This window comes from Toxorhynchites rutilus, chromosome 2, assembly GCF_029784135.1.
Source record: "Toxorhynchites rutilus septentrionalis strain SRP chromosome 2, ASM2978413v1, whole genome shotgun sequence".
Lineage (NCBI taxonomy): Eukaryota > Metazoa > Arthropoda > Insecta > Diptera > Culicidae > Toxorhynchites > Toxorhynchites rutilus.
This window is the reverse complement of record NC_073745.1, coordinates 96076186-96220364: the sequence shown is the minus strand read 5'-3', so window position 1 is coordinate 96220364 and position 144179 is coordinate 96076186. Positions and strand designations below refer to the sequence as shown.

Below are 144179 nucleotides of genomic sequence, written 5' to 3'. Positions count from 1 at the left end.
TCAAGTCGTCCAATACGTACAATGGAGGACAACCTTTCCCCTACAAAGTGAAAGACCTTGTTGCCGATCTGCCAGAAAGCTTGGATTGGCGTATTTCCGGCGCTGTTACACCTGTGAAAGATCAATCTGTTTGCGGATCGTGCTGGTCCTTCGGTACGACTGGACACATCGAGTCGTCCTACTTTCTGAAAACGAATAAGCTAGTTCGACTCTCGCAGCAAGCGTTGATCGATTGCTCTTGGGGATATGGCAACAACGGATGTGATGGCGGAGAGGACTTCCGTGCGTACCAGTGGATGATGGAGGTTGGTGGAATCCCATCCGAGGAAGAGTACGGAGGCTATTTGGGACAAGATGGTTACTGTCGTGTCGAAAATCAAACGCTCTACGCTCCCATAACTGGATGGGTTAACGTAACCTCCGGAGATGCAGATGCAATGAAGGTTGCCCTGTTCAAACATGGCCCACTTTCGATAGCCATCGATGCCGGTCATAAAACTTTTAGTTACTATGCTAACGGAATCTATTACGATCCGGAATGTAAGAATAAGCTGGAGCAGTTGGACCATGCTGTACTAGCGGTCGGGTATGGCAAACTTAACGGAGAAGACTACTGGTTGATCAAAAATTCCTGGTCTAACTATTGGGGGAACGACGGTTACGCTCTGATGGCAATGAAGGACAATAACTGTGGAATCACAACCGATGCCACATACGTTCTGATGTAATTGTTCGATATGTTTCGAAAATTTTGTTTGTTTTGTCATTTACTGTAGCAGTAATATAATCAATGTGTGTAACAAAAACTCAACACTAGATTTTTATTGCGTTATGAGAAAATATGGTAAATGATTTTGGTTTGTCCAGTCGAAAATATGATCTTGGTCTGTCCATTATTTGAATGCTCTAGTTCGGCGCACCTGTTTAAAATCAGGTATTCGAATGTTTCCAAACATAGAAATAAAATTGTCTTTTTCACAATCTACAGTAGTTTTACAGGATATTTTTACGAATTCACATATTTTAAAGGTTTATGAAGTCCACCTTCTGTTGATGTCAATGCGCCCCTCATTTGAGCTAATTTTTAATAAATCACCAGATGATTATTTGGCACGTATTCAGACCTTTTCTGAATTATAGCACTTACAAATGTTATAAACATTGTAAACTTGCACACCATTTATATCAGATTTTTAAATCTAAATCATGTAATTAATTCGCGTTGACGGCGGAATGGTGTCGACATCTCGATACGACATTAGTTTGTATGAGTCCAACTATTCTCTATCAGATTAGTCGGCCCTAATGCAGTTTTAAATTGCTAAAATGTGTATGAAATTTTTTTCTTGGCGTTATTTACCTACAAGAAGTACGTTGTTCTGACCCTAATTTAAACTTTTTTGTATGAATTTTCAGATATTCTCACCAAAAGTTACCACTATAATATGAAATTACCCTTAAAACCAATTTTTGTACGATATTTTTTCACTACTTGCAAGAAAAAGTGATTTTCATTTACATAGAGTACTAATTTGATTTGGGAAAAATAATGTTCATTCATAATTTTTATTTTAAAAGTGTGTTCATTTCTTCTGCAATGCCTACTCCCCCATTTCGTAATACGAAACTCAATGCCGTCAACGCGGATCCATCTCGTTGACCTCAATTTTGATCATGGTTTGTTCGATTCGTTGATGTTGGTTTGTCCACATGATTACTATGACAGCCGCTTGGGGCGCTGCAGTTTGTTTGTTTTATTTAATTGTCCTTCGCGCGAAGCAACAATAAAGTTTCTCTGTGTTGAGTGCTGTTCACCTTTGAAATGCCCAAGAATAGGCAATATTCTGAAGAAAGCCTGAATTATGAATATTGATCTATGACAGTAAACTCAAGCAACAAGAAATACAACATCTACTGAAATATTCGAATTTCTTCATTCATAAATAGTGGTGTCTAAAACCGGATAAACAATGATCAGAGATGGACAAACCATGATCATAATATCTCTTTGAAGAAAATCGTGAAAAACATTAAAAATTGGATAATTTGAGCGCTTTATGTTATTGTTAGAAACTAGAGACTTGGGGCTGTCATCCTTGGTGGATAAGTTTTGCTACTGGCTCGTGAAGTTAAATCATGCACTAAATTTCAGAACATTTATTTTCTTGGTGAGCCGATAATGGCTTGATCTAGCTTGATCATTCCTTACACAATTGTGTAACTCAGAACCTTAACGTCACAACATCAGTTTGATGCAATGATTGCAATGCCAGAGACATCAGCGAGTGGTTCGATTCTATGGTTCAAGGCGAAACAAAGACGTGGGATGACGTAAAACAAGGCAAGAGAGCGATGTTCGTTGCTTCGTGTATAGAATGAGACTGAAAATACGTCTCGGCAGAAATTTTATACATTTATACACTAGCAAATATTCCCCATCGTTGTTTATATTATCGTGATTACATAAGTTGCTCGCTATTGACGGCGCGGGCAGGTAAGCACATAAATGAGCCAAACAAATGTATGGGAAAATGGAAATGTTTCTAGTTTCCATCAATTTAAACCATTTGCACACCAGTGGATTGTAGAGTAATATTCTAATTTCAAACAAATCTACGAAATTTGTCAATTCAGGAAATCGTTTGGTATACAAATTGTCGAAATCCGTTCGCAGCAAAAATAGTTATTAATGTTAACTTTATTTCATAAAAACGTGATCTGTTTTCTGATTTGGCACCTTTAATGAAAGACGTAGTCCTACGTCAACAATTACTGATGCACGTCCGGACACAATATTTATGAGGATACCAGGTCATTCGGGCAGTACTCTTTACAATTTTAGTCCCTGAAGATGACACTAAAAAATGAGTAACTTTCAGATGATTTTCAGCAATGTTCGTTTCGATAAGGAAACCATTGTACGATTCAGTGTGAGCGTCGAATACAATATAATATTCCATTTCTTCCCAATCACAATTCGCGTTGACGGCGGAATGGTGTCGACATCTGAATACGGCATTTGTTTGTATGAGGCCAACTATTCTCTATCAGAGTAGACGGTCCTAAGGCAGCTTTAAATTGCTAGAATTTGTATGAACATTTTTTCTTGGCGTTATTTACATACTAGAAATACGTTGTTCTGACCCTAATATAAACTATTTCCTATGATTGATTCTTTGTTTTTGAGAGTCTTTAAACTTTGCAATTCATTCGCCTCTAATATTTTCTATGAATTTTCAGATATTCTCACAAAAACTTTCCATCATAATATAAAATTATCTTCCGACACAATTTTTGTATGATATTTTTTCACTACCTGCAAGCAAAAGTGATTTTCATTTACTGCAAATCCATATTGTCATGCCTACTCCCCCATTCCGTAATACAGGTAAACTTCGATATAACGTACCCTCGTTATAACGTACCCTCGATATAACGTACACATTTCCAAAGTGCAAAAGAATTTTTTTTGAATATTTTTTTTCTGAAAGAACAATGAACTATCTGTGTTGTGATGTTAAAACATGGTTTGTACCTTTAATGAATCCCGAAATACAACTGGTTTTGTGATTCCAGATTCTAAATGAATCAAGCCCTATTCAACAGTATGAAGGGAAACATCATGAGAAAGTCTGGCTTCGTCGTCTAATTGAATTTATTAATTAACTTTACTAAAATAGCAACACAATAATGTATTTTAGTTTGTGAGTCCTTTATTATGCTTCGATATAACGTACAATTCGGTACAACGTACAATTTTGAAAGTGAAATATACGTTATATCGAAGTTACCCTGTACGAAGCTCAATGCCGTCAACGTGGATTTCATGATGAAAGGACGTCGTTTTTGTACTGTTCCTGTTTGTTTGACAATCAGGGCAGCGACCGATGAAAGCTTCAATTTCGAATCGTTCGTACAAAGAGTCGCGTATGATTTTGTACTTTTGATACGATCACGATTAAATGCTCCTTTAATTTACTCCAAACTTTGAAAAATCTGCTAGAAAAAACAGCTGAACGTATCAATATGAAACGTTCACGGATGTTTAGTGAATACACTAGGCTAAAAATTTTCCTGCAAACATTAGAACTAACTGCGATATTTGCAGAACTACAGTGGATTTTGTAAAACACTATAAAAATCCTGTTTTTGGCACTTTTTTGAGATCGATACAAAAAATGTAAATAATTTTTTTTTCGTCGAAGTAATAAATTATCCTTGGGCAGAATTTATTGGAGTTTTCAAAACTGTCTTTCGATTTGCGGTGCGATGGTTGTTTATTGAACGAAGTGGTAATTTTTCATTCAAACTGAACTATCTCTGTGTGGGAAGGTCCTACAGAAACGTTGATAAGCTTAATTGGATTTGCTGTTGAGTTGGTTGGCAAAAAATTGGGTTAGTCCAGAATATTCTTGAAAAAATAAAGAAAAAACGATTTTTCATTTCTTCCCGATATTTTTGCCCACTATACCTATACCTATACCTACACACAGTTGTAGTTTCAAAATGGTGCACATCCCATCAATATGCGTTGATTGTTCACGAAGATACAGCATGTCGAAAATCACTTGAAATTTCCTACTTCGCATTATGTTCCTCTAATTTTTTTTGTCGAGTGTATATACTATTTATATTTGCATCTTATACGATTCTTGTCATACGGATATACGATTTATTACTAGTATAGAGAAAAACAAATGTCGGAATATATTTATGAGATTATAATTTTGCTCACAAGTCGCCATTTGTATATATGAGAACATATATGTTTGAAGAAATAGAAACTATTCAATTGGCTTGTAGGGGAGTGGAATATAAATGTTTTAAATGAGTGCTGGTGATGGTAAAAAAAATTGCACCGATGAGATTCGAACCCGGATTTTTGGATTATGAAGCAGCAACTATATCAGCACGACTATCTGACATATAATGCTGGATCAGTTTAAACTCGTAGGTGAGGGGAAGACGGACACCTTAAGTAAACGTTGATTTTTTCGTCAATATAAAAAAAATTATAGCTATCTCACCACAAATTGATAGTCAAGGTCTCTTTTTATTATTATTAATTGGGGCAGAAATTTCGCGAAATGAAAGTTTCCGACATCTTTAAATAAATAAGATCGAGTCAGGAAAGACGGACACTTGAGATGGAAAAGATGGGCTCTGACTGAAAATTCAAGTTTATGTACTCAATAAGTTTTGAAGGTCTTCAAATAGGCTATAAAATAAACGAACAAAAAGGCTAGACTACAACCACCTAGAAGAGCTTGTAATTTTTATAAAATTGAAAGTAATTGAGAACCGCTCTACTGATTCGTCCATGATATCTGGTTGCACTTGCAAAAGTAGTTAGTGAGCATCTGTTGGAAAAAGAAGGAGGAGATATTGTTTTCAAAACAAAATTCCTTTCCTTTCGGTGGAGTGTCCGTCTTACCCGACATGATTTTTATTTTTTTGACGTAGGACTACGTCTTTCATTTCTATACCGGGGTGTAAAATCAAAGTTTCGAAAACGAAAGCGTTACGCCGGAGACCGAGATTTTGAGCGTTAATAGCTCCTAAACAACCGAACGAAATGATAAAGTAAACACTTCATTCGAAAGATAAAATGTCTACGCGTTCTATACTTGTTACTTTTTGATCCAAAAACTTGTTTCAATAGTTTTAAAATTGCTTTCAAAACAGGCTATTGAAATCACCAATCGGTATATAAGCAAGCGCCGCTCGGAAATCCACTCAGTTCTAATTGAACAGCGATTGGAGCATGTTGTCACTGTTGTGGTGAAGCTCTTCGTTTATCATGAAAGCGAGGATGAACGGTGTCACCAAGAGCCTATTTGTGCAGCTTAGGCCAGAAGGGAATCCATCAGGAGGAGAGTGATGCCACAAACGGTTCCCCGGGAAGATCTCGAAGCAGCCGCTACACACACACACACACATACACGCGTGGAATTCTTTCCGTTTGGATGCCATTCAGCATCGAGAAAGATCCGGAAAATTATCTGCCAGTTCCTCTGGGAATTAAAAAATACATTCATGTGAAAGAGTTTATTTGAATGTTTCCTATCCATGTAACACTGTGACCAAATACATTTGTTTTTGTGGTTTTTCAATCAATCGCATTTAACAGGATAGCTTCTGAAGATTATTCTTCTCCATCAGTAGGATATTTCCGTATCCAATATTGTATGCGCCCGCAATCGATTATTACTCAGTCGCCGAAAGTTCCGAGCTCAGAGAGTTCATTCCCCTCTAGTTTGCCTTCCAAATTGCCATCGTAAACCACACCTTCTCTCGATTCAATCACACACAAAAAGCATACTTAAGCGATATTCTGGTGGTGAGACACATTCATTTTTCGTGAGGACATCGACAGGACAACATCGTTGCCTAACGTGCTGGAGGAGGTGGACGGCGAAGGATCGACACATACACGCGCAGAATTCTTTCCGTTTGGATGCCATTCAGCATCGAGAAAGTTCCCGAAAGATCTAATCATTGCTGGAAAATAATCTGTCAGTTCCTCTGGGAATTTAAAAATACATTCATGTGAAAGAGTTTATTTGAATGTTTTCTATCCATGCAACACTGTGACCAAATATTTTTCAATCAAGTACTATTAACAGGTGGTTATCGAGTATTAACCACTGGTGGGCTTCCAGTATCGAGGAAAATGTGGAAATATCTAATCGTTGCTGGAAAATAATCTGCCAGTTCCCCTTGGAATTGAAAATTACATTCAAGCGAAAGAGCGTATTTTAATGTTTTCTATCCATATAATACATTTGGGTTTGTGATTTGTCAATCAAGTACAGTTAGCAGGTTAGCTTCTGAAGATTATTCTTCAGAACAAGGTTTTTCGTATCCTATATTGGATGCATAAAACCTTGTGCCTCCAGCGTAACGCTCTCGTTTTCGAAGTCCCCCAAATATTCATTTATTCATTCATTCAGAATGGATATAGATTCAACTTCAAATAAATGATCTCTAAATCAACGATAGTCCTACGTCACCCTTGCGGTTATACCATAGATATAACCCACTTCCTTCCTTCCACTTCCACTTCCTGGATACTATTTGTAAACCAACATGGCAACCTTGCAAAGCCAAACAAACTAACTTAACAAACAATCATTAGCTGTTATTGAACTAGTCAGTTGAATAATGGTCGAACAATAGTATTAAGTGCTTAATAAGACGATATACTGGACTCAGGAGACGATATACTGGACTGGAGATCAAATTGAAGCTTTTGATCAGTCATTTATATTTTTAGCTGGATAATACGCCAGTGAAAAATTTGAAGGGCGCTTTATTTGTTCAACAACTCGTGTAAAAGCTGAACAGACGCAATTTAAGCCTGAAATATATCTCTTATTCAACTATTTACACTCTGCCCTATCGATACGATTAATCAGTTCAATGTATGCTGAACTATACGTTGTATAAAAGCTTATTTAGACCAAATAGAAGCTTTTGTTCAACCATCGATGTTTACCTGGGTAATATGCCAGAGAAACGATTCGAGAACGTTTATTCAACTGCAAAGCAGCTTTTGTACAACACATGACGGACTACCAAAATGAGCATTTGCTGCCAGTGTTTTTAAGCTCATGTTCGACGGCTTGGCAATACATTTTTAAGTGTTCCAGCGGAACAAGTGGTTTGATGGAGCATCAACGATGCAATGGTCGGTAAGTTTGAATCTTGGCCATATCTATTTTCTTTTCAAAAGTTCATCAGAAACTGAACAAGTTTTATCTAGTAGCTGTGAAGACTTTAACAAGCGTCTGTCAAGGTGCTAAAAAACATACATAAAAACGTCAAACTGATGGAGAATTGTTAGATGGAAAGGCGCTTTGAAGTATACTACCAGGTTGGTCAATACGACAAAACCACTCTGCAGTCATCTTGAAACTATATTGTGTTTTGTTTTTTAAACAAAAGTACTAGTACTAGCAGCATCTGAATACCACTGAATTTTTTTAAAGCACGCGGAATTTCGAACGCTTGTATTAAACCACTCTTTCGTGCTTAACGTAAACGCTTCCTTTCTTACTGTTTTCATACACCGCTTCCCTATCCAACTTATTGACCAACCTTGCACCACAGATCCGTCTTGAAATAAACATCAACAATCTTGATGTATCAAATACATAATATGATGTAATATGTTCTCAATTACGATCTAATATGATTGACTGATGAATCATATTCCACAGCGATTGGTTCAAATTATACACTTATGGGACTCTCGAACGGCAGCTGTCTGATATGCATATATGATATCGATTATTTCATTTACGATAGTGCATATCATAAAATCGATGTTTGTTGTTCCCAATTACGACATAATCTGTCGGATTTTTCGAATTTTAAGTCATTCTAGATTTTCACGATGTATGCTCTGCTCGATATTATATACGATTGTGATTCGATCTTACATGATATACAACTTAGAATATGCCAAGTTATACGATTTAATGTTTGCTGCGGATTCAGAACATTTAGAGATTGCCGTCCTTTATTCGTTGCCTTGGTCGTTGCCGATTGTTCCGATTCGTATTTCGGTTTTTATTGTTCGTAGTAATTTGTTTATCATCAGGTCTTACGAGGGTGGCAATAGCTAGGGACTGCCGTCTTAGGTGTATGAAGGACAATAACTGTGGAATCACAATCGATGCCGCATACGTTCTGATTAAGTTGTTCGATATGTTGGATATGTTGCAAAGATTTTGTTTGTATTGTCATCTAGTGTAGCATTAATATAATTTCATTTGTGTAACAAAAACTCAAGACTAGATTTTTATTGCGTTATTGTCATAAATTCGCTTTGGCACTAGAAGATTACTCACAAATATCACAGAGTTCATTACGATTCTTTACGCTGAAGTTCACGGAGTTGCTCTCGATGTACTGAAATATTTGCAGAAAACTATTTGCACTGATAAAAATACTATTCTCCAGTCCAAATTTGCAGTATTTGCTCCACTCTCTGCGTTTAACTTAACTAGATTGGCTACGGTGAGCGCACTCAAATTCAACTCACTGGTAATCCTGTGGCTTTGTGTCCGTATCAACGTAACTATTTTCTCCGCTTCGCGTGTACAGATTTCAACTTGTAGAAAATTTGGATTTTTGCTAAGATTTTCAATTATCACATAAATATCATTTTCAAAAGTCAACTGTCCACTTATTCGGCACTCCACGGTTTGCAGCAGTCGTTCGAGTGACCGTAGAATCGACTTCAATGTCACATGTTCAGTCTCCTTCCCTTTTAACGCATAAAGCGCTCGGTCGACCTGCTTTCTCGAGTAAACAATCCGGAACGCAATGCCACAGATCGGACAGCAAGCACCGGGAGGAATTACCAGGTTGCATTCGTAGGACTTCCGTTTGGGACACTTTATAGAGGAGCATTTCACTTCCAGCGTTGAACTTATCACTCCTACCTCTTGGCATGGACCATTGTAATCCACAGTGCTGAAATCACTCCACGCTTCACACTCACTTCGATACGTTATCCCATTGACCCCACAAACCTGAGTCCGTTTGCGTGAGGTTTCACAGTATTTCAGGTATTTTTCCTGGTATGCGTACAATCCACTCGATTTAACCAGATCGCATATGGTTGGATAGAAATTTAAAGCTGTGTCTCTTATGGATGTTAACACCGAACAATTCGCCGAGGCAAGGTTCACTGAAAACATACAGAACATGAGTAATATTCTGTAGAACACTGAAGAAACAGCACTTACCGCACCGATGCTGTGGACACGGTTTGTGCATACTGGACAAGCAAACATTCCTATCAGGAATGCAGACCGACAGCGGACCACAATCGACACCGGCACACGGATCTCTGGCACGACACGGTCCAAATTCGATGTCACCATCTTGAATACCGGAACATTTTGCAATACATGCTGAGGGATAGGTATTCCCATTCCTAGCGCAAACCGGGACATAGTGAGGCGGACAGTTACACGGCAGGCTGGTAAACGACTTGTTGAACGTTATTCCAGGCACACGACATTGCTTTTTCGTGCAAGTTATCTCCCCTGCGAAGCAGCTACAAATGTTGCATTCTACGTAGAAAAATGATAAATGCGGAAATCGTTTCCCTGCTAGCACACAAGAGTCGTAACTGATGCACGGTAGTGGTTGACACTTTTCGATCCTCCCACCAGGACCACAACGACAAACCTTTAGGCAACCTTTTAATGTCGTAGAAACAGGGATACGTACGAAGGTCCCTTCGGCTACCAGATAGGATGAAGCTTCTCCCAAAGGGCAGCCGTTAACGCACCTGTAACCAAACGAACCGTCTCGATTTACGAGACACACTTGGGTCGAATTACAGGGATTCCCCCTGCAGGGGGAAAGCAATGCAATATCTGAGTTTCTATGAGGGATATCGCTTGGTTCCTGGAAACGTTTCAAGGAAATGCATTCATTTTCATTTTTGTCGTCAGGTGCAAACATCTGACACAAACTATACACGGTATGTTTCGCGTTCATTCGATTCCAGTCAACACAATTCCCCAACAACTCTTGGCAATCGTCCCGACAGATGTGGTTAGTGTGATAGGTTCGAGTACACGGCTTTACTTGTAGCAGGCAGGCAACCGACTTCCAAATTTCACTGGAACATCCACTAATGTTACGAATAGGTACCGTAATTCCCGGCAAGCTAACCGATAGCTGTTCTCTCCACTGTTCGACGTCACTACGCGCGGCGATATCCGACTGCACTCTACAGCTACGGAATAACTCCGTCGGACGATTGTTGAAATTACTGCAGTATGAAAGACCATCGCAACCCAACTCACAGGGCTCTTCAACTGAAAAAGAAAAACTATACTCATCCCATGTTTAACATGCTAACCCACTGGTTCAAACCTTCATCAACACATTGCTTCATACTGTATTCCTCAGTGGACTGCAGGCAGCTCGATTCGAACGCCGCCAGGTCCGTAGTCCACTCGTTGGAGTAGGTTGTTATACAAAACCTGCGACATCTCGAGGAGTTGGCCTTCAAGCAACAGTGAAGTTTAGCGGAGTCCATTCCAACCTGATTGATTCTAGAAATCTCATCCGAATTGACAGGACTGGTCTTCTGTTTCCCGAATGAGAAGAAACATTTCCACAATGGATCATGTGGCAATGGAACCCCACATCCGGCGTTCTGCAGAGCATCGACTGTTTCCTCCTCCGTTGAACTTGCTTCCAGCAGAGTTTCTCGACATGCCTTCTTACAATCGCCATTCGTAGCGTGGTCACAGCAGGGCAGATCTGTAGGAAGCAACGCTCGTTAGTATTATTTCCAATCTACTCAAATTGTAACACCATACACTGTTTCAAATTGTCGTTCACCGTAACTTCCACATATGCTTTGATGCACTGTAAAATATTGGTATTATTATTGCTGCACGCACTTTGTACCAGCTCCCTCTGCTGCCGGCTTGGGGTCCGATGGGTCCTAAATATATCTTGACAAGCTTGCAAACATTCGGAAGTTCTCGCATTCGCACAACAACTGTCGCCATCCTCCTGTCGCTTGACGCAACTAAACAGCCGCTGCTCGTCACTATGACGGCATCCATCGGTAAGATCGCTGCTGTTGGACGAAATGGCACAAGTATTTTGGCACCTTATCGACATTCCCAGCGCACAACATGTCCTCCCAGGCCAGTTGATTCCACGCTGGATCGAGCTGAGGGTGGTGTTCATGCAGTCCCAAAACGGTGACTGCGAGGGTTGGCAGTAACGACGGATGTCATGTAGCTTCCAGTCTTTGGCGTTGGATTCGGTTGCGAGCTTGACAAGTGAGAACTGAAAAGTAAGAAAGGAATGTTCGGTAAATCTAATGGAAACATAATGTTTAAGTCATATAACAATAGAATTTTTATGTGGTTTAGATTTCACACAATTCAATGTTGACTTCCAACAATATTCATTACACTTATTTCGTATTTCAATTCAACGATCTTAGAACTGTTCTCCAACGGATAGAAAAAACTCATTAGCTGCGGTATCATGCCGAGTGAATGATTTTTAACAAGGTCATCTGATTGGGATTGGAAGGCAACTAGCGTATTAGAGAAAGAATTGGTAAGTATCATTATAATCTCTGAAAATCTCAGTGTATTCACATTTTTTACATAACTGTTGTCAAAAAAAAGAATTTGAAAGGAAGTCATGGAATGAAAAATATATTGACCGACGTAAGATCAGACTATATTGACCTATTTCAAGAGGTTATGCACTAGGTCTGAGTCTCGCAGGAGGCTTCGGCTAGGTGATAGTCTCTCTTGCCTGCTATTCAACATTGCGCTGGAGGGTGTTATGAGGCGAGCGACGTTTAACTTGCGTGGTACGGTTTGCAATAGATCCAGTCAATTCATATCTTTTGCTGATGACGTAGACATTGTCTGTAGAACATTTGAGACGATAGATGAACATCACATCGGACTTAAGCTTTCGGTTCTGATCACAAGCCCCGATTAGGTAGTAGTGTAGTGATCGACGGCTATGAGTTCGAGGTACTGGACCAATTTATCTACCTTGGCTCAATGATAATCTCTGAAAATGATACTAGCCGATACCATCCACATTATCAATGGGAGTCGTACCTACTATGGTCACCACAAACAGACTTAGCAATTGTACGAAATGTTACCTTTCAAAACGCTCATAAGACCGGTTGTTCTCTACGGGCCCCAAAGGTGGACAACACTCGAAGAGGACCCGCGTACACTCGCAGTTTTCGAGCGTCGTGTATTAAGAACCATCTTCGGTTGTATGCAGAAGGACGGCGTATGGAGGCGAAGAATGAACCGCGAGCTCACGCAACTCATCGGTGAACCTAGTATCCAGAAAGTGATCAAAGCTGGAGAGATACTGGCAGGACATGTTGCAATAATGTCGGACAACTATCCTGCAAAAATTATGTTCATCGAGAATCCGGCTGGTACGAGATGACGAGGAACGCGAGCAGGGTGGTTAGTGGAACAAGACATGGTTAGCATGGAGTGCCCACGGGATTGGAGAGAGATAGTCACGAACCGAGTCGTTTGGAGAAACATTGTGAATTAAGCCATGGTGTAAAGACGTCAAGCTAAAATAAATAAATAAATGTTCAAGAGTCGGGAACCACAAAAAGTCAGTTGATGTCTCGTCACAACAGAATTTTTTCCAACTGTTGATTCCCAATTTTACTTTGAATTTACACATGAAAACGTGTTTTTAATGCGTCAAAACGTTGTCACGTAACGAAATGGGTCTTTTCAAGATTACTTATCATCTGGATATAAAACTAATATAACCCGCGCGACTTGGTTACGTATAGACCTGGATAGAAATACACATAATAAGGTCTTCGCGCGAACTCGTCCATGTGATGAGCAACTGAATTCATTGAAAATTAGTGGGTGTAAATACATTAGCCAATTTAAGCATCTTGCATACTCTATTTTGTGAGTCTACACTGTCGTAAATCGATAATAACTCAAAACGGGAATGCCCAACAAAAATTTGTCGCATGAGTGATTTTTAGGAAATTGTTCGAATAACATTTATTAAAAAAACAATGAATCCTCAGATGGAGATCGAGTTGTAGAAAAATCCCACAAGATATATAATCTTGACTGTGGTGGGTAAATTTAACAGGAATTAATTCTATGATAAACACAACACCCTGTTGTACAATTGATGTCTTGGAAGGATACTCAACTAGATACTGTATTTTTCTCGGAGTGAGAATTAGTGAGTCCTCGGAGTCAACTATAAAATCACAAAAATGTCGTTTCTGATCCGAGTAATCAGCGGATTTTTAAGTAGCCTATATTCCTAATTCGAATTGTTTATCGAAAGAGGAAATTGGAATCGAATTTGTAAATTGTAAATTGTGTTATTATTTTATTATATTAAAGGGTGTGTCACATCAAATTGCATCATGGAAAAAACGCTGTAGAAATTTAATTTTTAGGAATTATATCTTCAGCTCTCGCTTATAATCAGATAAGAGTGTATAGATCACGTTGGCCATGCTTCACTGTCAATTTTTCGTAAATTTGGAAAAATGTCGACGAACGAAAAAGAGCGTCGTGAATTAATCCTGTGCACTCATTTCGAGAATCCGGAGTTGTCACATCGGGACATCGGTAAGATGCTGGGAATCGTCCAATCCACGGTCAGCAGAGTACTAAAACGATACTTCGAGAACCTAACCATCGACAGGAAGGTGAAGAACGGCAAAAATGGATGCTCCGTCAGTGAAAAAGATCACAAGCGCGTAGTTAAGCAGTTTAGACGTAATCCGAGAAGTTCGGTCCGGGATGTCGCCAATAAGCTGATTTTGTCAAGTTCATTCGTCCAGCGGACCAAGCAGCGGGAGGGGCTGCGTACATACAAGGTTCAGAAGGCTCCTAACCGCGACGAAAGGCAAAACATGGTGGGGAAGACGCGAGCCCGGAAGCTGTACACCGAAATGCTGACGAAGGCCGCATTGCCTGGTAATGGACGACGAAACCTATGTCAAAGCGGACTTTCGTCAGCTGCCGGGCCTGTTGTTCTTCTCCGCAGAGGACAAATTCAGCGTTCCGGAGGAGATTCGCAAGCAGAAACTATCCAAGTTTGCCAAAAAGTACATGATTTCCGCAAAAGCGATCTGCTCTTGCGGAAAGCGGAGCGCCCCCTTCGTGATGACCGGCACGCTAAACGGGCAGGTTTACCTTAAGGATTGCCTACAGAAGCGCTTACTACCTCTATTGAAGCAGCACGAGGGCCCGACCATCTTCTGGCCGGATCTCGCTTCGTGCCACTATTCAAAGGACGTGTTGGAGTGGTACGAAGCCAACGGGGTCACCTTCGTGCCAAAGGAAATGAACCCGCCCAACGCGCCGGAGCTTCGCCCAATAGAGAAATATTGGGCGATTATGAAGCAGGCCCTCCGGAAGAACCCAAAAGTTGTCAAATCGGAGGCGGACTTCAAGAGAAAATGAATTTCTGTTAAAAAAAAACTACAACCTGACGTTGTACAGAACCTTATGGAAGGGGTAAAGAGGAAGGTGCGAGCATACGGGCTTGGGCTCGAAGTATGAATAAAAAGAAAATGCCAAAAGTTGTTTAATAGTTTTTATTTTACTGTCTAAAATTTTCAAAAGGATCGGTCTACTGGGCGAATTTCTACAGCGTTTTTTCCGTGATGTGACACACCCTTTACTAGCATCGTCCCGCTCAAAATTATTTTTATATTAATTCTCTCGGTCATTTACGTTTCTTACCAAGGGAACGTTCGTGGGTTCAATCGCAGAACTCTTCATTGATTGATCTTCTAATTGGCCCTTTGCAATTTCCTTTTACTATAAATTTCTTTCCACCAAAACTCGTCATTATTAATTAAAGTTTTTTTCAGACACAATTTTCGCTGGTGCAGAAACGTCAATTTTCATTCATGATTTTATTTTAAAAACGCTTTATTCCACCTGAGAATCTATTGTCATTTTCGCTTTACACAAACGGAACATTTTCCAAATTTTCCGACCTTCCTTCAGAGTTTTCCGATTGTTTCCCGTTTTTACTCTCCGCTATATTGATCTACGGGAAGAGACGAATACAACAAAATGAAGACGGCTCAAATCGGACCATTCCTTTCTCGGGGTTTGCACTTACCAACACATTTGGCCTTCCATTTAGACATGCTATAGTAGCATGTCCGAAAAAGAACCTAAAACTATTGAGAACCAGAGCAGAGGGTCCGAAGCCCCTAAGTAGGATGGTTGTAATAGCTGTCATCCATGGTTATTATGCAAAGAAAGAAATTGATAAACTGATAATCAATTCACTCACCACAGTGAGTGATATGATTATGAGTTTATCCATTTTTCGTATCAGTTTTCTGTCAAACTCAAACCAGCTGCTGATTGGTGAATTCTAAAGGGTTGCCAATAATATTTCAAAATATACTTCAGCATAATGTATTCACGGTGTATACTTCAACCAAAATGCGATGATTTTCCGCAGCTTTTTTTCTTCATATTGAAGTAATGATGTAAAACACCCCACAAAAACACTCTCGTTGGTACGAAATTCGACACATTCGAAGTGGAAAAAACTATGTTGTTTATGCTTCAACTTTTTGGCATATACTGAAAAAGACGTAATTTTCCAACGAATTTCTGGAAATTTGATACACTACAATAATAATCACGTTACGCCATCTGTTGTAAAACCGATGAAACTTACCGGTACACCTGATACATTTATGAGCATCGATACAATAAAACCAGACAACTTCGAATGTTTCGTGTTAATAAACTAGTTTTCATGACAAAGAATAACATTAACATATAATTCGTTTCAAATATGTAACAATTTTGTACTACATCAACCAAACGTAATTCATAAAAAACTAGAAAACTGGAATAAATCAACCCAGGAAACAACTGCAACAGAAACAACCGCTCAGAAAAAGTGTAGTAGGCTAGAAATATTATGGCACGGGAAAAACATCATAAGTATAAATGCCTCACAGAAAAAAAGTGTAATTTTTATTATAAATATTTTTTTCGTTTTCATTTTCCGATATTTATTCTGAGGCCAATGTAATTCCCCATTCAACAAGGACAAGCAATCGAGGCGGGCCAAACCGCCAAGATGATGCGATCTGAGTCGGTCGCATGCAAAACTGTGTTTCACTGATTGCCCGATTAGTTTGAAACATAGGATACGAAGCTTTAGCAAGGTTCGACGGTGCTTAAGCGAGCATCGGACGGCATACGTTTACTTAGTGCATTACATTAGCCCGGTTAATTTTTGTTTTGAAATATATCATTCATTGCAATTCAAAACTATTGCATCACGATCTGAAGAAATTTTTATTAGGGGAACCGCAGGTAATACGGACAGTGGGGGCAATATGGACAGGTGGTTGATTTGTATAGTTAAATTTTGAATTTTAGATTTCTGTTAATGAGAACACCTTCTACATGTTATTCTATAATATTTAAGCCACCCTTTGGCAATGAATACTGATCAAAAGTGGAAAAGGGAAACAAAAACCGAAACCGAAAATCATATATGATTACGTGTGTGGATGTAATTTTAGCTGCTTCATTATTAAGCATTTTGAATGGTTTAATATCAACATTCAATTCGCTGATGGTTATATTTCGGTTTGTGAGTTAACAGAGAAGCGATATTAGGTATGTACGGAAAAGTAAATTAATTTTTGAGTGGAAAATTTAAATTATTTAAATAATTGTACTGGTGGGGTAAAACGGACAGTTGCCAGTAGGAGTAAGATGGACTGTGAAAAGTTAGTTTGATCTGTTCCTAAAAAGAATATCCTGCGTCTATAAATGGAAATCAAATCGCCAAATGTGAACTGTTTAGAAGCGTATTGAAACCAAAAGCAAAATAGTTGAGGGTCTGTCCGTTTATACTGCTGAAAAGCACGATATCACTTCTAGGTGGATTAATTCGATTTTTTTCATCATTCAATGGACATTTGTGATGACTTCAGACCTTGATTGAATAAAATTATTCCTCTCACGATCGATAAACCTCTACGCTTCTTATATTACAAACCTGTCCATATTACCCCCACTATATGTCCATATATCCCCGCATCGAAAAAATGTTGTACTTTTCGGCCTGTTTTAATTTCAGTGAAAAACATAGAAAAACACTTTTTTGTAAATTAGTTTGCCAAATAGGTAGAGAAACAGTATATTTAATTGCAAGAAACTGCATCAAAGTTTTGGGAAACATGCGTTTCCAAAGATATAATTGAAGTTCTTCTTGACATGTCCGTTTTACCCGCACCTCCCCTATAGGTGTTTTGGTATGGACATTTAGCGCACAAAATCATAACTCGTATACTCACGCACGGTATCACAGACTTATATTATACCCATGATGTTTTCCCGGCTCAGAAGGAGATCGATTCTCTCTTTATCAACTTTTTCTTTCGATAATAACTCTCCTGCAAAAAAGTTCCAATTTGAGTTTACTATAGAAACCGATAGATGAAGTTCTGACCTATCGTCCAATTTGTCAGGCACAGCTAGAAATGTGTTAGCAGCTAAGTTATGGCCAGAAGAGAGAGACGATGAAGAAAAAACATTTTCATAAGAAATTCAATTTTTCTTGGCGAATCATATTTTTTTTACCGTGTTTTGTTCTCAAGTAAAAACTTTTTATTTGCAACTGAAGTTTTACGAGTGCTTAAAGAGTGACAGTGACATCTTCCACGAGATCTCCCATCTGTTTTCTTACAGAGTATTCGTTCCTCCGACCACGGCTTTGGTTTTGTGTTTTGTCTCAATATTTCATGTTATTTTGACGTAGGACTACGTCTTTCATTTCTATACCGGGGTGTAAAACCAAAGTTTCGAGAACGAAAGCGTTACGCTGGAGACCGAGATTTTGAGCCTTAATAGCTCTTAAACAACTGAACGAAATGGTATGATAAACACTTCATTTGAAAGATAAAATGTCTACGCGTCATATACTTGTTACTTTTTGATCCAAAAACTTGTTTCAATAGTCTTAAAATTGCTTTCAAAACAGGCTATTGAAATCACCAATCGGTATATAAGCGAGCGCCGCTCGTAAACCCACTCAGTTATGATTGAACAGCGATTGGAGCATGTTGTCGCTGTTGTTGTGAAGCTAATTTCGTTTATCATGAAAACGCTGATGAACGGTTTCACCAAGAGCCTGTTTGTACACCTAAGGCCAAAAGGGAATCCATCAGGAGGAGAGTGATGCCACGGTTCCGCTTGAAACATCGGAGCAGCCGCCACACACACACACACACACACACACACACGCGCGGAATTCTCGTTGCTATCATCGTTGCTGAAAAATAATCTGCCAGTTTCCCTGGGAATTGAAAAATACATTCATGTGAAAGAATTTATTTTAATGTTTTCTATCCATATAACACTGCAACCAAATACATTTGGTTTTGTTATTTTTCAATCAATCGCAATTAACAGGAAAGCTTCTGAATATTTTTTTCCCCATCAGTGGAAATTTTCGTATCCAATATTGGATGCATAACATGAAAAACGGAAAATGTTTCACATCGCGAAAATCAAGTCATTTTCGAGTGATTATTTGCTTTCTACTCATATAATGCTGCGACCCAATACATTTCGTTTTGGATTTTTTCAATCAAGTGCGATAAACGTAAGACCACGTCTTTCGGCAATTTATTAGAGATGCAATGAATCTTTAGGAATTCACGCTCTACGCGCACTGGCAAACAATGTTTACTCAACAATTTCTCAAACGAGAAATGGGTGTTGTGAGAAAGGATTAGCGAACGCGAAAACGACAAACGGGAGAAAGATACGTTTGGAGGTTGAAGGAAATTGGCAGAAAACTTCTTCATTCTATCATTCAAATAATGTGATTCATACCACATCGTTTTGCCAGAAAGAGATTATTAATGTTCAAAGGAGGAATCGAGTCCTCCGAGGAAATTACCCAGCGCAAATTAGAGTCGACTATCGATTGCGGCATTCGTACACAAATAATTTTATAATGCAGTTTCACCAAAGTGATTTCTTCGGATATATTCACTACATCATGTCATGTATTTCATATTCTTCATTAAGAAATCCATATCCATGGCACCTATCGGTAACGAATTATTATCGAAACCACGATTTTCGCTAAATGCTCCTTTCAGTTCGGCCTGTAAAAAACTTTTCTGTACTCTAATCCATCAAATTTGGAGCCCTGAAAAGGGCTGTTGATTATATGCTAAGCTAATATAGCACGCTCTCCTCGGATACGACGGGCCAGCTGGATGTCCTTGGGCATGATGTGACGCGTTTTGCATGGATAACACACAAATTGGTATCTTCGAATAAGCCTCCTGCAGCGTCATAACTGCGGAACTTTGGAAGCGCAAGTCGGTTAGGAAGACCTGAGCAATTCCACGATCCAAATGCTGCAAAGGTAGCTGCGGATCAGCAATTCGGTCGACTTCTGATAGCGATGAATTTCACGCAAAGTTCCCGGTCGATAGCGATGTGGCTTCTCCACCTATCCTGCTACTGGTGCGCTTATACGAGCTGACTTCGTGTGCCTTACCACCGAATGACTAACGAGCTGTCTGCGAAAGACTAACGAGCTCGAGTCCTCACGGTGCGAGAGTAGAGTAAGAAATGAACGAAAGCAAAGGAAGCGTCTTTTTATAAACCATAAAAGTATAGAATCTAAATCCCACCCTTATTATATTCCTGAGTATACAGTAAGCTTATATAATAAAGAGGGTGGGGTTCACATTCGATACTTTTATGTTTTATAAAATGACACTTCCCTTGCTTTCGTTCATTTCTTACTCTACTCTCGCACCGTGAGGACTCGTTTCATCGGGACTAAGCAGACATCTCGTTAGTCCTTCGCTAGTAAGGCACCACGAAAGCAGCTCGGATAAGCGCACCAGTAGCAGGATAGGTGGAGAAGCCACATCGCTATCGACCGGGAACTTCGCATGAAATTCGTCGCTATCAGAAGTCGACCGAATTGCTGATCCGCAAGCAACCTTTGCAGCATTTGGTTCTTGGAATTGCTCAGGACTTCAAAACCGACTTGCGCTTCCAAAGTTCCGCGGTTATGACGCTGCAGGAGGCTTATTCGATGATACCAATTTGTGTGCTATCCATGCAAAACGCGTCACATCATGCCCATAGACAACCAGCTGGCCCATCGTATCCGAGGAGAGCGTGCTATATTAGCTTAGCATATAATCAACAGCCCTTTTCAGGGCTCCAAATTTGATGGATTAGAGTTCAGAAAAGTTTTTTACAGGCCGAACTGAAAGGAGCATTTAGCGAAAATCGCGGTGTCGATGATAATTCGATACCGATAGGTGCCATGGATATGGATTTCATAATGAAGAATATGAAATACATGACATGATGTATTGAATATATCCCCATATCGAAGAAATCACTTTGATGAAACTGTTTACCGTTTGTCGTTTTTAAGTGTTGGGAAAGGGCATTATTTTTGCTGAGTAAATTCCAAGAAAAAATCCATTCCTTCTTTAAGCGTGATTCATTCTGCTTCGGATCAACGGAACAGTGATAATCATTTCATACAAAAGATAAAATGTCCAAGAGTTATATGATTGCTATTTATTGAGTCGGAAAATTGTTTCAATAGCTTAATGATAGCTTCGAAAACAGGTTATAAAATGACGCTTCCTTTGCTTTCGTTCATTTCTTACTCTACTCTCGCACCGTGACGACTCGTTTGTTTGGGACCAAGCAGATAGCAGGTTAGTCTTTCAGTGGTAAGGCACACGAAAGCAGCTCGGATAAGCGCACCAGCCGCAGGATAGGTGAAGAAGCCACATCGCTATCGACCGGGAACTTTGCGTGAAATTCATCGCTATCGGAAGTCGGCCGAATTGCTGATCCGCAAGCTACCTTTGCAGCTTTTGGTTCGTGGAATTGCTCAGGACTTCAAAACCGACTTGCGCTTCCAAAGTTCCGCGGTTATGACGCTGCAGGAGGCTTATTCGAAGATACAAATTTGTGTGCTATCCACGTAAAACGCGTCACATCATGCCCAAGGACATTCAGCTGGCCCGTCGAATCCAAGGAGAGGGTGCTATATTAGCTTAGCATATAATCAACGGCCCTTTTCAGGGCTCCAAATTTGATGGATTAGAGTTCAGAAAAGTTTTTTACAGGCCAAACTGAAATGAGAATTTTCGTTTGGATGCCATACAGCATCGAGAAAATTCCGGAAAGATCTAATCGTTGCTGAAAAATAATCTGCCAGTTCCCTGGGAATTGAAGAATACATCCATGCGAAAGAGTTTATTTTAATGTTTTCTAATTATATGGCGAACACAGCGACCAAATACATTTGATTTCGTAATTTTTCAATCAAGTGTAATTAGCTGGAAAGCTTCTGAAGATTATTCTTTCCCATCAGTAGGATATTTTCGTATCCAATAATGGATGCATAACATGAAAAACGGAAAATGTTTCGTATCGCAAAAATTATATAATTTTCAATCGATTATTGCTCAGTCGCCGAAATTTTCATACTCAGAGAGTTCATTCTCCTCTAGTTTGCCTTCCAAATTGCCATCGTAACCACACCTTCTCTCGATTCAATCACGCACGAAAAGCATACTGAAATGATATTCTGGTGGTGAAACCCATTCATTTTTCGTGAGGCGTCGTGCACAAATTACGTAACGCGATAAGGGGGGAGGGCTTAGATGTTGCGTTACTTTCTGTTTATTAGAGATAGGAAATTGCGTTACAAAAGGGGGGGGAGGTTCAAAATCCGGATTTTTGCGTTACGTAATTTGTGCACGACGCCTGAGGACATCGACAAGACAACATCGTTACTGAACGAGCTGAACGGCGAGGGATCGAGGTATTCATTACTTGGCTTGACCTGACCTGAAATGCAATCAGTTTGTTTTAACTGTGAGGGAGCGCAGAAAAGCCGATCGATCAGAAGGAGAAGAGAAGGTGACCAAGAGAGTATCAGCATCGAAATCCTCGGGAAGACATAGAAGCAGCCGCCACACACACACACATACACGCAACTCTTTTCGTTTGCTGGTTATCGAGAGGAAACCTGGAAAGAAATGATCGTTGCTGAAAAATAATCTGCCAGTTCCCCTTGGAATTGAAAATTACATTCAAGCGAGTTTATTTTAATGTTTTCTATCCATATAATACTGCGACCACATACATTTGGTTTTGTGATTTGTCAATCAAGTGCAGTTAACAGGAAAGCTTCTGAAGATTATTCTTCAGAACAAGGTTTTTTTGTATCCAATATTGGATGCATAAAACCTTGAGTCTTCAAAGTAACACTCTCGTTTTTGAAGTCACCCAAATATTTATTTATTCATTCATTCAGGATGGATTTAGATTCAACTTCAAACAAATGATCTCTAAATCAACGATAGTCCTACGTCACCCTTGCGGTTATACCATAGATATAACCCACTTCCTGTTTTTTCAAAATTTCTAAACGGATGTGCAAATTTACCGACGAATTGCGCCGGAAGTTCAATTGTTTCACAGAATGACTTAAACGTTAATAGGATGCGTATGTGATTCATATATGTCTCTGTGTGTCTCATATATGTGGCTAATACCGGTATGTACCTTTCGTCATATTGTTGAGGCAGAATATTGCAATCAACAATGTACCGTTACAGGTAAATATATTTCGAAAAAACAGATCCAAACAAAGCAAGAAAATTCAATTGGCATCCACTTCCAAATCTATGCTGCACTATGTGGTGCAAAAATCAAATCCAGCCGCTCAGAAGATTTGGACTGCAGAAGTAGCTTTTGCGTTTCATACCGTAATGCATCATAACAGCTTCAAATCCATTAATTGTACACCGGTAAGTTTAAAAAAAAACACTGTACAAAATAACTATTGATTGGCTCGGTATTCAGGTTGGGGTTAAGTAACAGGTATGATTTATTTTGCGATAAGATGTACTCTGGTAGATGAACTTTATTTAAGTGAGGCTGAGCTGGTTACTGTATACGCGTTATATAGTACGCACAGAATCCGATCACTAACCCGAACTCACAGGAAAGCCTATTCCTACTCTTCCGCTAACTTGATCTGAGTGAGTGAGTGGTGAGAGTAGCGTAAGATAGTATGCACGCTATAACGTTTCTCATATAACTGTTATACAAATTATAAGGTGATTCAGTTATTTCTTAACAACACAATTACTCGAAAGTCGTTTCGAGTTCAAATTCTAAAAGAGCTATATCAATTACGTTATTACATTGCATAATAATAATTACATATTATACAAACATTTTAAGAATTAGGATTTCTTATTGATTTTTGTATGCTCCTCAATTGAGCTTTTAAAAGCTCCCCTATTGAGAGTCTGCGCCATCCATAGATCGTCCGAGAAGTATGTTAATTTGCAAATCACGTATACCGTGTATTTTAAAAGTTGTATTTAGCTTGTTATTTATTTATATCTTGAATATTTGGTCATAATCTTAGCTGTGATAGGTGTCCTGATTTTCAACTCCGACCGGATGGTATTCCTAAGCCCAAAGCGTCCCTCTATACTGCAGGAATCCAATCTTCGCATCGGAAAACATCGTGATTAGCCTTGAGAAGTGAGTTAATTTGGAAGTCAAAATAATTAATCAATTTTGAACCGCAGCCAATATAATCCGAAGTGATAATAATGAACGACATCTACTTTCCATCCCTAACTGACGGCTCAATCATCGACTTTTTCACGCTTGAGTGCGTTATGCATATTAATGTTCTTGTTTACGCTTGTTCCCCTCGACTTGTTTTCTTCACAATGGAGACCCAACGTGAAATTGAAAGAAACCACTGCAGTGTTCGATTCTTCAGACCCGGCGAATGACGAATTCTTCCTTCCATTTATTCTGTGTCGCATGATTTATTATTTGGCTGCTTCCAACGACCCATGTTTGTCCCTGACACTTTTTTTCATTCCGTCCGCTTTCGTTAATATATGAATCACTTCTAAGCATCGGATAAATGAAAAATTCTTTCCGTTGCTTCGTGAATAAATTATTGCTTTCCCCTCTGTGACAGGTTGAGGTGACATCCGCGCAGGGATCATTCCATTTTTCCATGTTCATTCAGAACACCCCAAACAAGCAAGGTCCAATGACCTTTCGCTCCAACGCGCAAAGATTGTGATATTAAATCATCATGATCGAATTAATTCTCCTCAAGCCGGAGAGATTTCATCGAACATGGTATACTTGGCGGATGTGTCAAATTAGACACCGATTTAATGGCACATTATTCATCATGCTGTATCGCATGTTTACGCTGCTTTTGCAAGCGCCTGCCTGCGTCCACTGGAGGCAGATTCGCTATAGCCTCATCCACCGAGTGCATTCCATGGTATGCATGACGTATCGTGAGCGAAATCGGGAGATCACATCTCAAACATTAGTCGTTGATGCGTTAATTTTTTGACGCACTCGCACAATTGAAACCAGAGCTCATTTTTGGTCACAAAACACCTCAAATATTTGCCATTTAGCAGTTAGCACCCAACGTTACAAACATTTTCTGGCACCATACAATCGTAAAACGAAATGATGTGATGATCGATACGGTGGAAAACAACAAGAAAAATGCAAACAGATAGCCATACTCACATTTTCGCACGCCGCCTTACATGAGCCATAAACATCTGAACAACATGTGAAGATATCTGCGGAGAAAGAAGAAGGTGAAAAAATAATATAAACGTGAGAAAACCATTCCATATTTCACAGCTGGGATGCACTGCGCGGCTACGAAAGTTTAACATGGTACACAGCGAAACAAGTTGGTGCTAAGCGAAGATTGGGTTCGCCCTGGATACAGAGAGGTGGAGATAATATTCAGAGATTAAGAACACCATTCGAGGAGGAACATAACTTTTTTGTGGATTTATGTTGCATGTTTATTTTCGAAACAAGAATTTGTCGGAGAAAATCGATGCAAATTCTGATTCATTGAATAAATAAACCTTCAGTAAGTATCTCCTCAATTGTATTGACCAATTCCACTGATTTATTTTCCAGGCACATCCCACGAGAGAAAAAAAAATCTAAAGCAAGATTCAATTTAAAAAACAACAACAAGAAGAAGTCAGTATTAAAATAACCCGAGAGTCGCATCCAATTAACAATGCGTGTGCGAATTCGATATAAAGTGCGCTCCATCGCATCCACCGCACACATTTAGCACGCTCTTCAGAATTACTTTTAAACGGTTTATTTGATCTGACAGGCAGCTGATGCGTTAGGCCACACCTCAAACGTCTCCACATTCTTGTTGTTTTTATTCGTGCACCGAGACTTAAGTCTCGATTCCACCGATGCAAACTTTAGGCGGCATGTAGTCTGCGCCATTTACATGATGCGACAATCCAACCCTTCTACATAAATAACATGTCACAAAGTGTCTGCATCTTGGTGTGGCTTCCCGTTCGGTGTTGCCTCAGTGGCATCGCATCTTTAGAAGCAGTGTAGGATGCATCTTGAGAATTGCATAGTGGGATGGCAAACTTTTGGGAGAGAAATGATAACATTTTGTCCACCGTTTAGAATGGATACGTATTCAAAAAAAAAAAACAGGTATAACTTTCGTCGACACAAAATATTCGCATTTGAGAACAAGTCTAATTTTTGGCCGCTCTAGCTGAGAGCATCCTCACATGTGCACAGTTTCACTTACGGACGTGATAGGAAATAAATTCACAGCTCATTCGTTTGATGTTCATTTGCTGCGTCACAGCCACAAAGGTATGCAACTACCAAACTAACTAATCAGATTTTTCGATCGAAAAGAATAAATATCACTTTCAACAAGCGCCATGAACATATTTTATAATGTGAGGAAATCTTTGTTACATTTGTTAACCGACTTTTGGATGCCGGACAATTCCACCTTCTGCATTTCCAGTTGTGTCTTCGGCTTCCAGTTCCAGAGCGAGCCACCGGAATAGTTCTTAGTATCAGCCTCCGCAGCTCCTTGAGTTTCACGGCCAATTTTTTCCCCTGTTGGATGTGAACCACTGCGTCCATTATTCTGAACTATTGTGGTATATCCCATTTTTTTTGTACTCCGCTTCAAGCTTACCTACTGCTTATTGATGAAGAAGTAGACTGAAAGCTATAGCGAGATAGGTGCCAATCAGGAATACTCTGTTTGATAAATTTTATAATCCTGATTGGCGACGCAGACCAAATTTCCTTGGGCTCCAGAATAGCCTTATCAAGGTATTGAGGTCTGCGTCTAGTTAGAGCTCCACAATTACAGAGCAAATGTTCCGAGGTTTCGCTTTCGGTATTACAAAAACGACAAATATCATCTTGCACTAAACCTATGTTTTTGAGATGGTATTTGCTCGGACAGTGTCCTGTTATAAGGCCTGTGATTGTGCCTAAGTCTTTCTTATTAAGACTCAGCAATTGTTGAGTAATTTTAATAATCGGCGTGATAAATTTTTTTGACTGGTTAAGTTGTACCGCCAACCAGTTGGCTAACACTTCCCGGTCTTCCCAGTTCTTCAGCTCACCTTTCAACACACAGTCAGATATTCCACAGAATGGTTCTGGACCAGTGAAAGGTGAGCTTGAGCCGTTCCTAGCAAGTTCATCTGCTCGCTCGTTTCCCTCTATTCCACAATGGCCAGGAATCCAGTACAGTTGTACCGAACTTATCCGACTTAGTTGCCGTAAGAGGAGAATGCATTCCCAGACAATTTTTGAGGAGCATTTAGTGCCGCTGTCTGAGAATATGCAGATGTTAGCATGTCTATATTTTCTTTTAAGGCAGACATTTGAGCATTCTATTATCGCAGCTATTTCTGCTTGAAAAACTGTTGGCCAGTTTCCCATAGCTACAGAGATTTTTGTTCTGGGACCATACACTCCAGCACCTGTTCTGATTCCCATTTTTGACCCATCAGTGTAGAACATGATTGAACCATTACGAACACTGGGACCGCCTTCATCCCATATTGAACGAGAAGGTTCGATTACACTGTATGGAATGTCGTAGTTAGTCCTAGGTTCCATCCAATCACTGTTCATCTCTGAGGATGGTCCTACGGGTAAGAGATTCAGGATGCTCAAGTGACCAATTTTGTCTCCGTCTAGTATTTTTTTCCATTGTTTAAGCTTTAGAGCGCTTTTCTGCATTTTATTTCCACTCCCCCAAGATATAAAGACTGCAGATGCTGTTTTTTCTTTTTGGTGAATGGAATAATTGTTGTTTTTGAGGGATTTATGCTCAGACCTTCTGTGGTACACCAAGTTTGTGTAAGGTTTAAGGCCATCTGCATTCTGCTCGATATCACGTCGTCGAACTTGCCTCGTATCATTATGACTAGATCATCGGCGAAGCCCACAATTCACGGCCAATGGTCGGTTCTTGCAAATTTTGCGGCCGAGGGTCTCCTTTAGATTATGGTTCATCGATGTTGGTGACTCGCCGATCTCCCTTGTCGTAAACCATTGTATCTAGAAGGTTGTAGTGCATCGAGAGGTCCATCAGACCAGTGCGATCCCAGCACAGCTTGAAACGTTCGTTTGCCAGAACAGGCCGGTAGTTCGATACTATGGCATGTCCAGTTCTGACAAGAAGGACATCCTCAGTTTAGTGATTGAGTGGGCTGAGCACTATGCACAGATCGGGACGACCACACAAACGGCTATGACTCGGGATGACCGTATGCGTACAAAAGAAAATGAAAAAAAATGAGGATCGGGACGACCGCACAAACAAGTACGGCTTGGGACGACAGTATGAAAAAATGAAATTATAATGATAAGAGTGCGGATCGGGACGACCGTGCTGTGTAAATATGGAAGTAAAATTATTTGCGGATTGGAACGAAAACATAGAACAAGTGAGGCTCGGGAAGACCGTATGGAGAACAGAACTTGACTCGATATTTTGTTAGTTAAAATCGCGCGAAAAATCGTAATTTGTGTACTCTGGACTGTGCGCGTCTCTGTGCATTGATATTATGTATTTTTAGGCGTTATTGGTATTTATTTAAAGAAAAGATATAATGGAGTAAAGAAACTCCAGAAAAAAATTTTTTTTCAAAAACTTCATTCAATTTTAATTTAATTCAGCCACATCATTGATATCTAGTCTGTCAGACCTATACGCGAGTATAGAAAGGTTAAACGTCATAAATAAGCTCATACATCCCAAAGGTGGTTCAAATGATTTCTGGGAAGCAAAATACACTGAAACAAAATCGACATGCAATTGTTCTTTTTGTCATTTTTTGTATTCAATTACTTTTTTTCGGGGAAGAGAGTATATGTGTGGCATGCCCAGTTATGGCAACACGGGCATCGTCAGTTTAGCGATTAAGTGGGCTGGGCACTCGACACATTTTCCGCCATCTTATCAGCAGGTAGTCACCGCTCGGCTTCGGGCGGTCTCCGATTATCCCGCGAACGCTCATGGGCACACAGGTACGATGTCTTTCAATAGCTCACATCGGTGCGTCAGTTGCAAATGAGCACTCCGAGTTATGTTGTTGTCGAGGAATACACTGTTTAATTTTTTTCCTCTTTGCTCATGAATCGTTTATTTTAGGGGAACCCGGGGCAAGAGTGCCATGCGGGGCAAAAGTGCCCATCTGATTATTTTGCCTATTTCCATCTTTTACAATTATTTAACTACAGAACTTGGTTTTATACAGATACTGCATATATCTCACATATTATAAGCCAGAACCTTAAATATTTTTTATTGGAAAACAGATAAACACTAACTGAGCTTCTTACAACTGCAATCTATATAAGAACGCACGTGCGCAAATTAACAAAATACCCTCAGTTTCTATGTGTTTGCATGACTCCACCCATAAATACAGGGTTTTCCAACTTTAAATTCCGAAAGTAAATTGAAATAAAACACACTTAGAATTCGAATTTCGATGAAACTTTTATTTTAAATTAAAGTTTGGTTTATGCCTAGGGCTTCCTCGCACACCTTGATCCGGAACAGGTAATTTTCGATGACTTTTCGGCACATATGGGGCGGTATCTCGGTCATAACTTCACGAATGTTGTCTTTCAAATGTTCAAGAGTTTGCGGAGAGTTGGCATAGACACGGTCTTTCGCATAACCCCACAAAAAAAAAGTCTAGCGGGTTCAAATCGCATGATCTGGACGGTCAATTGGCATCATTCATCCCTCAAATTTCATTCGCAATATGGCCATGTTCGGTCGTGTTGTGTGGCACGTGGCGCCGTCCTGCTGAAACCACATCCATATCTTCAATTTGTGGCAAAAAAAAATCGGTTAACATGCGGCCATAGCGCTCACCATTCACAGTTACCGTCTCGCCGTCCTCATTTTCGAAGAAATACGGCCCGATGACTTCACCAGAACATAATGCGCACCAATCAGTGACTTTTGGCGGATGCAATGGCCTCTCAACAATCACGTGTGGATTTTCTGAGTTCCATATACGGAAATTTTGGGTGTTCACATAACCACCGAGCTCGAAATGTGTCTCATTGCTGAAGAAAATTTGATGCGAAAATTCAGCATTTTGCTGCTGTTGTTCGTTCACCCAATCGACGTATGCCCGACGCATTCCATGGTCACCACGCTCTAATTTTTGTACCAGTTGGACTTTATATGGATGTAGGTGCAAGTCCAAATGCAAAATTCGTCACAATGATGTGTTTGACAAGCCCAATTGCTGAGCACGCCGTGGAATCGAAACATTCGGGTCATCCTCCACACTGGCAGCATCAGCAGCAATATTTTCGGCCGAACGCACATTACGATGATGCACAGGTTTCACAATATCCGCTACGGATCCAGTTTGTTCGAATTTACGCACTACATTAGCGATTGTGTGCTCTATAGGCCGTCCATGACGACCAAAATCCGTCCGTAATGCTCGAAAAACATTTGCCGGTTTTTCGTCATTTTTATAGTATTATTTAACAAAATTAACACGTTGTGCGATGCTGAAACGATTCATATTGTAAAATGGAAGACATTCAACTAACGATATGACGCTTTGGTTGACAGCTATGTCAAACGGTTGTCAGCGCAGGGCTGTATACTTTCGGAAGCCCGAAATGGAAAACCCTGTACAAATAGAATAATCATTTTTCTTCAACTTACTGTATGAACTAATTTAAATCGTACGTATTTATTTCAATAAAAAATAAATTTGTTATCTCTCAACTTCCGGGGCAAAAGGAGCCATTATTACCGGGGTAAAAATGCCATAGTCGTAGTCACGAATTCGATCTGTCAAACGCAAATAGTGTAATCGTGGTTGTGTTTGTTGTGGTCATGGTTTGTAAATATGAACGGATTTCGTTCCGAAACCAGTGGCAGATGGAAACTATGGTTGTTGCCGTACATTCTGTAAATCATGGAGACGGAGGAATATAGTTTGCCCAGAAGAGCATTGGCCAAATATGTGCAGAAGTTAGACCGTTTTCTAAACAACAGGAGGAGTAACTCTTTCGACAAAACACCAAATTGGCCGGAGAAGATTGGCTTGCCGGTTTTCGTGAACGCTACCAGAACTTGAGTTTGCGTTCGTTGGAACCACCGTGAATTCCACAGTGCTTTTTTCATCAAAAATACAGCTATACCTAAATAGAAGTATAAATGAAAAAAAAACAGCAAAAAAATGGAAAAAATATAACAAAAGAGCATTCAAAAACACGTATTAGCTTAAGGTGGCACTCTTTCCCCGGATTCCCCTACATATAAGATATCAGTTAACACCGCAAATATTGGTTTTGGATTGCAGTTCAAGATTCATACATTGGTCGTACTACAATTGATCACATTTTGAACAAATAAATAATGTAGTAGAAACGGTCATTTTGAATGTGGCACAAAAAAGAATACAGGGAATCAGTTTTCGTATTCAGCTGGAGATGACTCGTTATTACTGGTATCAATGACATTTCTGTACGCTTTCGGTGTTGGGATCCATCATTCTCTAATGTCAGATTGAGTTTAATGATTCTGAATACGGTTTCGCGAGTTGTTATAAGTTTTTTCTTGATGATCATAAAAATCGAATCATCTGTGCGGAAACTAATAGTTCAGGACTGCTAAGATGACGTATCCTTTCGGAACATAGCGGTCAAGTACAACGTAAGCATTGGTGCATTTCAGAAACTTTGAAGGAAGTACCAAGAGCTTGGTACCGTTTGCGACCGGGTAGGACGTGGACGCAAACTCTTGACAACGGCCCGGGATAATACCAGAATCGTCAGAGAAGTGCGAAAAAACCCAAGAGCTACAAACAGAACTATGAAAGAAAGCTTATCATTTAACATATTGGAACGAACAGTGCGTTTGAGACTGCAACAGCAATAATTAATGAGCAAGTTTGCGTCTTCACGACCGTTAATCCGTAAGGTCATCCAGATCAAACGTTTGGAGTTCGCCAATAAATACGTCCACATACCAATTTCGTTCAGGAGATTGATGATGTGGTCAGACGAAAGCAAATTCTAACTTTTCAGAACGAAACAACAACCCAGAGTACGAATTAAGCGAGGAGAGGAGCTGCTTGACAAGAACGTTCAGAAGATAGTGAAACACGGTGGCGGCAACATCATGGTCTGGGGGTGTTTTGCATGGTCCGGTGTTGGAAACTTGGTTCAGATCGATTATATAATGAATGCTGACAAGGACATCGATATCCTTATGCACAATTTTAAGATCTCAGCAGGGAAGATCGGTTTGCCGATTGATTGACCAAGATTGACCAACTTCTGTCAATCTCGTGTTAAGTCTATGGATTGGCCGTCACATTGACTTGAATAAAAAATGGATAAAAGCACGGTGACCAACAAAACTCTGCTGTTTGAGGAACTTTCAAAGACGTGGAAACAGATTGATCAACATTACTTGCAAATCTTAGTTGAAAGCATGCCCCGACATCTGCAGGTATTATCTATTACTAATGAGTCATTAGTATTTCGTGTGTCCTCCTTAGCTTGACAATTTCGAAACAAAAAGATTCAAATGACTTTTTTACTTCTTCCTTTATTTTCATCAAATTTCAATTTCGATTATGTGTATCCACTACGCTTACTGAAACATCGTTGAAAGTTTCATTCGATTTCATTTCTCCAAACTGGATTTTCCCGTACCGTCTTTCGAAAAAAATGGAATTTAAAGATGCATATAATGGCATAATAGTTTTACAACCAACGCCAACAACTGATTACGCCTGCTGGTATACTGTACATTCTTTTACATCGTCATTTTCATTAGTTTCAGTGAATGCGGTTCGAGCTCCAACGAAATTTTCATTCGAAATAATACACTTTCATTCGATATAAAAACCTTTCATTTTCACTAATAATAATTTCGCTTCAGTGTGAATAATGAAAGAAATGGACGTGACACGAGGCTGTATGAAGGTGAAGTGATATTCTCTTTATTGAGCGTAAAGAGAGTAGCACTATTTTCAGTCTGCACGAGTTTGCAGCATATCGAAAATCGAAAAGCTCATCATTCAGTGACGATGTGTAGATTGAAGTTAAATTGTATGGCCCTGCTAATGACTGGTATTTTATGCTTTTGTTTCAAATACACGATATGTATTATTTTTATTAGTCAGACCAAAATGAAAAATAATATTCATTTCACTATTTTGAAGAACTAATCAAACTTTAACGGAACTTTTTTCTTCTCACTTGGTAGGATGACATGTAATCATAATCCAGGAAAAATAAAATCTCGATAACTGATTTGAATTCGTCTCCCTTTTGATTACATCTTTAGAATTAATAGAGTGTATTCTTGTTTATAGCCAGTAATGTATCATTAACGTTTTGTACATACGAACCGCCTGCAGTTTCTTGTTGGTATAATCCTGTCCTGGAAGGATATCATATCGGATTCTACTACTGAGAAGAGTTCATTTCGCGTTAGTCACAAATTTGATGCAGCCTTGTCGTCGTGTGGCCGCTCGAGTTGTTGGGAACGGGCGCCATGTACTGGCTTCTGCCTACAGATTGCAGTTGAGTTTTCTTATCGTATGATTTCGTATGAGTTATAAACGACAGCCGCACAGGATATCTTGGGACATATAAAGTAACCATTGTGTATTTGATTACCTCTTCATATGCATTTATTTTGTTCATTCATCTACGAAAGCCTCGGTTGTTCTATGCCGTGGCGGCGATGACCTCCTAATTCGACTCAAATTTCGGCCCAATAATTCGACATAGTAGAGGACCAAAAATGTTTTTAATTATATAAGTTTCAAGCTTTCTCTGTTCGTTCTTCTCTGGCCTCGAAAAAAAGCTAATTTGGAAAACAAAACCAAACTCTCGGCTTTGAGAAAGACCATTTGGAAAGCCACGATACCGCTGCTGTCTGGTCGCAAGCTGGATGACTAATGAATCGTGTGGAGGCGATCTGGCGTAGTGGTAACATCCATGCCTCTCATCCAAGGTCACGAGTTCAATTCTCACTCCCGACATTCAAATTCGAAAATGGAAGTAAAAAGTGACGAACCAGCCAAATGAGTAGAAAATCACTATATAATACAGATAAAAAAAACTAATGAATCGTGATTGAATTATTGGTGACTTTACTCCGATCGATCATTCAATTTTCGTGAATTCGAGCATTTTTTTGGGTTAAAAGTGGCGTCAAAATGTCAAAATGTGGCGCATTTGTAGTCAGGTGTGAAGGAAATATTTTCCAGTGGTGATAGTTGTGTTTTCGATAAAAAAAAACTGAAGGTAAAAATTTGCTCCACATCGAATGTTGTTGACGCCGCCCCCACCACTGAACTGATTCGGGCCGAATGTTCTGTTGTCGTTATACGAAAGATGGTGCATAGTATAATGTGTGAAATCTTTCTTTGCGAAATTATATTTTTGAGAGCGTTGGAGATGACCGTTTCGTTTCACAAGCCTAACGCTACATCAGCAGCGGGAGCCATGAGGTTCGATAATCCATCAATGAACATCTTGCAGTGAACAGGAAATATAGGAAAACAGATCGGTGACAGTCACCTCTCCGATTTTGGTCCGCCTGGAAATACATTGTGGAGTGGCTCCAAAATTGGTGCACAAGCGCCTTTGAACCTGATTCAATTTCAGTCCCTACCACCATATATAGCTTCTCGCGATTTCTGGTTGGTTCCGAAATTTTGTTTGTGTTTAGATTTCTTAAATTTCTTCTTCTCTGTGACACGCCTTCAAATGTTTGTAGACTCAGGAGTAATCGATAGTTCGTAAATAAGTATATTTTCATATCAACCTGGTGAATAAATTAAGTCATACTTTAATGCACTATGTTGTTTCGTTACAATCATAACATTCAGATAACAAAACACTAATAACAAGTAGATGCCAGCATTTCTTCATCGAGATATAATTAATAAATAAGTTAGAAAATAAATAGTCCGTCGGTTCGGTTATTTCATCTATCCATCTCACGAATTGCAATGTTTACAACCTGCTGCTGGAAGTAGTCCATTGCAGTGTCTGCAGACTGGTCTTGGTGGTGAGTAAGGAGTAAAGTATTGCTGTTTCGAGAAGAATGGGTGTGGCGGACTGCCTGGAAGCGGAAGTCGTTCGATTGGTCGTTCGATTGGAACCGGTGGACCGACTGGAAGCGGAAGTCGTTCGATTGGACGTTCGATTGGAACCGGTGGACCGCCAGGAAGCGGAAGCCGTTCGATTGGAACCGGTGGACCGACTGGAAGCTGCGGTTCGTCTATCTGCGGCTGAAAGTCCGGTTGTGGTGCGATCACTGGTCGACGTACGACAACTGGTGACGGGAACCGATGTGGTTGTGGGGATGCAATATGTCGTATTGGTGGTGGATTGGGTGGTAATGGAATGTATGACTGTGTATGAACGATAGCTTGAGGTGGAGGTAGCGGTTTCGGTGCAAGCGCTATCTGCGGTGGAGCAGGAACTGGCTGCGGTAGAACGATTGGTGGCGAAGGAAAGGGTGGTCGTGAGGGCACATAAGGAATTGGTTCGATGATAGGCTCTAGAGGTCTCACTATGTTGGGAATGTCATTGAGCGGCAAAATAATTCCATTTTCGTTGCAACCCAACAGAATACCAGCCGCCTGTCTAAAAACGTTAGCAGTGTAACTTGGCTCGTGACAACTTGGAAGACATTTCATTGCACCGAATACCCTGGCGCACTCATCGCAACTCTCTCGCAGAGCGATCTCAGTGCAAGCTTTGGCGTTCTCTGTCAGGTAGTCCAAGGATGGCAGATCATGGTGCCGGATGTAGAAGCGGGTCAAATTCAAACCATATTGACTGTCATACAATCCCTCAGCCAGATATTGGCAGCGGTACATGCAATGAGTAGCGGGCACATCAGGAATAATTCCACTGCTGTATTGCTCGAGTAGCTCACGGGGAATTTGTAGAATTTTGATGCAATCAACTGCAGCTTGAACCGCTTCCAACTGTGACAGTGGGATGTACTCTTCCGAACACTTGAGGTTTCCGTACTGATGGAAATAGCACAAGAATGATTCATATGCTCTCGAGCAATCATCCTGACAAGCCACCAGCTTTGAATCAATGCACTCCTGAGTACGTCTGCGATAGCTGACATCACCACACGCAGGTTGGAAGTAGCTCTCGATTACTGGACTTTGCACTCCTGTCAATTCATTCCACCATCCAGAATTGATACCAGCACACCGGATCAAACACTTCAGATCCCTATCGTGTGTTAAAAAGTTGAACGCCAACAAACGATCCACAACCTCCGGAGGAATTTCTAAATATTCAGCACACTCATCCAATGATTGTCGGAAACTTTTCAGCTGGTAAGCGAAGTGAGATTCCTGCACTTCGTAGGGAAACAATACGGCCGAAGTTATTGAAACCCCTGCCACCAACAGCAGTCCCACTATTAACCTCATTGAAATATTCCTCCCCTGCCAATGATGAACGATAGAATAAACTGGAAACAAAACTAACTTATGGTGGGTTTTTCGGCAATAACAGCTATATATAGTGACTGTTTACACACTCCTCAAAATGACTTGTTTATAAAGACACTCAGTTGATTTCACCGCAATTTGGACAACATCGCCACGGCAAACATGTCTTTCTCCGTAAACATTTCTTCGGCCATTCTACGATTTAGGTAGACCGCTGCAACATGTTTTCATTATTATTGCATAAATGTTTCCAAAACATGATATTTTCAAAGAAGGTGTATTACATAACCATTTGAAGCATTTGAATGGCTATGAGATGGATCGTGTGTACTTCAATAGTTTTGTAGCATTTATAAGTATTGAAGTCGTCTTTCTTTCAAACTTTTCGAAACACGAACAATTATGCGGTTTTTTTAAATATAATCCGTTTATTTTTGCAAGCTCAGTTACAGAGGTTTTAATAAGCTAATTTCGTAACCATATGTTGTATACTGCTGCATATTGAAATTTTCACTTATATCTATGGTGAGTAAGATAGGAAACTGATTTCTCGCGAAGGAAGAAAAATGGGTGTATGGAACTAATGATAATCATAATCAATAAATATTTGGAACATGTAATCAAGACAATGGTGAAAAAAGGATTGCTGACTAGGCGCTTGTTGACGCACTGAGCCGAGCACCATCGGTTCACCCGCTGCGGAACCACGTGGTTAACCAAATGAAGGTGAACCAGCAAGCGGACAAAAATCGGAGTCCAATTGTAAAGGTGTTGGAGATCGGAGACTATGGCAAATACTTCCTGAACCACCGACAGCGTAGAGGCGGAAAACTCCTGGTAATACCGGCAGCGATACAGGACTCGGTTATCCGGAAAAGAGACATTTCGGCGTAAGGAAAATGAAGGATTTGAGCTCCGATATGAGTTAAAGAGCTACGTTTCGTAAATCCGCTCATTATGATGAAACGATTCAGATGAACAGCTTTTGAGCGGATGGCACATCTCTACCTAACATATGTGCATTAAAGGGTATAACGATCACAACCTTGGTCGACTTAAACTTGAAACATGTCTTCCAATCGTGCATCCTGAAACTTAAACACTCCTGGTTTAGTAGGTGTGTGAGTGCTGAATGGTACCTCGATTTTGGATTTGATGGGTTCTGCACAGTAATGTCATCCAAGCAAGAGAAGCAACGCTTCAAAATTTCGCTCACGGATCGTGAAAATCAAATTACTTGCACATCGTGTGAAAAAATCGAAAATGGAGTCAAATCATCTGTCACAAAGGTAATAAAAGTGTTCGGGGAACGTTGACAACCAGGAGGCTTGAATTTGAGGAAATCAAAAGCAGGAATGACGACAAAAATAGTAGCTCTCGCTTTGTAATAGAAACCCAACCTCTACATCCGAGATGTCGCAGACAAGTTGGATGTGTCTTCAACAGACTTCTAAGAAGGTAGCGATTTCAAATCGCACAATCTCGAGATCTGTACACAACGAAGTTCGATTGCGTGACGACGAAACCTGCGTCAAGACAGATATCATAGAGCTTCTATCGCAGGAATTTAATGCTTAGTCGGCAGGAGAAAGATGTTAGACATTTTCAAGCACGTGAAACTTTCGGAGTTTGGCATACTATATCTACCTGTGGCTTGAAGAGCGACATTTTCACTACAACCGGGACCTTCAATCAAAAATTTCCGTGAACAATCTGGAAAAACGTACTGTTTCCGGACGGATTTAGCATTCATTTCGGAACAAAGACCATTGAGTGGTATGCCGCTAACAACTTAGAGTATGCTACCTAAACGTATAATGGTACCCGAGAAAAAGAACTCTCCCAACACACCAGAGCTCCATCAAATCGAAAAATATTGGATCATCCTAAAGTCTAACCCGAAAAAGATTCATAGAATCGTTCGAAGCGAAAAGTAGTTTAGGACAAACTGGAGTTCTGAGGCGAGCAAAGCAGACGAGGTTGTTGTACAGAATCTGATGGCAGTAGTTGAACGAAAGGCCTAGTAATTCGGATTCGATCAATCGGAAGCTTAACTAAACAATATTTCTGCATATAATTATCGAATGGTAATTCCTCATCTTTGAAAAATCAATAATGGTATGGTAAAATGATACAATGGTTACAGAATACTGCCGAAAAAAGGCTGTACTTTAAGTTGTTACTGAAAAATCGGAATGGTAATTTTTAAGAAACACAACATTCTACCGTGAAGTCTGGCGTAGTGGTAACATCCATACCTCTCACGCTGAAGGTCACGAGTTCAATTCACACTCCCACATTCTTCCAAAAATGGAAGTAAAAGTGACGAACCAGCCAAAATGTGTTGAAAGTCACTATAGTAGAGAAAAAAAAACATTCTACTGAACGGATAATGAAACTCGCCTCTAAACAAACATCAACTCTTCTCTAAAATATTCAGTGACAAAAGTCATCTTTAGCGAACATCCGACGGAAACTTCTCGTATGTCAAACAGTCCACATACCCCCTCTCCAACATGAATTACTTCGTCAGAGTGTAATGAACTGGTTTACATAACGCGCACGGGCCATAGTTTACAAACTTAATTCTCTCGTACGTGCTGCGGTTGTTGAGTGTGCCCGTAAGTTATGTCTGTCTAATAATTTGTCGTTAAATATGTTGGCTCTGAAACTTCAAACACATTCAGTTACGTGCGCACCCGAGAAGTTATACATTTTGTCTGGTTAATAAGAGCACGAAAATTGGGATTTCACTTGGAGTCGTATAATCCAACACTTGCACATCAGAAGTTCTGGAAAAACCCAAACCCCTCTTTCGAAAAAAAAAGCAATTCCTGTGGGCTTCTTGTGTTTTTGTTATTGAAAACGATCTGATAATGGTCCTATACGTGCTATATGCAGCGGTTCTCGCGAATTGCGCGATGAGCTGCACTATATAAGATATTATCCTTGGAAAAATAAATCAGTGGATAGGTGCTACGAGTGCAGGAGTGAGAGATTTGACGAAATGAATTTGTTAATCTGCTCACTGGTAGCGGCTCAGGCTCTGTTTGCCACAGCACTACTTCATCGCTACGAAGGGTGGCAATCTCATTTTACCTACAAATTGAAAAGCTTCAGACAATCGCTGGACGAATGCGCTCACTATCTAGAGATTACCCCGGAGGAAGTCAGTCGGTTCGTTGCGTTGAAATTTCTGACAAATCAGAACAAATTGAAGTGTTTAGTTCGTTGCGCTGGTATCAACTCTGGATGGTGGGATGACAACGCAGGAATACAGGGCCCCGTCATCGAGAACTATTTTCAGCCTGAATACAGCGATGTTGGTTATCATGTACGTACCCAGGAATGTCTCAATTTGAAAGTAACAACTTGCGAGGATGACTGCTCGAAGGCCTATGAATCATTTCTATGCTATTTTCATCAATACGGAACTCTGAAGTGTTCTGAAGAGTATATTCCACTTGCGCCTCCGGAGGCACTACAAGCTGCTGTCGATTGTATTAACATTCTACAAATCCCTCCTGAACTGCTCGAGCAGTATAGTGCTGGAGATTTCCCCGATTCACCTGCCACCCATTGCCTTTTCCGCTGTCTGTACCTGGCGGAGGGATTGTACGATCGATGGTATGGATTGAATTTGTTGCGTTTCTACATTCGTCATCACCGTTATCCGTCAATTGAGTTTCTGGATGCCAACACGAAGTCCTGCACTAACGCCGCTCTCCAGGAGGAGTGTGATGAATGTGCTCGAATATACAATGCGCGGAGATGTTTCGCCGATTACGGTAGACCGGGCTACACAAATGATATTTTGAGAGGTGCATCCTCAATGGTTCTTGGGCCCAGCGAGATTCCGATCTCGATCGAACAGATGATCATCGAAGAACCACTCATTGAGGAGGAGCCGATCATTCCGGTGCACACCGACCTGTTGTCTTATTCAGACCAAGAACCTTTCGGCAAGTATCGAAAAAGGTCTCCACAATATCCGTCACTTGCAGTGTAGCACCCCCCAGTATCGTTAGATAGTAGCATATAAATATCACCCACTGACCTAAAAAGTATAACTTTAAAATTGAAATAATATAATTTAGAACACAAAAATGTTCTATTTATTGAAAGAACGAATAAAGAGATGTGTTTTGTTTTTTGGAAAATATGAGCTCCCATATGAGTTGGTGTTAACATTTATTCTGGGGGTCTCCGTAGCCACATTGGTTGCGCGTTAGCTTAGTAAGCGATCGATCGTGAGTTCAAAACTCAGGGCCCTCATTGACCATCATTGTGTTGTTACAGAATAACTACGTCCACACAACAATCATCAGTGATGGAGATCGATCCACGGTCGAATTAAGATCGATTCATCCATACAACTCTACTCTGCTCTGCAAGACACATCGGGCTGCTGTTCTATAAATAACTCAACAATGATCAATCAACTGTCTCCGCTGTCCGGTCTAACTGTGGATAATGGAAGAACAGAACGAAAACTCTTACGCCTATATGGCAACTGTGTAAATGTGTACCATATGCAATGGTATAGAAGGGAATACTCTAACGCCGAAAACATGGCAACTGTGTAATGTGCTAATTATAGATATGATAAACATGTGACATGTACACGATTGAAATTCGGCTCTGTTACAGCTAAAGCTAATGAGCCTAAAATAAACAAAAGGGATAAAAAAAACACATTTATTCTGAAGAGTAGCGTAATGAATACAGTGATGCTTTTGAATCCAGACAGTTTTTAATCTGGACACTTTTTCATTACATTCAATATCATACCAGAATCATAACATCATAGTCATCATAGTTACTAATGTATCAATTAAGTGCAGTGTCAAGCATTGTATCTAGCTGTTGACAAAGAATGACAAAAATCAAAACAAATATTTGTGTTTCACAGGCCCATGTCTGGATCTGATGAACGATTAAATTTCTTATTGAAAGAGTTGCAGAGAAGTGCCCGGAATTAAAAGTAAAAGTTTGGGGAATTCAAATAATAAATAAAAAAGTGTCCGGATTTGAAATCACGGCGCAATGAAGAAATTTACAAGTTTAAAACAAATATGTGGTGTGATTGATGTGATTTTGTGGAGTTCTGTGGTTGATAACTTACAAAATTGAGTAAGACTGACAAATATTGCAAATATTTTCGAAAGCTGTGAACCGTTCAATAGGAGACATATTTTCACTACTTCCAATGTATAATAATTAACTGTGTTGTTGTTTAAAAATTCATCAATTTTTTCCGTTTTTGACCCAATCTCAACCCCCATCGACGGTAGTTGAAGTTATTACCGTAAGCGCTTAAGTGTCCGAATTTCGATGCATTACGATACGCCAAATAATTGAATTCAATGAGATTACAGATTCATTAACTGAAACATCCTTAAGGTAAAAAAAGCATGCACTCAAAACTAACATAATAACATTTCATCATATTATTGACAAGCGTGCGGGAACGTTGGTGAAAAACTTTGACGTTAAAACGCGTAAAAACTGACCTGACCTGACAACTAGTTTTATACTATGTTTTTTTTATTTTTCTTAGACCAAATGCGAACATCAGGGATGTTACGGTTTCCAAATTTCTGAAGATTATTTTCCATTTCTCAATTGTTCCCATTTTGACAATTTTCCCAACCTCTACATATGGCGTTCGTTTAATTTATTCTCAGATAAAGAACATTTGATTGGTGTAGTCCAAAACTGTTGCATATTGTTTTTTGCAGCACATATATTCAACTAATCGGCGGTTGGGTAGGCTGATAAGTAATGCAGACGCCCTTGTAGAAGACGAACAACGGATAAAAAAATAAATTGAAGTACAAATATTATTTTTCAAAATCATTTAATTTTCAGCATAATAGCTGTTAAACATTACACATTTCCTTAACGTGTAACAAGTTTTTCCCTATCGATTGAAATGTAAGAAAAATACACTCTGACGAACATCTATTAGACCACTTCGAATATATTTCGTTGTAACACATTTTCACACATTATTGAATGTTTATGCAATTTCGTTTAAAAGAGTCGTTTGTTTATTTATTGGGATTAAATATGATAATTTCAGCTGTCCACTTTCTATAAGACCATTTCAAAAAACTCATAAGTATTATCACTGAAAAATTCAAAACAATCGGCAGATTCACATGTCAATATTTGGTAACAATTCCATTTCGGTTGATAAACTGGAAAATTCGTAATTACCAAATTATGCAGAAAGGATTTGTCGATGTTTTCCCATGTCTCCTAAATTTCGACCTTGAGTTCTGCTTTCCCTCAGCGTAGATTCTACGTACTAAGATCCCGCAAAGGTTTTCAACGGGATTGAAGTTTGGAGAGCGAGCCGGCCAGTCCAAAAATTCAAGTTTTTGGTCCTTAATCCATTGCTTAGTTTCCTTGCTGGTATGAATGGCGGCATTGTCTTGCTGGAATGTGAACTTTTTGTGACAATATTTACGCAAAAATGGTAGGAAAAAGGATTCCAGAACATGCATGCAATCCTTGCTATTCATTCTGAAGGATGTGAAAGTTTTCTAGAGTTTTCCGATTGCACAAAATCCCGCCCAAATTACACTCAAACTAGCGTTGGCTGAAAACATTTCATCTTTAGCAGAAATAATGCCATTTCGTGTGCTGACCCTGCCCACAAAATGAGCTGTTTTAAAAGCTTGCTAAAATGTTTGTATGTAAGGGAGCAGACATTTCTTTCTTTTTTCCTTCTTCATTTAATTTGGGATTGTGCCAAAAAAACGTCCATACGACGTCAATGGGAATCGAACCAAGGTCGACTGGAATGCAAAGCTGTTTCATACGACCACGCTTTCCATATAGCTACCAGTGCTGTTGTAAAAAAGTGTGATAATATTACACCTCATAATAAAATGAAGTTGGAGAATATTTTGTAAGAGGAAAAAGAAAAGCATGAACGAGAATAGATATTTTTCTCTGTCTGGGTTGTGTACTTGGCAAACTATATATCGCCTTTTCCGCTCGCTCATATAAGCTTATATTGTCTCTAGCATATATATTATACAACTGATACACACGTATTGGGGAGTAGAGTAATTTCTGTTATTTTTCAGCTCATTTAAGGTGAAGGTGAAAGGAAGCCATTGTAGTGTTATAGGTAAAACCACGTGTAAAAATGGGGTAATAGTGATTGTGAGCGAAGAGCAAAGCAAACAGTTTGTTTTGATTTTGGAACGTAAAGAGATAAACACACTTATCAGACTGTGTGGCGCTTCATTGACACAAACCTTAGAATACATTTGAAAAAACATAACAAATACAAATAACAATACTGAAGTAAAATGTATGAATGATGTGTTCCGATGAACAGTTGTAAATATAAGTATATATAGAAGGTGTATTTGCATATGAAGTAAAATTCTGATCATACGCGAGCGTAACATGGGCAAATTTATAACACATGCGAATTGGGACTCTTTTTGTATTAACAATTCGTAAATATTTTCCTTCGTTGATCGTATTTTCTTCACATATTCACGTTGGAGAGCTTTGATATCAACACAATTTTATTTTATAGATTTTCATGACATGAAACGCTATGACTCGTGTATGCGCGAGCCTTCACCAAAGTCCTGGTTGAAAAATACTGTTCCTCCTGCCATAAAACCACCCAAATTGATCTCGTTTTCGTCACTGAGGATAATCTAGCAAAGTTAAAAGTGAAAAAAAATCCGTCTTACAAAATGTATTCTTTCGAAAACATTCTTTGTCATGAGATATCATGTTCCACTGTCGGTACATATGAGATTTGGCAAAACTCAGACGTCTTTCGATGTGAGATGGTGTATAATTAGGAGCTTTAAGCTTTTAACCATCTTTATGTAAAAACTTCTAACGAAAACTTGACGAATCGTCTAACTATTTCCTGTTTTTTCCGGTTAGAGAGCTTCGATTTACAAGGAGCTCTCCACTTGTTACCGTATTCTTGAGGATTCGCCAATTAATTGAGCACTACCTAATGGGATCGTCCGATCCGACCCGCCATTTTCTCTGATACCAACATGTTCTTGGTAAAATGCTTCGGTTTGTCCTTTTTCTCTGTACGTGAGCACTTTTTTATTGTTGAAAACAACTAAAACAACGGAAAATTGTAACTAGTCTTATACAAACCTGGCACTTGAAAAAACAAAAATATTTGTTTAAGCTCAGCGCTTGCACACACTTCTACGACAATCATGCAGAGTATGGTAGATACCAATATCAATACATTAGAATATGAATTGAACTGTTGTTTGTTTACAATGACACAAATCAGCAAGATCATCACCTGGTCTTATAGAAGTTGGACAGAGTGTATAATTAACGGAAATCGTGCCTACTATGGGCGCCACAAATATTCAAGGTTCACCAAACTCCGACCCCGTACGAAGTGTACCATGTCAAGATCTCTTATGTACAGGGAAAAGGAGTATGGAGAAGAAGGATGAATCACAAACAACTCTACGGTGAACCATGTATGAAATAAGCTTAGCTTATTCACATAGAGTTGTAATTGATATTGTCTTATATACAGTAGAACCCCGATAATCTGCGAAATAGTCTGGCTAGGTCACCGCGGATAACGAAAATCTCGGATAACGCAATATACGACTAAAAATGAGGCGTAAACACAAAATAAAGATATTTCAACATGAAAACTATGTTTTATCATGGCAGAAATCATTAATCCGTCCATCTGTAAGGTCATGTGCACCAATGGTCAGATAATATGAAAGCTATGACCAAAACAAGAGAGCAAGCGTCTACGTCTCACTGACAAATTTTGGGAAGAATTACTATAGAATTACTATGGAACTCACTCTCACGAATAATCCGCACCGGGGCTCCATTGTACTTAAAATTTAGTAAGAAACACATCACGTTTCGCATAATGAGGCTTAGTTTTGGTTGGGGTTGCATATTTTCTTGGGACAAAGCCACAGAAGGGACCCCTTCAAAAGCAGAAGGTGATAAAGTATATCAGCTTTAGTAAACAGAACACTGACCACTTTACCACCAAACAACAAAGTAAACTCTATGCGAATTTTACGAAATTCAACGAAATGCCAGTTCATCTCTACTAGAATATTTGAACAGTCATCCAAACTGATGATTTGTCCAAGATGTGAGATCGAATGCACAAAATTTCACGATAAATTCCTTAAATCCGAAGCGTACGACCGCGAGTTACAAACCAATCAAATGTTGATTCGAAAGTCATGAATCTCTTCAAACATAAGGTGACTATCAATACGGCATCAATAATCAATAGTTATACTACCAAACAAACAGGTGACCAATTCAATATCATACCACACTCACTGCATGTTGAATTGATGCGATTGATTTTTATTTTATTTATAATGATACTACATCCCATTGAGAGATTAGATCTTCTTCACAATTTTTCGCCAATAGTCCCGATCCATGGCTGCAGTTCTCCAACTCCCGGCTGCACCGATTCTTGCCAAGTCCTGCTCCACCTGGTCCAACCACCTCGCTCGCTGGGCTCCTCTCCTTCTTGTTCCTACCGGATTCGATGCGAACACCATCTTTGCAGGGCTGCTGTCCGGCAATCTTGCAACATGCCCTGCCCATCGCACTCGTCCAGCCTTGGCGACTTTCTGAATGCTGGGTTCGCCGTAGAGTTGCGCCAGTTCGTGGTTCATTCTCCTTCTCCATACTCCGCTTTCCTGTACACCACCGTATATTGTTCTGAGCACTCGGCGTTCGAAAACTCCAAGCGCTTGTGAGTCCTCTTCAAGCATCGTCCATGCTTCGTGCCCATAGAGAACAACCGGTCGAATTAGGGATTTGTACATGGTACACTTCGTACGGGGTCGGAGTTTGTTGGACCTCAAGGATTTGCGGAGCCCATAGTAGGCACGACTTCCATTGACAATGCGTCTTCGAATTTCACGGCTGTTGTTGTTGTCAGTTGTTATCAACGAGCCAAGGTAGACAAATTCCTCTACCACCTCGAGCTCGTCGCCGTCGATCACAACACTACTACCAAGAAGAACTCTGTTGCGATCAGTCCCTCCAGCTAGCATGTATTTAGACTTAGACGCATTGATCCCAAGCCCAATCAGCCCTGCTTCGTGTTTCAGTCGGGTATACAAGTCGGCTACCGTCGCATGTGTTCTTCCGATTATGTCCACGTCGTCGGCGAAGCAGATAAACTGACTAGACTTGTTGAAAATCGTGCCCCGTATGTTGAAGCCCGCTCTCCGCATAACACCTTCCAGCGCCACGTTGAAGAGCAGACAGGAGATTCCATCGCCATCGATTCCATCGAAGTCCCCTGTGAGTCTCAAATGATTCCGACAGCTCACCTGAGATCCGCACACTGCACCGCACACCGTTCATCGTTGCCTGAATCAGTCTTGTCAGCTTTCGGGGAAAGCCGTGTTCATCCATGATCCTCCATAGCTGTCGTAGGTCGATTGTATCATATGCGGCCTTGAAGTCGACGAAGATGTGGTGTGTAGGGACCTGATACTCGCGGCACTTTTGGAGGATCTGCCGCAGTGTAAAAATCTGGTCCGTCGTCGAGCAACCGGGCATGAATCCGGCCTGATAACTTCCCACAAATCTACTTACTATTGGCGATAGGCGGCGGAAGAGGATCTGAGACAAAATTTTGTAGGCACCATTCAGGATTGTGATGGCACGATAGTTCCCACAATCCAACTTGTCGCCTTTTTTATAGATGGGGCAGATTACCCCGTCCTTCCACTCCTCCGGTAGCTGTTCTGTGTCCCAGATCTTGACTATCAACCGGTGCATACACTCTACAAGTTTTCTCGGACCTCCCTTGAAGAGCTCCGCTACGAGGCCATCCTTACCAGCTGCTTTGTGGTTCTTGAGCTGATTAATGGCCTCCTTAACTTCACCCATCGTCGGGGGTGGTACGTCGTCGTTGTTCATTGCACCGGTGTAGTCCTCCTCAACGCCGTCTAGGTCTCCTGTCTGCGCGCTGTTCAGGTGTTCATCGTAGTGCTGCCTCCACCTTTCGATCACCTCGCGTTCGTTCGTCAAGATACCTCCTTCCTTGTTTCTGCACATTTCGGCCCGCGGCACAAAGCCTTTGTGCGAGGCGTTTAGTTTCTTGAAGAACTTCCGCGATTCTCGAGAACGATAAAGCAGCTCCATCTCCTCACACTCTTTCTCTTCCAGGCGGCGCTTTTTTTCCCGAAAGAGATGTGTTTGCTGCCTTCGTTTCAGTCTGTATCGTTCCACGTTTTGTCGAGTCGCTCGTTGCAGCATGGCTGCGCGTGCTGCATCCTTCTCGTTCAGGAGCGCTCGGCACTCGTCGTCAAACCATTCGTTCCGTTGTCCTCGTTGTTCATACCCGATGACGGTCTCTGCTGTGCTGCTAATTGCTGATTTTAAGGAGTTCCAGCATTCATCGAGGGGAACAGCATCCAGTTCGTCTACCCCCGGTAACGCAGCTTCAAGACGCTGCGAATATGTTGCAGCAACGTTCGGCTCCTGTAGTCGTCGTAGGTGGTACCGTGGTGAGCGCTGGTGTCTTATGTTATTGACGACTGACAGTTTAGAACGCAGTTTGACCATCACCAGGTAGTGGTCTGAATCGATGTTAGCGCCACGATAGGTTCTGACGTCGATGATATCCGAGAAGTGCCGACCGTCGATCAAAACGTGGTCAATTTGTGTTTCTGTTTGCTGTGGTGATCTCCAGGTGTAACGGTATTGGAGGCTGTGCTGGAAGAAGGTGCTACGTATGGCCATGTTCTTGGAGGCAGCGAAGTCGATAAGTCTTAGGCCGTTTTCGTTGGTTCGCTGATGGGCGCTGAACCTACCAATTACCGGTCTGAATTCCTCCTCCTGGCCAACCTGAGCGTTCAAATCACCGATGACGATTTTGATGTCGTGTTTTGGGCAGCGATCGTATTCACGCTCTAGCTGCGCGTAGAATTCTTCTTTATCGTCATCGGTGCTAGCTAGATGGGGGCTGTGGACGTTGATAATGCTGATATTGAAGAAGTGGCCTCTCATCCTCAATCTGCACATTCTTTCATTGATCGGCCACCAACCAATCACCCGTTTTTGCATCTCCCCCATCACGATGAAAGCTGTACCCAGCTCGTGTGTGTTGCCGCAGCTCTGATAGATGGTATGTCCACCATGGAACGATCGCACCATCGAACCTTTCCAGCACACCTCCTGCAGCGCTACGATGTTGAAATTGCGGGCTCTCAATATTTCCGAAAGAATTCGGGTACTCGCAAGAAAATTGAGAGACTTGCAGTTCCATGTTCCGAGTTTCCAATCTCTAGTCCGTGTTCTTTGCGTAGGTCTAGTCCGATTGTCCTGTCTCGAATTTCTTTGTGAATTTTCCTGTGCGTTTTATTTTTACGGATGGCTTGCAGGGCCTGCACCAACCCCCTGTCTCGCCGGAGGACCGTCGTGCACAGCTCTTTTTAGAGTCCCCGCTGGCACGAAGACAGTGATCAGCCGCCCCTAACATGGGGATCAGACGCTGTTTTGAGCCGCACCTCCATGGTGAACAGACGCTCGGATAGGCCCCCTTCCCTGTCAGCATACGACCAAGATCCCACCGGGGTTGGTTACCCGATCTTCACTATGGTTACTCGTACCCCAGCCGGTACCACGGGGAGGTAGGGATAGGAGTTACTGGACAGGAAGCTAAGGACCACGAATGGGGTCTATTTTATGCCTGCAGGTACGCGAAGTACCGATGGTACGCTTAGTCCAGTCATTTATCAATGCGATTGATAGTTATTAGTATTTATAGCACCTACGCATCCAGCTGTCAACAGCGTAATAATCCTCATTCGTGCACTCAAAAAATGGAAAATGCATCTCTAAATATACCGTAAACAATAACCAAAATACCCCAACACTTCACTTTATTCCTAACTTCCGAAAAAAAAATCACGAAAATTGATTATTTTTGACTACTTTTGAGTATATGTGAAATTCGAACATAATGTCCGCGAAAGCCATCAATTGATGTGGAAAGCTCTTGGAGTGTGAATTTCCACTCCAAAATGTTCTACTTCTGAAAATTTCCTGCGTTCTACATTATAGTGAATATTTCAAAATTGCTCGAAAGTTTTCAAACTTAACCTTTATCACTTCAACTGTAGTTAATAATTTCTCTTTTTTCACACCTTCCACATATTTCGAATGAAACCTCAATGTTGCATTTATTATCTTTATTATTTGCAGATTTAACAGAGTATCGAACTAACAATGATAAACCTTAGTGTATAACAAACCTTCAACTAAGTAAATAGAAACATATTAACAAGTAACAATGAACCGCACCCCTAACAATTCATTCTATTACAACTTACTTCTTACAGTACTTGCACTTTGGAACCGCGTTATTGCAGTGTCTGCAAATCGGTCTAGGTGGTGCTTGGTACGTCTGGTAGTAACTCTGAGTTAAAGCTGCTGCTGGTGGTGGTGGTATTGGTGGTAAAAGGGCTGCAGGTGATGGAAGCACTGCTGGCGGGGGGCCAATGGGAAGTGCGGGCGCAATCGGTGCTGGTCCATGGAACGGTTGGGGGCCGGCAAGGAACGGTGGTGGCGGAGGTGGTGCGAGTGGGGGTAGTGGTGGGGCCAGCAATGGTTTCGGACCGGCCAATTTGATCACTGGACTAATCAACGGTGCGTCACAGCCAAGAAGTATTGCGGAAGCTTGTCGCAAAATCTCGATAGTGTGGGCTGGCTCACTACATCCTGCGAAACACTTTTTCGCCTGGAATACCCTTGCACACTCGTCACAGTTCTCTCGCAGAGCCAACTCAGTGCAAGCCTTCATGTTTTCGGTCAAGAAGTCCAACGATGGGTAGTCGTGGTGACGGATGTAGAAACGCGTCAAATTAAGTCCATACTGACTGTCGTACAATCCCTCGGCCAAGTATTGACAGCGGAACAGACAGTGGGTGGCAGGAACATCGGGAATCACTCCACTAATGTATTGCTCGAGTAGCTCACGGGGAATTTGCAGGACGTTGATACAATCAATGGCAGCCTGTACGGCTTCCAACTGAGATAGTGGGATGTACTCTTCAGAACACTTGAGATTTCCGTATTGATGGAAGAAACACAGGAACGATTCATAAGCCTTCGAGCAATCGTCCTGACAAATCACTAGCTTCGCATCGATGCATTCGTGTGTGCGTCTACGGTATCCAACATCGCCACATGCCGGCTGGAAGTAACTCTCGAGCACCGGAGCGCGCACCCCGGTTATGTCACTCCACCAGCCCAAATTAATGCCGGCACAACGGATCAAACACTTCAAATCCCGTTCGTGAGTAATGAAATTAAAAGCCACTAATCGGTCCACTGCTTCTAGAGGTATTTCAAGAGTCTCCGCACATTCGTCTAATGCCTGTCGGAAGCTTTTAAGCTGATAGGCAAAGTGCGACTCCTGCAGCTCAACACGATAAATATTAGCTGAGGCTGTGGATGCCACAGCAACCACCAATATAGCAACCAGTAACTTCATTTCAGCGTCCCACAAATTTGGCAATACCGTACCTCGAATTGACCAAATTGAAGACTGAAATGTCACTGACTCTACAGTTTTCCGGATAGTATTTTATATACGATGAAACATTGTCGTATTACTATCACGTGTTTGATTATTCTTAACAAACTTTGCGATGTGTTATCATGGAGAAGGTGACCATGCGCACGTTTAAATGTAAAAACAAAGCTCGTTATACTTTGTTTATCATCTTCGCAGGCAAAAGTGAGTAGTTTTATGGCGAAAAGAAAACATGTTTATGTAAGAACGATAAACAGTAGATTGGGCTCGAACTAGAGTGCTATCGAATTTTCGTACATTATATAGTTTTATCAATCAATGCTTGTATCAATACGCTTAAAGCTTAAATAAAATCAAATTATTAATTAATTGAATGGATGAATTTTGCTTACTGATGATACGTTCTAACGAAGAATTTGAAATCTAGTTCAAAATAACTGATTTCTAAGCACAATTCTCACAACACAACAAGACAAGACGATTTTTCATTACTTGTTTTATTAACACGACATCTCTTCAATCTGGAAGTCCACTATCGGTGTGCTTATTATTAAATTCAATGTTATTGACAATGTTATACAACGTTTTCATTTTCGGAAAAATCCAGTATTTCGATTTATTTTGTTGTGAAAAGTAAAAGTCAAGTGCTTATTTTGCATCGATAGTATTGATAATAAATATAATAATAATAGTGAATTAATAAATAATAATAATACTGAAATTCCATTCCAAACCGATATAGTGGTTCTCAGATTTCCGTGAAAAATGATAGTTTTGTTCTTTATCGCAAACTATAAGACCGTTTTTTTTATTTTTTCGTTAGGGTGACAATTTCCATTTAAGGGTGGTCCAAAAAATCATTTTTTTCTCATTTTTTCAATTTCTTTTTTAAATTCATAACTTTTGAACTACCATACCGATTCAGATGATCGACATAAAAAATTAAAGCCAATCTTTTATCTCAATCAAATATTATAATTGCGAAAAAAAATGATTTTGTTTTCGTGGTTATTGGTTACATTTGATTTTTATAGTTTACATGGTCTCTGGATCAAGGGCGCTATATTTTTTCTAGAAAGCTGAGTTTTTTTACATAACATATCCAAATGTCAGACATTTGTTTATTTTCTTTTTTGAGCTATGAATCTTCAAAGTTAACATGTTTCCCGTCTTCGTTCTAGGAATATTGAATATGGAGCATGGAATATTGCGACTAGATTAGATTTTTTTTTATCTGTATTATAGTGGCTTTTAACTCATTTGGCTGGTTCGTCACTTTTAATTTCATTTTTGGTAGAATGTCGGGAGTGAGAATTGAGCTCGTGACCTTTAGCGTGAGAGGCATGGATGTTACCACTACGCCAGATCGCCTCCACACTAGATTAGATCTATGCAACTAGAATTCATTTGTTTCGCAAGTTTAGCATTTTTTAAAAAAACCTCATTATCATAAAAAAAAAATTCGGACCACCTTAAAGTGGAAATTGTCCCCCTAACGAAGAAATAAAAAATACGGGTCTAATACTTTGCGACAAGAAAAAAAATCTACCACTATTTACGGAAATCTGAGAACCACTATATCGGTTTGGCACGGAATGGTTGAATAATAATAAATAATCAAATAGTACTAAACCAAATGACTACTAAGCAATCTGATAATCCCCTTTATTCCGCGCGGCGGATGAGGTGAGATCAGGTATGGGCAAAATCACATCGAAATTCGTTCAACAACACTCATTCACAGATAAAACTCACCCTTCTCTTCTCCGTTTATGCCTCACTTTATTTGAGACAGAAAACATTCACCTATCCTCTTCGCAAAGTTCGTTCTCGATTAGAACGGAAAAATACTGTCTCGATTCCGCTCATCTATTCTCAGAAAATTTTGCATTCTCTCTTTTGCCTCTCGGGATGACGTTAGATAGTGATAGAATCAAATTAGAAACTTTCGCTTGCGCCAGCGAGTGTCTCTGTAAAATCATTCGTTTTTCACTCAAATAGCAATCATTGAGCCTCGTTTGTGGCAGTAAACTATAGGAAGATAATTGAAATCGAGTTGTTTCCTGTGCGCTATTACAATGACATTTTTTTGTTTCTAATATGAAACGATCTAAGCCAACGCAAAAGACCATATTAACGCAAGTTATTGGTGAGCGGGAAGGTGGATCCATATGCACTTGAATGCTGACAAGGAAAAGAGTACAAGGGAAAATAAAATAATACACACACGCAGATTCAGTCTATTTTGACTCACTTGTTATTTTGTTTCGAGCGATCTTTCCAAAGATCCGAAGATTCATTCATTGGATGTTGTTTTCCATTCTTTGTTTTGTTATGTTCACTATCAGTTCCAAATGAAGATGGTCGGGGAGTGTAAAATGATTCATCGTGCAATCTCACGATTACTTGCTACATTCTTTTCGCCATGATCATTCCAAGCAGATACAAGAGTGATTTATAATTAGGTGTGGAGGAATGAGCGAATGAACTTTTCCATACTTGGGTGAGATTGCTCAAGTCACTGCATTCCCGAAGGCGAATGGCGTGATTATAGTTTGTCACTAGGTGAGATTTGAAGTCGTGTCCTCATATGTTATCAACTCGGGTATCAAAAAGAAGTTGAAAAGTAAAGTAGCTTCCACAATGAAGCGAGAAACATTGCTATCTCTCGTCCATTCTGCTTCGAAAACTTATCACCTGAATATGACACGATGGCATCTCAGCATCCTCTGCAAACTTTTGTGATCGCTGAAAACAATTAAATGTCGAAGTTTCAAAGCAAGCCAAGTTTACGTTTCCATGACTGTAACATATACCGTTCCAAATCATACCTCGGACGCTTAAGGCATATGATGCAGAAAACCGATCTAAACTTTATGCACAGGTATTATTTGGTTGATATTTTCAATAAATTAGATCAATATGATTTTAAGCCTTCTACTTTGGTACCTATTTAATCATCTATTAAATCATCGAATAAAATGCTTTTCAAATGAAGCGAATAAGAATGAAACTTCGGACACTGAATCAAATTTAGGACAGATTGAATTCAAGTTTCGGACATTTTGTAATTTTTTGGACGAAAATTACATTACACTTGATTATATTTTATAGTTAACTGCGAAACACTTATCAAGCTATCACAGTGAACTGTTAACGATGATGAGAACTGATGAAACACGGGAGAAATTTGAATATTTATGAAAGGGTAAATTCTACGTGCTCAAGCTAAACAAACGTCAAACACAAACGATAATGAGTAGTGCTGTTGATCTTTTTCCTACTATGTAATAATTCAAATGTAATTCTCAAATGAAGTGATAGGGAACCCAAGGAATTACTATAAAGAAGGAATTGTGATATCAATTTTATAGTTATATAATCAGTGTATGAATCATTTCAAGATATAAGAACAAAGTGTCCGAAATATGATTAAGAACGGTATTGTTTTTTTCTGTCATTCAGGTATTTGTCATGTAAAACATGCATCGTGTACTAGTAGACCCGATAAAGTTACAGCAATTATCGAACTTGAGTGCATTTTAGCAGTCAAGCCACAAACGACTAAAGTGACTCACCAAAAACTCTGAGAGCGTTTTGTTTGGAAGTTTTCATACATCCATCATGCAGTCCGAGCAAGACGCCAACCGATTACTCGCCCTGCAAAACTTCTCTTTTGAAAGGAAGGGAGATCAAGAAATAATTGAGGAAATCGACTGTCCCATCTTTTCCTATAGTCTATGAAATAATTATCTTTCAAATGGCAACATTATTGAAAAAATAATTTATATTTAACTCAAATCTAATCGTTCTAACTATGGCTTGGTCTATAAAAAAGTCTTGATGCTTACTCAGTCTTGATGCTTCTCAGTATAAGATATACTGCAAGGAAAAATGCCGCTCCATTACTGATATATTGATGCCAAATACAAAAATCGACCTAGGCTTTAAAAAATTTGAGGACAATGCTATCGAACCATTGTATGTTTGAAGATACTTCTTGAATACCACTAAAAATAGATTCACTACATCTACCCGAAGCGCCTAAAACAATATGTAAGGCCTCATCAATAATATGGTTTGTTTTCGATACCTTCAAATTGTTGTCCTCCTTTATGAGCTACAGAAACTGGATCATTCTATCACCAGAGAGTTCAATAATGATAACCAATTAGTTTTATGAGAGTATTGGTCAAAAATGTAATCAACATTGTCCTTCCTGAGTACCATTTGTTTCAATCGATGCAGACCACTCTTACTGGAAACAGTTCTCTTCAAAAATGAAATTGTTGCAACTATTATCAAATTCATCAAACCAAACGAAACCAGATGATGGGTGTAAACCAGGAACTAGTTTGGCAAACTAAGCAGGAAATGGCTTTTGAAATCAAAAGTCACACGACGTTGCATTAAGAAAACAAAGGGTTAGTCTGGTTTTTACTCCCCAGAGGATAACCAGCCATGATGAACAGATGACGTTAATAGGGTTAAAACGTATCGAGCAAAGTTTATACTTTTTTCATGATCGAGCGGCAGTGTTGTTCTTTTTTTCTCAGTAAAGGTTGGCCTGCAACGGTTTAACAATGAATCTCAAGCGTTATTGAACCAAGATCCGGCTCAGTCTCAAGGGAACTTCCCGATTATTTGGAGTGACTCATCAAGACACATTATTGCGTCTTGAAGAAAGGTTGCTGGACAGAAACAATTTCAAAAAAAACATCATCCAAAACTCGCTTGTACACTCAAAACTTTTCCAAATCGGTGATAAAATGAACACTATAAAGAATATGCCCTTTTTCTGCGTCCACATACTGCTACAATCCCCGTTTCTCGAAGAATATTTTAGCCTAACTATGTGTTGTTCAAGATATTGAATTATTTTTACTATAAAAAAATAAAAATAGTAGGGTAGGACTGAATAAATTTGGTTATAAATTTAAAATTCGTTCTGCGTCAGAATGTAATGTACCACAATGGCCCCTTTGACCCTTTCAATGAAGCATAACCAGAGAATCATATATTTGGTATTTTGCTTTTATTTAACATCTTTATGTTTCACAATAAATTGACCAACTAACTCCACAAACGGGGTAAGCTTAATCGGATGATTAAGGGGTGCCTAAAACGCTCAATGTTTTGATTTTTCGACCCACGAAAACCTCCCAAAGGGAGGAGGGGTGTTGGTGGTTTGGGTGGTAACATGAAATCGGGGTTTTCAAAAAAAATATTTCGATGCCAAATGCCTTCAAATTGCATGAAACATCGAGATCTACTGTCAGCTCGAAAATATTTTGACGTACGTCTTTCGGGAACATATTGGGATACAAACTGAAAATCTAAAATCGAGCACGTCGTGAAAATTGTCCAATTTCAAACGCTTATTACTCAGTCATTTCATGATGGATTGATGAAATTTTTGCGTCAATCGATTTCGGCACTCCGTAACAATTTTTCATATTGAAGAAAATAATGTATGTCATGAAACTAACTATCGAACAATTGAAAAATCTCAACCCCTTTCCTAACGGAAATACCCTCTTTTGATTGGTCGAAATTGACGACACATGCGGTGGTTCCCTAACAGAGACATCAAAACCAAGGTACCTGGGGGAAATCGACATTGCAAACACATGAAAGTAGGGGGAGCTTTTGCTCCCACCGAAAAGTGTTCCCTAACAGAGACATCAAATACAAGGTGCCCGGGTGAACTTGGCATGGCAAATATATGCACTGCGGGGAAATTTTTCTGTTTAAGCTGTCTGTTTTGTTGTGTTCATTTTCACCCAAGAAAAGTTTATACGGTGAGAAAAATTGGAAAAGTCAAGAAATATTAGAAAAAGCGATTTCCCATAGGCTCTACATATAGTATAGTATGTTGTGTTATTGTTAGTCCAATTAAAATTCTCGTTGGGTTGAATAAACACTCTAAAAATAAAGATTATAAAAGAAAATTACCTCTCCCATTTCAAATATGTTTTCTCTATATTAAAGTAACAAGTTGTTGTGACCTCCGAAAAATAGTGGTCTTTCCAATTCCCGACGCGTATTAGATTCCCGGGGTGATTAAATCGCGCTCTCCCTTTATTTGTTGCGTGGACTTTGATATAAAGCAGCTCCAAAGCTTCTTTCTATTGGAGCTTAATTATTGCACGCGATCACACTAATTATAGTACAACATTTAAAACTTTATTACTCGTTACATTTACACAAACTCTTTATTAGACGATTAGCACTACATTTATACTACTAAAAACTATGTCTTATTCTACTATTCAAAATGATGGCCGGCCGTGCGTCAATTGTTAGTTGGACATTCAAATACTGAGAGACGGTATCATGGATGCCGCGCCTTTTTATATTGTAACAATGTTACGACAGTAGAGTAATTTCGTACTGCTCGAAATGATCGGCACCTATCGGAAAATAGTGCAGTCGTGTATTCGCTACAGTGGAGCTTTTCGACTACGACTACCGTGAAGCTTTTTAGACTACCTACTACATTACTGCTATGACTACTATAGTCTTTTTCGTATCATACATAGCCGGCCACCTAAATTTGACAGCTCAAATTTACAAAAACAAAATGCACGGAGCAACAATTTCACCGAGGAATGCAATTTTTGATCAAAATTACTAACTAATCTTCTCCCTTTTTAGCTATTTGTGTTCCTAGAGTGTCGTTCGGTTCGTTGTCATAAGGAAGTGGAAAAAATCGCGAAATAGGACGCTTGTAGGTTCCACTGGCAGTTCTCAATGTCGCGACTCGTACCACTCCGTCTGCTCCGGGATGAATTTGTTCGATGCGTGCAAGTGGCCAAGAAACGGACGATTTTCCGTCTTCCTGGACTAGGACCGTTTGTCCGACTCGGATATCCATCGAAAGTGAGGATTTCTCCCGCTGGTGGTTCAATTCGGTCAGATATTCCCTCCTCCATCGGTCCCAGTGTTGTTGGATGAGTTTCTGCAGCTGCTGATAGTGATTGAGTCGGTTGGTTGGTACGTGGGTGTAGTCCGGATCCAGCAGGCTGATAAGCGGCGACCCGATGAGAAAGTGCCCGGGAGTGAGGACATCCAGCTCTGTTGGATCGCTTGATAGGGACGTCAGAGGTCGGCTGTTCATATTCGCTTCAATCTGGGCCAGCACAGTCGCATATTCTTCAAAGGAAAGCTGGGTGTTGCCGAGTGTTTTCACCAGAGATGTCTTCGCAGATTTTACAGCAGCCTCCCATAGGCCACCAAAGGACGGTGCTCTCGGCGGTATAAAGTGCCACTGGATCCGATGTTTGCTGCATTCGCTGACAATTGCTTCCCGGGTGCGTTTATTTTTGAAGAGACGGTACAGTTCGGCGAGTGTGTTGTTTGCCCCTTGGAAATTCGTACCGTTGTCCGAGTGAATCTCAGTTGGCATTCCGTGATGAGCGATGAAGCGACGTAGAGCTGCGATGAAGGCTTCCGTGGACAGATCACAGACCAGTTCGAGATGTACAGCCTTGGATGCAAAGCAGACAAACACGGCGATGTATGCCTTTCGTGGTGCTGCTCGTCGGTGCGCTGGTTTCGTGTACACGGGTCCACAGTAGTCCACTCCGACCACAGTGAAGGCTCTGCAAGGTGCTGTACGAGGCTGCGGTAGTTGACCAACGGGTTGCGTGACAGGGACAGGGTTTTGGCGGAAGCATTGCGGACACTTGCGACACACAAGATTGACGATGGCTTTACCGTTCACCGGCCAGAATTCTTGCCTCATCGTGGCTAAAGTCATGCGAGGACCAGAGTGCATGCAGAGTTCGTGATAGTGTTTGGTGATAAGGCGTGTGAGTGGGTGTATTTTAGGTAGGATCATAGGGTGCTTGGTCTGATAGTTCTCTGAAGAGTGTTCAAGTCTGCCACCGAGTCGGATGATACCTTTTTCGTCGAGGAATGGACCAAGTAACCTCAACGATGATTTGTTGGAAACGGATCGAGTTTTAACGAGCTCCTTAAACTCTCCAGTGAACATCTCCTGCTGTGCAATCTTCGTAAGCGTTTCTTTGGCGTGCTCTAGCTCCCCGACTGATGCGAGTTGGTGAGGATAGGGGTTAGGTTTGCGACGACAACGATTCAGAAAACGAAGAACTAAAGCGATGATCCGAACCAAACGCCAGAAGGATGAGTACCGGTAAAATAGGAAAGAATGCTCCTGTGGTTGATGTATCACAAGTACCGTTTTTCGCCGTTCTAGTAGATCTTCCGGTGGAGTACCAGTTATGTGTTTAGGCCAATATTCATCCGATTTCGCTAGCCAGGAAGGACCGTGTCGCCAGATGGTGTTTGATACGAATTCCTGGGGAAGCATTCCGCGAGAAACGTGGTCCGCCGGGTTTTCTGTTCCCTTCACGTGATTCCAGCTATGGCCGTGAGTTAGCTGTTGAATTTCAGACGTTCGGTTCCCAACAAACGTTTGCCAAGTATTGGGTGGTGCCTGTATCCAGTGGAGTGTGACCGTTGAGTCCGACCAGAACCAGCAAGGAATACCCTCCATCCGCAGCGCTGCTGAAACCTTGGCGTATAGTTTCGCCCCCAAAAGTGCAGCACAGAGCTCGAGCCGCGGCAGACTAAGCCGTTTGAGAGGGGCAACCCGTGATTTTGCCGCGACGAGCTCGGTTTTAATTTGACCTTCCTTGCCGGTTGAACGTGTGTAAAGGCAGGCACCATACCCAACTTCGGACGCATCGGTGAAGATGTGAAATTGTGTGGAGATCGAATCGGCCAGAAAGACGAACCGAGGAACCTTGTAGCCTTTCAGAAGGGTCAATTGGGCCGCGAATTCCTCCCATTTCCGGGCGATATCGTCAGATATAGGATCATCCCAGTCAAAAGTTGACAGCGAAAGTTGTTGCATCTTTATCTTGGCCCATGCCACAACCGGTGAGACCAATCCGAGTGGGTCGTAGAGTTTCGCAATTGCCGAGAAAATTTTGCGTTTTGTCCAAATGCCTTCGTTCGTAGATGGTTGTACTTCGATGCAAAGCTGGTCTGATCCGGTTTCCCACCCCACTCCTAGCGTTTTAATTTTCTGGTCCGCTTCGAAGTGCAGCATTGTTTCTCCTCCAAGCGCTCCGATGGGTAAGTTCTCCAGGACTTCTGGACTATTGGAGCTCCATTTACGCAGCTCGAGGCCCCCTTCGGCCAGTAGTGATTGGACTTCCTTCTGCAGTTTTATGGCTTCTTCTACTGTGTTTGCTCCAGAGAGAAAGTCATCCATGTAAAAATCTTCTTGCACGGTCCGTGCTGCAAGTTCGTACTTCTGAGCGGAATCCAAAGCCAGTTGCTTCAGCACACGTGTGGCGAGAAATGACGATGGGGACAAGCCGTACGTGACGGTTAGCAGCTCGTACACCTGAATTGGTTCTGATGGATCACATCGCCACAGGATTCGTTGAAGGGGAATGTCGTCGACGTGGATTAAGATTTGCCGGTACATTTTCGTGACATCAGCGACCAAAGCGATAAGATGTTTCCGGAAGCGGAGCATCAGATCCAAGAGTTCATCCTGAATCGTAGGGCCGGTGAGTAGAGCTTCGTTCAGCGAATGATTTGTGGACGTTTTCGCCGATCCATCGAAGACTACCCGTACCTTTGTGGTGGAATTAGATTCCTTAAATACCGGGTGGTGGGGAAGGTAGCAGACCGTTTTATCTTTATCCAAGCGAGAATCGTCTGCTTCACCGATGTATTTCATGTGGCCCAGCTTGATGTACTCCTTCATGAAATCCACGTACTGCGATCGTAGGTTTGGGTCTCGTTCCAATCGTTTCTCTGTCTGAAGAAATCGTCGCAGAGCCGTCTGCTTCGATTCGCCAACCATGCTGCTGAAGTTCATGCGTTTGGGATATCGCACGATATATCTGCCGGTGTCATCGCGTGTGAATGTGTTCACGAAGTGCGTCTCGCAGTCCTCCTCTTCCTGTGACCGTGGCGTTTTGATCGTCAACTCTTCAACCGTCCAGAATTTTTCGATTGCCTTGTCCAGAGATTCTACCTTGGCAACGTGACAGCTGACCCGTGTTGATTCATCCATGCGTTTTGCTTCGCCGGCTGCCACCCATCCGAACACCGTATTGACAAATACTGGAAGCGTATCGTCGACCTTGCGAATTTGCAACCGGCCACCATCGCGTACATGGAAATCGTAAAAGTACTGTGCACCCAATACCAAATCGATCGGACCAGAGATGTTGAATTCAGGATCGGCTAGAACCATATCGGGTGGAATTTTCCGTTGCGTTTGTGGAAGCGAGACAGATGGCTGGTCGTCGGTGACCTGCCCCAGAACCAGAAAGTCCAATGACGTCGAGAAATTCTGCACCCGAGAAGAAACTGTGGTGGAAACTTCGAAAGCCGTGCGGCTTCGTGATCGTCCTATTCCAGTTATTTCCACCTTCCTATCCCGCCGTGATAATTGAAGCAGCTTGCAGAGATTTTCCGACATCAGGTTGACTTGGGAACCAGAATCCAAAAGTGCCCTTGCGTGGTGGGCCCTTCCCCATACGTCCTTCACGTTTAGCAAAACCGTGAGTAGAAATGAGTGTGACCTTGGCTGCCCCATCGCCATGTTGGTTGAAACTGATGCTACCGAACTAGAAACCAATTGACCAGAGTTCGAAGCGCCGCCGGAAATTGATGGAGCAGAAGTGTTACCGTTGTCATTCGCTGGAGTGGGGATAGGAGCAGAACTAGATCCAGAACCAGGGAAACCAGGATGCAGCAACGAATGGTGTTTTTTGGAGCACGTTTTGCATCGGAATTTAGATGGACAATCTCTCGCTAAATGATTCCGACCCAGGCAGTTGCTGCAGAGCCGCTTGGAGTTTGTAAGCTGCAGCCGTTTATCCACCGGAAGACTAGCGAAAGTTGGGCACCGAGTAATCCAATGCTTCTCACTGCAGGCGAAGCAGCTTGGGAGCGAGTTCTCAGTCGTCGAGTTAACTGAAACTTTAGTTGGACGGAATTTGCTACCACTGGATGACGACGAAGACGTGGAGAACATCTGCTGATCGACAGAGACAGCATCCAGCACCCGAGTTTGCCTTTTGAGGAATTCGACCAATGAAGCGTACGACGGTTCTCTATCCGGTGTGACATTTTCCTCCCAACGCTTCTGAATGACCTCGTCCAGCTTCGAGACCATTAGATGCACCAGCATCGCTCCCCATACATTCGTCTTCTCCCCTAGTTGATCCAGGATCTTCGTGTTACGTTCGAAACAGTCGATGAGTTCATGCAGGCCAGTCGCTGATTCCCTCCTGATTCTAGGATATTCGAACAAGGCGTTCAAATGACGTTTCTTGAGGAGGTATTTGTTGGAGAACCGATCAACCAGACTATCCCAAGCCACCCTGTAATTAGCCTCACTCATCGCATAAGAATCGATCATCTTCAAAGCATCGCCCTTCAGAGAAGCACGCAAATAATGGAACTTTTGTATGTCGGTTAGTTCCACCGAGGAGTCGATTAAAGCCACGTAAGTGTCGTGAAACGGAAGCCAATTTTGGAAATTGCCATCAAACTCTGGTAGGTTTATTTGAGGAAGTCGCACGGAAGCATGTACATGAGGGACGTTGTTTGTGTGTGTAGTCGCAGTATTTGGTGTCGCATGTTCTGTAGTTAATTTTCTCGCCAACCCTGCCCTTACCTCGAAATATTTATCCTCGAAATCGGCCCTCGACTGCTGGTAATCCAGTAAGCTTTCTTCGTTGTCCTCCATGCCTTCGATATCGCTCTGGAGATCCTCGAACTCCTGATATTTTTGATCGAGCTTCTCCAAACGAATCTTGACCGCTTGTTCATCGAATTCTTGTGTTGTTTTCAGGAAGTGGTCCATCCGTTCCACGAAGTTGATGACGCAGTCCCTGCTGCGTATCAACCCCTTGTACTTCCTCGACGTTGACATGCTGCTGGCACCGGATAGAATTCACGAATAACAAGCAAGAACTGTGAAGCAAAGAAACCAGCAGAGTACCTCCCAGAAGAGAATATTGTTCGTTGGACAGGAACTCACCTGGTGAGCCTGTCAAATAGGCCTTGTATTAAATTAAAAAAGTTGTCTCTGCTTTTCCCTTCGTCGTCTGGTGTCCAAATTTGAATTTTGCACTCCCCAGTCAGCCCAGAAGCTCTCAAACACTCGATATCGTCTAACGTCCACCAAGCTGTATTAGAAGTGTCCTTACGAGTCCTCCATTAGTCCAATTAACGCGTAAGAACCGTTTCAGTATCCGGCCACCAAGAACTCCGTCGAAGTAGATTGAAATGAAGCACCAAGAAAACGACCAGGTAGAGATGAAAGCGGAATGTAAATAGTTGGACAGGTCCTCACCTTGAAGGCCTGTCTAATGAGCCTTGTATTATATTTCAATCTCTCCTTAATCCTGATTCCAAAATCCGTGATCGCAGCGCCCAGTGAATTCACATTGATCGTGATGGCGCCTCGTGATTGTGTAACGAGTGAAAATGGCGCCAATTCAATTGTCCAAAGACCCAATGGCGTCTCTGCGTCGGTACGTTTCCAAAGAACCACTATCCTGGTCACGGCACCAATGTTGTGACCTCCGAAAAATAGTGGTCTTTCCAATTCCCGACGCGTATTAGATTCCCGGGGTGATTAAATCGCGCTCTCCCTTTATTTGTTGCGTGGACTTTGATATAAAGCAGCTCCAAAGCTTCTTTCTATTGGAGCTTAATTATTGCACGCGATCACACTAATTATAGTACAACATTTAAAACTTTATTACTCGTTACATTTACACAAACTCTTTATTAGACGATTAGCACTACATTTATACTACTAAAAACTATGTCTTATTCTACTATTCAAAATGATGGCCGGCCGTGCGTCAATTGTTAGTTGGACATTCAAATACTGAGAGACGGTATCATGGATGCCGCGCCTTTTTATATTGTAACAATGTTACGACAGTAGAGTAATTTCGTACTGCTCGAAATGATCGGCACCTATCGGAAAATAGTGCAGTCGTGTATTCGCTACAGTGGAGCTTTTCGACTACGACTACCGTGAAGCTTTTTAGACTACCTACTACATTACTGCTATGACTACTATAGTCTTTTTCGTATCATACACAAGTTTTTACTGATAAGAAAAATTGATAATTGTGTACGGTATTGGTAATTATCTTATATTACATTGGTGAGATTTGTTTTCTTTATTTCATCCATACATAACACAGAAGGCATCTCGTCTAGTATCATAGAGGGCGGTTTTCATCATATCTCATTCCACTTCGATATCTTTTATCTGATACGCACCATCCAACGACTGTTTACCATCCTTCTATCAACATCACTCGGTAAACACTGGTGGAGTGAACAAACAATACCGAACAACCAAACAAAACGGCCCTTTCCAGGGCCACCAAATCATTATCAAAGAGTTTAGCGATGTAATTTTTCCAACATATCCAACTAACGGAATCCTACGTCAACTATACGGTCATGTCTCGAACACAACCCTCCTGTGATTTATTTTTTGTCAAAAATCACTCTCTGGGACTTAAAGATTTTTTCGGAATACAAGATAAAACATATGGTTCAGGGTGCCAATGAAAATGGCCATCTCGATTTTTCACACCGGATTTTTTTTATACACGGATTTCGCAATTTACGTCGTTTTTTTACACGGCACGTATCAACCGCGTAAAAAGGGACTCCAGTGTAAACAGATTTAATGTGCTAATTGATATGACTTTTCACGATATGAGTTTGTATTGTATCACTGTTTAATAATTGATAATCGAATGGGGAAACAGATATCATGATTGTAGCATGAAAAACAAATTCAGGTAATCAATTGCTAGAATATGAGTTGAATTTTAAACTAATAGCTCACTGTTTGTTAGATTTATACGCGTTTTTTTATACGCGTATCCCCAACGTGAAAAGTGACGCCAGTGTATGTTCGTATTACTCGAGCAACCGAAGCCTTAATGAAACTTTGTCCTCTCACTGTATTTCAACATTTCTCGTCGTCGATTACTTCCGCTGGGAGTACGTGAAGGACCGTTGCTATGTTAATAAGTCACAAGATTTGGAGGAACTTAAAGAAGAAATAACTCGGGTTTTCAAAAGCATCGAAGTCGTAATTTTAGAGTTGTCCATGAAGAATTCTGTTCACCGCTTAAAACGCGTTATGGAAAAAAGGGGTGGTCACATCGAAAATGTCCTATAATAAGCTTTATTTTCCTTTTTCTTAATAAAAATCTGTTCACTTTTGTAGAAGTTATTAAAAATTAAAAATGTTGCGTGAACGTTTAATCTGAAAGACCCTGTACTTCCCCCTTAGGTGACTTTCCGGTTCCAAAAAAAAAATCAAATTTGAAGCAACTTCGCCTTGGGAATATTTAGTCACTTCAGCGACGGAAAGCTTTGTTTTCCGTCCACAACTGCAGATGCCTTCCCAAATAATCAACTTACGCGTGAATTAATCGACCACGACAAATTTGAATTTATCCGGAGCATCCTCCCAACAATAACCGAATTACAAATTTTTTGATCCGGAATTACAGTTGATGTTGAAAGTTCGAGAAACTTTGTGACCATTCCTCTCGATTTTCACGTCTCTTGCCTTTCATTTCCGATAAATTATGAACGTCTGTATCAATAACGTGAATTTTCATCACTAATTGACTAAACCTTCCGAATCATAACGCTGTCGTTAGATTCTCGTTACGACAACTAGAAGCCTTACCATAAATAAAAAAACGCAACAAAACACTAAAAAACAAACTTTACGTTTAAGATGATTCACGTCAGAAAGGGATCGAGAAGATTTGTATTCTAATTCCATATGATTTTTATTTATTATGTATATCAATGACATGCGGAGAGTCTTACGATTTTGCGATATTAATCTTTTCGCAAATGACACTGTGTTATTGATTGCAGCTAAAGATGTATATCAGGCCGTTTTGCACCTGAATGAAGATTTGCGTTTTCTAAGTAGATGATTGAAGTATAACCAATTGAAATTGAACATAAGTAAAACAAAATACATGATAATTTCGCGAAATTGAATAAATGAAAACGTCTCTATTGTTATTGATTATGAGACTATTGACCGCGTTCGGGAGATTAAATATCTTGGCGTGATTATTGATGACAAACTTAAGTTCAACACTCACATTGACAATGTCATCAAGAAATTTGCCAAGAATTGCCAAGAAGTATGGAATCTTATGCCGATTGAAAAATGATTTTACTATTTGCAGCAAAATACAGCTATACAAATCAATCATCTCTCCTCATTTAGACTTTTGTTCTTCCATTTTATTTTTAGCCAATGACACACAAATATCGAGATTACAGCGCTTGCAAAACAAATAATGCGGTTGATACTAAAATGTAATAGGTTCACTTTCTCATCTTTGATGCTGGACGCTTTGCAATGGTTATCCGTGAAGCAAAGAATTGTTTATTTAACTATGGTGTTCATTTTTAAAGTAATTAACGGTTTGCTACCTCGATATTTGTATGATCGAGTTGAAAGAGGAAGTGACTTTCATAGTTATAACACTAGAAACGCGAATGAATTTAGAACACCCTATTTCTTGACATGTGCTTCACAAAATTCGATATATTTCAAAGAAATAAATGTTTTCAACTCGCTGCCAAGACATATTACACGTGCAACAACATTAGCAGAGTTTAAGAGAAGCTGTGTTTCACACGTGAAAGCTGTGTTTTCATAACAGCTGAATGATTTTTCTTTTACTTTATGACGAAAATTTTAAATGACGAAGTTTTATACGAACGGATAATTTATGTGAAAAGTTTTATGCAGTCTTTTTTATTTTATTTTTTTCATTGAATATTGTATCTGACGAAGTTTCTATTGTACGGATTATAATGTGGAGACGATTTAATTTTTTTTTACATAATTTTTTTTTTTTTTTCTCTATTTTGTATTAATCTCTATAACGTCTGTCATGATCTTGGTGATGATGAACTATTTTTATTTTTATTTTGATTTTTTTTATATTGTAGTAGTTGAAAAAAATAAAAGTAGTCTACAAAAGTTTGAGCGTCGCGCGCGTGTTACATATATGAAGGATAAAAATTTAAAAGTTTTGTAAGGGCCGGTTTAGAAATTTTTCGTGAAGGAAAATTTCTCGATTTCTCTGGATGGGGATATTCAAGTCAATCCAAAAAAAGACTGGCGGTTGGACTTGTGTCTTGGTGGACCATTTGGCTGCAAGGGCCTTGTCTGTGGCGGACAAGACTGAGTATTGGCTTGTCTTTGGTCATTGAAATTTTTTTTAACTTATAACTGTAAATCAGTGTAAAAAAAATCAGTTCGTTTTTTTTGCTAAACTGATTTCAATGCTGAGAAAAAAAATATCTTTTAGATAAGTCGTCTTGCTCAAATCTCTGTAGGGGAAGGAGGCGGGACCATCATCATCATTTTTACTTTCGGTCAGATTGGAATTGGCAGGAAAATTTATAAACAATGAGTAGAGCAACAATTGAAACATGCAAATAGTGTGTGTCAAATATTCTTACTTATTACCAAAAGGTATAAGATTTGAGTCCGTAAACGCTGTCTAAAAGAATTCACTTGTCTTAGAAGAACTGATAGGAGGTAATTTTCAACATTTCAACTAATCTATATAGGAGGAGTGTATGTAGAAAATTATAAAAGTTAAACAATGTGACTAAGCCTACAGAATGTTTTATATTGCTTTCAAACATATTTAACAGCCATTTTCGGAAACTGAACAATCTTAACTCATGCACCGCTCTGCACTATGCAAAATTTCGCAAATCGGTACACACTGAATAAAGGATGTCGAAATTTTCGCTAATTGGTCTCAGACTATTACTATCCGCAACCAAGTTGATCGTCTCCCGGCTCAACCAACCAACGCTAGCTTTCTACAGCATTGCCAGCAGGATTCAGTACACGTACCTACTGACAGCGATAAATTATTCTTGCGTTTGCAATGAAACGTGGAAACCACGATGTACACCCGATGTTTACCCGTCTATACTAGAAAACACTGATTACTCGGCTTTCTAGCTAAGTTCCAGCTACCTCCGAGGGTTCACATGCCCCTGGAGCACTTATCACTGTGCACTGAGGTAGGATGCTGGTTTTCTTGATCATTTTGACATTTTAATTAAATCTACGGTGGTGGAAAAGAGATTCAGATAGAGCGTCAAGTCGGGTGTCGTGCACTAGTGCCGCTGGCAGTAAGCGTTTGTGCTCCTATTCACACATTCGTGTGGTAAGTGCGTTTTATAATTTGCGAAATTTAGATATCTAGAACTCGAGGAACCAGGGCTGAATCCGACATATGAGTAATAAAGATATTAGATAAAGATAAAGATAATGATTCAATAACTCATTTTTTTCAAAACGGTACGAGGATTCATTTACTTACCGGTACTATTGGTCACGTTGGAGTGCTTTGAGCCGTCATCTTCGTACTCCGGTGATTTGGACCTCCAGCTTCCAGCAGCGACTGCTAATCCACATAACACTAACACTCGATAACACCAGCTCATTGTGCTTATTAAAACCACTGGTAACGGAAATATGCATTAACTCTGCAGCTACGCGAACTGCCACTGCAATGTGTCTCGTGGTCACTTAACTCCACAGAACGCCGCCGGCGACCACACTATGTCTTAACTTCTCCAATACACTCGATAGGCTAATACTGGCTCATTATGCAATTATTCCTAACAGCCCAATTAAGATTCATTGCGTCGCTTTCACGCTGCCGGCCAGCTAGGGTGGACGGATGATGGAACCAAGTTTATAATTATAATTGATACTCGCTGTTTGCCATGAGCATTTTACCGATATCAAGTAGCATATAATTGAAATGAATGTTTATTCAAATCTACCAACTTATTTGTTCTTAATAACTCTTCAACGATTAATGAACAATCCTGGACAATCCTGGAAATCACTATACAGACACTAAAATCACTGTAGAACCACCCCACGGGTGTGCAGTAAAATTCAAACTGATCACGGTGTATTTGTATGCCTGCTTCCACAAATAAATATCAGTAAACAGCATTTCATTCCTTCGCATCAATTGATTAATTAATGAAACATCGTATTCACAGTATCAACGATGAATGGGAGCGGCGGCGGCCATCGATGCGATGATAACACAATAGAAGAAATCCTCCCTCTCAGCGAACCTCACAAACTGCCTCGCATCCGGGTGGTTTCGTCGTTTAAGTTTTCGGTGTGGGTAAGCCCACCATAACATGCAGGCCGAAACCCATCGACATTGATATTCGAAGCGCACGATCTTCTTGAAAATACTTGCCGCTTGGTTTGGTTTATTGTTTACTGTCCGGCACATGCTAAACTCATCAACAACCTTAGCAATAAACTTGATCATATCGGGAACTGATTGAATTGAATAACGGGAAGGCATTAGCTGAATACTGTAATAAAAAAATGATTCCGCTAAACACGGTGAATTCAACAGGCATATCGCCTTTCGTTCTATTGTTTTCTGTTCAGGGAATATAAAAAAAAACATAAACATTTGCCGCTCTCTCCTTTGAAATTCTTATCTCATGAGACAAGACGAACGTAGTGTAGCAAGCGTAGAGTGAATTCATTCATATTTTAATAACATTTATTGAAAAGGTGACTGATAAGCGATTATTGATTAAAACATTGTATGTGGTTCAGTACTATTTCAACCAATCTTCCACATGTTCTCTGTACAGAGCCACGCATTTTGTGATTCCCTGCATTCCCTGCTTTGCATTCGGACTACTGTCAAACATGAATGTCATTATTCTGAGATTTGATCAGTTTATCGTTTTAACCCATACAAATGAAACACAAATTTGCTATACAAATGAAACACAAATTTGCCATACAAATGAAACACAAATTGCTATATCACTCGAGAGTATATCAAGCAAATGATGCAACCAAATTGGGCATCTGGAGGTTTTAGGGTGTAAAAAATGTTTCTATGATGGTTAGACACTCAACACCCCCCCCCCCCCATACAATTGAAACACAAATTCGTACATTACTCAAGAATTAATCAAGCAAATGAAACCAAATTAGGCATCTGGAGCTTTTAGGGTGCAATCAATGTTTCTATGGTAGTCAGACAATACACCCCCCCCCCCCACCCTCTCTAAGGGGGGACTGCCATACAAATGAAACACAAATTCCTACATCACTCGAGAATTGATCAAGCAATTGCAACCAAATAAGGCATCTGGAGGTTTCAGGGTGCAATAAATGTTTTTATGGTGGTTAGACACTCCACCCCTCTCTCTAAGAGGGGGCAGCCATACAAATGAAACACAAATTTCTGCATTGCTCGAGAATTAATCCAGCAAACTAAACCAAATTTGGCATATGGAGGTTTTAGGGTGCAATAAATGATTCTATGGCGGTTAGATACTTTTTCTCCCTCTCTTAGGGTGGGCTGTCATACAAATGGAAAACAAATTTCTGCATAACTCGAAAACTAATCAAGCAAATGGAGCCAAATTTGCCAAGTGAAGATTTTAGGGGGCACTAAACGTTTCTATGGTTAATAGACACTCCTCCCCCCTCTCTGAAGGGGAGGAGAGGGAGGGGTCTGTGTCTGAAAATAATCTTATATTATAATGATGAGTTTTGGTAGAAGTACTAGGAATTTTTTAGTAAAAGGTAAATTCAACGGGGTCGATTAGAAGATCAATCAATGAACAGTTCTGCGATTGCACTCATGAACTTGCGCTTAGTAAGAAAACATAAATGTTTGAAGGTATTGATAACAAAAAACAAATTTTGGGCGGGACGAAGTTTGCCGGGTCAGCTAGTTTCGTATAAATTTGAACAGACCGCAAGACAATTCAAAGGGGAAATAAAATAACCATTCATCTATTTATTGAGAATTATTTTAGATGCAATGGTAGTCCTAACCGTGCGGTTATATCACATATAATCCACTCCTAGTTTTTTTTCGTTTCGGGTGAGAAAAGCTGCAGATTTGAATAACGACATCCTTCAAAAACTGGAAAGTCAGGGTTTAGTTTTCATGAAGTCCCGTTCGCAGGCCATATCTAACCATATCAAGTTCAAATTTTGGTTTTGTTGAGAAAACAAAACACAAAAGCCGTATCCATAGGGTTCGTAGAAGGCTCTTTGGGCTTATGAGACCAACATGTTTTTGCTAAGAATCTACAGTGACATTTTTTGAACAGTATGATCTGTTTAATAGTTTTTCGCAGTTTTAAATAATCGCTGAGAAATGTTTCTGAGCCACACAGGTGTGTTGTTAAAAGACTGTCGTAAACTCATTATAATGCTGTGAAACAATTTATGGGCGGAGTATTGTGAGACTCAAATACTGGATCATGTGAACGGTCCCTCCTACCAGAAGTGTATGATTTAACACTTCTGTTTGTTTGTACTTCTGATGCGCTGTACTAAATGAATTAGATCTATCGCAGAATATTTGCAATCCGAAGGACCCTCTCTGAGTAACATTGTTATCAGATACAATGCACTGGCAATTTTTCTCGCTGTTGGAAGGAACGGTCTAGACGAAATGGTCAATAAGAAGGTTTTGGATGTAAATGCTGGAGGGCATTAGTCATTTTGATCGGGAATTACAAGAACGGTCAAAATCGTCTAAAGAAGCCAAAATTTTTGAAGCAAGTCAAGTTCGACACATGTTATAAGTGCTTGACAGCGAAATGAAAAAGTCGATTTGACAAATTGGCAACTACGAAGTTTCAGGAAGGCAGCGCTTGCTAGAGATTCCAGGACTTTGTAGACATTTGAAGGCCGCTGAAAATAATTCTAATGGTGTCATTAGTGAGATTGTATTGTATGTGTTACAGTTCTTCATGAAGTGGGACTTCCAAGAAGTAATTCAAAATCTCACAGTGAACCTGTTTCTAGCCGTGTACGTTTCAGTAGTACTTGTAGAGAGGCTCATCAGAGTTGAAATTAATTAAAAATTTGCGAGAGGGAATTCACTTAACACGGAGCATTTGTACAATATCAGTGCCGGCCTCAGTTCCCAAAGATATTTATTTGAGTCACATTTCGACACCCACAAATAAAACATATTTTATTTATTATCATATTTTGTCCCAGTGACCAACGCGTGAAGATTTGTGATTTATTGTTCATCCTATCTAATATTATAATAAATACTTTTCTAGTTTAGATAAGTTTGATTTGTCTTTCGAAAACGAAAACTAAGCATAATGGATGGGTGACACCCTGGTAACCCGCCCCGGATTAAACCCGGTCACGCTACGCCACTGTTTCGTACAATACCATAACTAACTATTTATGTTACTTTTCTGATAATTTGTATTATGTTTTTTATATTACAGAGCAATAAATAAAATACCGATATAATAAACTCTTCGTTTATTTACTTTTATGGTCCATAAGGAAAAATATTTCCCATAAAATTATAGGAAACCTATACACCTTGCAATGCTTTTCTGGTGATATTATCTTACTTTACACCCACAATAGCTAAAATATTGTGTTGTATTTGCATATTTTGTCTTCAACATCTTATGGTCCTAAAAGGGTTAAAATACAGGGTCTTTCAGATTAAACGCTCACGCAATAAATTTTATTAACTTCTACAAAAGTGAACCGATTTTTATTTAAATGAAACGAAAATAAAGCTTATTTTAGGACATTCTCGATGTGAGGATGTGACATGCACAACTCTAACATTACGATTTCGATGCTGCTGAAAATCCGAGATATTTTTTCTTTAAGTTCCTTCAAATTGTGTGGCTTATTAACATAGCAACGGTCCTTCACGTACCCCCAGAGGAAGTAATCGACGACGAAAAATGTTGAAACTCTTACCATAAGAGGACAAAGTTTCATTAAGGCTTCGGTTGCTCGAGTAATACGATTTCACTAAAAATACACGTTCTTGTAAATTGTACATCTTGACACTAAAAACCATTCGATCAGAATGAACGAGTAGCCGAATATTATCGTCCCGAAGTGGGGAATGCAGTGTTACCATCGACGGAGTGAAACTTTTATAAGGAGCTATTCGATTTTTTTGCGTGAGCGTTTAATCTGGAAGACCCTGACCATTTATAACTTGTGAAAGTTTTGCAATACTCTGAAAATACTTAAGTTCTTAGGCTGGGGAAAAAATCCATTATTTTCTCGGTAGATGGCTGTAGTGATCGATATCACGCGTAATATCGATCATGCAATTTCAGGTTTATGCTCGTTGTAAAGGTTTCACACTAAAAAATAAACGATTAACGTCAAAAAAATAATGAATCGAATTTCCATCTGCGAAGCATTGGCCAAACAGAATGAAATAGACCCATTTCTTGAACGGATAGTGAATGGGGATAATAAATGAGTCTCATACAACAGTATTGTGCGAAACAATCATGGTCAAAACATAGTGAAGTAGCTCAAACGGTGGCCAAACCAGGAATAACGGCTAGGAAGGTTCTACTATTCTCTAGTCGAAGGGCCCGTCGTTCTCGTCAAGATGCACCAAATCTCATTTATCACCAGAAGCTTCCACAACACATGTCATAGTAGAACATGGATCGGTAAATGCATTGGAGTATATTGTGAGCAGTTTGAACAAGCCCAGGTTTCCGGTATGTGATATTGGCAAAATATACAATTCCAATATATTTATCGTTTGAAGGATCTTCGAGGAAAACAGCAAGTACCAACCGCACCCAACCGGATACAGGAGCAGTACTTAGTGACCAAAACACCTCCCCGTTCTGATGAGGTGCCATGGTTGCTTATTCAAAATCGATGAAGATTAGCCTCCATAACCAATTAATAATAGTTCTAATAAATTCTTTTCTCGAAATGCGTGCGTGTTGGTGGCGCCGAGGACAGTAACCGATACGAAACATAAAGGGTGTGTCACATCAAATTGCATCACGGAAAAAACGCAGTAGAAATTTAATTTTTAGGAATTATATATTCAGCTTTCGCTTATAATCAGATAAGAGTGTATAGATCACGTTGGCCATGCTTCACTGTCAATTTTTCGTAAATTTGGAAAAAATGTCGTCGAACGAAAAAGAGCGTCGTGAATTAATCCTGTGCACTCATTTCGAGAATCCGGAGTTGTCACATCGGGACATCGGTAAGATGCTGGGAATCGTCCAATCCACGGTCAGCAGAGTACTAAAACGATACTTCGAGAACCTAACCATCGACCGGAAGGTGAAGAACGGCAAAAATGGATGCTCCGTTAGTGAAAAAGATCACAAGCGCGTAATTAGGCAGTTTAGACGTGATCCGAGAAGTTCGGTCCGGGATGTCGCCAATAAGCTGAATTTGTCAAGTTCATTCGTCCAGCGGACCAAGCAGCGGGAGGGCCTGCGTACATACAAGGTTCAGAAGGCTCCTAACCGCGACGAAAGGCAAAACATGGTGGGGAAGATGCGAGCCCGGAAGCTGTACACCGAAATGCTGACGAAGCCGCATTGCCTGGTAATGGACGACGGAACCTACGTCAAAGCGGACTTTCGTCAGCTGCCGGGCCTGTTGTTCTTCTCCGCAGAGGACAAATTCAGCGTTCCGGAGGAGATTCGCAAGCAGAAACTATCCAAGTTTGCCAAAAAGTACATGGTGTGGCAAGCGATCTGCTCTTGCGGAGCGCCCCCTTCGTGATGACCGGCACGGTAAACGGGCAGGTTTACCTTAAGGAGTGCCTACAGAAGCGCTTACTTCCACTATTGAAGCAGCACGAGGGCCCGACCATCTTCTGGCCGGATCTCGCTTCGTGCCACTATTCAAAGGACGTGTTGGAGTGGTACGAAGCCAACGGGGTCACCTTCGTGCCAAAGGAAGTGAACCCGCCCAACGCGTCGGAGCTTCGCCCAATAGTGAAATATTGGGTGATTATGAAGCAGGCCCTCCGGAAGAACCCAAAAGTTGTCAAATCGGAGGCGGACTTCAAGAGAAAATGGATTTCTGTTAAAAAAAAAACTACAACCTGACGTTGTACAGAACCTTATGGACGGGGTGAAGAGGAAGGTGCGAGCATACGGGCTTGGGCTCGAAGTATGAATAAAAAGAAAATGCCAAAAGTTGTTTAATAGTTTTTATTTTACTGTCTAAAATTTTCAAAAGGATCGGTCTACTGGGCGAATTTCTACAGTGTTTTTTCCGTGATGCAATTTGATGTGACACACCCTTTATTCTCACCTTTTCACCTTCAGATCTTCACCGACGAACACAGCTCTCACTGATGGAAAATACTTTTTTCACATCCGGCTTCGAATGCGTTTCAATTTGACACCACTTTTAACCTGGAACTAATACTCGAATCCACGAAAATGGAATGATCGATCGGAAAAAGTCACCAGTAAGTCCCTCTCTATTCATCAATCATTCAGCTAGCAACCAGATGGCTGCGATACTGTCCAAACGGCCTTTCTCAAGGCCTTAAGCTTAGTGCAGTGACCCAAATAAGTTTTTTCGAGGCGAAAGAACTGAAAAAAATTAAAGTCTCTATGAATCAAAACATCATCATCACCAATGATTCCGAATATACTCCTAAAATCATACAAGCTCTTTTCCGACAAAAAAATATAAAAAGTCACGAACGATCATATTTCCTCGTCTGCCTTTGATAGCGTGTTCAACCAACCATGCTCACGAACGATTCAATCATATATAAACACTCTTCACCTAAACTTCTATCTTTCGAATGGAGAGATTATCATACCACATACCACGCTACGCTCTCATTTTCGAATTTTTTAACTTACACGTCAATATAGGAATCAAATACACAGTACTAAGTCAAAAACTTATTTAAAATTCCGTTGTCACTACCAATCCTGACACTTAATTATTACAGTGTGGCGATGAAATGTTCAAATATATACTCTGCCGTTCTACGCATAGTTGTCTCATGTTACTATTTGACAATTGTCACTTTTCTTCATCAAACAATGTTTTGATGCATAATCTTACGAAAAGACACAAAAAACTTTTTGTTTCTTCCAAGCTTTCAGAGAAACAACATCAAACTCAATTGCCCCATGTTGATATTCTAGGCATGACTGTCCCACTATGTATTTTTGTAGATCCATGATAAATTAATGTGTTCCCAGTTTTTCAAAAAACAACATCAAGTTCAATTTTCCCATGTTGATATTCTAGGCTTAACTGTCCCAGCATGAATTTTGAAACCCGTAATCAAGCTTGATTGATTCAGTGAGGAAAACTTTCCACATTTCATCAACATTTCACATCACATTTCATTTTTCTGGTAGACAAATATGCTAGAAAATTTTGATTGCATTTTTCTCAGTTCCTGATTTCGATCAACAGATCAATTATACATACCAGAAATAGATTCCAATGTAAGCAAGACCATTCCGAAACCGTCCGGACCATTCAAAAAAAAATAAGCATTTCTATTTTCCCATAAATTTTTCTGTTCTTTCTAATCTGCCGTTCTATGCATAGTTGTCTCATGTTACTTTTTGACAATTTTCTTTTTTCTTCATGAAACGATGTTTTTTATCCATAATCTTCCGGAAAAATACAGAAAAACTTGTTCCCAGTGTTTAAAAAACAACATCAAGCTTGTCTCATGTTGTCTCATGTTGATGTTCTAGGCTGAAATGTCCCACCATGTATTTTTGGTAGATCCATAATAAATTAATCGGGTCACGTACAAGAATTTTATGTCACGCATTTATCCAGGTAAGCTTCTGGTAGACAAATATGATAGAAATCTTTGATTGCGTTTTTCTCAGTTTCTGATTCCAGAACATGGGACAACTATGCGTAGAACGGCAGTAATTTTTGAGGGGCTTATTGTGACCAAATGTGTTGCGTGTCCGCTTACTAAGCGAACGATCGTAGGTCCAATACCTTTCGTTGGAAATCTTCTGAAAATTACCTTTTTCGAGACTAGAAACGAATGAACTTTGTAGTGTAAAATCTCGATAATATTATCATCATCATCATATGACCAATTTAAATTACGACATTTTTTTTAAAAGAGTATTTTCAAAATCATCGCTCTTTCTTTTAAAAAATCGTGACTCAAAATCCAGATAGTTGGTTAAAATGTAATAAAATTGTTGAAATCATTTTGGAGAAATAAAATTTTAAAGGTACTGTTAAAAAATCTTACTCGAAAATTAAATTTAATATTAAAAAGTTTTATATCTCCTCCCCTCTTCGATATTTTATGGAAAGTCCTCCAAATCTAACAAATTGATGTATAGTGGTGCCATGGTAAACTCATCAAATTAGAGACATGAGTTTTAGATTATTTTTTTAATTTCAATATTTAGTGAAATTGTAATTTAAGAAAACATAAAACATAAAAAATTGAATTTACATGCAATTCAACAGGAAAAACTATATATAACATTTTATCCTAGGACTAACCGTTCTAGAGACATAACCAATTTAATATGATCAAAATCATGTTCGCGAAATATTAGAAAATGCATCAAAGGGTGTACCGTTTAAAATCAGCACACACTCCAATTGCTCTAACATTTTTTGATATGCATTGCAGGGTGGAAATGGATGTATGGAAAAAAAATCATCATCGAAATTCAAGATGCTTTGAGGCACCCTTAAATCATATCCGATTGAACTGAAATTTTGCACAGGTCATTTTCTTGGACCAATAAACAAAATGTATATAATCGGTTTTTGAGATTTGACATGACCATTTTTGTGGCCACCCTAGTGCATTGTTTACACTCTGTGAGTTGATTTCATCAGGTTCGCAAAAACTTTCAAAATGGCGACGAAAGAACGATGCGTGCGCAAAAAAAGTTTTGCATGAGTACTTCGAGAATATGGATCTGTCGCATCGTGCCATCAGAAAAAAATATGGGAATCGCGAATTACACGGCATCATATTTAAATCAAACATCTGGATATTGAGTTACTATTTTTCGAAAGAAAGATCAATAACTTTGAATACACCCTTTCAAAAAATCAGTCGTAATTTAATTTGGTCATATGATAATGGAAATTGTGATTTTGGGTAGCTTCCATCATATGTACCTAGTTTCAAATCGAAGAAGATCGCGTAATTTTTTTTTTGTTTTTCGGCTGATTTGATGTGGAATATCTCTATATACAGTGTAGAACAAAACATTAAGTGACAAAACTTTGAGAAAAAATAATCCAAACCACTGCTTTAATTCATTTATAATAATTTACTTGCATTGTTCGAAAAAAATTATAACAGCGACCCAACAGAAGCCATTCATTAAAAAATACGTTCAAGCAAACATAACAACTAAAATGACGCGACAAAATATAGCACCAGTTCCTCGATTCGGCTGTTTCGACCGATTTTTGAAGAAAATTTATTGTTTATCGGTGGTATAATTGCAAGGAAATACAGCGGAGCGTCATCCGCAAAATGTTCAAGGCCGGTATCAGCCAACGCGGCATCGCAGAATACTTGGGACGATCCAAAACCTTCGTGTTTATTGCTCTACATAACCGCAAAAAATCCGAATCGACTGGACACCCAAGGAAAACGATCGCAAAGGATGACTTTGTCATAAAGCGAGCCTCCAAAAAAGATCCTTTAAAGGCCTCTGAAAAGATCCGGGACAAACTGCGCTTGTCCGAGTTCCCGAACAGTTCAGCGTCGGCTGGAGGATCAGGGGCTAGACGGTAAAAGCCCTCGGAAGGTCCCGATGCTGACGCCGAAGCTTTGGATCGGTCCGGAGAAGGAAATGCAGTGGCGAAATATACTGTGGTCGGATGAGATGAAGGTAAACCTCATCTGCTCGGACAACAAAACTTGGGTACATCGCCCAATAGACTGCGCTTATATACCACAGTATACCACGAAGCCAGTCAAACATGGAGTAGGGGACATTATGGTGTGGGGGTGCTTCTCCTGGTACGGGGTTGGCCCACTGTACTGGAAGGATAAGATCATGAATCAGTACTCCCACGCCCTAATTTTAAGGGATGTTATGGTGCGTCACGCCGAGTGGGAGAAGCCCCTGAAACGGCAGTTCATGCAGTACAACGATTCGGAGCACACCGCCAAGACCGTCAAAAAGTGGTTCCAGGATAACAAATACGACGTCATGGAGTGGCCAGCGCAGTCACCGGATCTGAACTCTATAGAGAACCTATGAGAGATCGTGAAAAGGTTAATGTACACGGAGAAGTCGAAGTAAAAGCAGCAACTGTAGGATAGAAACAAGCTTGTTGGTACGCCATCCCGGTCACCACGTGCCTGAAGCTGGTGAAATCCATGCCGAACCGGGCGCGTGAAGTGATGCGTAACAAGGATTACACGACCAAGTACTAACCCTAGAAGCTTTTCGCTTTCGCTCAGGCTGCGTCAGTCACCGGTCACTAATAGTATAACATATGATAATAAAGGTAACTAATATAAGCATATAAGCTTATAAGAATTCCCTTTGGAACAAAAACACCTTCCACTACGATAAGAAACGTTAGCCCTAATACGTTTAAAAATTCCCATAGAGTGGCTATAGAAACGTGACACTCAACGTGTTAATGACCTTAGGAAAGACCTGAACGTAAACCTTGTTAAAATGCCAAAAATGTATCAATTCTTGGATAGAATAAAAAAGTGTTCTTTTCTGAAGAGATGTTCAAACGTCTGAAAGATTAGAAAAGTAGTGGTTATCATAAACTTTCACAAAAAGGCATTTATAAATGGTCCCAACGAGAATGTTCGAGGAATTTTACATCATTGATTGGTTTGAATTTATTATTTTTTATTAGATGATATTTGCTTATTAATTATTCTTGTTGATTTTTTGTATCCATATACATTTCTCCACTTTACAGGTAATGGTTTATTTCGAGGGTAACACCCAGCAAATCGTTTATGTTTTCACCGATGCGTCCGATTTTTAACACTGTGAACGTCACAACAAACCGACGAAAAAATCAACAACCTTCGTTAGAAAAACTGCGCGTGCTTGGAATATTTAAAAAAAATAAATAAACTGCTCTCTTGCCTCGTGACTCTTTTCCAAAATTCGACAACCATACGTTGGGGTTTCGAAGAGGGGGGAAAATTAAGCAAACTGAGTACTTCCACAGCATAAATAGTAGACAGCGCCGTCCGCCGGCTGGATAGAGTCTCACTCACTCGCTAGACGTATACACACTTTCCGACAGTATTTATACACAACGGGAACGCCACACAATATGCATATGATTATCAGTGGTGGTGGACACGACCGACGCTCCCTCGGAAACGTCCTATCACGATCACGATTAGCCGAGCACTGAAAGCCGAGTTCTGCGAGCAAATAAATTTCCGACCCAACACACACAAGACAAATCAAGGAATCCCCGGCCTATCCGCCGTTGCCACCACCGGGCCACGTTTTGCCGTTGAAGCGTCGTACACACAGAGAAGAAAAATTGTCACAGCGTGACATCTGAGCTGAGAAAAAGCGTTACAGTCAGCAGCAGCATCAGGCAGGTTCTGGTCGTCATCATGTGCATCGATGCGTAAGGACAAACACGCTTTCACGCTTCTCCAACACGCGCCATCAGGTTCGAAACAATTGAATCAATTGTCTGATTATAGGCTTGAACAGATTGGCAGATAGTACCGAAATAGCACTGGATAAGTATAGATTGGACATTTCGATTACGGCAGATTTTGAATAGCATTGAGCTGATTTCACTGTCCAAACAGTATTTTCTCGTGTCTAGTGTCTAGACTTTTTTCAATTCCCATGGAAGGAATACATACGTTGTTTTGACATTGTCTCGACATAGAAAAGTTCAGGTTAGCCGTTTGTTTCTGTTTTTCAAAAGTATCTAAACATGAAAACAGTGATGAAATCCACCGGTTCATCTCTTAGTGTGTTTTGGGGAAGAAAACTACAGTATTCGTAAATCACAGCAAAGTTTTATTGATCAAACGTTTTTAATGCCACTCATTTACTGAGGTACAATAGCGTTTCTTAAATGTATAACATTACGATCTTTTTCTTCGAAAACTAATCAACGTGGCTTATTAAAACTTTAAACTTAAATCCAAAGCCATCAGTTATGAAGATCGATGGGAATGCTTCCAATTTTCACCAAACCATATACAGACTATGGATTGTAATGTATAGCATTTCAAACAAATCTTAGAAAAATTCCGCTTCGATTGGTATGCAAATAGTCAAAATCCGTTCGCAGCAAAAATAGTTATTAAAGTTAACTTTATTTCATAAAAACGTAACCTGTTTTCTAATTTGGCACCCTTCATGTAAGACGTAATCCTACGTCGAAAACATCCTATGCAAAATTTCTTCTCAATCGGACTTGAGGGAGAGTGGCGCAAAGCGGACAAAGCTTAAGTTTTTTTGAAAATCGAAAAATCGCCCCCCTCTTGGGCGGGGTTTTCAAAAAAAATTGATGCCAAATGTCATAAAATTGCATGAAACGTCGAGATCTACTGTCATTTCGAAAAAAAACTACTTTAGGTTCGATTGAGCTGAAATTTTGCATAGGGTATTTTTTCGAGGTGGGAAACATACATTACATTCATTGGCACTCTACTGAACAAGCATAAACAAAACAAAATATACTAGCAAAAAGAGGAGAAAGAGAGAGAGAGAAAGAGCTAACACATACCCACTTGCATTTCTCTCTGAGCTCGTTTGTTATTGGGCATAGGGGCCTCGAAAAAAACCCAAATTTATTTGTCACCCGTTACCTCTGTTTAAAAAATTACACAACTCAAGTGTCTGAAGTAGCTCCGTTTGTAGAAAACATCCCAACTTAAGATGGTTTAGTTTAACTTTTTTCGCTTTTGACAAGTTGTCAATGTTACAGAAGGATTCCGATTTTAAAGAACAAAATAAATATGAATTTCAATAGTTAACTAGCGTTGGACGGGGCTTCTAGATAGTAACATTTTATACTCTTATCACCGCAATACATTTGTAGATTTCGATCGTAACTATTTCAAGTACTAACTATACGAAACGTCACAATCTCACAACATGGTTCTCTTATGTTTTTTGTAGAATATGGAGTATTCTACAAAATCCGCTTTGGAGATGTACGTAATATCATTTTCCACTGTGTAATAATTTAATTCCTAGAAAATATCTAATAACTGATACACTCTGTCCAACTTCTATAAGACCACCCTGATTATATTTCGTTGCAACACAAACAGTTATAACTTTTACCAGATACATTCATACATTGTAGAGTGCTTAGAGTATATTTAACGTCAATTCCGTTCAAAAGAGTTGTTTGTTTATTTATTGGGCCTAAATGTGATAATTTCAGCTGTAAAGTTTCTATAAGACCATTTCAAAATTCATAAGTATTATCAAAGAAAAATTCAAAACGATCGGCCGATTTACATGTCAATAATTGGCAACCTTGCCATTTCGGCTAATAACCTGGAAAACTCGTGTTGGTATACTATTTATCAAATTCTGCTGAACGGATTTCTGGATATTTTTCCGCATTTCCGAAATTGCGACCTTGAGTTCTTCAATCGTGGTGTACCGATTCTGCGTACAAGGATCCCCCTAAGATTTTCAACAGGATTCAAGTCTGGAGAGCGAGCCGGCCGGTCCAAAAAAATAAGTTTTTGACTCTTCATCCATTACTTAGTTTCTGGCTGGTATGAATAGAAGTTTTGCTGGAATGTGAATTTTTTGTGACGACATCCACGTAAAAACGGTAGGAGAGAGGATTCCAGAACATGTGTGTAATCCTTGAATGATGTGAAAGCTATTTTGAGTTTTCCGGTTGCGCAGAATCCCGCCCAAACCATGTAAGAGCCTCCACCAAAATTCCAGGTTGAAAAATACTGTTCCTTCTTCCGTAAATCACACCAGTACCCGTTGAAACCATCAGGACCATCCAAATTTAACTAGTTTTCGTCAGTGAAGATAACTTATACATGGAAGAACTCTTCATTATGCTGTATAGCAAAATGTATTCTTTTGGAAACTTTGTTTTGTCACAACATACCATGTCCCGCTGTCGGTTCATTTGAGTTTGGCAAAACTCAGATGTCTTCCGATGTGAGATGGTGTAAGATGAGGAATATATATATATATATATATATATATATATATATATATATATATATATATATATATATATATATATATATATATATATATATATATATATATATATATATATATATATATATATATATATATATATATATATGTAGCATCATCATCGTCGCATCACCGGTACGACAAACAATCATCGACCGTGCGAACGAGTCATCATCATCTCACGTACTCGATCGGTGCCAACAATTAAACAAATAATCCCTTGTTTGTTTCTTTTGCACCCAATTTCTAAAGGGATTGTTTTCCCTGACTTGACCGGTCAAATAACATTGACCGTACTCTGTATATATAGCGCGTAGATGGACTTTGAATAAATAGTTTTTTTTGTATACACTCGAAGTGAACAGAGTCTTTTTATGGCCCTTGCGCCAAAATGGTGACCCCGACGTTCGTAGTTAAAGCAAACAGTTTTAGAATTATGCTATCGCGCTCGAATTAGTTATCAGTCGATAAAGTGATTCCGTCGCAGCATCATGACTGAGCCCGAGCCAGAACCCCCTGTGAAGTTAGAATCAATCAGTTCACCTCGTCTCCAACCGCCGAGTATGACTGATTCGAATATCGAGTCGTACTTCCTCTCGTTGGAATTCTGGTTCGCTGCTTCTGGTTTATGCGCGCAGACTCAGTACGATACGCACAAATATAATATTGTTATGGCGCAAGTCCCTCCGAACAAATTAACGGAGCTGCGTTCGATAATCGACAATGTGCCGGCCACCGAAAAGTACCCGTACATTAAGAAGAAGCTCACGGAACATTTCGCCGACAGCCAGCAGAGGCGTTTGCAGCGGGTTCTGTCGGATATGCCGGAGACATGAAACCCAGCCAGCTGTTCAACGAGATGAAGCGTGTTGCTGGAAATTCTCTCGGCGAGACGGTGCTGATGGATTTGTGGGCTACTAGGCTGCCACCCCACGCTCAAGCTGCTGTGATCGCATCAAAGGGTGACGCCGCTGAGAAAACGACTATCGCGGATGCCGTCGTCGATTCGATGGGTCTTCGTAACATCCACGCCATCGACATGAAGGCGCAGCAGACACCATCGTCATCAACACACGTGGCGGATAAACCAACGCAAGTTACCATCGAAACCCTTCATCGTGAAATTGCACAGCTATCGAGAAAACTCGAAAAAATGTTTTCCGCACGTGGCGCCGGCGGTTATCGAGGGCGATCGCACTCACGCTTACGTGGTCGTGGTAAGTCAACATCTGTTTCCCGTGATAAAACGCCGTCGGATGAACAGTGCTGGTACCATCGTGTTTTTGGACATGAAGCGCGGCAGTGTCGGAAACCGTGCTCATTCGGCCAGCCATCGTCGTCTGGCACAACGAGCAAACAGTGACGCCAGATGTTGGATTCGTCGTTGGAGGTAGGCGAACTTTCTGACGACGCGAACAAAATTTTTCGCCTGAAAATCACGGACACGACCACCAGCATGCAGTTTCTGATCGACACCGGGGCCGATGTGTCGGTCATTCCAAGAGGTTCTAGTTCAAGCCGTATGAAGCCAACCACGATGAAGTTGTTCGCCGCCAACGGGACAGCAATCAAGGTCTACGGTGAAGCTCTTCTGAAGGTGAATCTTGGACTTCGTCGTGAGTTCTTGTGGACACTCCTGATCGCTGACGTCACGTCTGGAATTATCGGTGCAGATTTCATTTGCAATTTCGATTTGTTGATCGATCTCAAACGCAACCGCCTGATCGACAACACCACAACTCTCGAATCGGCCGGAGTGCTTGCGCAAACGAGTGAGTACTCCATTAAAACATTCAGTTCAGTATCACCGTACGCTGAAATGTTGGCCGACTACCAAAGAATCACACGACGCGCTCCATCAGGCACGAAAAGCTAATCATCGATAGTTCATCGCATCGAGACCACCGGACAGCCCGTCTACGCCAGGCCACGACGTCTGCCACCGGACAAGCTTGAAGCCGCCCGTGCCGAGTTCGAACATCTCATGAAACTCGGGATCTGCAGGCCGTCCAACCGGACGACATACCGAAGACGGCAATCACGACGCCGTTTGGACTTTTCGAATTCTCCTACATGACATTCGGATTGCGGAACGCTGCCCAGACATTTCAACGGCTCATCCACGAGGTTGTTCGGGGGCTGGACTCTATTTTTCCCTATATCGACGATTTGTTCATCGCCTCATCGTCGCCCGAAGAACACAAGAACCATTTGCGACAACTGTTTGAACGGCTCAAGCAACACAACCTGGCCATAAACGTGGCGAAGTGCGAATTCGGCCGGTCTGAAATCACCTTCCTTGGACATTCCGTCTCCGCCGAGGGGATTCGACCATTGCCCGAACGAGTTGAGGTCGTCCAAAACTTCAAGCCACCCATATGACCGTGAAGGAGTTGAAGAGCTTCTTGGCGTTAATCAACTTCTACCGGAGGTTCATTCCGAACGCGATCGAAGCCCATCCTGCCAAATCAGCCGAGCTTTCTCTCTGAGTTGATGCATCCGACATTGCAGCCGGAGCAGTCATTCACCAGATCTTCGACGACAAGGTGCAACCGCTGGGATTTTTCTCCAAGAAGTTCGACAAGGCGCAACTTCGATACAGCACGTACGATCGTGAGCTAACGGCGATTTACCTTGCGGTACGACACTTCCGTTACATGCTGAAAGGACGGAGCTGCCACATCTACACCGACCATAAGCCGATCATCTACGCCTTCCGTCAGAAGCTCGACAAAGCCACCAACCGCCAGGCTCGCCAATTGGACTTTATCGGGCAAATCACAACGGACATCCGCCACGTCGTCGGCAAGGAGAACATTGTGGCGGATCTTTTTTCACGCATCGGCGCAATCCAAGCCTACCCCTCGATTGACTTCAAGGCCCTCGCTGACGACCAGCAAACCGACGAGGAGATCCGGGATATGCTGGAAGGTAAATCGAAAACATATTTGTTGCTTAAACTTTTTACCGTTCCAGGCAATTCAAAACAATTGTTTTGCGATTGCTCTGCCGATCGCATTCGACCGTTCGTTACGAAAGGCTTTCGTGACTCTGCTCTGCAAGCGACACACAACCTTTCCCATCCTGGCACACGTGCTACGGCTAGACTGATGACGCAGCGATTCATCTGGCCCGGCATCCGGAAGGACAGCATCGCCTTCGCCAGGAGCTGCTTGCAGTGTCAACGGTCAAAGGTGACGCGCCACACACAGTCACCAGTTACCCGCTACTCGACACCGGATTGTCGGTTCTCGCACATCAATCGACATTGTTGGCCCGTTTCCACCAAATAATGGTCAACGGTACTGTCTCACCATCATCGACAGGTATTCGCGATGGCCAGAAGCACTTCCAGTTCCTGACATGACTGCACCGACGATCGCTCAAGCTCTTGTCACTGGATGGATCGCTCGCTTCGGTGTGCCGCATAACATCACGACAGACATAGGACGCCAGTTTGAATCGTCCTTATTTTCTGAGTTGGTTCGCCTGCTCGGAATCACCCATCTGCGGACAACGGCGTATCACCCCCAATCGAATGGCATCATCGAACGATGGCATAGAACGTTAAAAGCAGCCATTCTTTGTCACGATCCGAACCGATGGACTGAACACTTGCCGGTGATCTTGCTTGGTTTGCGAACAACCCATAAAGAAGACATCGGAGCATCACCAGCTGAGATGGTGCACGGAACCACCCTTCGCATACCATCCGAGTTCTTCATCGACAACGCCTTAAGTCGGACCGAAGCAGATTTCGTCGTAAAGCTACGAGAAGCTATGCGTGATCTGCGTCCCAAGGACACGGCATGGCATGGGAACCGACCTGTTTTTGTGCATCAAGATCTGCAGACCTGCAAACACGTGTTCATTCGCAACGATTCTGTGCGTCCGTCGTTGTCTCCCCCGTACGATGGTCCGTTCAAGGTGCTGAGTCGGAACAGCAAGCATTTCAAGGTGGACGTCAAGGGACGGACGACGAATGTTTCCATCGACCGATTGAAACCTGCTTACACGATGGACGAGCAGCAACCGTCGCAAAGTAGCTCTAGTCCCGCGCCAACAGCCTCGGCTACAATTCCACCGACTAGGGTCACTCGTTCCGGGCGACGAGTTGTCATCCCCCTTCGCTACCGCTAGAGGGATGCCTAGTCTAGGAGGGGAGTACTGTAGCATCATCATCGTCGCATCACCGGTACGACAAACAATCATCGACCGTGCGAATGAGTCATCATCATCTCACGTACTCGATCGGTGCCAACAATTAAACAAATAATCCCTTGTTTGTTTCTTTTGCACCCAATTTCTAAAGGGATTGTTTTCCCTGACTTGACCAGTCAAATAACATTGACTGTACTCTGTATATATAGCGCGTAGATGGACTTTGAATAAATAGTTTTTTTTGTATACACTCGAAGTGAACAGAGTATTTTTATGGCCCTTGCGCCAAATATATATATATATATATATATATATATATATATATATATATATATATATATATATATATATATATATATATATATATATATTTATATATATTTGTATTGTATTATTTTAAAGTTTCTCTTTTCAAAGGAGTGGGGGTGCTGCAACATATTCAAATATATTTTGTGATTCCAGCGTTCCTGAACTGGCCTCTGAGCAAAGCATTTGACTTAATACGAAAGTTTTCGGTAACCTTCCGGATGAAGTAGTCCGAACAACTGATTTCATTTCCTATCGACTGGATTACACTCTCCAATCCATTTTCACCAGTTTCTCACAGTTCCGATGAAATCCTTACCATATGCATCAAATCGACACTTAATGCTGTTTCCGTTTAGGAGTGTAAGCTACCCTTCTCCGATTCTTTTCCTTGTAGTAAATTACGGCACGTTTTCTAGCCGAATTATTCGTTTGCAAATAATCCAGCGCGACATCCGAAGACCGAATACTCTCCCACTTATGAGTCACTATGCAATTGGGATATGATAGAAGGAATAATGAACAACAATCGAAAGTGTTTCTTACTTTCTACTCAAATATAAGAATAATATCAGTAGTTTTAATGTTATATTACATACTACTAAAGGGTGTGTCACACCGAAAAGTTCGGTCCGGGATGTCGCCAATAAGCTGAATTTGTCAAGTTCATTCGTCCAGCGGACCAAGCAGCGGGAGGGCCTGCGTACATACAAGGTTCAGAAGGCTCCTAACCGCGACGAAAGGCAAAACATGGTGGGGAAGACGCGAGCCCGGAAGCTGTACACCGAAATGCTGACGAAGCCGCATTGCCTGGTGATGGACGACGAAACCTATGTCAAAGCGGACTTTCGTTAGCTGCCGGGCCTGTTGTTCTTCTCCGCAGAGGGCAAATTCAGCTTTCCGGAGGAGATTCGCAAGCAGAAACTATCCAAGTTTGCCAAGAAGTACATGGTGTGGCAAGCGATCTGCTCTTGCGAAAGGCGGAGCGCCCCCTTCTTGATGACCGACACGGTAAACGAGCAGGTTTACCTTAAGGAGTGCCTACAGAAGCGCTTACTACCACTATTGAAGCAGCACGAGGGCCCGACCATCTTCTGGCCGGATCTCGCTTCGTGCCACTATTCAAAGGACGTGTTGGAGTGGTACGAAGCCAACGGGGTCACCTTCGTGCCAAAGGAATAGAACCCGCCCAACGCGCCGGAGCTTCGCCCAATAGAGAAATATTGGGCGATTATGAAGCAGGCCCTCCGGAAGAACCCAAAAGTTGTCAAATCGAAGGCGGACTTCAAGAGAAAATGGATTTCTGTTAAAAAAAAACTACAACCTGACGTTGTACAGAACCTTATGGACGGGGTAAAGAGGAAGGTGCGAGCATACGGGCTTGGGCTCGAAGTATGAATAAAAAGAAAATGCCAAAAGTTGTTTAATAGTTTTCATTTTACTGTCTAAAATTTTCAAAAGGATCGGTCTATTGGGCGAATTTCTACAGCGTTTTTTCCGTGATGCAATTTGATGTGACACACCCTTTATGAGAATAAAATAATATTTATTTCGAATACAAGTATAGTCTGGGTAAAATATCAAGTTCTCTCACCCTTGTATAATGATAATCACAGCATGAAATATATATCCTAATTTAACAAAACTTTACTATTAATTTGAATAAATCTTCGATTAAGATCATTTATCAGTATTTAGATATGAAATACATTGCGGCAGAATAATTCCCGATAAATGAAGGGTAAATGCAACAATCAATTATTTACTCGGATTTGGATGTAAAAAATTGAAATGCTTTAGGATTCCAAATAATAAAATATCTGATAAATGAACATTCATGTTTATCCTGTTGAAGCAGCTCATCAACTTGATCAACCTTTTGGACCTCATCAGACATTATTCTCATTCCAACAAGTCGCTATTTGAAAATGTTTTGATTAGATCATTACTATGTATTGTTTTGATTAGCTAAGCTAAGCTAAGACATAAGCAGCACGCATAATTGAACCTGTATGTTTCTTTTTTTTTTGTATTCTATACACAAATTACATACATAAACCATATTGACACTACAAATAGCCATTTTGAGGCTCGACGAATACGTTATATAAAACCAACCTCTCCAAAATACACCACCATTTTTTTTCTACATTCTCTTTGTTTTTTTTTTTGTGGACTCCGTAATGTATAAACCATCCGTTATCAGTTATATATGAATATTTTTTAAGCTCTAATAATTTAAACATACGGTTTGTTCTAATATATGCAGACTAGTTGGCAAAACTAAAACATTGTTTATGGTTTGCTAGTATCCATAAACCTCAGTCTAACCATGGGTAACCGTACGACGGCGGCGGAGATCTACTATTTAGAACTGTCAAGATTCGAGGTGAGATGCTGCTGTTAACTGACAGGTTCAGCGCGATTCAGGACTGACCAGTTAATCCATCTATGGTGCTCAGAATCCTGCTCAATAAGTGTTGCTTGTTGATTCAAATGAGAACTTTGATGAAGTTCTTTCTAATGTTATAAATATTAGGCCTATTTTCAAGTTTATGAAAGCATGATGCATTATTACTTAAATCACAACGTTTCAATAGTCCTCTTCATTTGATTAAGGAGAATTTCAGGTTATGTGCACGGTCTTAACGGGGGAGAGATCAGAAGTAACAATATATCATTGAATATGAACACAGTGATCGCAAAATTAAGTGCCCACTCGATTTTATTTCATTTCTTTCATTTTTCTGATTAAAATAAAAAATTTAACACATCGTAATCATTCTCAAAATATTATTCATTATGTTCTTTTCAAGTTTCATTCATGTTGCACCGAAAAAAAACGAAAGTTTTTCTTATCTTTATATATAATAATGAATTTCTGTCTGTCTGTCTGTCTGTCTGTCTGATTCTGATGCACTCGGATACTACCGTACAAATGAAACACAAATTTCTGTATTACTCGAGAATTAATCAAACAAATGAAACCAAATTTGACATGTGGAGGTTTTAGGGTGCAATAAATGTTTTCATGGTGGTTAGACACTCTACTTCCCTCTGTAAGAGGAAGCTGTCATACAAATAAAACACAAATTTCTGCATAACTCGAGAACTTATCCAGCAAACGAAACCAAATTTGGCATGTGAAGGTTTTGGGATGCAATAAATGAGGTTATATCAGTTATTGGAATGTTCTTTTTTGCCTTCAGTTAAGCTTATTGAAGCTTCACTAATCTGGGCACTTTTTTGTCACCGTTTTTTTTTTTGGAATACAAATTGATTTTTTTTCTGAAAGAAAAACTTTTATTTCTCTCAGTACAGCATGAATGAAACTCAAAAATTACATAACTAATAAGATTTGAAGAATGATTACGGCCTTTAATTTATCAAAAAAAAAAGAAGGAAATGAAAAAAATTGTGTTGAAACTGTATTTTGCCAATCACTGTAGTCTGGTTGAATAAAATAGGTATTCCCAAAAAATGCTTCCAATTACACTGATTTGGAATAAAATTGTTAGTAGTTTTACGACATCATATGATACATCAATCATGAACGAGTTATTCTTCCGTATTCTGTATATTCAGATGTCACACACAAAATTTCTTCGGAAAGAATATCTGCATTTCATTATGATATGCCTAAGCATAGCAGTTTCCGGTTTCATGTAGTTCTATATACACAGTTTCATAACTCCGGATTATTGAATATTTTGTTATGTTGGGATAATACCTTTGATTCTACTTTTTTGTACACTTGATCGAAACCATGGCTGGTGGGTGTCAATCAAATGGAAACTTCTACATGAGATAATTATTCACAAATAATATTTGATATATTTACTGTAGCGGATGCCACATAGCGATCGGTTTGCGATTGTTCTGCATCAAATCCTGCCAATGCTGCAAGCCGGTTCCCCCCTCCTGAAGTCCGATCGCACAACCCGGTTCATGAATCTCTCCTTCGTTGGACGCCACAAACAGCTCGACTCCGACATCTTGCAGCTGCGAAGCAGGAATCTCGAACGTGAAAGCCTCGTTCCAAATCGGGTTCGCAGGATCCGCAGCGCGGATGGCACTAGTCTTGCGCTTCTTGGTGCGTTTATCATTGACGATCAGATAGAGCTGTAAATATGAATAACTCTTAAGTGATAAGTGAAACGACCTTCAATCGTTGGGAACAACCTTAACAAATGGTTCATGGATTACATTGAGATTCTTTGCCTTCATTACCACAACCGTGAGGCGTTCTGCTTGGGGTAAATAGCTCAACGATATCAGCAGCTCCGGAAGTTGGGCGGTAGATTTTCTGACAGCGATCAGATCGCCCCAGATTTCACAACCAGAGAGGTCCATTGTGTTGAGGAGAAACCGAATCTCGCCAACCACCTCGTCACGAGAGAAGCGATCGTAATCCAGTAGCTGGAAGGATATTTAGAAATAATATATATCTTGTTTCAAAACTGTAGAACCATTCAGATTTTTATGACTGAATAATGATTAATAGAGACAGTCTCCAAAAACATTTCACAAACCTGCAGAATAAAATTACTTTTCACCAAATTTCTTGGTTTGAGAGGAATCGAGAAATTTTGATCAAAATAAGGATGCGTTTCTGTTCGATGAACAGCCGTTTGAAGTGTTCGATTCTCCTCGTCGGTGTCCAAGAACATTCTTACGTACGGATCTCGGAAGCCGCTCTCCGTCGGTGCAGTCAATTCTTGGGCTGGTGAACATTAGAAGAAAGTATACCGTACAGTTAACATCACAATCATCGTTCATTAAAATATGCAGACCTTCAACCAAATGTACGAACAGCTCCTCCTTACTGCCGTCATATTTTAACCTGAGATGAAATCGCCCTAAAACTGTATTTATATCATTCGCCGTCATAATGATCGGTACTCGGCGGCGGGGTGAACGAGTGTTATCCGAACGAGGTGATCCACCAGGACTTTCTATGGCTCTCGAATCGCTCGACCGTGGAAGTGTTGAACAAGAAACCGTGCTATTCCGTTTCTTGGGAGAATTTATGTCCCTCGGACTCACACTGATCGCCGACGACATACGACTCTCCCGGTCGTAACCGAGAGGAAGTCTTCCCTCCAAACTGTATGTCCTCATTCTCTTAGGGGAACCGGATTTCTGCGATTAAGAATCGAATCTAGTATCGATTATGAAACCATATTCGTGCAAAATTACCTGTATCACAAAGTTATCTGAAACCGTTGAGCGGGTTTCTGGATTAGCCAATTTGCTCGTCGGATCGTAGTAACTCTAAAACCAAACAAAAACGTGAACATTGATCATTGAGGCCATCAAGGCGACTTTAGATACGCTTACCGATGCCCTGGAGTGTACACTTTCCGTGCTGTTGTTCCTGGAAGCCGATGGAGGTGGCTTCCGTCGCTCGGAATGAGTTTTCACCCGATTCAAGTGGGGTTGCAGTGAGCTGGAACTCACATCCAAAGGGCCACCCAGCGTCTCGTCGTCCAACGAATGGGGAACAATAGTTGATGTCGGTTGAACCGGATGGGATCCGCTGATAACACTACACTCCTGCAGAGGGAACCGACACAATTATATCGCGCCAACAAATTAACTACAATACAAACCTGTAAATTTATCTTCCTAGCAGCTTTTTTCTCCTCCAAACGGTCCAGCTCCGCCCATTCCTTTCCTTTGCGTCTCACTACATAGTAGCGATACATGACGATTGTAACGGCCACCAACAGCGCTAGTCCCGTTCCGGCAGCCGCCCCCAGGACGGCCGAACTCACAAATACCATTGTCAAAAATCTGTAATTATAAAATGGAAAATTGTGAAACACAGTTTCTCTTCATGAAGCTTCGCAAATCATATCAATCATTACAATTGTTCAAGTGGCTCAGTATTAATCAATTATCTGAATTATTCAAACTAGCATCAAAAGGTTCCAAACCAATCACATTATCCATTTGCATCTATTCTTTTTTCTCGCCGCCCTTTTTCTTTTTGCACTGGTTGATTGATTCGTTCCAGTGTTAATTTGTCCCATTGGATGCGCTTTTTCTTAACTCTCTTCATTGAATGGAATAATCATGAAATTTAGCGTGATTTCGAATATTCTCCCATACGATTCTCCTCATTGACCATATGTAACTTACATAAAGCAAAAGTTGCGATTTTTACGTAACTCTCTCGAAATTACGCGATTTATGCGATTTTTTTCCCAATCCTCTTTCTAAAGGGCCAACCTATAGGTGAAAGAGGCGCTGAACCAACCTCTTTTGTATTTCAGGAAAGGTGTCACAACACTGACAATTTGGTTCTATGGTAACTTTCTGCTTACTTTCTCTTCATTCTAGCGTTTCAACACCATTTTGCGTTTTTATTGATTCAAAAACAGTCAAAAAAACCGGTTTGACCTGTATGGTAAATGAGTTCAATGTTCTTTTACATTGCGAAAAAAGACAAAACTAAGCAATTTAATTTACTTACGATCTGTTCATAAATTAAGCTATATAAATTGAATCTACCTGTTGGCTTTAGTACACGGCATGCTGTTATTTGGGAAAAGTCGGGGTGGTCCTGAACCGACCTCCAATTTTACTTCGTAATTATTTAACACGTTCACTCAGGCGCTCACACGCACAAGCAGGCTCATTGGGTGGCGCTCACTGTTCTCTTCCTTTGTCTAACTCCACACGCGTCGCTCTAAGGTTAAGTACTTCCCACTCCCACATTATCTCCTCTCGCTCAAATCCTATCTGCTCACGATAAAACCATTCTTCGTCACGCATCCGTGGATATATGCTAACACTATCACACCCGATCGTATTGTAGGACTTCATGCCATTCTCGGTCTTTTGGAGCCGTGTTCAGCAACACGAAAGTCACCATCTTCGATTCCAGATTGCATCGGAATACGATATTCGATTTTCGCTGGTAAGGCCCCTTCGCCCAACAGCAATATCGTGTGGGGTTTCCATTTTTTTTTTTGTTTAGCCCTATTTTCAGCAAAACAGGAGCTCGAAATAAGATTATTTATTAAATGTTTTGGAGTCCACGTTCATCTATTGTTGAAAAATCTTAGAATAAAGTTCATTTGTATGCTTCAACACAAAACTAAGAAAACAACATTAATGTTCAACAGTCCGAAACAGCAAAAAGTCAGGTGTAAAATATTCTCTGATTGAGTGATTCTTTTATGGAATTTTCTTAATTTTACTATAAGATCGTTTGCTTTATGCAAATAGTGTGATTTATACATGAAAACGTGTTTGTAGTGAGTCAAAATGACGCGTGACGCGACGGATTGGATCGTATACTTTTCCCGACGTGACAACAACTCCTTTGAGACAGTCCAACCTTCTCTATTTGTGGACCGATCTGAACCAAAATTAGGGGTTCGTTGACCCTTATTGCTTGCTAACAAATTCGTTTCAATGAATTCATATTATTCAGATAACGTTATAAGTTTTCTCTTAAAACTTGATCTAAAATTCCGAAACGTGGATGAGAATAAGTTTCTTTCTTATGCAGATGCTTAAAACGCTTATGCTGTTATGCTCAATATAATTATGGTTCATTATTATTTCGATTCAAATCGTTGGAATTGATGTAGGCCATTGATGACGACCATCGAATAAAAATTATATCGCTATCAGTGTTACAGTACACACAGTACAAAAACAATTGAAATTGTGTCCATCAATTATGAAAAATAAACAAAAAATATGTTTGTAGTGCTTCAGAATACTTTCGATCACTTTTCTACATAAATATGAATGTGCAGTCAATGAAAGAATTGTTGTTCATAAAGTGATTGAGCTTGCCTTAGTTTTTAGTTCTGGTTACTAAGGACAAATAAATATATTTCGTTGTTTTCAAAACTACTTGAAAAATATTCATTTTCCAGCAGGTTCTGTAGATGGAGAATAATTTAGGCTTGTTTTTTTTATTATTTTAGGAATATATAGAAAAATACAATTATAAATCAACAAAATTATAGAAGTTTGAACAAGATGATAGATTTGAGTATATAACAAATCTATATTGATGAAAATTATGTACAAATCTTTGCAAATTGTAACCGTTTGTTACAATAATGTTAGTTTTTTTGTTAAATGTTATATTTTTTGTAAATACTGTCACCTTTTTGTGAAATTTGTTTACTAGGGAAGAATTTTGTTCAGTAGGGAAATAATCGAAATTGTTGTGTGTTATATTAGATAGTGGTTAGATAGTGGATTGATAAAAATGGACGCTGTACCACTAAAAATGAAATGAGAAAGCTCGAGGTGCAGTGCAGTAGAACGAAAACATGACAACGTAAGCTCTCCAGGCCCAAAAATAATGGGTTTTCCCGACATGATCTCGCGTTGACAGTGAATTTGCTTCGGCTAGTCGTTATTCGGTGGAAAAACACATTTTGATCTCATTTAAAATTTTTGCTCAAATTCGAGTTGAAAAAATGATAAACATTCATCGTTTCGGTTTTCATACAGTCAGACGGAGAATGTGTATTATTGAAATACACGTACACATGGTCATTTTTAAGCCTTGTCAAATGTTGAAAATAATGGTGATGGTGGAAGAAACTATCGAAACGAAAATTGCAAACCGACCTATTATTCAATATTTTCTTTCGCAGTAACCAACAATTTGCCTCAGGACATTGCACTACATTTAACAAATATTTCCTAAATAACATTACAACAATATCACTCAGCAATCCTACTCCTACTTTAAAAATAGAATTAATGTTTATCGACTCTGAAACATTACTTAGAATTGCGTTGCGAAAAAAACGAACAAAAGCAACTGAAGTCGAAAGTCGCTCGACATCAATAGTTGAAAAAAGATATTGACAATTGTAATAAAGTTGAGCGGTCAATTTCAATAAAATTACTCCATCGTTATTCGAAATTCAATAACCAATGCCTTCTGTGTACCTTCATTTAGCAGCCAACGAGTCGTCTGGTGAAAAAAAAGTTATTACTTTTCAAATCCGTTAGTTCAAAGAGAACAGCTTTTTTATGGCAGGATAAAATTCGCAAAAAAAAATCCAATCCTTTTATGTAGTAAGTTGGCGACTTTTTTCGTTGATAAGTCGTGAATGTTTACAGACACGACAACAGGAGTTCACTTGAAAATATCCCCACACTCTATTTACTAGTTTCACGAATCCAACAAATAGAAGTTGATGAGATTTTTTAATTAATCCGAAGTATAAAAATTGATTTGGAACACAGAACAGCTCAAAAAGCCAGTGGGATGTAATGAAATCATACGCTTATTCTTGAAAATTGAAACAGTATCTATTTAAGTTTTTTACAATTTCTGCTAGAATGTGTATGAACATTTTCAAAAAACCACCATGAAATTAAGAATACATCGAATTCACAAATATCGATTTTAGATTTCCAAACAATAACCGCCAGCCAACAGCCACGCGATGTAATCTTCCTCGAAAACACAGACCGCGACTAGCATCCTCCCTCCCCCATTTCGGGCCGAGAAATAAAGTGGTAGGAAATTGCACGGCAAGGAAGTAATTACCGTGAATTGAATTTCCTCCGCCCATACAAGAGGAACAGTGCGAAAGGGAGGAAAAAGAGTTGATTACCAATTACACAAAATTGCTACGAAACACTCATAATCAAAACCACGGCAACAGATTTGATTGCAGACACAGCGCCGTTCGTGACCTTTAATTTTCCGCTACTAATTTTTCCCCTAAAATAAGAAAGCTAGCCCTCTTCTCGTGCTGAAAATACTTCTGCCCGGTATTCCAAATTTCGAACTTTGGAGTGTTACATTTCTAGTGAACCTTCCCGGAAGAACAAAAAATTGACCGCTGGCCTTTCTGCACGATGAGCAGGAATGCGGACGACCGGTATTGTACTATTTTCGCAACGTTGAATTTCCCTGGACAGGGGATAATGCGCACCGTGGAAATCCCGTTGTCTTTCCAGGGAATTTCCTTTTTGAAGCAAGTTTATCCCATTATTCGATTATGCGATTAGAATATATTTGCAGAGTACTCAAAATTTGTTACCAGTCTACACCTAATTGGGTTTGAATTGTGAGAAACAGATCTACTCTACCCACTTGTGCGTTCCAATCGAGTAGGGGTTGATACAATTTTATTGCTCAGCATAACAGAAACAAAATCCAATCATCCTGACGATAACAGACTGAAAGCAACAATAAAGTGAGTATCTGCACATAGTATTGTTCTTGGAAAACCCAAACCACACAAGTTTCGAGCAATTCTTACAGTCATTGCTTATAAATAGATATTATGCCAAAACCATCGGTCTGAAATTAATAATGTTTGAATGAGTTGATTTTAATCCAACCTAATCAGCCCACGATACAGAATTATTCATTCAGTTACGTTATCAAACGGCAGTGGTAACAAGCATGTTCCCCGATGAGAAAAAGGCAATTGTGTGTTAGACACTGTTGAACAATTTTCCAAGAACTAGAAATATTTATTTTACGTCTGGAGATATCTAGTGCACGAAAGAGGCTTGCTTTCTTCGAAATCTGTTCTTTTTTATAAGAAGTGATGGGAGCTAACAAGCCAGCTAACTGCGCATACGTGGCCTCATAGCATTGATTCCGATGTATGGGTGAGTTGTTGATAATACCTATCAATTCTCGCATGGATAACAGGGATTCGCATACTTCAGGGAATCCGTGCTACAAGCTACGAGGAAAAATAAGTATTGACACGCAAGCCCAGACGTCGCCGCATCTTCTATATCTCTATACATAGGATCGACCACAACATACTTTTGGCTAAACTGTCACCACTCGGATCATCTTCAATACTCGTGTCGTGGATGAGATCATACCTGACGGAAAGAAAACTGCGCGTTTAAATTCATGGCTGCGTTTCCTCGTGCTTCTGTAATTCTTCTGGAGTCCCTCAAGGAAGCAACTTAGGCCCTTTGTTGTTCATATTATTTTTTAATGACATTGCTGCGAAATTAGGGTTGAACTGCAAATTAATTTATGCTGATGATTTGAAAATATTCTGCATGATCCGTTCAGCTGAAGACTGCCAATGCTTGCAACATTTGCTGAATGTGTTTGCCATCTAAACAAACTGATTATCAGCGTACCGAAGTCCGTTACAGTTTGATTACTGCATCGACGGTGCTTTGCTTGAAAGAGTTGAAAAAGTTACTGACCTTGGAGTAGTGTTGGATCAGAAATTGAACTTCAACGCTCATTACACCTCAATCATTGCTTAGGCAAACCGACAGCTCGGATTTACTTCGAAGATTGCGAAGGATTTCACTGACCCATACTGCTTGAAGTCCTTATATTGCGCTTTAGTACGACCAATTCTCAAGTGCAGCCGTTGTTTGGACTCCAAATGTGATTTTCTGGAATTTCAGGATTGAGCGTGTATTGCGAAGATTCATCCGGTTGGCCTTGCATCATCTACCTTGGCGCGATCCATTGAATCTTCCTGCTCACCCGGATCGATGCAGACTTTTAAACCTGGACACTCTTGAGAGAAGACGCAGAATACAACAGGCAATTTTCGTATCAAAGCTGTTCAATGGGGAAGTTGATTCTCCTCGGCTACTTTCATTACTGGACCTTCGTGCTGCTCAACGATCTCTCCGACAGCGATCTTTGCTACAGAACAGATTTTATCGTACTTTATTCGGATACAACGAACTAGAGGTGTGCAAATCAGCTCATCTAAATGAGCTGTTCTTTATGAACAGCTCTTCAGCACAGTTGTCAGTGCCGACTTTCAATTTGGGTCCCAAACTCGATAGCCACGAAGCCAGTTTGAAAATGTTAAAATTCAAATGAAATTTTTCACACCATATTATTAATTACTTGAAACACGTATTCCAGACTATTATTTACAACAGACTCGGCGAGTACAACATTTCCGACATTTTTACTGAGGCTTTACATTACAATAGAAAGTTTTCTTCAAAAAAAAAAAATCTTATGAGATTTTTGCACCGCCTGCAAACAAAGTGTTTTTCATTGAAATAGAATACTCATTTGATACACAGAAGTTAATTTTCATTAATAATTTGAATTTTAAAAACGTGTTCATTCTGCCTGAGAGCCAATTATTATTTTTGGCGCCCCCTAAACTGGTAAACAAAGCTCAATGCCGTCAACGCGAATATAACAGTTGAAAAGACGAGGGACAAATGAAACTAAACTGATGTCTTAACACGAAGAGCGAGAGACGGTCAGTTCATTTGAATCTTACAGCTCACACACTCTCTTCAATTCTACAGCTCTTTTCTCTCCTTCATCATCATCAAAGTGAGCTGAAGAGCTGTTTGATTTTTTTTGCGAGCTGTTCCGCGTCAACTCACTTCAAAGAGTCGATTCTTCGGAACAGCTCATGAGCGGATGGCACATCTCTACAACGAACCGCTGTCGTCGATGATTCGAACTTTCACATTGGTGGAGGATCTATTTGATTTCGGCGAGACATCCAGCCGCTTTGAAAAAAGATTAACTAGTTCGTCGATTGTATAAATAATTGTATTATATTATTATATATTTATTCATTAAGACCACAGATGTCAGATGAATCATATTTAAATAAATAAATAAACATCGCTTTGCTTTGTTGTTCAGGTTAAATCAGATTTTGAAAGAAATTGAATGGAATAAACACTACAAATGAATTTAGGATACAGTACATAAAAATATACAATACTGTAATTTTAACATGAGACTACATTTAGCAGAAATATATGGATAATCTAAAAATCGAACATATAACGGAAAAAAGAAAATTTTCGAACACTTATAATTCGACAAATTCTCGTAAGATGTTTGAATCAATGAAAACTTCCACTGTTTGCCTTCCGTGGACTCATCTAAATTTTCTAAATGAGAGAGAAAAATGAATTCAGTCTGAGAGGGGGGTCATTTCAACATATTGCGAAGTTCATCTTACGGTGAAAAAAGAAATGAACACGGACGAAGTAAAAGCATATAACAACGAAACCGCCCGTATATTTTTTTATTTATTTGACGGAGAAACTACTGGGAAAAGCAAATCCTCATTTCCTATTGAATGCGATGGTAGATGATTTCATAGTTCCGTGACGATTTTCAATTAAATACGACTTTGCCGTGTCCTGAGCAAGATAGTAAAGATTGCGTTCGTTTCAACCAACCATCACTTTCTATTTTGCTACCATGCTGCATGAAAGAGCAAAATAATTTGCTTCAGAAATCATACCTCAGATTATGCACATGACATGTTTAGTGCAGAGCTTGCACTGACGCGTATATGCATAACAGAAGCGAAATATTGACTTGGCTCCACGAGTATGCAATACATTTCACATGGGATTTCCTTCTAGTATCGTTTGCATAACTATTTTGTTCACTCTAATCAAACTATTCCGAAAGAAGCGAGATGAAGCAATATAACATTCTCATCTAATCAAATCGCTGCTTAACCCTTTCAATACGGCAGTGTGCTCCGCCGAAGTGCTACCGCTGTACGGAGCGTTGCGCCGAAAAGTATGCACATCGCGCTGGTGTGATCGATGTGCAGCATGACTTTTATGTTGTCTAAAGACGACACTCGTACACACAGCTCATCGTTGTTGGGGTGATTTGGATCACCCATTTATCTCATAAAGTACGGCTCAACTTGGATTTTTTTATAATGTCATCTCCTTCTATTATTGAATCGTATGTACCTAACGTAAAAAAACTTCGGTAAAATTGAACAGGGGGAGGGAAACGGTAGCATGAACACAGCAAGCACTTTGATTGTCAAAGAATGTGAGTTTTCCGATCGTGGTTTTAAGGTTTATTCCGCTGATTAAACAAACTTTTCGTATATTGTGCAGTAATGTTCTGTTCGCCTACAGAAGAGGAACAATTTGATGCAGCGATTACAGTTTGATAACAATAAATGAAATTAATTGCATTTCAATTTTTGCATGTTGTGTGGGGTGACATGGACATGTTTCTGTGGGGTGAATTGGTCCTACTGGTTTAAAGTTTTCCTTTGGTCTAATTGATTCCAGATACCACTGAATTACAAGAAAAGAATGGCAGACAACGTTGGAAGTAGGATGAGCTTGAAAGAGCAACGCAGGCCATCAAGGACGGATTTTCTTTGACCAAGCATTCAAAGTGTTTGAAAATGCTCGAACAACAGTGAGAAGATCCATGCAGAATTCGAAATGGTCTCAATGCAATTTTTCTAGTCTGGAATCTGCCCAAGACACCTGGTATCGATCCCAGAACACTGTTACTGATTGTATCACCCCACAGACGGTACAAATCACCCCGCATCAAATTTTTAATGTCCAAAAATCATCCCTTTCATTATATGATATATTTGGTAATTTGAAACTTGATATAATGATTAAACATTATTGATTGAGAGGAAACAAGTGTAACTCAGTGTACAATGTGACATTTTTCATTTAGACCCTATTGGTTTGGAAATATTAGGCGACTTGCTTAGGGGGTCCATATTCCCCACATCTCCCCTACGACCAGCTTGGGTATTGTTTACGCGCGTGCAAGAATGAACCATGAATTAACCATCTTTAGCAGCTTCCGAAAAATCGCGCAAGTGACACGACGCAGAATAAGAGGGGATATTTCCCAATATTTGGTCACACATTATAAGCGGTGATCACGTAAGCGTGCATCAAGTTGATACGAATTTTCATATCATGATTCACCCTATCTGTTACTTCGCGAAATTCCCTTACAATAACCGATCATGCGTTTCAAAACGTCTAGTATAAGTGCAAGTGTAACACAATTTGCTGGAAATGGGTTTGAAGCCGGAATTAACTATTTAAATCTTCATATATTAAAATCAATCGCCACAAATGTTTGTTCGCGCATCATTCTTGAAGAAATGGCTTTTATTGATAATAATAAGTTTACAAAAAACATTTTGCAAGTTTGCTATATAGTTTGTTGGTTAAAACAATACTTAAGGACACAAATAATGTTTATTTTGTCGTCTTCTAATCTAGATCGGATTTCATTACAAAATATTCAGAAGTGGAGAACGCACTTTTAGATTCCAATGATGTTGGGCAATCATTGAAGATCATCGAATTTCATTGTCATGTATTTGCCTCTGATGTTCTCTGTACGAAAACCTTTGTCTGAGGGTTTTCACCAATCCGTTTATAGACGTTGAGTTTGGGCTGGACGTTGATACCTTTGATTGCTGCAATCGTCGTTCTAGTTATTCCTTGGTGCTCAACTGTTCTGCAGGTCACGAACAATTTTGATTGCCTGCTTGATCAATGCAATCCGTGATGTTTGCTAGAAGACACCGAAGTCATCATTAATTCTGTCACGACCACGAGCGAACATATCTGCATATGCGAAACATTTTTTTAGCAATCCTTCCAATCAGGGCTTCAAGTAGCTACTTCAAAACTTGTGATGGTTACTCCGATAGCTGTTCTAGCATAAATTACAATCCAACGTCAGATTCATAAATGGTGCAGTTCTTCCGGCATAGCAGTTCAACAGCGACCAGAACTGATACGAGGCTATCAACCAATTCCTTTATCGCTGTAAGTTCTTCATCGCTGAAGCTGATCCTGTGTTTTGTTTTCAGATCGAGCAGCAATTTTTGAACTAAAGTTCGAAGGTCGTAGAATCGGCGCAACACTGCCAGTCCGGTCTTATTTTTGATTTTTGAGCAATATTTCAAAGCGACATAACGGAAAATATTATTTATGGTGTAAAAAATGAAAATTACAGAAAAAACCGGTTGTTGATTGTAAAATTATTGGTAATTCGGCAATGAAAAATGACCCGGTATTACCGGTAAAATCAGTAACGGTGAAACCAGTGACCAACCCCTTTTTGTAACACTGAACTAACAATACCTAATAATCAACTTAAGCGGCCCTTCTCAGGGTCACCAAATTATTATCAAAGAGTTTAATATAATTATTCAAGCACATCTAAAATCAGTATGTTACATATAACCTAACGTAATCCTACGTCAACTATGCGGTCGTGCTTCGGATATAAGTCGAATTTCATGGCAACTTGTCTTGGGAGGTGGCAGCAGCATCTCAGATAGCAGTGAAACGTTGTGGAAGTAAAGAGTTGGGTCATTTAAGCAACTTATAAAATATAAAAAAATCAGACTTTTTGAAAAAAAATTCTTAATTTTTTCTAAAAAAAATATAACCCAAAAAATATGATACTTACAAGATTCGGGTCAAATGATAAAATGTAGGAAACTTTTTGAATTTTTATCAAAAAATACAAAAAAAAAATAAATCAATGTCGCTGTGAAAAAAAATACTTTAAAAATTAAAATTCATTTTTTTAAAAAACGTATTCATTTTAAATTTTTGAAAAAATATGAATAGCCCTTACAATTTTCAACAAGTTGTCCAAACATCTATTTTCTAAATTCTGAAAAAAATATTAATAGCCCATTCAATTTCCAACAAGTCACTCATACATCGGAAGACAGGGAAAAAGTTTTTCGAACAACAACTTTTTGATGTTTTTCTTTGAAAAATTACTATTAATGTTTTATTCGTAACATTTTTATGTGTAAATTATCAAGATTTACATGTTCTGCTAACTTTCTTCTATTTAGAAACTTGTCAAACTTGAGAATTTACACACAAAAATATTATGAGTGAAACATTATTTTTTTCAGGAGTCTTCATTCGAAAATACCTTATATTCTAGAAACTATAGCAGATAAAAAGTTGTCGTCTTCGACGAAAGTTCATATTTAATGAGATCTAGAACTTTGTCGAATACGCTATATTGCTTTCATGACTTCAAACAAAATTAGGATTAGTTGTAATTTTTTCAAAGAAAACATAAAAAAGTTGTTGTTAGAAAAACTATTTCCTTGTAAAAGTGCCCATCTTCCGATGTAAAGGGTGTGTCACATCAAATTGCATCACTGAAAAAACGCTGTAGAAATTTAATTGTTAGGAATTATATCTTCAGCTTCCGCTTATAATCAGATAAGAGATCACGTTGGCCATGCTTCACTGTCAATTTTTCGTAAATTTGGAAAAATGTCGTCGAACGAAAAAGAGCGTCGTGAATTAATCCTGTGCACTCATTTCGAGAATCCGGAGTTGTCACATCGGGACATCGGTAACATGCTGGGAATCGTCCAATCCACGGTCAGCAGAGTACTAAAACGATACTTCGAGAACCTAACCATCGACCGGAAGGTGAAGAACGGCAAAAATGGATGCTCCGTCAGTGAAACAGATCACAAGCGCGTAGTTAAGCAGTTTAGACGTGATCCAAGAAGTTCGGTCCGGGATGTCGCCAATAAGCTGAATTTGTCAAGTTCATTCGTCCAGCGGACCAAGCAGCGGGAGGGCCTGCGTACATACAAGGTTCAGAAGGCTCCTAACCGCGACAAAAGGCAAAACATGGTGGGGAAGACGCGAGCCCGGAAGTTGTACACCGAAATGCTGACGAAGCCGCATTGCCTGGTAATGGACGACGAAACCTACGTCAAAGCGGACTTTCGTCAGCTGCCGGGCCTGTTGTTCTTCTCCGCAGAGGACAAATTCAGCGTTCCGGAGGAGATTCGCAAGCAGAAACTATCCAAGTTTGCCAAAAAGTAGATGGTGTGGCAAGCTCTTGCGGAAAGCAAACGGGCAGGTTTTCCTTAAGGAGTGCCTACAGAAGCGCTTACTACCACTATTGAAGCAGCACGAGGGCCCGACCATCTTCTGGCCGGATCTCGCTTCGTGCCACTATTCAAAGGACGTGTTGGAGTGGTACGAAGCCAACGGGGTCACCTTCGTGCCAAAGGAAATGAACCCGCCCAACGCGCCGTAGCTTCGCCCAATAGAGAATTATTGGGCGATTATGAAGCAGGCCCTCCGGAAGAACCCAAAAGTTGTCAAATCGGAGGCGGACTTCAAGAGAAAATGGATTTCTATTCAAAAAAAACTACAACCTGACGTTGTACAGAACCTTATGGACGGGGTAAAGAGGAAGGTGCGAGCATACGGTCGAAGTATGAATAAAAAAAAATGCCAAAAGTTGTTTAATAGTTTTTATTTTACTGTCTAAAATTTTCAAAAGGATCGGTCTACTGGGCGAATTTCTACAGCGTTTTTTCCGTGATGCAATTTGATGTGACACGCCCTTTATGGACGACTTGTTGGAAATTAGAAGGGCTATTCATATATGTTTTTTGAGAATATTAAAAAGATACGTTTTGAGGAAAATGAAATTTAAGTTTTAAAATGATTTTTTCCTCAGCAATTTTTTTAAATTTTTGGTGTTTTTTTGTGAAAAGTTGAGTAATTTACTACATCCTCTGACCAGAATTTTGTAGATATCATACTTTTTAGGTTATTATTTTTTGTAGAAAATCAAGAAAATTTTTTTATCACTTTTCAAAAAGTAGTCTATTTTTTCAATATTTCAAGCATGCAAAATTGCTTAAAAGACTCATGTGTTTACATCCACAACTTTCACTGCTATTTGACACGATTCTGCCAACGGCCAGTCAAGATGGCATGAAATTCGTCGTAACTCACCTGTAACTTTTTTTTCTTGTTCTTATATCTCATATCCAGCACCAATGAAAAGATGGACTGCGTCGGTTTCCTTACCGTTCAATGGAGAGTGTTTGTGTAGTATTGAAAATATTTCTGCGTTGTCAAAGGAAGATACTGGCGTAGTGGAACAAATATAGGACAGCCTGTGGCAGAAATGTATCTCGGAACAAGAGCGTGCGCGATGCGTGCTTCGACAATGAGCACACAAATCTCGATATATGATAAACTTGTGTAGAGATTAACAGTTAAGAATTAAGAAGATTAAGAATGGTTCTTGAACCTTTAGCTGCTTCTACAGAAGCATGCGAACCAGACTTTTTGGCACGTTCCCTGATATCCTGACAAACTCTCAGTTTTGCCTGATTTTACTGAAATGATTCTGATTTTTCCTGATTTTTTACTGATTTACTTCATCAAAATAAAAATTATCTGTAATATATACTGGGATCGTTACCAAAGTTTCCCTAATTAGAAATAAGAACTGTCATAATGGTTTCAAAAAAAAAGTTCTCAAGTCTGCACAAAGAATGCTCTTTCTTTCGTGTGTTATATATCAACTCCGAAGCAATTCGCGTTAACGGAGGTACGTTGTCGTCATTTACTAACCCATTCGTCTCATATACTCGTCTTTGGCAGGGTGTCACGCATTGCCAAGACGAGTTTACTTTGAATATATTTTAAAGCGCAGGCTTTTGAATTAGAATTTTTTTTGTGGCCACAAACATAAATATAAATATGTAAAAAACTTGAAAAAATACTACAAATAATTCTTTTTACAAGAATCATGCTTGATTTCTTACGGAAAACTAGCTGACCCGGCAATCTTCGTCTCGCCCAAAATTTGTTTTTTGTTATCAATACCTTCAAACATTCACGTTTTCTTACTATAAGCAAGTTCATGGGTCCAATCGCAAAACTCTTCGTTGATTGATCTTCTATCCGACCGGTGAGTTTACCTTTTACTATAAAATTCCTAGTATTTCTAGCAAAACTCATCATTATAATATCAGATTATTTTCAGACACAATTTTTGTTCAAGATTTCTCAACCACTTGCAAATAACATGTTTCTCCGTTACATGGAATAAATGTTTGATACAGAAAATACAACAGAATAAAGACAGCCCTAAACGGATAATTCCTTCCTCGAGTTTTGCTCTTATCAACACATCCGGCGATCCTTTTCTGATATAGATAGAAGATATAGGAGTGCGTTTCATCACATTAAAATCCATTTCCAGTTTCGAACAAAGATCAATTTCGCTGGCGCAAACATCAAATGGACTAACAGCACTTGTCACTATGTAATTGTAGAACATATGGGAATTAAATTTTCCGAATTTTCCTTTTTTCCTTCAGAGTTTTCCGAAAATATTCAGTTGTCATTGTTGGTTGAAATATGTGTAATATTTTTATAGGACCCCCTCTCCATTCCAGATAAGGGAGGGGTGTCATACCATTATAGAAACATTTCTCATATCCAAAAACCCTCACATCCCAAATTGTGCTTGATTAGTTCACGAGTTATGCAGAAGATTGTGTTTCGTTTGCATGGCAGCCCCGTTAGAGAGGGGGAAGGAGTGTATTCACCATAGAAATGTTTTGTGCCCGTAAAACCTTCACATGCCAAATGTGAAGCTCCATTTGCTTGATTAGTTTTCGAGATATGCAGAAATTTGTGTTCCATTCGTATGACAGCCCACCCTCAGAGAGCGGTAGGAGTGTCCAACCACCATAGAAATATTAATTGAATCCTAAAATCTCGTCTGGTTTCGTTTGCTTGATTAAATCTCAAGTAATTTAGAAATTTGTGTTGCATTTGTATGGCAGCCCACCTTAGAGAGGGGGATGGAGAGTCTAACTACCATAGAAACATTTACGTTTATTCCAAATGAAAAATTCATTACGATTTTTCCATCACAATGACAGAACACGAAGCTCAATGCCGCCATCTCAATTGAATAAATGAACATTGAGGTTTAGTGTTGCGGAATCTTTACTTCTCTCACTCTAGAATCTTTGTTCAAGGCTGACAGCTTTGAAAACATTTGGGAGAATTGAGTTTTTATAGATAGAAAGATGGTGTACATATAAAATTGACTGAATGTATGCCTGCCCTGATTCTTTTGTTTTTCAAAAAAAAAATACGCGAACTTTCCAGACAACTCAATATAAACTATTCTGAGTTCTTCCTGATTTTCATTTCCATACTTCCTGATTTTTGAGAATAATAGTTGGCAACCCTGCTTGTGACTAATGAAACAAATCAACACCGGCATCGGAAGAGAGCCACAACCAGTATACAGTACGTAAAGCATTCATCGGTGGTCATACTCCGGCACTGGTATCGGAACGTGAAGAGGTTAGGTAAGCCTGACTGTTGGATAAAAGGCACTGAAGGTTCGCATTCTATGAATACCACATTCTTCGATCAAAATGCAATAAATAAATTTTATGAAACTTCTAATAGTTTCAATCGAGATTTTTTGGCATGTTCTCATAATATAATCGCTTTTTGATCATCACTTCGACTACTTTCAATGGCTTCCATTGGTAAACTTTCACGTAAAGTGAACTTTGTTACCAGATAAGTTCTCATCAAACGTAAACTTCGTCAATGAAGTGCTTCGATACGATTTCCAAATTTAGAACAAAACTTAATATTGCTTTTTTCATATTCATTTCCGCATCGTTTGGTATTCATGGAACATCAATAGAACGTCAGCGAAAGAAATTTATAGGTACTGTCACTACAATGTGTTATGTTAGGGAGAATCGTATTACTTTGTAAAGTAAACCTTTGGTCTACCACCTACAAACGCTTTCAATAGAAAATACAAATCCCTGCCAACGTGTCCCTGATTTTTGTTGTATTCTATTTTCGCTCGAAGGACATTTGTAAGAAGCATCACATCGGAGGGAGACGAATTTCTTTCAACAGAAAAAATACCTATTAACAGACGCCACAAAACATCTTCGAAAGAACCCTTAGTAATACATCACATCAAGATTTTATATCCGACCCTACTGCCCCAGGGTTTGCTGCATATCTGCGAGAGCAGTAATGAGAGTAGCTTCAATCAGAGCTACAATCAAAACTCAACTCAGTCAATCACGTATCCAATAAACTTAGCCCAAAGTCATGTAGTACAACATGTGAGTGGGTGGATGATGATTAATGTATAGATACATATGTTTGTTGATCACATATATTAGGATACTATGTAGAGAAAAAACTGCGTCTCGCCATATTGATGATAGCACATTAACTGACTGGATAAGGATCAACAGAATAATGTTGTTGTGGCGTGTCTCAATGTACCGCACGTAGTTTTTTCGTCCTACGTACAGAACTTCCCAGCGAGAATCTTCAGATAAATTCGCTGCGTTGATTCCGCCCAACCGCAAATATAATTAGATGGAATTATGAAATTCATAATATTGTATCCCTTTTCTGATTAAATAATGACATTAATAAAAACCGACCTTTAGCTTTTGCCGCTTTCCCATAATTATTTATCTGCGTAACCTGATAAATAATCATCGGTCATAATATGCGAAATAAACACATCATTATAATCAGTGTTACATAATAATATAATTGCTAATTCCAGCGTGCAGCCTGTAAACCGCTGTTTACAATTAATTAGTGGGTATGCCAAAGCTGGATTATATTAGGCGGATGTATTGCTCTGTGTTTTCGATAATCAAGTAAAATGCAATGCGAACTAAACAAAAAACACTGTAAATCGAGTGTTTATTTTCTTTCGAGTGAAGATTGGAAAAAATATTGAAGCGTTGCTATACAAATATGAATTCATAACATTATTCCATGCATTGGTATTTTTCATATCGCAGCACAAGATTATTTTGTGTGATCACATTATAAACGTAATCGTACATAAACCCCTACTGAACCAATCCATCTCTTTTAGCTATTAAAGGTGTATGCACACAAACCAAACAAGAAGGACATCAATCAAAGAAGCTGTCTTTGCACATTCTGTGAGATTTATTCGACTTCTACGCGGTAGCTTTCAAGGTGGTCTCGCAAACTGAAGCAAGCTTGAGGACTCAATAAGTATTGAAAGGGTCAATCAATGCTGTCTGGCAAAAGTGATGTATAGCCTTGTTAGATTTTTGCAACTAGTATAACCATTTCACACCGAAATGTTTCTGGTCTCGATGAAGTCAAAGTTTCAAGGTGACGATGAAAAGCTGCTCTAGAGAAACATTTATCTCTGATGATGATTAGTTTCATGAAATCATTTCACTCAACGGCTTTGGGCTTAACACAAAATGCAGTTTCAATGTTCTGTATGATTTTCAATAAATTATATCACCATTTATTTCACTATTTCAATATTATTTCACAATTAGGATTGGCAATCGAGCATCGATACCTGGCAGATAAAATGATAAGAAAACCAGTAGCATTATAAAATTGTAAACATTCACACCCGTTGTACTGGCTATTTTTTCTCTAACCCGACACTACCGAGTTTCTTCCGTGCTTCACCAAGCACACCACACGGTTTATGTACTTTCTGTCACTTCATTGTAATTCCAGTTACCATCCGAAATTGAATTTCCAGCGGAGGACTTCATCACCCAGATCTGGATGTCACATCTCTCAACACGGATTGAACTTCACTTTTTTTCAAAGCCCATTTCCGTAGCAGTCGGGATGCGCCTGCGTTTCCAATGGATCGGATACCAGGGACATGTTAACTGCGGAGATGGCAATGCAATGAAGTAAAACCGTCAGCGAGATAACGTTATTTACGAGCTTTGCATAATAAGCTTACCTAGGACTACTGTCTCTTTGATGGAGTTTTCATTACTCATACTACTATGTTCGGTGGTATCTCCGGTGATAAGCCTATGCACAGGTAAAGATTTGCCATTTCATAAAAGTTGATAACCTTCGATGATGGACTAGTGATGAAATCTCGAAACTTCTTTATTGATACGAATCCATGATCCTATTTTGAAATTAAACTGAACTATATGAGAGAATTATAACTTCAAATTAGTCATTCTTTGACATTTCTCATAACTCATAACATGATTTCATTTGTTGAACAATGACAACGTTGAATATAAAATATGTTCAAAGTATGATATGGTGACGTTCTGTGTAATGAAAATGAGTCGCCATTCGATAACAGTCTCTGATTAGAGCTTTCGTGAAGGAGCACCAAATGTTCTCTTTGAAGCTCTTGGTCGACCTTGTACATTTTTGATTTCAGAAAATGCAGCTCTCTAGTTTAAGTAGACCAAAATCGAATCAAATGTGAAGGAAAAAATTGTAGAGGGTTGTATCAAAGAAACGACCGCTTAGGACGTAGGACTACGCATTCGTTACCAATAAAGATAGTAAATCTCGACGAGTGATGCAGTTTTAAGACATTTGGCACTAACAATTTTTTTGGAACCCCTGATTTTGGGTGATCTTTTGTTTTTCAAAAAAAACTCAAATTTTTACGTCCGTGACACTAATAAATGAAGTTCGAATGAGCTAAAATTTTGCAAAGGATATATTATCGTGCAAATCAACATTTCGCAACATTTTCCGAATGAAAAATTGAGATAATTATTTTTATTGGCACTTAAAACCTTATGTTTCGTCTCGTACTCCGAAAAAAAAGACCCAGAGAGTCGATTTTTGATAAAAAAAAATTTTCGATTTGACACTACATCTCGACGTTTCAAGCAGTTTTAGGACATTTGGCTTCAAAAATTTTCTTTCGAAAACCCCGATTTGCTTGGGTGATTTTTCGATTTTCAAAAAACTCAACTTTGACCGCTTTGCGCCACTCTCCTTTAAATCCAATTGAACTGATATTTGGCAGAGTTTTTTTTTTTTTGAGGTGGTAAACATTTTGTATAGAGTAACTTTTTGAAATTTTAGGGTCGATTTTTTCCCATACATTCATTGGCACCCTAACCAGCACCCACCGTTATTGCACGTTCCTCAGCCCCTTCAGTATATCTTTGGCAACCCATAAAAACAACAATAATGAAAATATTTGCAAGTATCAATTGTCATGCCTAATGTTGTTTAGTGTTGCCCCAATGGTATCGCACCTATAGACATGTTCCGTGCATCGCCACGGTAACATACAGATGCATCGCGAGAATGACCGTTTGACGAATTCTCGATCAAAACCGCTAAAAAAGCATCGGAAAGGGGGGGGGGAGCAGATTTAAATGCCAAATCCACAGCAAGTGAAACATTCACTCGCGTCCACAGCTCAAGGGGGAACGAAGATGACACAAAATGAGCAGAATGAGAAAACAATTCATTCCCACTCGACTCTCGCCAGCAACGATGTTGCTTCGATGACCGGGAAGTGAAAATTTTCCTCCTTTTCATTCTTGTTTTTGAGAGGCTTCAAGCTTTGCAGTTCATTCGCCTCTAAGATTTATGCAATATTAATACGCTAGCGATAGGGTACTTACTGTGCCAGAGTGGAGTTTACGTCGCAAATATTCTCTTTGTGTTATCACCCTTCGTTGTTTCTATTCTCGTGGCTGCATAAGTTGCCCGTTATTGATAGCTCTGTTAGGGAAGCACACAAACGGACAGTGCAAATGTATGGGAAAATGGGAATGTTTCCAATTTTCATCAATTTAAACTATTTGGAGATTATGGGATTGTAATGCATAGCATATCAAACAAATTTTAGAGAATTACCGATTCGATTGGTATGCAAATCGTCAAAATTCATTTGCAGCAAAATTAGTTATCAACGTGAACTTTATTTCATAAAAACGTGACCTGTTTTCTGTTTTGGCACCCTTAATGAAAGACATAGTCCTACGTCAAAAAAAAACTATCAAGGAAGTTCCACGAAAATTTGCTGACAAAATCCAATTATTTTTTGTGGAAGATGAAACGTACTAGAAGACCGTTTTTGGATATGAATTTTAATCCTCGTTCGATCGACGGAGTGCTGCGAAGAACTGCATAACAAAAAAGGAGGCGAAGTTACCAAAAAAAGCTTCGTTAAGTAAGCAATCAGGAGTTTCGGACTGAAAGGTGACGCTTCCGTACCTACTGGTACAATGAACAAGAAAATTCATCAAGAGATGTATAGCCTTCGATAACCCAACTTGGGATGCTGTCATCATTCAAATTTGATCAAACAGTAATGCAACGACATGGTTTCCAAAAAGTAGAACCCGTAGGTATTGGCAGCTGTATATTTTTATTATCTTTCAGGCAGTTTAGTAATACCTCGCAAAAAAAAACCTTTATTTCCGATCCTATTATAGAGCCATTTTCGTAAGAATTGTAGTGTTGCTTAGCAAGTGCGTGTCCCATCGATGAATTTAAAAAACTATGGATGGGTTATACCTATGATATAACCGTAAGGTTGACGTAGGACTGCCGTTGACTTAGAAATCATTTGTGTTTTTTTCAATTAGCAATACTCGCATCGGATGTTCCTCATTGGATACGAAATCGCAGAGCTATCTTTCGTATGTATTGATTAAATTATTGATTAAACTATTCAATTGATGAAACCATTTACAAAATCAATTGCAAACAAATCCCAATTTAGGTCAAATTATGCATTATGATAGTAGTTATAGCAGCAAATAGTTATCAACATTTTGTCTAATCATCAAACGGTATGCGTAGAAGTTCAGTGAGTTGGCGCCAAGAAGGGATATGCAGTCTTGAATAACCGAGCCAAAGCGTTGCATTTCTACCCGCTTTTGTAGACCGTGTTAGCAAAACGAATTCCGGAATAAAAATGTAAAAATGCATGGGGAAATAAAAGTACTGCCGAGATCTGCAATGCCGATTTTCCCAACCTATTGGTTTCGGAATCTGTGTTGGGAAAACACATTCCGGTTTGCAAAAATGCAGATAACCAGCTCGCATCTCATTTGCAATGCCAATTTCCCCACGCTTCATGGTTTTGAAATCTGTGATAGGGAAACATTTCGATTTGCAGTAACGCAGCCGAGTACAAAAGTACTCGCTGCTTGTATTTACTTTGCAATGCCGATTTCCCTTGGCTCCATGGTTTTGAAGTCTGTGTTAGGGAAACATCCTGATTTGAAAAAGCGCAAACGAGTACAAAAGTACCCGCTGATTGCATCTAATTAGCAGTGCCCTTTTCCGCAGGCTCCATGGTTTTGAAGTCTGTGTTAGGGAAACATCCAATCATTCGAGCAATGGTAATTCAAACGTTGCGCAATCATGACTGAGTGGTTTTCCGAGCGACACTCGCTTTTATACCGATTTATGTGATCTTAACAGCCTGTTTTGAAAGCTATTTTAAGGCCATTGAAACAAGTTTTAGGACCAAAAAGTGACAAGCATTGAAGACGTAGACATTTTATCTTTCGAATGAGGTGTTTATCATACCATTTTGTTCAGTTGTTAAGGAGCTATTAACGCTCAAAATCTCGTTCTCCGGCGTAACGCTTTGGTCTTCGGAACATTGAAATTACACCCCAGTATAGAAATGAAAGACGTAGTCCTACGTCAAAAATGTAGACTACATACTTATATTAGGCTGTCAAAAAAGTCCTGCGGTATTTTTTTTTTGAATTTTCATTTGTTCATAAAATTAGTTACAATCATCTGTTTTAAGTCAAATATGCGCCGTTTTGTTCGATGACTTGTTCCCAACGAGATGCCAACTTCATAATACTCCTGTTATGGAAGCTCGCTTCCTTATTATTATTATAAAAAATTCGGATAGCCAATTTTCACAGGCCTCTTTTGTGGCTAACTTCTGACTACCTAGCTCGTTCGTCATGGACAAAAACAGGTGGTAGTCACTTGGTGCGAGGTCCGGACTATACGGCGGATGCAAAAGAACCTCCCATCCGAGCTCCCGGAGCTTCTGGCGCGTCACCAAAAAAGTGTGTGGCCTGGCGTTGTCCTGATGGAAGACAATGCGGCCTCTGTTTATCAAAGATGGCCTCTTCTTCATGAGTGCTACCTTCAAGCGGTCCAGTTGTTGGCAGTACAGGTCCGAATTGAGCGTTTGGCCATAGGGAAGCAGCTCATAACAGATTATTCCTTGACAATCCCACCAAACACACAGCAAAACCTTCCTGGCCGTTAATGAGGGCTTGGCCACCGTCTGAGCCGCTTCAGCGGGCTTCGACCACGACCGTTTGCGCTTCACGTTGTCGTAAGTGATCCACTTTTCATCGCCAGTCACCATCCGCTTCAGAAACGGGTCGATTTCATTGCGATTCAGCAGCGATTCACATGCGTCGATACGGTCAAAGATGTTTTTTTGCGTCAACGTGTGTGGCACCCATACATCGAGCTTCTTTGTGAATCCAAGCTTCTTCAAATGGTTAATAACGGTTTGATGACTTATCCCCAGCTCTTGGCCGATGCTACGGCTGCTACTATGCCGGTCCTTCTCGGCTAATTCAGCGATTTTGTCGCAATTTTCGACGACAGGCCTTCCGGAGCGTGGCGCATCTTCGACGATCTCTACACCAGAACGAAAACGTTGAAACCATCGTTGTACGGTGGAAATGGAAACTGTATCGGGTCCATAAACTGCACAAATTTTATTGGCAGCTTGAGATGCATTTTTGCCTTTGTCATAGTAGTACTGTAAAATATGTCGGATTTTCTCTTTATTTTGCTCCATATTTGCGACACTATAACTCACGAACGACTTAACCAAACAAGACACTGTCAAGGACTATATTATAGCGCAAAAATACCTTTCCAACAAGCTATAGTATGACTCGATACAATGAATACAACTAGAACTACGCGCTTACAACGACACCTCGCGGAAATACCGCAGGACTTCTTTGACAGCCTAATATGTTAACGTTACAATGTTTTCTTAAATTAAATATTATTCCTAACGTACATATTGGTACTGTTTTTTATTCATTGTTGTGTCAAATATTTTGCAGTACTGATTGTATATACGCATCATGCGATTGATAGAGACGTTGGCCGGGCAAGGGAGTAAAAAGTGCCCCCAAACCAGATCACTAGCTGTATTGCAAATATTGTATAGGATATTCAATAAGAAATTTTGACGGTTTATTTAAACTCCTATGTGGTTTAACATAGGATCTATAGTGAAAAACGTACTTTTTCGTTTATATCACGCCATTCTCAAAAGCTTCGAGATAAAAATTTGAAAAAAATACTGAATGTGCTTCTTATTACGGTGTATCAAGAAAAATCATCAAAAATAAAATTTCATCAAAAATTTAAGTACTAAAAAAAATATTGAAATCTTGAAAAAAAAATTTTTGGGGTTTAGAGATTCAGTACTACTCTAATTCATATTTAAATGTGTTCCTATGGATTTTCTAGATATATGTGATTTTTTTCAGATTTTTTTCAGTGTTGCGCGGTAAATTTTTTTTTTTTATTTCTAAAGAGTCTGGCTGGGTAAGGAAGTCATCCAATCCAATACATCCAATCCAATCAATCCAAATCATCAGCTGTATGGAAAATATTGTATAGGGTACTAAATAAAACATTTTGGTAGTAGTAACATATGTTTGAGTCCTTATATGGTATACCAGAGGATCTATGGTGAAAAATGCACCTTTTCGATTTTTTCACACCATTCTCAATAGCTTTGAAACAAAAATATGAAAAATTACTGAAAGTACATCTTACTTAGGTGTATCTATCATCGATTTTCAAACAATTGTTTCATCAGAAAAACAAACACTAAATAAAAATTTTAAATTAAATTTTATTTCAATTCCAAATTATTTTTTTTTTCATTTTGATATTCAGCACTACTTTAGTTTGTATTCAAATTTCTTCCTACGTCTATTTCAAGTATATGTGATTTTTTTCAGAATTTTAAGAGTGTTTTTCGCCGTACAAAAATATATATATATTTTAAGGCATTTCGAAATTTAAGAACACTTCTAAAAATCCGAATTATTTTTATTTGTTTATTTTAATCTCTCAATTGAAGGCCACGTATAAAAATAATAAAATAATCGATTTCAAGAAAATAAAAATAATAATGCAGACGATGAAGAACATTATTTTTGTGTTTCACAATGCTCTTTAAAATTCGGGAAAAACTACTCCACATGTGAAAAAAAACATATACGAACGCATTTGAATAAAAATAAGAGCAGAAGTGGGTCTCAAAGTTATATTTTTTTTCTAAATTTTGAAATGTCAGAAAATATATAAAAAAAAAATTTGTACTGCGTATTTATTTTTTTTATTATTAGATTTTTTGAAGAAAAAAGTTTGAAGTTTATTTATCGATAAACCTTAGTAAGATTTATGTTCAGTATTTTTTCATATTTTTGTCTGAAAGCTCTTGAGAATGGCGTGAAAAAAACGAAAAGGTGCATTTTCCATCATAGACAAGACTGAAAAAAATCACACATATCTAGAAAAGCTGTGAAACACATTTAAATATGAATTAGAGTAGTACTGAGTCTCTAAATCACAAGAAAAACATTCAAGATTTCAACATTTTTTTTTAGTACTTAAATTTTTGATGAAATTTTGTTTTAGTAATTTTTCTTGATACACCGAAGTAAGATGCACATTCAGTTTTTTTTTTAATTTTTATCTCGAAGCTTTTGATGATGGCGTGATATAAACGAAAAGGCACGTTTTTCACTATAGTTTTTCACTATATGTTCAAATAAACCGCCAAGAATTCTTATTTAATATCCTATACAATATTTACCATACAGCTGGTGATTTGGTTTGAAGGCACTTTTTACTCCCTTACCCGGCCAGACCCTTTACGGCGTTCTTTTTAATGCTTGGATGTATATGAGCATACAGCGTGCTTTATATGGAGGAAATAGAAATGAGGTCCAGTTCAGCTTACGGAGTGCAAATAAGAGAAACTGTTTCTGGACTGACTCAATACGTTCTTCATATACGACCATATATGGGCTCCAAACAATGTTACAATATTACAGAATGAGACTTACATATGTGATATATGAAAGCCTTATTGTGTATGGGTCCTGAAAGTTCTGTGAGAAGCATTTGACAAAACTTAACACACTAATTGCCTTATTAATTACAGAGTTGTAGTGTTCTATGAATCTGACTTTACAGTCCAGGACGAGGCCTAGATGTCTGGCTATTTCACATTTTTCAATATTTTGATTTCCAAGACATATTACAATATTTGGTACATGATTTTTTCTGTTAAATGTTATGGAATTGCATTTTTTTACATTCAGTTTTAGTAGATTTTTATTACACCAAGTATGGAATACATGTATTTCGTTTTTGAATGCTTCGATTTCGTTTTCATTTCCAATTTCCGCGAAAAGCTTCATGTCGTCGGCATACACAAGTACATTGATACAATTGAGAACGAAGGAGATGTCATTAACGTACACAATGAAAAGAAGAGGAATAAGATGAGAGTCTAGTGGGACTCCCGAAGTGACTTTTACCGGTTTTGAGAGAGAATTCTGAAAATGAACAATTTGTTCACGATTTGCTAGATAAGAATTGAGCTAGTTTTAGAGTCCTTGTTCCGTTTCAATTTTCTGCAATTTGAAGAGTAGTAATGAAATGTCGATGCGGTCAAATGCTTCACTGAAGTCAGCTTCTACGTGTTTAACATTTTCCATTGCTTTCACTTTCCCACCCGAACACGCAAATAAAAAGTCGTATGAATTATTTTTTCAAACGGCAAATCGAATTACAGAAAAACTAGAGCCAGAAGTGAAATTGCATATCTATGGCGACTTCAATCAAAATGAAGTAGACTCCATTCCCGATAACGATAATGAATGCATTCTACTTCCAGTCGTCGGGGAAAATGAAACCCTTCATTATATATTTGACGAAATTGCACATCTCGGTCTTAATCAAATCAATCACGTAAAAAATTCCCAAAATTATTATTTAGACCTATTATTTACTAACATCACCGACGATTTTTGTGTGAATGAGTCCATGACTCCCCTTTGGAAAAATGAAAAATTTCACACAGCAATTGAATACTCAATCTTTGTACATAACAGACAATTGCCCATCGACTGGGAGTACGAAGAAGTACCGGAATACAACAAGACGAACTTTGAAGCAATCAAATGTAGCCTACAAGCCATAGAATGGCATACTTTATTAAACAGCGAACGAGATGTCAACTTATCCGTACATATTCTTCACGAAATTCTGAATAACATAATATCAGAATTTTTGCCGAAGAAAAGAAGACGAAGAAATTCAACCAGCAAATATCCTATTTGGTATAACGCTCAATTGAGAAATTTAAAGAATAGAAAACAAAAAGCACACAAAAAATACAAAATAGACAAAAGTCATCAAAATTTGCTGGAATATCAGAATATTTCCAAAGAACTAAATTTTGCCATTAAAAGTGCACACGAAGAGTATAATAGAAAGGTAGAAACAGAAGTCAAATCATGTCCGAAGAAATTCTTTAATTACGTAAAGTCTAAGCACAAAAGCAATAACTTTCCATCGCAGATGCATCTCGATGAAGATGTAGGGAATTCTTCGAACGAAATTTGTAATCTCTTTGCAAATTTCTTTCAGGAAGTATATACCACATTTTCCGAAGAAAATCGCGATCGGGACTACTTTTCATTTTTACCGGAATATCCAAATGACATATCGGTAAACTATCGTTCACAACAAGAAATATGCCATGGAACGAAAGGACCTGGACCTGACGGAATAGCACCTGTATTTCTGATGAACCTGGCTGAGGAACTCATCCTTCCCTTATATTGCATTTTCAATATGTCACTACAAACTGGAATATTCCCAGAAAAATGGAAACAATCTTTTTTGGTACCTATCTTTAAATCAGGCGCTAAATCTGACGTACGTAATTATCGTGGAATTGCCATTATCTCTTGCATTCCTAAACTTTTCGAAGCAATAGTGAATGAAAAAGTCTTCCAACAAGTAAAGAATAGAATAACGTGTATGCAACATGGCTTCTTCAAAGGCCGCTCAGCTGCAACTTATCTGTTGACATTTGTGACTTTTATTTTGAATGTAATGGAAAATGGCAAACACGTACAAGCTCTTTACACTGACTTCAGTAAAGCATTTGACCGCATCGACATTCCATTACTACTCTTCAAATTGCAGAAAATTGGAATGGAACAAGGACTCTTAAACTGGCTGAATTCTTATCTAAAAAATCGTGAACAAATTGTTCATTTTCAAAATTCTCTCTCAAATCCAGTAAAAGTCACTTCGGGAGTCCCACAAGGCTCTCATCTTGGTCCTCTTCTTATCATTCTGTACGTTAATGACATCTCCTTCGTTCTCAATTGTATCAATGTACTTGTGTATGCCGACGACATGAAGCTTTTCGCGGAAATTGGAAATGAAAACGAAATCGAAGCATTCAAAAACGAAATACATGTATTCCATACTTGGTGTAATAAAAATCTACTAAAACTGAATGTAAAAAAATGCAACTCCATTACAAAATCATGTACCAAATATTGTAATACGTCTTGGACATCAAAATGTAGAGTAATGTGAAATAGTTAGAAATCTAGGCGTCGTCCTGGACTGTAAACTCACATTCATAGAACACTACAACTCTGTAGTCAATAAGGCAAATAGTGTGTTAAGCTTTGTCGAACGCTTCTCACATAACTTCCAGGACCCATACACAATCAAGCTTTTGTATATCACATACGTAAGGCCCATTCTGGAATACTGTAACATCGTTTGGAACCCGTATATGCTCGTACATGAAGAACGCATTGAGTCAGTCCAGAAACAGTTTCTCCTATTTGCACTCCGTAAGTTGAACTGGACATCATTTCCACTTCCTTCATATGAAGCACGCTGCATGCTCATAAACATCCAAGCACTAAAGGAACGCCGTAAATTTGCAATGCTTTCTTTTGTTAATGATTTAATTTCGCAACGAGTACAATCAGCTGAATTACTAGAAAAAATAAATTTCTATGTACCTGGGCGTCAACTAAGAACACGCAATTTGTTTCTAACCAAAACATCCAGAACAAATTATGCAAACAGCGCTCCTATCAATCGCATGATGCGTATATACAATCAGCACTGCGAATTAATTGACACAACAATGAATAAAAAACAACTAAAAAGAAACATGTACCATAGGAATAATATTTAACTTAAGATAACATTGTAACATTAATATATAAATATGTAGTCTACATTTGTTTGACGAAAATGAATAAATAAATAAAATAAATAAATAAAATAAAAGTCACTAATGCCAACAGATAAGTTGCAGCTGAGCGGCCTTTGAAGAAGCCATGTTGCATACACGTTATTCTGTTCTTCACTTGTTGGAAGACTTTTTCATTCACTATTGCTTCGAAAAGTTTAGGAATATTGCAATTTGTAGTGATATATTGAAAATGCAATGTAAGGGAAGGGTGAGTTCCTCAGCCAGGTACTTCAGGAATAAAGGTGCTGTTCCCTCAGGTATGGCATATTTCTTGTTGTGAAAGATAGCTCACCGATATGACACTTGGATATTCCGATAAAAATGAAAAGTGGTCCCGATCGTGATTTTCTTCGGAATACGTGGTATTTACTTCCTGAAATAAATTTGCAAAGAGATTACAAATTTCGTTTGAAGAATTTTTCACATCTTCATCGAGACGCATCTGCGATGAGAAGATATTGCTTTAGAGCTTAGACTTTACGTAATTAAAGAATTTCTTCGGACATGATTTGACTTCGTTTTCGCCCTTTCTATTATACTCTACACGTGTAATTTTAATTGCAAAATTTAGTTCCTGGGAAATATTCTGATATTCCAGCAAATTTTGATGACTTTTGTCTATTTTGTATTTTTGTGTGTTTTTTAGTTTTCTATTCTTCAAATTTCTTATTTGAATATTAAACCAGATGGGATATTTGCAGGTTGAATTTGTTCGTCTTCTTTTCTTCGGCATAAATTCTGATATTATGTTATTCAGAATTTCGTGAAGAATATGTACTGATAAGTTGACATCTCGTTCGCTGTTTAATAAAGTTTTCCATTCTATACCTTGTAGGCTACGTTTGAAGGTTTCAAAGCTCGTCTTGTTGTATTCCGGTACTTCTTCATACTCCCAGTTGATGGGCAATTATTTCTTACTAGCTGACCCGGCAAACGTTGTTCTGCCATATAAATTATTTCTAGAGAATATTTTGAGTGTTAAATAAAACAAAACTGATAACATATTGTAAGCGTGTTTGAATGATTTAACGATCTACAAAATTATTCGAATGTGATCTAAAAAAAGAGCGAATGGAACGATTTCAAAGGAAATTTGTATGATGCCCCTTGATGCAATGCAATTTCATTAACGTAATGTTTAATCTAAAATGTAAAGAGTGAAATCTAAATATTTTTTGAAGTAAAGTTGAAAAATTAAATAAAGAAAATAAACATTCATTTCGTCCAAATGCTGTCTCGTTGGAGGAAAATACGCGCTTCTCATTTTCAATATGGACGGCTAAATTTAAAACTGCTGGACCTCGTTCATGAATTGGGAAACCAACCATAACCAAACAACTGTAATGGAGCTGATGTACCTATTTGGAACCGTATTAATTAATCGTTGTCATTCGACAGAGGATTATTCACATCGGTTTTCTGTTTTTGGAACACAGCCATATTGTTTCCTTTATCCACGGACTTGCAAATGTATTAAGTGCTCTTCACCGATCAGCAGAACTCAACATTAATACCAACATTGATTATTACTGCCCAACGATTGTCAGAGTCAATGTCTGCGCTGTTGATTTCTGTGAATGATTGCCCGCTATTATCAGTATTTATTCGTTGAAATATTAGATATCCGATATCGCGCCAATGATAAAAATATTAGAAATATTAGATATCGCGCCAATGATAAAATCTCAGGGAAATCGCATTATACATATTCCATCTACCATGCAAGGCGATAAAAGTTTCAAATTATCGCATGGACCATATAACATGCTTGTGGTAACAGTGGTTCATGGTTCATCCGTTTTCGTGGAGAAATTTACTTTTTATCAGATTGGCAGACCCGATAGCAATTTTGAATGGTTGAAATGTGAATGAAAATTTTCACTCGATGTCGTTTAAATACATATAAGACATAGCCCAGACCCTAACTTAGCTTTTTTGCCTTTAAATTTCCTTGAATTTCCACCAAAACTCTATCCATAACATAAAATCATCGTCTGACACAATTTTCGTTCAAGTTTTTTTCACCAATTGCAGAGAATATGTTGCTTTTTCACATCGAACACATATTCGATTAGGAAGAATCAATTTTCATTAAAAAAATATTGTATTGAAAGCGTGTTTATTCCTCCCGAATATCCATTTTGCATTTTTGCTTCACAGTAACGGAACACGGAGCTCAAAGTTGTCTATGTTGAATTGCGTCGCAAGGTTGCCACATTTGCACAACTCGATTGGACTTGAGTCGAGCGGATTACAAAATGCTAAATTGAAATAATTTTGATAATTGTGACTCTGACGCTGTGTCAGCGTTGCTCATGACGTTTCCCAAGTGAATGCATTTGTCGTTTCCCAAGTGAATGTATTCTTTCTCACGCCACTTATGTTGATTGAGTCGTAGGAATCGCAGTCGTCCGCTCTCTACCTTCGCGTACAAGTCGACCATGAATTGTTGGCACAGCTCACGACATCATAGAATGATATCATACGATACACATAAAATCCATCGAGCGCCCTTTTTTGTTTTATTCGTCTGATATAGCTATTTTTGAACATTATTTCAAAATGAGTAATAATGTTCATAATGAATGGAGTACCTTATGTCTAATAGTTGTGTAATATTCGACTTGTCTTTTTTAAAACGGTCGGGCATTTTTCGTCAAAGATATTTCTTTGTGGTCACACATATTCTAGAGCTTGCCGGCGTAGAAATGTTAAAAGTAGAAATCTCAACTAAATACTACAAGTATGATGAAGTAATACTACGATGAGAAGACGAACGTCGGTGCTCTCAAGCAGGTGTTTTATCAGAATCGACGACAATAGCGTGATTGTCATTTTATAAACCGAGTTGCAGTATTTTAATAATCCGTTGGGCTCATTCAAAAATATTTCCAGCTCGTCGGCGATACGCCTGGCTTTTGCTAAATACCAGCTCAATCGGACCTCATTTACTAGTGTCGCACAGCGGTCAAAGTTTTTTGAACACCGAAAAATCACCCAAGGGGGGAGTAAAAGAAATCGCGGTTTTCGAAAAATAAATTTTGTTGCCAAATGTCTTCAAATTGCATGATCGAGATCTACTGTCATCTCGAAAAATTTTTTTGTCAAAATTCGACGCTCTGGGACTTTGTCGTTTTTTTGGAATACGAGGCAAAACGTATGGTTTAAGGTGAAAATCGTCATATCGATTTTTCATACGGAACTCCCTGCTAAATGTTGATTTGCTCGATAAAATACCCTCTGCAAAATATTCGCTCATTCGGACTTCATTTACTATTGTCGCAGATGTCAAAATTTAAGTTTTCTGAAAATCGAAAAATCACCTAAGGGGGGAGTAAAGGAAATCGAGGTTTTCAAAAAACAAATTTTGATGCCAAATGTCTTAGAATTGCATGAAACGTCGAGATTTACTGTCATCTCGAAAAAAAATTTTTGGCAAAAATTGACGCTCTGGGACTTTTTTTTTCGAGATAACAGCAAACCTCGACGTTTCATGCAATTCTAAGACATTTGGCATCAATTTTTTTTTAAGATTCCGAATTCCTTTACTCCCCCTTTGTTTATATTTAGATTTTCATAAAACTTAAATTTTGACATCTGCGACAATAGTAAATGAAGTCCGAATGAGCGAATATTTTGCAGAGGGTATTTTATCGTGCAAATCAACATTTCGCAGGGAGTTCCGTATGAAAAATCGATATGACGAGTTTCATTGGCACCCTAAACCATACGTTTTGCCTCGTGTTCCGAAAAAACGACAAAGTCCCAGAGCGTCGATTTTTGCCAAAAAATTTTTTTTTTCGAAAACCCCGATTTCCTTTACTCGCCCCTTGGGTGATTTTTCGGTTTCCAAAAAAACTCAAACTTTGACCGCTGTGCGACACTAGTAAATGAAGTCCGATTGAGCTGATATTTTGCATAGGGTAGTTTTTCGTGGGAATCAACATTTTCAATCAAGTTCGCTTTGAAAATTCGAAGGTCACTTTTTTCCCATACATCCATTATTCGAAGCAAAATTCAAGAATAAAAATGTATTCAGATTTTTTTCGTGCCACTCTAATTGGTATAAAATATTTAGTAATCGGGATTTTTCGAGATTTTTATATATATAGAAAGGTGAGGCTTCAAGTATCAGTGCGTATTGAATCCTTAAAGTAAAAACATCATTTCTCCCATCACTCCAAAAATGGAAACTTTCGTTCCAACAAAGCCGTTTTTACCGGGAATTCTTTGCATTACTGCAAACAAATGAAGACAGCAGCTAAGATTCTTGTGGAAAGTTACGGCAGGCATGCTCTGTCGAAACCAACATGCAGAGCTTGGTTTCATCGATTCAAAAGTGGTAATTTTGACCTCAAAGATGAGGAGCGCCCCGGTGCACCAAAAAAATTCGAAGATGAAGAATTGTTACTCGATGAAGATCCATGCCGGACACAGAAGAACTTGCAGATATGTTGGGAGTATCACAACAAGTAATTTCACATCGTTTAAAGCAACTCGGAATGATTCAAAAACAAGGCAAGTGGGTCCCATATGAGTTGAAGCCTACCTGGAGATCATCAAATGGGAAATCTTACCCCATCCACCGTATTCACCAGACATCGCTCCCTCCGATTTCCATTTGTTCCGGTCGATGACACATGGTCTGGCTGAGCAGCGATTTTCCTCCTATGATGATACCATAACAGTACTTTGAATAATCTGTGGCTTCTCTTCTTTTTATAATAAAACGTTGAACTTTTCAAAACACGCAGGAAAGTTATTTGTACTTCCAATATAAAGGTCCTCGTGTAAGTATTGGTAAATAGCATGCAGTTTGGGATGAATTCTAAACAAAATTTTAGTTCACTTTGTCTCAATTTTGTGAAAAAAACATACAGAAAAACGGGTTTATATCAACAAAATTCACAACTTTGTCAATGTCTCTGAACACAACACTGTACGTTATTTCATATGTGTGAGTAATCTCCGTGTACGAAACAAAAAAAACTAGCTCACCTGTAGTACATGTCAAACCATGTTGAACTCAAACATCGATACATGCATACGTGATACATGAGAGAGAAAAGAATTCATTTCAGAGGAAGTCACTTCACTATGCAATGAAAGCCATTTGAAGGGGAACAATGACATGAGATTTCGAGTCGTAAAGTGAGATAGCAACTAAACGCTCGAATGATTGTTGAGTCATATTGACGAAGAAACTGCTGGAAAACCCCAAAACTCATTTTCAATTGAATACGAAGACGAATTTCTTCATAGTCCACTGACTATCGTCAGTCAGTACATTATGTCAGATATATACCGGGAATTTGTATGTTGTAATCAGTGTTGCCACATTTAAATCTGTACCAGAGGGGTTGAAAAACTTTCTCATCTGTACTTTTTTTCCAAAAATCTGTACCGTCGAAAATATTCATTGTAGAGAAAAGAACTAATTACAAAAACATACTCATTTCTCTACTACAAATACTACATTTACATTTGCAAGTCATTCGTGTGTTTGATGATGTTTATACATAGTTTTTTTCAGAATCGAGATTGCATACTATCATTTATTAAAATTTTCTAGCTGCCGCCACGATGTTTGATCAAATTTTTTGATCTCAAAATAGCGTTTATAGTATCGTTGTTGAGCCGATTTCGAAGAAAAAAATCAGAAATAAAATCGCTCGATAGTTGCCGAGGAGTGCGGCATTCTAGGAGGTTTCTAGGATTTCACGTTATCGCAGCCTTGAGTGTCGAATCATCAAAATCGAATCCTTTTTTCATTTGCTTGATCAGCTCTACGAAAAAACTGCGAAAAATATCCTTCGAAATGATCTGCCTTTCGCTGTCTATTGTTCTGATAATTTCTTCTGCTGCTATTCCAACCTAAAAACTATTGTCGCTTTTCAAATGATCTTCATATTTAATTGCATTGAACGTTGAAACGACGTAATATTCCTCGCAGATATTAGTGAGAATGATCAAACAAAAATCTTTCAGTTCTTCATGTAGCATCGTGAATTCAGGTTTTTAGCCTGACACAAACGATTCAATCTAGGGCAAAACATACGTCGCAGCGTCCGACGCGAATTCTTTCAGACGATCCTTGTAAGGAATTCCGTCCTTATGAAACTGATCAATCATTGCATTGTAAATGATTTTATGATCAGCAGCGCCGAGCGATACTGCTGCGTAAAAGTCATCATGTACCTCAATGTTGTTTTGTCAAAATTTAAGAAATTTCACACGTGGAAAAAATCTGTACCAATCTGTACTTTTTGAAGAAAATTTGTACTCTGTACCGTACAAAATGTGTACCAAAAATAACGAACAAATTGGTACCATTCCAGATAAATCTGCACGTGTGGCAACACTGGTTGTAATGTAAACTTCCCGCAGAATATTTTTCAATATTTTTGTTAAATTGGTACTATTATCAATGGCCTTAATGACAATTTTGTGCGCAATCACGTCCAGGACAACCATCCACCTTTTCAACTGATGAAAACATCGACATAATGAAAGTAATAGTGCTCGAAAATCGTCATTTAAGTTTGAGAGAGCTAGCCCGTGAATTGAATATTCCTCACTAGGCCGTCCGTCATGTTTTTATTGATATTTTGGGCATGAGCAAAGTCGCAGCACGTCTAGTCAAGTCTAGTCTAGCCAAAGGAGCTCAATTTTCTTCAAATACCATCGAAATCAAGTGGCTTAAGACATGGGGGTATTTGTCGCCACATTTGTTACGCGTTAGCTTGCCATTTGGATTGTGAGTTCAAAACTCAATTTGTGACAATCTTTGTATAGTTATAGAATAACTACATCCACGCCACAATCATCAATGATGGAGATCGATTCACGGTCGGAAACCTAGCCTCTATCCATCCATACAAGTTCTTCTTGCAACATGAAACATCGGGCTGTTGTGCTATTAATAACACAAAAATAATAATATCTGTCTCTGCTGTCCGGCCTATAACTGAACAATGGAACAGAAGCAATACTCTTACGCCTAAATGACTACTGTGTAGTTTACCATACGTATAAATACGATAAACATGTAACATGTACACGATTGAATTTGGCTTTTTACAGCTAAAATGCTAATGAGCCCATATAAATAAACAAAAAATCGAGAACAAGTAAACCGCAGAAATTCACGCGATACTTTTTGAGCAGACTTTGTATACCGCAGATCGTTAGCATACTAAATGAGATATTACTTTTTTTTCAAGCATTTCTGTACAATAAAAGAAACACTATTTTACTTAGCTAATAAACTGGCATGATTTCATATTCAATTCTTCCATTCATTTTAAGAGAAAATTGGGCCACAGCCCCATTTCCTGTGTTTAATATGGAAAAAAATAATGCACAGTCAGAGAGAGAAGAAGCATAAAAGCAGGAACAAAACGCTTAACGCTTCACTACCCAAAAATGATACCCAAAAAGGATACACTTCATTCGATGTTATGGAAAGTAATGTTGCATCAAACTCGCAACGAATGTGTCCAAAATGGCCTTGTCGATCCGCTTACATGGTCATTTTGCATATATCCTTGAGCACTTTTTTCCTCTTTATTTAAAAGATTTTCACCCATAAGCTGGTTTATCTCTACTTCCTGAGCACTGGTATTTCTACCACAAGCTGATAACCGAAAGATTGTTAGACAATTCCGAGAGATAACCCTGAGGGTGCAGTAAAAATATCACACCTCGTTCTAAAGATCCGATGCGGAACACTTTCGAATGTGTATTCGTTACTGGCATCCAATATCGCGTTATTTCACTGCCAGTCAATGAGATGACCCAATAGGTCAAAGATCCATCCAGCGGCAAGTATCACATTAAAAATAGCCGTAAAGGATGGCTGCTTGAAGACCCGAGTCAACGTGCTTCCAGTCTTCCACCCGCTCTCTGTCTCAGCAGCTTATCCGAGATGGCTCCGTTTCGGAGGGACGGAAGTGGAGCATTCACCATTACCAGCTAATGGTATGGTGATTGACGCACCATAAAGATGAAACCGTTATCTGATATTTTCCTGTGTTGCGTTAGCTCCGATATGGAAAAACAACGAAGTTAGAAGAAAAAAATATGATCATAATCTGTTTTTGGCGGAGAAGAAAAATGAAAACACTCATTGAAATTCAAATTTATTCTCGAACGAAATATTTATTTTATTTTGTTGAGAAAAATCATACGATCAAAGGCTCCCAAAAAGACTGCCGTATGGTCTACTGTGTGGAACGTGGTTTTGACAGTCAATGTAGCTCATTCGTCAAAGTGGAAGAATGTAGTGTTATGAAATTTTCAAAAAAAGGCTTAAGGATTGCAATTTTATTTTATTTTATTTTCATATGCTACATTTACATATTACTACATTTTGAGCCCATCTCGGGATTTTTTAATGAAACAAATGTTTTTTTATCAAAGCTGTAATTATTCCTCAACATAGTTTCCTTCGAGGGCAATACACTTGGTATATCGAATTTTCAACATTTCGATTCCCTTTCTGTAGCACGAAGCGTCTAAGTCGAAACATGCTTGTCATCCACTGCCTATCGGACTCAGGAGGGTGGTCATGGACCCACGTTTCATCCATTGTCATAAAACGTCGAAAAAAGTCCACTCGATTACGCTTCAACAACGCCAATGCAGCTGTTGGATCATCAACGCGCGGCTGTTTTTGGTCGACAGTCAGCAAACGCGACACATTGTTTGATCAAAATACGAAATTCCTCTTTTTCCATTTTCTATACGAATGCTCAGATAGTGACTCTTAAACAACTGCAGTTTGTGAACAAATGAACGAAATTTCACGAAACATCACACATAAGCTAGTGACAGATGAACCTCTCGAAATGAATCTTGTTCATTCTTTAGTGCCGCCATCTGTTGAATAATCCCGGGACTTTTCAGCCCATGTAGCTTATGCTATAAACATAGCTGCTGACAACACCATCTATTATCTCATTTAAATTTATTAAAAGAAAATTCAAAACAAACATCTTCATTTTGATAAATTTAAAAACTACAAACAAACTAGCGGCAACGCACTGGCATAAAACTAGAGTAAATAAAATAAATAACTCGAGTGCAAGAGTCAAGACAATTGTGACCAAGATAGTTTCTGGCTGATAAACCGACTAACAGAAATCTGTTCCGGCGAATCGCAAGCCATTTCCGGATTGCTTCGCAAAACAATCTTACAAAGCGAAAAGGAGTCCTGTATTTAGTACCGTGAAAGATTACAACGGAAAGCAATCGAGAAAGCAAAACTTTGAAATGAGTTATACTTAGAGTAAGGCGATCCAGTGCGTATAGTAAATCCATTCGAAAAAAAAACTTTGCTCCGCTTTACTGGGAAAGCCGGAAAACTCGATCCTAATTCCACATTTATCTTTTTTCAGTAGAAAACATGCAAGACATTGAACTCCCAATGAAACACTCATTCGAAATACGAAATAATGAAAGCTAAAGGTGATCGACCCTCGGCAAAACTGTACATCTTTTATCCATTTATACATGCTTGATACGCAATCCAGTTTGCAGTTCGAGAGAACTTTCCTTAGTTTGGATTGCGCAGCAAAAATATAAAAATAAATTTAAAACGAACTACAATATTATCAAAGGTCGATTACCTTTGGCTTCTATTTCTTCCTGCTTTATTAAAGTCTTATTGGGGATTCAATGTCTTGCATGTTTCTGCTGAGAACTGATAAGTGTGGGATTAGGATTCAGTTGTCCGGGTTTCCGAGTAAAATGGAACAAAGTTTTCTTGTAGAACGGATTCACTATACTTACTCCTTACTCCATCGCCTAACGCGTTCTATGTTTAACTAATTTCAAAGTTTTTTCTTGATTGCTTTTCGTTGTCACGTAATCCTTCATGGTGCTAAGATGAAGGATCGGTTTTCTCTTTGCTAGATTGTTTTGCAGAGCAATCCGGAAGCGGCCATACGGTACACCAAAACAGTCTGTCGTCCAGAAATTTACCTGTCCACAATTGGCTGTCTCAATGGATTACATTGGTTGTTTAATTCGTTTCATTAGCATTTGCATTCATGGTTTCATTTCAGTACATCATGCCAGATGATCAGTACAGATGTTACAGATGACAATCGGTCAGTAGCATCAACTAAAAAGAATGAAAAATGTTCAGCGGGAAAATTTAAAATCATAAATTCCCGGTATATTTTCTGACAGAATGTAGGCTCGAATATATTATTTATAAACTGTATGGGGGAATTTTAAGTTCTGAAAATACTCAACTCTCTCAACACTCAACTGACCCTTTCTTTCTAGTTAGATCTCTGGAGTTTTTTTTGTTCCCGATTCCACGATTCCACATTCCACGACTACTGCTCTAGCCTGTAGTCCGTTTATTCATTGGAATTGTTTATTGAATGAAATCGCAATATATATTCTTAACTTTATTCAGGTCAAATTTACTCGCCACGCTGATTGATTGGTCGTAGCTTGATGGTGATATACAAATCGCGTGGGATCGAGCGTTTTTTTTCTGTTCATTCGAAGAGTCACCCGAGAGTATATTTACAGTTTAATTTAATGTGTGTCTTTCATTCCATGGTAATCGCAGGGGAACCACGCTATAGATGCGATCCCTCTGGTGGTGAATGTCGTGTTAACATTTACAAATTATAGATTTTTATTATCAAAATTCGTGCTTTGCAAAAAAGAGCCAATCCATCCTTAATTAGGCCGCCCCAATCATTGATCCATATTTTTTTAAAGATAAAGATGGCCGTCACGTTACTGTTAATGGAGCTCGCTATCGGTAGAAGATAACGGACTTTTTGACGTAGGATTACGTCTTTCGGGAACATATTGGGGTACAAATTGAAAATCGAAAATCGAGCACATCGTGAAAATTGTCCAATTTCAAACGCTTATTGCGCACTCCATAACAATTTTTGACATTGAATAAAATAATATATGTCATGAAACTAACTATCGAACAATTGAAAAATCTCAACCCCTATCCTAACGAAAATACCCACTTCTGAATGATCAAAATTGATGACACAAGCAACGGCTCATGTAGGTACTTACAATTATTGGTCCGTTATTTACTAATGTATTTACGAGATATTTGCATCAATCGATCTGAGCACTCCATAACAATTCATCACAATGAATAAAATAATATATTATATGAATCTAAATATGAAACAAACGAAAAAAATCTCCAAAAGGAAATAGTTCGTCCTGATTGGTCGAAATTGAAGATACGGAGAAATCGGCATTGCAATTACAGCGAAGTAGAGGGAAATTTTTTTCCCACCGAACTGTGTTCACTAACAGAGACATCAAAACCAAACCCGAGGGAAATCGACATTGCAAATTCGGAGACGAATGAATCGTTAGATTTAAAGTCTCCGTAAACAAAGGAAAAGAAGAAGAAGAACATTGCAAATATATGCAAATCGGGGGTATTTTTATAATGCATGTTAGATGAGTGACACGATTATTTCTAGAAAACCAATTTAAATTTGGAACTTCAATGTTGGTTGCTTCGTGAAATTCCATATCAATGACATGTATTGTGAAACATTTAGCACAAGTGTAAGTGTAAAATTGTATATGGTAGCAGTTGTGTTAAAAGTGACTTGAAATATAAAACGATTTTTTTCAACTTTCATAAATGTAAATGTGTGTTCCCGCTCGAGAACGGATCGTTCGGTTTAAGCTGTCTGTTGTGTTCATCTTCACCCAAGGAATGTTGATACGGCGACAAAAATTGGAAAAGTGAAAGAATATTCGAAAAGGTGATTTCCCATATGCTCTACACAACGTATTAGGTACTTTTAGCCCTACAAAAGTTTAATTATCCTACATTACATTGGTGAGTTTTTTTTTTAACCATACATAACACAGGTGCCATCTCGTCCAGGGCAGGATCATCACTCGGTTGTAAACACTGGTGGAGTGAACAAACAATACCCTACAACCAAACAAAACGACCATTTTCAGGGTCATTATCAAAGAGTTTAACGTCAACGCGGTCATGTCTCAGACACAACCCTTCTGTGACTTTTTTTACTTCGTATGCAAGCATCGGCTATGGCTAATACGTGATTTCAACTTGCCACACATCACACGAGCATTTAATCTCTCATTTTAGACCTGTAAACTTGCCACCTAAATCATATGAACTGATGCCTCACGATCATTGTTTGTGGGGTTACGGAAAGTCACTCTTCTATACTAATAAACCAGTAAAACCAGCTTCATTATTGTTATCGAAAGCCTCAAGATAACAATAATGGGCATTATTCCCGAACACACTACATGTGAAAATATTGTGGAGTGAGTACAACCTTATTGAAAATTACACGCAACTGTAAACATTTGGTGGAATTCATACACTTCACGCTCTCGTTTGCGTAAACAGAGCGATTCCTCGTGCTCATCGTAATCGCAGATCATATTCCTTTTCCGATACAACATGTCCACTACTCGCGGATAAACAAAACAAAAAACAACTGACGTTTCTCTTAGAAACAACATTGGAAATGAACACAGGATCATTCTGGTTTTCACTCCACTATCCGGGGCTCTGGCAACCCTATCCCATCCAATGCAAATTGAGCGTAGGCAGCATAAAACAGGGCTCGCGCTTAGGGGGCTCACGTATTGTTTAATGTTTGGAGTCATATATGTTAATATTTGATTACGTTGGATAGTTTTTTTTTGGCAAGCGATGTTTGGATACCCATCCGGAAGCTTTCTTGACGATTTGCAATTCAAATCACAGCCGAAGAATCGCGCGGAGCACTTCATTTTGAATTTTAGGTTATGATTTCTATGCTCATGATTTTCTATGCTGGCTACTGAAAGGCGGCCATCTTAGCAATCCCTTGCCACTATCCACACAGAATTCATTTTTACACGGGAATAGGTGCAAAAAGTGAAGTGAGATGTAAACGTAGTGGGAACGTAAGTGTAAGCGGATACGGGAATCAGGCCCAATGATAAGTAATCGTCTTTTCAATTCACTAGAATGGTACAGAGCTTAAAGCCATCCGCATAAAATAATTTACAGCACTCCAAAAACAAATTCCGAAACATGATTCCTTTGAGGTATGCAAGAGAAATACACAGATCTAGATAATGCCTGAAGTAACGAAATATGGCGCAGAGATGGTGTCGTCGATTTCATCTCAGCACTTGTTAGGGTCAGTACATTTTGCGGGCAACGATGGAAGCAATAGTAGCAATTGTGCAAAAGAACACCCTCCGTCTATTAGATCCAATCTGATTTTCCTGGCGATGTAGATATTATCAACTACCTTTAGTACTGTGCTAGCAGGAAAGAACCATAGCAACGAATTAATATAGAAGAACGTGGGATGTCAATGAAAACATTATCTATTCACACTCCACAAAATAAAAAAGCAGAACAGGAGCAGTGGACTATTTCCAATGTGAAGGTTATCGAGGAAACTATTCCAGTTCCTAATGGGGAAAACTTCTACAGACGAAAATTCTTGTGACTTACATTGATTTACCTATATAAAGGAACCGGGGGGAATATCGGCATGTTAAGATAAACTTTTCTTGTATCTATGTAAACTTGTGTTTTCCAAAACATAAAGCATTTTTCCGCAATTCAGTGTACCGTACTGTTTTCCAAATCAATCTGCTAAATGTTGTACATAAATGTTTTGAAAGTGTTTTTTTTTTTTGGAATAAAAAAAACCAAGCCAGAAAGTTTAACTTTCTGTGGTGCGGTAAAAACAAACTTATGGTGGGGGTAATTCGATCAGGTTATATAATATACGAATCGTATAGGTTTATCGCTCCCGAGAAGAATCATTTTATTCAACTGGGGTCTGCAGGGGGTCTCCGTAGCCACATTCGTTGCGCGTTCGCTTGTACACGATTAAAATTCGGCTCTGTTACAGCTAAAATGCTAATGAGCCTAAAATAAATAAATGGGACAAAAAAAACTAAGATATGCAATCATTTCGAATGTTCGTTAAATTTTGGAAAAGTGAATTCATCCACCTAGAAATGATATCGTGTATTTCTCATACTACAGAACATTCCATATCTCCGAAACCTGTCAAGTAATTTTTTTAACATTCGGCGAATTGATTTCAGCTCATAGACGCGAAGGGAATAGACATGAATAAACAGCTGTATCTAAATCTTTTCACGGTCCGTCCTACTTCCCCTGGCAGTTGTCCGCTCCACCTCATCAGTACTATTATTTCAATCATTTAAGTTTTATTTTTTTTTTTTTTTTTTCAATATTTCCGGTTTGATACTTACCATATCAATTCTATGTTAACTCACATACTCTTGGATTCCTTTTTACGATTTTGAACAGTCGTTATTATTATGAAACGATTCCAATATTATAAAACAACATGTAAGAAGATCTCTTATGACCTGTACCGCAAATGACAGCAAATCTCGACATGCAAAATCTTTCATGCAATTATAAAACATTTTGCATCAAAAAAACAATTTTTGAAAATTCCGATTTCCTGTACTCCTCCTTTGGGTGATTTATTTGTTTAACAAAGCTCAATCTTAACATCTGCAACACTAGTAAATGAAGTCCGATTAAGCTAATATTTTGCATTGGGTATTTTATAATGTAAATCAAAATTTCGCACAAAGTTTCATATGCAAAATCGAGGGGACACTTTTCATTATCACCCTGAACCATACGTTTTGCCTCGTATTCCGAAAAAAGACTATGTACCCAGTGTCGATTTTTGACAAAAATAAATTGATTTCGAGATGACAGTAGATTTCGACGCGTCATGCAATTTTGAGAAATCATTATGGCATAAAAAAAAATTCGAAAAAACCATTTTCATGTAAAAAAAAGGGTCTAATATTTTGCGATAAGGAACAAAACGACAATCTGAGAATCATTTCATCGGTTTGGCATGGAATACCTGATGTCTACATAGAGTTGGCAAGTTGCAGTAGTTGAAAGGAGTGTTGGAGTGTTATACAATTTGAAGTGCAATTTTACCCATAGCAGGAGACTCTTCTGTAACATAGTTCTTTTGCATAGGGATTCCTAACCTCATGTAAACACCATTACATACGAATACACGTTTCTATTATCGATGGTGAATTTTCTTCATAGAACGAAACCACTTTAAAAATTGGTTGGCGTTAGTACTGTTTGAATCACCATCAAACATTTGCTGACGGAAACTAAATAAAGGTCCTAATAATTAGTCTCATGTTCGTTCTGTGCTCATTTGAATACGCAATTCTGATGGAAAACTGCAGAAACCAAAATTCTCACAGTTCCATGAATATTCTAGTCCTCGACCAGCACGCTGATCGTTACTTTGCATTTATGACCAAAATTTATTTCCCTGACCATTGTTATACAAGGAAAAACGTGAAAAGGACCCACACAATAAATACAAAATGCGCTTCGGCCTACCGCTTCTATTTTGATAGTGTGTTCAATGAATAAACGGCATGCTTTTATGCAGAATATGCATAAAGAAAACATAACTCAGAGCTGGCACTAACGAGAAATAACAGACAAAAAATATGTTAAAATAAAACATGATTTCCAATGCCACCCTAGTCTAGCTTCAACCAGCGAGCAGCCAACATTCACTCACAAAAATTTTGCCCGACACGAAGTCTGAAAACGAAATCACTTTGGAAGGTTGTGTATGAGTGTTATGAGTGAATGATCCAACGCAATAGAGCAAATTTGATATTTCTTAAAATTTTTGTACTAAAAACTTGAGGTGGGGGTTCAATGAAATAATGCACGACATTGATTCTCATACCATCAGGTGAAGAGAGTTTGTGTATGATGGAATCACACGTACCAGTTGTTGTTTTTGTGCGTTGTCAATGGTGGTAGAGGAACACATATATAATCGCCTGTGGCCGCAGTGTATACAAACTATGTGTCTAACAACATTCAGCATTCGTTTATAATAGTTTTGTTCAGGATAATAATGACTGAACTATTTGTGATCAAAACCTCTATTCAAACATGTTCACACAAATCAGGAGAAATGATTAAACTACAGTCAATATTGTTCGTAAAATTCCAAAAACGTTTATCCAACTCCAACCTGGGGTGGAAACGTTTATTCGACCATATTTTGATCAGTGTAGCACTAACTAGTAGCTCTAACATTATCAAAGAAGATGATCTTTGTCTGATTGCATTATTTTCTTTTACCAAATAATAAATAGAATTCAATTTTAGACACATTAACAGACTCTTAGAGACTTTTACAACTATTCGATCAGCTTTGTTGATGAGCTTTTAAAAAAGTAGAAGGATCTGAGCCTTGGGGTACGGACGTAGGTTTGACGTAGGACTGTGATTGTTCGGAACAATTGTTTTTTATGTAATTCTTTTCATTGTTCAGAAATTTGTTATTTTGGCTCTTTTAAAACTCCAAATGGGGGCCCTGAAAAGGATCGTTTGTTATATGTACTCATAACCGTCAAATGGCTTGTGTCGAACGAAAAACAAAAATCAGCTTTTCTGCCAGATGCACAACTGTTCAACTAGCTAATTAGAAATGATTTATGAATATCAGTGTGACACATAATGGAGTGGAATGGTAGATGAAGTAGATGTGGATCATGTGAATATATCGTCATTGATTACATTGAATATGAAGAAGAAACAAGAAATGATGACAATACTTACGATTTCGTGATATTTTGAGATAAAATACAAATGATATCATAAAGCTGACATATTTTAAATGGATAGCTATGATTCTTTTTCGATGAAATAATTTTCGTTTGCAGACTATATTTGACGTCATAAACACTGATACTGTGGGCCGTGATAATACCACCTTGGTATCGCTGAAATAACGATTTTCTGAAAAAAAAAATTAGCATTATTCCCGCATACGCTTCACCGTTAAAATAGAATTGAACGGCACATCATTGAACTGCGTTTTACGAGTTAGTGAAACGTTGAAGATAATTATGGGTTTTCAGACAAAATGAACCCCTTTCAAATAGAAATTATGAATGAAAACTAGCTACTCCGTTTCAAATTAATATTGAATGTGAAAGGAAAACTTTTTTTTCATGTGGTAAAATAATCTCTTACAAAAATTGTATTTGAAGATGATTTCATTTTATAGAGTAATTCCAAATGAAATCGACAAATGACAAAACCATGAGTATTTTTGATTCGAATGAAAGTGTGTATTCCGTTTGGGTTAGAGGAAATATGAGTTTTCCACAGCAATCGGGAATTTTTTGACTCAAGCGTAACTTTTGAAAAGGGCGTATCAATTTGAGTAAGAGAAATCTTTGATAATTTATGTCTTAAAAAATATGAGTCGTATCGGAATAGTGTGTTAGAAAGAGTTATAGAGTATTGTTGGCTTAATTTGTGGTGACGGCTATTTTGGATTTGCTTTTTCCATAAATAGCTGTGTTCTACTAGTCAATCCCTTTCATTTGATAACCATATTAATGGGGTTTTGAGAAAATATGTAATCCGCGATTTTTTAGCGGCCGCTATGTTGGATTTTCAAGATCATGAAATACACAGTTTTGTAATGACTGCAAAGATAAAAATGTGTTCCCAATTTAAGATCAATCGGTCAACAATAAGGTGGTCAAATTTCTATTAATGTGATACAGCGCTATAGACAAACATGTTACATACAAACATACAAACATGTTACAGCTAAATAAAACCGTTTCAAAAGTCTAGCATTCAATCAAATCGAGAGTGATAGCCTCTCCTTCGCGGATGCACTTCATTTCGTTTTCACCGTGAAGTGTATTCGGGAATAAGGTCCAATGAATTTCTATGGAATTGCAGCCATCTTATTAGCCCACTCCACCATTTTCATCACTCTTGTTTCTACACATTGACTGGATGTCCAATTTGTTTGATAGAACGGATTATTGCACACAATCTTGTGTTACATACAACATTCACGGGAACCAAGTTGAAAGAGAGAATACATAATACACAATTTACCTTTGCATTCGCTCGCAAAACATATATCATTTATTCGTTAAATTGCTCACTTGTTTTACTATTTCCATTGATGATGTCTCAGACAGAACAAATGATGGATGTATATATTATAACATATATCGTAAGAACAATTCTGCGTTATATGCATTTGCAATCTCTTAACTTTCGTTACATTTTCATAGGGTGACCCGCCTATATAGAAATCAAAACTTAGTACGTCCGTACGTAAAAAAACAATAAAATGGCCGAGATTCAAACTCATTAGAAAGGAACTTCCTGAAGAAATTGACTAATTGTGTAGCAATGGTGATATTGTGTAAAGCAAGACGACATTGTCGTATACCACCATAGATTATATGCCGTCTAGGACCCAACAAACTCTCTTAACCGCAGGTCGCATCTGTCGGAGTCAAATGGCCAACTAAGAAAGATGTGCGTTTGTGTTCCGGGCGCAATGGATGATTTCCAGAGACAGCTACAAGTTACACAGATCCTAATCATAATCTTATCACGACTGTCTGAAGAACGCTTGAACGTTTTCAAATATTTGTTCGATTTCATTTGGCTCAGTTTAACAAGCTGTCGAACAGCAAAAGCTGATTTCAGTAGTCGGTCATGTGTTGTAGAAAAGGCTTCTTTGCGATTGAAAACGTTGCTCTGACGTATTATCCTGCTGAATATCAATGGTTGAACAAAAGCTTCAAGTTGGTCTTATCTTGCATACAACGTATAGCTCAGCATATCGTCTTATTAAGCACTCATTGCTATTGTTCCACCGTTATTCAACTTAGTTTTATTCCAGCTAATGATTGTTTGTTGGGCGCTTTCTAAAATTTTAATGCATTTTAAAATAATATCCCTTGTGATAAACAAGCAAATTGAGTAGAATAATTCCATAGTAAAAACGTTCACTTGAATTGATGTCAAAAAGAAATGTCTTCATTCGGAGCCCATTTTTTCTAGCGAATGGAACTGAATGTTGTTTTTAATGAACTCCCTCTACTGTATATTGAGCATGTGTTCATCGGCAGTTATCGATATCACTTATCAACTCGTTTCTAGAAAAATCTTCTAACATCTCATCAAGATATTCACTACTACATGATTTTTCATCATTCGAGCTTGAAACAGGTGTTTGGTATTTCTTCGTGAACACAAAATCTCTTCATCTCTTTTCTCCATACTATCATCTGAACTATCATGGTGCGCCACATTGTTACATTTTGCCGAAAAACATGTATTGATGTAGGTATCTCATTAAAGAAGTACGCTTCACTTTTTGTTAAAGCATCTGCGTTCTTTGCCGTTCTCTTTCCGAAGAACTCGTTGCTCGACGAATATGTTAAAATTAGCATAGGAATTCGATTTTTGTGGTATACACGGAAAAAGCTATTTGTTTTCATACCTAAACATGGCCAAATAACAGTAACACATAAAAACCTTTTTTCTCATTTGTCGAGTAGAAAGGTAAATGTCCACCTAAATTTATTACCTACTCATATGTCAGCTAATGTAGCCACCTTTCCTAAAGCAGGGGAAGCAGCATACATCAGATAAACAATTTGAAACATCTGAAGTACAGGATCTAACAGCAATACAATATTTTCTTACAAAATGATACTACATTGGTACTTTATAAACCAATTTTAATCGTGTCCAGCAGGTTGTTATCAGATATGCTTCCCCTCTAGTCATTATGGGAGGACACGCGCTTCGGTTTACATAAAAATACCGTTAGCGGATATCGAGGCAAGTTGTTGCATTGACTGCTCAACGAGGCACCACTGAAATCGCAGAATCGCAGAAGATGGTCCCTTCCGGGAATATGATGGCATTTGCTCTTCTCGCATATTATCTTACCAAAGGCATTCAGAAATAGTTATTTACGCGCCACTGGTTTGCAATATGGTATAAGCAGAGCGCAAAAAAATATGCAAATCGGACTTTTTTACTCCATCCACAAGAGTCGAAAAACAGAGAAAATGCGCGTTAAGTGAAAGTGCCCATCATCATTAGCCACACTATCGCGCGACAAAAACAAAAGGATCAGTAAGCTTATCACTCACCCCGCTTTCCAGCTGTGACGTTAAAACCCGATGCTCGATTCCCGATAAATGGCTCTTGTCCGAGAAACTCGGATATCTTTTTCTGCTCACCAGCTGCTTCGATTTCAAACGCAGGAAACACTATGAAAAATAAATGGAACCATTCGATTGTTGGCACTATGGATTCCGGTAGATCGCTCGTTTCAACGCGCTTCCCACGGTAATTGATGCCAATCACGAACAGTGAAAAGTTTAGTCAAACAATGCTGAGAACGAAGTAAACAGCTGTTTGAAGAGGAAAATTATCCCTTCGTCTTCGCGGTTCTGCAAGGGCACTTATGTAATCGCGGCCACTGTGCGGTGTTCGATAAACTAAACAACGGCCAGCTAGTAGAACAAATTGGGAAGCAAATGATTCACCACCCGCACGCCAATTATCAACGGAATTCTCCCGACCGAAAACGACACTACTAAAGCACACTCAATAATTTAACCCGTTGGTAAATGTTTACAATGGAGCTCCCGGCTGGTAGTGCGAATATTTGAGCAAACAAGCTGCCGACAACTTGCTGCTATCACTCGGGCAAGGAGTGGATTTCTGTGTTTGCACAATCCAACCACTACTACACACAGCAGACACGATGCTCTAAATCAAATTATTTCAGTCCCCGAGCTATTCGCCCCGTTATCTTTCCACCAGGATCTGATGCAGAAAAACGCGCGGGCGGCAAAGCTAAGTCTGTTCCTGCAATTCCCTTGTTGGCGCGGATCTCCGCAGCGATTTTCCCGAGGTAAGAACTGCACGCGCAAACGTCTCGATGTATACTGAGCTTCGGGCTGCGGTGTTTGGAAACTGACTGTTTTTCGCCAATGCTGCTACGGTACGCAGCATAAACATGGAGCCGAACCATTCCCGAGCCAAGGCCGATGAACGCGAAAATTCAAAACATATGACCCGGCGAAACAACATCCCAAGAGGGACCGGCTCAGATAGGGCACGCTCATGGGTCACGGCGAGGTGGAGAAGGATGGGGAAAACATTGAATGAAATTTTTCTAGGATTTGATTTTCAATGTTATTCCAGCGTTTTCAATGGGTGAGTATGAGCGTGGGCGTTCGTAAAGCTCCTGCTACAAGTGTGGTGGAGACGCAAAGTATCCGGTACCGTGCGGTATCTTCGAGTGGCAGAAAAAGAAAAGAAAGGCCTGCGCATCTGTATAGCCGAATTCGGATACTCAAATTTATTTTCCAACGCTCCTAACACTTTGCTGAAATTAGATTTAGAAATGTAGGCTTTCGCTCAAGACGTGGATAACCTTGGCTCTGGATTTCCAATTTTGGAAAATAGTGGTTTCTCGTTGTCTGTTTTAGTCTGTTTCAAAATTAGTTACATCTGTTTTGATTTCAATCCTTTCGTTTTGTATTTATAACACCATAAACAAGCTTATGGAACATACGTTGAAAAAGTTGGATAAAACATTTGTTTAAGTTGATGTGATCCGTGGAAACAATTTGAAATCTCGAATTGTTAAGATGTAAATATGCTAACGAACAACAAAAACTGAGAATAACTAAACTCATCATCAGGACTCTAATCGAAATCCGAAGAACAGAAGAACAGTATCGTGTACGAGCACGTCTGCTGGTCACGCATTCCATCTGCATACAATTCGCTCCCCAGGCAACAACAGACTGCCGCCTCCGGATAAACAATGAGTGTCGTTATTATGCTACAAGCTGCCCGGACAGTGAAATCCCTGCGGGATACCCTCCTACTAATTGATGCGGTTTTCTCTGTGGATGATTTCGCACGGCATGTCTTTACGACCACAATTTGTCTAGTTTTCTCGTCATCACCCAGCATCAAGCACGGTAGGAAAATGAAGCTGCACTCATTTACCGAAAGACCACCACATACTTCTATCACAACATGTACTATGGGGACGTCTTACCTTGTGATTAATATAATTTCGTGGTTATACACATTTATATCACATACTCAGGTTGATTCATGAACAGATAAACTTTAAATATTCAGTCGTCAGCAGAAAGCGAACCATCTGTACAAAGTGCAATTGTGGTATCACTCCATCACATTTACGTTCCGTTTGAAACAACGCTTCAATTTATATTCTAGTGTATTTGTATTGGTAACTATCATACACTGAATGATTTTCATATGTGTGTGTGCAAGCGTTGAGCCTCAACAATTTTTTCTGTTTTTTTTCAAGTGTCAAGTTTCTATAAGACCAGTTACGTTTTCATTTGTTTTTAGTTAGTTTGATTAATAAATCTGGAAAATGCCGAAGGGAAAAGTGCTCACGGATAGAAAAAAAAACGATGCTTTTCACCAAGAAAATGTTGGAATTAGAGAAATTGCTCGTCGGATTGGATGATCCCATCAAGTAATTCTCAACTATTTGACGAATCCTCAGGAATATGGTAAAAAGAAGAGAGCTCCACGTAAATCGAAGCTCTTTGACTAGGATAAGCGGGAATTAGTTAGAACATCTTCGAATACTTCAAAATCGTCTATGCAAATAAAGCAATATTTCAATTGAAATGTTACTCGGGAGACAATTCGTCAAGTTTTGATAAAGAATGCTCCCATAAAGAGGGTTTGAAAGGTTAAAGCTCCTCATCTTACACCATCTCACATCGGAAGACATTTGAGTTTTGCCAAAGCTCACATGAACCGACAGTGGGACATGGTATATTGTGACAAAGAAAGTTCATTAAAGAATACTTTTTGCTGTATACCATAACGAAAAGTTCTTCAA

General features: G+C 39.2%; 9 protein-coding genes across 11 annotated transcripts in view; 4 read left to right on the top strand and 5 right to left on the bottom strand.

Moving 5' to 3' along the window:
* LOC129769699 (digestive cysteine proteinase 1) overlaps nucleotides 1–811 on the top strand; it is a 7119-nt gene extending 6308 nt beyond the window's left edge. The window contains exon 4 of the mRNA XM_055772117.1: nucleotides 1–811. This exon is cut by the window's left edge and continues 294 nt beyond it. Coding sequence (XP_055628092.1) covers nucleotides 1–728 — 728 coding nt within the window. The 3' untranslated portion in view covers nucleotides 729–811.
* An 8083-nt stretch (nucleotides 812–8894) lies between these two features.
* Nucleotides 8895–12041, bottom strand: LOC129765961 (reversion-inducing cysteine-rich protein with Kazal motifs). Its single transcript, XM_055766418.1, has 5 exons — nucleotides 11964–12041; nucleotides 11355–11835; nucleotides 10903–11295; nucleotides 9759–10844; nucleotides 8895–9700 (listed from the first exon to the last, which is right to left on the bottom strand). Exons 1-5 carry the CDS (start codon nucleotides 12039–12041, stop codon nucleotides 8895–8897), a joined length of 2844 nt encoding a protein of 947 aa, XP_055622393.1.
* A 22747-nt stretch (nucleotides 12042–34788) lies between these two features.
* Nucleotides 34789–36538, bottom strand: LOC129767751 (uncharacterized). The gene has a single exon (XM_055768930.1). The coding sequence runs from the start codon at nucleotides 36464–36466 to the stop codon at nucleotides 35003–35005; it is 1464 nt and encodes a 487-aa protein (XP_055624905.1). The 5' UTR covers nucleotides 36467–36538; the 3' UTR covers nucleotides 34789–35002.
* Nucleotides 36539–39185: 2647 nt separating this feature from the next.
* Nucleotides 39186–40664, top strand: LOC129767753 (general odorant-binding protein 45-like). Its single transcript, XM_055768932.1, has one exon. The coding sequence runs from the start codon at nucleotides 39495–39497 to the stop codon at nucleotides 40494–40496; it is 1002 nt and encodes a 333-aa protein (XP_055624907.1). The 5' UTR covers nucleotides 39186–39494; the 3' UTR covers nucleotides 40497–40664.
* A 9040-nt stretch (nucleotides 40665–49704) lies between these two features.
* Nucleotides 49705–51078, bottom strand: LOC129767752 (general odorant-binding protein 45-like). Its single transcript, XM_055768931.1, has one exon. It carries the CDS (start codon nucleotides 51021–51023, stop codon nucleotides 49857–49859), a length of 1167 nt encoding a protein of 388 aa, XP_055624906.1. The 5' UTR covers nucleotides 51024–51078; the 3' UTR covers nucleotides 49705–49856.
* A 6624-nt stretch (nucleotides 51079–57702) lies between these two features.
* Nucleotides 57703–62997, bottom strand: LOC129765960 (uncharacterized). The gene has a single exon (XM_055766417.1). The coding sequence runs from the start codon at nucleotides 62995–62997 to the stop codon at nucleotides 57703–57705; it is 5295 nt and encodes a 1764-aa protein (XP_055622392.1).
* Nucleotides 62998–84000: 21003 nt separating this feature from the next.
* On the top strand, nucleotides 84001–84531 carry LOC129765959 (uncharacterized). Its single transcript, XM_055766415.1, has one exon. It carries the CDS (start codon nucleotides 84001–84003, stop codon nucleotides 84529–84531), a length of 531 nt encoding a protein of 176 aa, XP_055622390.1.
* A 2000-nt stretch (nucleotides 84532–86531) lies between these two features.
* On the top strand, nucleotides 86532–87308 carry LOC129765958 (uncharacterized). Its single transcript, XM_055766414.1, has one exon. The coding sequence runs from the start codon at nucleotides 86532–86534 to the stop codon at nucleotides 87306–87308; it is 777 nt and encodes a 258-aa protein (XP_055622389.1).
* A 1746-nt stretch (nucleotides 87309–89054) lies between these two features.
* On the bottom strand, nucleotides 89055–143477 carry LOC129767750 (synaptotagmin-5). Of its 3 annotated transcripts, XM_055768928.1 has the most exons (9): nucleotides 111004–111053; nucleotides 110599–110926; nucleotides 93248–93431; nucleotides 92976–93191; nucleotides 92835–92909; nucleotides 92429–92777; nucleotides 92168–92358; nucleotides 91818–92054; nucleotides 89055–91757 (listed from the first exon to the last, which is right to left on the bottom strand). In XM_055768928.1, exons 3-9 carry the CDS (start codon nucleotides 93419–93421, stop codon nucleotides 91473–91475), a joined length of 1527 nt encoding a protein of 508 aa, XP_055624903.1. In that variant the 5' UTR covers nucleotides 93422–93431; nucleotides 110599–110926; nucleotides 111004–111053; the 3' UTR covers nucleotides 89055–91472. The 3 variants fall into 3 exon arrangements, with proteins under 3 accessions (XP_055624903.1, XP_055624904.1, XP_055624902.1); XM_055768929.1 differs by lacking the exons at nucleotides 110599–110926; nucleotides 111004–111053 and adding an exon at nucleotides 143352–143477; XM_055768927.1 differs by lacking the exons at nucleotides 110599–110926; nucleotides 111004–111053 and adding an exon at nucleotides 141421–142211.
* Between the last annotated feature and the right edge of the window lie 702 nt (nucleotides 143478–144179).

Coding starts and splice junctions, on each gene's coding strand:
- LOC129765961 (XM_055766418.1), bottom strand. CDS start 12,041: ATGATACCGCAGCTAATGAGTTTTTTCTATCCGTTGGAGAACAGTTCT. Junction 11,836..11,963: donor AATTGAAATACGAAATAAGT/GTAATGAATATT, acceptor CTTACTTTTCAG/TTCTCACTTGTCAAGCTCGC. Junction 11,296..11,354: donor GAACGACAATTTGAAACAGT/GTATGGTGTTAC, acceptor TGCTTCCTACAG/ATCTGCCCTGCTGTGACCAC.
- LOC129767751 (XM_055768930.1), bottom strand. CDS start 36,466: ATGAGGTTAATAGTGGGACTGCTGTTGGTGGCAGGGGTTTCAATAACT.
- LOC129767753 (XM_055768932.1), top strand. CDS start 39,495: ATGAATTTGTTAATCTGCTCACTGGTAGCGGCTCAGGCTCTGTTTGCC.
- LOC129767752 (XM_055768931.1), bottom strand. CDS start 51,023: ATGAAGTTACTGGTTGCTATATTGGTGGTTGCTGTGGCATCCACAGCC.
- LOC129765960 (XM_055766417.1), bottom strand. CDS start 62,997: ATGTCAACGTCGAGGAAGTACAAGGGGTTGATACGCAGCAGGGACTGC.
- LOC129765959 (XM_055766415.1), top strand. CDS start 84,001: ATGAAACCCAGCCAGCTGTTCAACGAGATGAAGCGTGTTGCTGGAAAT.
- LOC129765958 (XM_055766414.1), top strand. CDS start 86,532: ATGACTGCACCGACGATCGCTCAAGCTCTTGTCACTGGATGGATCGCT.
- LOC129767750 (XM_055768929.1), bottom strand. CDS start 93,421: ATGGTATTTGTGAGTTCGGCCGTCCTGGGGGCGGCTGCCGGAACGGGA. Junction 92,778..92,834: donor CAGATAACTTTGTGATACAG/GTAATTTTGCAC, acceptor TCTTAATCGCAG/AAATCCGGTTCCCCTAAGAG. Junction 91,758..91,817: donor TCCATGAACCATTTGTTAAG/GTTGTTCCCAAC, acceptor TCATATTTACAG/CTCTATCTGATCGTCAATGA.